Source organism: Bos taurus, chromosome 13, assembly GCF_002263795.3.
Source record: "Bos taurus isolate L1 Dominette 01449 registration number 42190680 breed Hereford chromosome 13, ARS-UCD2.0, whole genome shotgun sequence".
Taxonomy (NCBI): domain Eukaryota; kingdom Metazoa; phylum Chordata; class Mammalia; order Artiodactyla; family Bovidae; genus Bos; species Bos taurus.
In genome coordinates this window covers 78,473,218-78,595,113 of record NC_037340.1, presented here as the reverse complement: position 1 = coordinate 78,595,113, position 121,896 = coordinate 78,473,218, and the positions used below count along the sequence as shown (strand labels likewise).

The following is a 121,896-nucleotide window of genomic DNA, read 5'->3' as shown; positions in this document are numbered from 1 at the left end:
TCCTAGAGATGGCCTTCGCCGCTCTCCTTCTCCCAGTGGGGAAGTCCGCAGCAGGGGCTGCGCCCAAGCCAGACAGGGTCCGACCCTCAACCCTCTTCTCCAAAGGAATTTACATTCGTACACGTGTGGGAGTCTTTCCCTGGGAAATCAAATAAAAACTGTATCTGGTGACACCACCTAAGGGCACAAGACAGTTTCGTTAAGTGCGCCTGGTCTTTTCTCCCCACCACCCCAGAAATAACAAAAAGCTGCTTTTTATAAAGGTTAAAAACAACAATGTGTTGTAATTCTATTATTTTTTTTTTTCAAAAACAAATGAGCAAAAAAAAGGAAAAAAGAGAGAGAGAGACGTATTTGGCATTTCCTCTGCTTACTCCTGAATAGGTTAAGGCCCTGAGATTAGACTCTTCTACTCCTGGGACCACAGCGCCTCCAGACCCCAGTGCATCAATCCCCAGTCCTCTCTCGTTAGCCCTTCACAGTTCCAGACTCTGAACCCTCTGGCCTGCTTCTTCCGGGACAGGCTCAGCGCCTCCCCTGCACTGAGCGCCGCCGCCAGGCGAAGGCCAGGCTCTCTGTAGGCGGCCCGGCCAGCACGTCCGTCAGTGGAAACAGACCCTGTAGCAGAGGTACGCGCCGGCCGTGAGGACCGTGGCCACACACACGTTGACCAGGAAGGGCTTCCAGTGGCTCAGCGGCTGGTCTCGCTCCTCTGCGGGCAGCGACGGCTCCCCCTGCGCAGGGTCTGCGCCCACGACCCGCCTTCTGACTTCAGTGTCTTGACTCGCGCTGAGGAGTGAGGGGGCAGAGAAGGGTTACTCACCCGGGAAAACAATGGCAAGGACGCTATTACCATGGGAAGAGCTGTAGGGAAGGGGAGCCCCCTGGAAACGGCCTGAAGACGCGGATACTGGCCGGAAGGCTGCCTGTCACCACCTCCTTCCCAGGGCCCGACTGTAGGGCCAGGGCAGGGGTCTGGGGCGAGGCCTGGGTGCATGTGGGCTCCCCCCGGTGCAGGCGCTCAGGGTCTTGGCCCGCTCCATGGTCTCCTGGCATCCTCTGGCTTTCAGCGCCCAGATCCACGCTTCCCTGCTCCTCACTTTCACCCACGGAATGTGGAGGGCACCTCTCCCCACGGTCTTCATGAATACAGAAACAGGACACGTGACACTGACGTGACACAAGCCGCGTGCTGGCACCTCTCTCACCCGTGGCCCACGATGAGCCCTCGGGTGGAGCACACCGGTCCACCCTCGAATGTCAGTGGAGGCCCGGGAAGCCGGGCACAGCCTCCCGCACTCAGGATCTGCTCTGGGAGGCTCCACCGGACAAGTGTCTCTAGAGCCCCAGAACCAGAGGTGCACGAAAAGTCCTGGGAGTAGGTTCATGGGTGGGGACTCAGGTCTGGAAGCCAGCATTTGGCAAAGTAACCAGGGAAGATCTGGGTGGCGAGCTTAGCTGGAGGGCCTGGCGGGGCACACACCATGCGTAACCTGCTCTCTCATGCATGATGTTCCCAAGCCCAGCCACAAGAATACACTCTGATCCCGTCTTTCAACAGCTGCAGAACATTCAGCACAGGGAGAAAGCCCTCCCGATACACTCCCTGGATACAGAATCAACCCACCTCTAGTTTTTCACCATTACAGGTGATGCCAGCATGAACACCTCTGCCTACACACCTCTGCACTCCGCACACCCGCTGAGAACTGCTGCAGGCTGAATCTCAAGGTGCAGACAAACGTGAGGTCAGAGTGGGCGCTAATCTTAAGCTGCCCTCTAAAACAGCAGGCACTGAGGGCACTGCTTTCACGGGCTCAGGCTGACCCCTGTCCATCCTTCGAGCTCCTGCACAATGCCACCTCCTGCAGGCAGCCCTCCTTGACCTCCCAGGCAAGGCTGGGTGACTCTTCTCTAAGGCTGACCACCTCAGAGTGCACCTCCATCAGTCCCGTCCATGGGGCCCCCACCACAACCTACTGTTCCCTTCCCAACAAGGTGGTCCAGAACACAGAGCAGGGGCCCTGGTCTAATTATCTCATTTCTCACAGGCATCAGTAGGTGCTCAATAATCTTTCTCAAACTGTAAGGAAGCAAAACGACAATCAAAGCTGCATGAAAAGGTTAAGTTCTGGGGGCTGAAGGTACGTGGTCAAGCCTGGACATCAGTTTCAGGACCTGCCCAAAGCCCGGCTCCTGTTTTCTGTCGCCGTCAACACTGGGCCACCTGTTGCGCCGGAGCCCCGGTTCCGAGAGGCACCACCAGGTGGCGCCAGACCCCGCTGCAGTCAGTCCCTCTCCCTGCCAACCTGTACTCAGTCCAGAGGCTCCGCCAACCAGCGGCGGCGGAGGCGCAGAGCTGGTCCAGGGCCCGTCTCCCCAAGGACACAGAAGTACCAGTTGCCAAGAGGAGGCTGCCCGCCCCCGCCCCCTCCAGTAAGCCAGGACCCTCTTCCTTTACCTCTCCAGGCTGCAGGGGGCATTTAACGGGGCTCTGGTTGCTTCCTGGACGGGGCCGTCTTCTTTATCCTCCTCCTCAGTGTCATCCTTTACCCACTGATGGTTGGGGAAGAATTCCTTGCACTTCCCGTTGTGTGGCTCCAGGACTCGCTTGGGGGGCCGGGGAGGTGGGGGGACGTGCTCAGGTGGGGGCTCCAGATCCTCATGGGAGAGCTCTTTCCATTGCTCCTTGAAAAAGCAGCAAGAGGAAGATTTCACAGTTGGTAATTTGTCAGGAAATCTGCTCCCTTTCAAGTGAGGAGAGGTGAGGGCTACATGAGGGGCCTTTCAGCTTCTTGGGTCTCCAGCCATGGGCTTGGAAGATGAGATCTTTGGAAAATAAAGTCTATTCTCCCTATTAATGCTCTCTGTGTGAGCACTTCAAAGAAACTGGAACATGGTGACAATTTCCACAACTTTCTAGCTAAACAGACTTAAACATGAAGTCTAGCTATTTCCCCTGACATGTGACATTATTTCAACTTTGACAGTGAACAGCCTCCTTTAGAGACAAAAGTTTAAAACCAGCACACCCGGATTAAAGCAAAAGGAATGCTGACCTGCACCGAAGAGTCTCCCATGATGAACTTGGCGCCCTCGATCACAGCCAGGTAGGAGAAGCGGAGCTGGTCTGCTGTCTGGATCAGTCCCATCCGAAATTTCCGCATTTCTAACAAAACTTTCTTGATATCAACAGAAGAAGGGTCTTTCCTTTTGTCCATCTGAAAGCCAGAGAGGAGACACAGCTGAGTGAGGTCTGGGTGTCAGGTACAACACAACTGTACACGTCCTAGGGGAGCGTGAGCGGGAAAAGTGTGAGGGAAGGGGATTCTCTGGCTTCCACATCAAAATTAAAAGCACTGCTCCAAATGAAGCTGTTTAGGGTAAAGCTCCCTTGATGGGAGGGAAGCTGCTAGAAAGTCAAGACCAAAGCTGGCTGATTGCAGACAGTGACAGAGGGCCGCGGCCAGATCAGCCTGGAGGTCACTGCATGCTCCCTCTGCTTCCTGTGGTCTTGAGGGCCGTCTTACCAGCAAGAGGCAGGTGTCAGCCAGGCAGAAGGTGCCTGACCTGCCGATGCCAGCACTGCAGTGAACCACGATGGGGCCGTGCTCACGGCTGAGCGAGCCCGACTCTCGGACTTTGAAGAGAAAGTTCAGAAACGAGGCCGGCGATTCGGGGACTCCGAAGTCAGGCCACGTGGTGTAGTGGAAATGTAAGATCTCTCGGGTTTCTCGAGACTGAAAGAGAAATACACACGTGACGACTCTCAAAGAATCACCTGAGTGAGAAGCACTGACTTCAAGTAAGCGTGAAGCGCCTTTCGACGTGCCTGCCTCCACGAGGAGTCTTTGTTCCCAGATTCTCTCCTCGGGACCACAGACTCAGCGGACAAGATCCGAGACCCAGGCAGGTGCCAGGCTGCTCCTGCCAGCTGCAACACTTTTGCCTCCAGGAGCCCTCATCTCGACGCCCCTCTCCCTTCTGCCGTCTTCCAGGTCACAATGACTTCTCTCTGTAAGTCAAAGTGATGCTGCACTACCGCCCACAGCAGTCTTGTCATCAGCGCCTCGGGGTTTCACACCAAAGAGTGGAAATGTAACCACAGGTGTGGGGCACCAGCTCTGGGGAACTTGGGGCTTTACAAGGCGATCGGGACGTCTCAGAGGACTGTCATTTTACAGAAAAAGGTTACTGACTCGGTCCCCAAAGACTGGAGGCTGCACGTGTGACCTTCTGAACAGACGGTCAGTGAGGAAGGGGTGTCATAAGACCAGCTGGCCCGGCCCCACAGTGAGAGTCTATGTGCTCCCGCGCTGGGTGCCTGGGCTCCCGGAGCTCTCGCATGCAACCCCACTAGTCCAGTTACTCCCATGCTCCAGATTAGAAGCCTGAGGCTTGGCAGGCACCCCCCTACTAGGTAGGGAGCAGGAGTTTCAATCTGAGTTGCCTGACTCCAGACCCCGCGTTCACAGCCTGCTGCAGGGACCCTTGAAGGTGGACCCTGACACTTGTCCCCGAGTGTTTCTCCTCGTGGCCCCATCAGCTCCCAGAGGAAGTGTGAGGACGGCCTCTGGGGCTGATTCCAGCTCTGCTCCTCTGAGACTCCACTCCCAGGGCAGATAGCGGGCTGCCAGGGGGCGATGGTCAAACCGTGGTTCTCAATGAGGAGAGCCCTCACGCTAAGAGCCCACAGTCATGGGAGCCAGTCACGGGGCAAGTAAGGCCTGAGACAGGAATCCCACCAGCAGCATGGAGCCAAGGGCCACGCTGGCACCCAGGTCGCCTGCAGAACAGCTGATGGAGAAACACTGGGCCAGAGACCTGGTGGCCGACAGTGCCCCTCCCCTCATTTGGCAAATGTCTACCATGTGCCTCCTGGGTGCCAGGTGCCACGAGGGAGCGACTCGGCCCTGCCCTCTTCCCCGAGCTCATGCCTCCGGTACAACCACCCTCCCTGACCTGAGGGTGACAGAAACGTGGGAAAGGACCCACAACAAACAGCAAGGACCTGACACCCGCAGAGAACACACACGGGTCACCCCGCACCAGCCATGACACATGCTGGTATCTTCCTGCAGAACTGGAACCAATCTGCTGATCACATCAGGATAACTTCGAGAACCACGCAGACAGCTCCACGCCTTCCTCCCTAGAAAACGACCTCCTTACATACTTTAATGGTTTAAAAAACAAACGTGTCTTCCTTTTTTTTGGGGGGGGGTGGGTAAGAAAAGCACTTAAAAACAGATTTTTAAAAAATGGAATAAGAAAACAGGCCCAAAGCAAGTTCCTTCCTTAAATTCTTGAAAAGGTGTGGGTCATCTGTTTACTCCCTCCCTCATGCCTGCCCACTTCTTTCTCAAGGAATTCATTCCAGACGTACGCGCGAACAGATCCACAAGGCTCAGAACAGATTTTTTTTTGAAAACCACATTCTGTTAGAGCAAACAGATCTCCCCCAAACCTCTCTGCTCTGACGCCCAGACAGCGCGAGCCTCTTCTGCTCTGGTTGAATTCCATTCTCTTCAACGAGCGAAAGAAATTTTCTCAAGAGTTTATCAGAAGTCATTCGTAACGCCAAGCTCGCAAGTGCTTAAAAGCATTAAAAAAAAAAAGTCTACCACACAATCCTCCAGGCACATTCCAACCCTCTGCCAAGATTACTCCTGAAAACTGCCTGTCTCAGCCCCTCCATCGGTCAGCGCGGGAGCCTGTGTGCGCCCCCCAACCCTCCCCCTGCCGCCACTCCCCACCCCCACCCCCCAGCTGCAGTGCCCAGCAGGGCGGGGCCTGGCCCGGCACAGTTCCCCGGAGCCGCAGGGTTTCCACCTCTCCTCCACGCCCAGGCACCTGTGCGGAGCTCTCCATCTCACTCTCACTATGAACCCACCCAGGAGCCACAGCGACCACAGAGCAGAAGTCGAAAGTTAAGCTGCGAATGAAGACAAGGCCGGAGCAGACCCTGCCCATCAGCCCGCCCGCAGCCCTGGGGGTCCGTGCTCCTTCGGCCCCGCTGGAGCCCGCGAGCCCCTCACGGTGTGTTCTGGGCCTGCATTGCTCACACCACACACAGACCGCTGCGAGAAGCCTTCCAAAAGCCCGGGCTGCGGGCAGACTGACACGCGGGGAGACACGGTGCCCTTGGCTCAGGGCCGACAGTTTGAGGAGGTGGGCCGTGGGACTGCACAAGGCTGGGGTGCCCACGTCTGAGGGAGCCCCCTGGAGCTCCCCTCCGTGGTCTCCGTCACCGGTGGGGGCGCAGGCGAGCTCTGCAGCCTCCCAGTGAACGGGTCCTCAGCGGGGCTGCTTCCAGCAGACCCAAGAGGTGGCCCAAGGCCATCATTTAATGAGAGCCGGCCCCTGGTGTTATAAACTCCCCGCCACCCCTGCCAGAAGCCCAGGACTTCATCTAGAAACTTTACACTGACCACAAACTGGGCCTTTCTTCTGTCACTGCCGACTAGTGACTGTGGATGAGAAGCCCGCGTGCTCTGCTCGTGTTAACTCCCAGGCTATCATGTTAGACCTTCTGTAGTTGGTCTGAGGTAAAAACCTACCCTTTCCCCTAAGAACTGGTGTTAGCTGGGACTGAGAGTTCGTTCTGTGGAAAGGGAGGTACTAAGACTTGTCCGCCCCCCAGACACTGCTGGTCACCTGGCAGGTAAGCAGGTAGGCGCTGCTCACCATGGTGTGAAAACCGCATCTTGCTCAGAGCTCAGAAAACCACTGGTGCTAAGTAAGTCGCAACTGAAACAACACCTCAAGGAGATGTCACCAACGGGCCCGCGCCGGGTACTCAGGCGTGGGTCGTACTCACCATGAGGTTCTCCAATTCCAGCTGTCGTACTGTGTAATAGGACTTAATGTCTTCCGAGATCAATGTCAATTTCAAATTTGTGTCTTCAAAGACCATTTCTCTCTCTTCTTTCTGTGGCCAGTACTGTGCACATTTTAACTAGGACAGAAAACAGCGCCCAGTTACTGTGAGCAATGGACTGTCTATCTATGGAGTGTGGAGTACTGTCCATGAGCTTTATGGTAACCACCAAACCGAGGGTTTTCTGACCTTGGAAGCTGACATCAGTGTAAGCTGCCTGCCTCCTGGGGAGATGGGGCCAGGGCGAGGCGGGCAGACAGGACATGCACTCCACACCCAGCCGCCCCGGTTATCCGCACAGAGATGTGCTCCAGGTGTTGCATCCCCTCCCTGTCACCCAGGAGAGGAGCCAGCCTGCATACAAGGTTCAGTCTCTCAGGAATGACTTCATGTAGCCATTTCAAAGATTATCAAGAACCTGACTGGTGCCCTTGGCACAGCGCCGACTCCTTACCTTGGGGACGATAACAAGACTAGACTGTGAAAAGCTTGAGGGGTTGTGCATGCTAATTTGCTTCAGTGGTGTCCGCAAACTTTGGCGACCCCATGACTGCAGCCCACCAAGCTCCTCTGTTCATGCGATTCTCCAGGCAAGGATACTGGAGTGGGTTGCCATGCCCTCCTCCAGGGGATCTTCCCGACCAGGGATGGAACCCACGCCTCCTGAGGCTCCTGCACTGCAGGCGGATTCCTTACTGCTGAGCCACCAGGGAGCCCCTTGAAGGCTGTAATCAAATGCAAACCAGGATCTAGAAGGCTTGAGAGGGGTCCTCCAAGGCTGGGGATCACCTCCTGCCCCATCCCACCCTTTTATTCTGGTCTGGTTCAATTCAGAAAAGTCCTTTTGATGTTCAAGTTTAAAAATCCCAGGAACTACTTGATAGTCTTGATTTAAATGTAGCTCATTAACATTTTCCTTAAAGCAAGCAAGCTCCCAAAGACTTGGGTTTCATTTAGAGGTCAAGAAGGAAAATTTGGGTCAAATTCAGTGCCAATGCTTTGTGTGAGCCAAGCTGTTACACCAGACATTTCTGGTTGCTGATGACTATTCTGGACAAAACCAGCAGGTAGATGGGGAGAAGCTGCTGGGTCCATAAGCCAGAAGAACTGACACATCCCCAGACAGGGGCCCTCAGAGGCAGTATGACTTCCATCAAATGAAGTATCAGTGCATGTCAACAGCTCTTTGGGAAACAGTACAAGTTCAAGACACTTACAATTCAACACGCACTGACTCAGAGGAGCCAGGAGGCTCTTGAAGAGGCTGAAGACAGAACAACAAATGCCCATTGATCCTGCTTTAATGAAAACCAAAGCCACAGAAAAAAGGAGGGAAACAAATTAAGAAACACCACATTGTGAAGCCACCAAAGCATCCAACTTTATGATCCCCAAACAGAAGGCCAGTAAGGTTTTCTAAAGAGCCCAGACATGGAAGTTTTGGACAGTTTCACCCATGTCATCTCCCTGCACCGATGTGCACGTGTGCATGCTAAGTCGCTTCAGTCGTGTCTGACTCTTTGACATCCTATGGACTGTAGCCCTCCAGGCTCCTCTGTCCATGGGGTTCTCCAGGCAAGAACACTGGAGTGGGCTGCCATGCCCTCCTCCAGGGATCTTCCCGACCTAGGGATCAAACTTGCGCCTCTTAAGTCTCCTGCACGGGCAGGCAGTTTCTTCATAACTAGCGCCACCTGGGAAGCCCAACTATCAGCATCGAAGTGATCCTGCCACTCAGGACACAGAAGCATTGGTGGCATCGCACGATCACGAATGCATGCTTAGCCACAGTGGGCAAGGCAGGTGAGAGCAAGACTTTAGAGGATGTTTAAAGGAGGCATTTATTCCTACACTTTGAATAATCAGATCTGTGTAATGCCTTGAGACACCAGAAACAAAGAAACCACCTTGGTAGGCCCAGAGCCACGAGTGCTGAAGTGGGCACCCAAGGCAGTGAGCAGACAAGAGTGAAGCCAAGCAGCAGAAATGCAGAACGGCCAGCTGCTCTCAGAGAAAAGACCAGTGTTTTCATGTCTCATGGGCAGGAGAGGCAAGTCTTTTAAATCTCATCTCCACACAGCAAGCACTCACTTTCAAAAGTGAATATAAAGCCTCACAAATCTCTGTTATCTGGATAAAGACCAAGACTCTGAAACTTTATCGCTGAGGAATTTTGGCACACACCGAGTGTCAATCAACCAATACTTATTTAAAAATAGGAGTTCTTCAAAGAACTCTTAGGCATCTCCAGCAACATGCCACAGTCTGCTCTCTGTCATTTCCTGTAGAAGTTTTTTGCTGTAAACACATAAAACAAAACAGAAGCAGCACAAGATCACCATTTCCTACGACCCTATTAAGCTGATCCACAGGGGCTGGAAAAGGGGATTATTTTGTTGGAAAGCAGTCCTTTACTGAGTTAAACTGGAGGCATGTCTTGAGGGGGCAGCAAACAGCCACAGGCCAGGGCCAGTGCTGGCACCTGTTAGAGATGCTGTCACTACCAGGAGGGCGGCGTGAGAGTTCTCGGGTTCTTCTAAAACAGCTAGGGCATGTTGAGAAAAATCCACAAAGTCATCTGAGGTGACCCTCTGATGGGTGGGTGATCTGGCTGAAAGAATGATGAACACAGAGAACTAAAAGTGGAGTGTGAGAGAGACGGACAAAGCCTAAAGCGCCCGTGATATACAACTCAGGGTCCCGAGGCTGAAAGCCCTTGAAATCAAACAGCATCTCTAGTGGGGACTTCAGGACAGAGATTCAGGCGACGCTTCTGGGTGAACATGGCCTGGCTTATTCCCCCTGCCTAGACAACTTGCATTCCCGGCCCCTGCACACATATGCACGCTAGCTTATCATGTCTAAATGCAATGTCTACATGGAATGAATGAGAACTTTGGCCACTTGGACGAACCTGGTCTAACACACACAATCATTTTTTGCACAACTGTCTTGCAGGAAGTATATCAGGTCCCAAAAGGGTAATGGGTAGTTCTGCCAAAACAGACGAGGGGGACCACTGGACACTATTTGGTGAAAGAAACCAGAAAACAAACATGCATTACACGGAGACACTCTGCAAGCTGGTTTTTAACCACAGGCTGTAGTGGAGAAATTATAATTAGATTAGTTGAGCAAACAAGACACTGCAACTTCTTATAATTCCCCCGGTCAGCTCTGATGGGGGTGGTAACTGAGAACGCGGATGCAGAATTTAAAGTGTTTATCCCAAGGAAGGTTCAAGAACCATAAACCATACACTGCTTTCCATGCCAATCTGCATGTCCAAGTGCCCTAGGGTAAAAAGGAGAGCTACAGAGGGAAACAGGGACTGCGCCACACCACCACAGTAACCACTGTAAGAACCACACAGGTGTCTCTCAACGGCCAGCACAGAAGTCCAAGGGGAAGGACGGCACAGTGGATCTGTGGTCTGCTTATGCTCAGCCTGGGTGGGAGGCCACGGAGGGCAGGGCCTGCTGAGGAGCACGCGGCCTGAGTACCTGGATCCCCTTCCTGGTGTCCTCTGACCACAGCAGCTGGAGCAAACCGTGTGCAAACAGTGACGAGGTTTCACCTCAACTTTTAGTGACAAACAAACAAAAGGCAAATGCTACCTTCTCTGATGAGTTTTGAGTAAGTCCGTCTTGATTTAAAATTCTCAACCCTCCACACCACGATAGAGTGAGTCGCAACCGTGGGCAAGTCTGCCTCCCTGGGGACACCGGACAGTGTCTGGGGACGCTTTTACAGGCTTCGGCCGCGGGCAAGGTGCTCCCAGCAGCTGGTGGGTGGAGACCATGATGCCCCAAGGCACAGGCTGGGTGTCCCTGCCCCTCGGCAGAGCGCGACCCGGAGCGGCAGCAGCATTGGGGCTGGGAGACCCCGACGCTCCTCTGTGCTCAGCACCCGCGCCGGCCACCACGGTTCGCTTTCCCTTGCGGAGCACGTGCGTGGCAGGAACCTGATGTTTTGTTTCTTTATTCAAAGTTGCTGACAAGAAGGTGGTGGAGACGGCTTACTTCATGTTCGCAACTTTGTGTTTTACTAATCAAGCCACTGCAGAGAAAATTAAAAAACCACTTTCACTGAAGACTTTTTTTTTTCCTCAGACAAAACACACTGCTGCAGCACTTGAATATTCAGGTAAGCGCTTTATCTGTTTCTGTAGAACAAATGAATCCTTTCTTCTCAGAGAAAGAGGCAGAGGCAAAAAGACGACTCTAAACAGGAAATGTCCTAAGAGGGCCGTTTGCTGTCGCCAAGCCCCGTCCCTTCTGGGGAGAGACGGACGAGTCCGTGAGGCGGGTGCGTTACCCCTTCAGGTTTTCACTGCTCAAGTTTCCTTTGACACATTACTGCTTCACACTTTCACTTTTCCCGAGGGCCACGATGGTCCTTTCTCTGGAGGCAGGCTTCTCTGGAGCGGTCACGTCCTTCTGGAAGCCGGGACAGCGGCATCCCCGCTGAGTCCGAGCACGGAGCCAGTGCCGGCCCTGCCTGGGCCCCTCTTCCCACTGGCCTCCACGCTCCTCGGCTCTCTTCCCCTGGGGCCTCCACCTTGGAGGCTGCGGAGCCCCCCGGCTGGCAATGGGCATCAGGGAGAGGACAGGAGCCTGGGGGGACATGACACTACACCCTGCGGTGAAGACCACACTGTACTCTCAGGCGTGAGGGAGGTCAGAGGCCACGCGGCGCTGAGGGCAGCCACGCGCGCCTGGAGGGGCTGAGTGCGATTTGGGTCACTAGTCCAGAGAAGGGGCAGAAGACTAAAAAAAAAAAAGTTTTTTTAATAAAATACAAGTCTGTTCTGGCTGGAATTGGCTGATGAAGGGAGAGAGCGGGGCCTAGCTGTACCCGGTCCAGCAGTCACACGGCGTATGTCCTGGGAGGCAGTAGGAGCCCCAGAAAGGTTTCAGCTAGCAAGAGGTGTGGGAGACCTGGTTTAGAAAGAGCGCTGGATGTAGAGGCAGAAGAGACTGAGGAGAGGCAGGAGTGGCCTGAACAAACAGGCTCACGTTGCCGAGTACTCGGAAGGGAGGCTCACACTCCTGAAGGGAAGTGCAAGCGGACACTGTCCCTGTGAAAGGAGTGGCCAGGGGCCCAGCGTCTGTGGGTCTGACAGGGCTGAATCTGCGTCCAGCTGCTCCCACCGTTTGGCTGTGCAAAGGGACACTTTACCAGAGAAAGCAGGCTCGATCAAGGCACAGTAGGAACTTGCTTTTCAAAGTGAAACTCTGCTCGCACCACTCCACGAGGCCAACAGAGCAGCACCAGAGGCACCGGGGAGAGGAAAGTGGGGCTCACTCACCAGTGCTGGGAGGCCGGCTGACAGGGTGGGGTGGACACCAGGGCAAGGGCTGTCTGACCTTTCTCTCCTTTAAATTCACCTGTTTATCTGACTTGTTTACAATAAACATGTTATTATGTACTGCTTCTTTGTATTTTTCTAACAGAAATCTAAAGCAACCTGAGGAGAGGAACAGACAGACGTCGCCCTTACGGACTGGCGCCGCGGGAGGCGGCATGAGGTTCACTCACCGATCCTTTCTCCATCACTCTGTTGAGCATGACAACGCCCCTGCTCTTCTGCTCCCACACCATCTCCCAGAAGTGGCCGCAGGTGTTGGGTAGAGGGCCCTGCAAACAGAATCCACAGTGTGTGCATCTTACGTACAAACCCGCCCGGCGCGAGGCGCCCTCAGGCAGCGTGGAAGCCGTGGCTGCGGCCAGGGCCCGCCTCTCCCTGCCTGGTGGTCAGTAACCACAGTTCTATTTTCTACCACGTAGCGAAAGGTCATTTCCGTATTTCAGAGCTGGTTCAGAGCCGAATGACAGAGGAGAGAAAACACTGATTCTGCTCTCTGGTTTGGGCTGGCCGGAGCAAGGGCGCCAGAGATCTCCACGTCAGGGCGGGGGGCCAGCGAGCAGCACCGCTGGCTGCAGGTGAGCAGCGGCTCGGGGAGGGGCCCCACCCGCACGGCCTGGGACGAGCCACCCACCTCTATTCCTGCAGCTTCTCCACCAGCTCGCTACCCGTTAGAGCGCCTGAAGTTCACAGGGCTGTGAAGGTAGGCAGACTTACTACGCCTTTCCACAGGACCCGGGACACAGTGAATACCCAACACAGTGTGAGCTCTCATCATTACTATTAATGGCTAACCTGACCGTGGACTCCCCTCATCCTCGGAGCATGGAACCTAAAACATGAGGGCACACAGACAGGGTGGGCAAGGGCTGCGGTGCCACTGGCCCACAGCCGGAGTTCTCATCACGGCCCCAAACACCACTCCAGTCCAGAACGGGTCTGAGGGACTAAAGTCATGGAAGATCTGAAAGGGCACACACCAAACAGCCAATACTTGAAGGTGGGCGTGAAGGCCAGTATCCGTGACATTACTCTCCCTACAGGTTTAAAAAGTGAGACGAGAGCCTTGCATTATTTGCTTAATGAACACATTTTAAAAATGGGCACCGTGTTCTTGGCTTTGTGGCATGGAGATGAGCTCAGTCCCACCGTCCAGCAGTGCGACTTTGGGCCAGGCTGCTCGAACCCCTTACATAAACCTCAGGGCAGAGGGAGACCACGTCAGCAAGCAGCTGGGTACATCTGGGGTGTGATCTGACAGACAGACAGAACTTCACATGTGCCAAGCAACCGCGAGGGTGTGAGTGCGGTGAGGACAGCGGGGTAAGTTTTCACGGTGATTTCCTAATGCCTGTTTGACTTTATATACCCTATCTTTGCTTTGGGCTTGCTGACCCCAGACCAAAGTTGAATGGCTGAAATCAGAAAGTAAGAAACTTGACTACTTCTAAAAGAGAAGTTCCCAAGAAGCCACTTTGCCACAACCTCTTCCCACCAGCTTGCCACCAAGGTCTCCCTGCCCCTCACCCCAACCCCAGAAGGGCTGGGAGGATCACGGGCTGAGGGCCTGGGGACTGATGTTCCGTACAATGACTGGGGGGGTGTTGGGCCGACTCTGGTCATGTGCGGAGAGGAACCCGGACAGAACAAAGGGACAGTCAAGAAGGGCCACCAGGAAGACACCCGCCCCAAAGCAGACTTTGGTCATCGTGCTTCCTAGCTTCACTGTCATTTTAGCCTCCAAATATTAGACAGGGTGATGATGTTCAGTCACCCTAGGACCCAAACCTAATGTAAAACTGAAAAACTGACATGCAAAGAGAAAAGAGGAAATCAGGATTTATATATAGAGAGATTTAGACTGTGTATATCAATGTACCAGTAACAGATGAAGACTTGAGAAAATCGGTTAAAAGAGACCCCTTCACTCTTCCCCGGGCTCCTGTGGTCTTTGGGTCATATACCAGTGTTTCACAAAAGGCCAATTATGAAACCACTGTTGTGATTTCTTTTTCCATAAAGATGCCAAAAACCAATGGGAGTTTCAAGTGAGTTTGTATGCTCCTCCACATAACCTAACTCACCCCTCCACCCCCAAGGAATGAGGACCATGCAGAGGAATTCTGAAAGGCCATCTGGATAAAGATTTCTGGTCTATTACTAACCCTCTTACGTGTCCATAAGCAGCCCTGATGCCCTGAGGCAAATGCTTAGGGACTCAACACAGGTACAGTCTTTTCTAGCTACTGCCTCTGTCAACAAACAAGACAACCCTGGCATTTTACTGCTGTTGTCTACAAACCCAGCAACACCATACTTCCCAGAAAAGATTCATGTCATGACCAGACTGAATCTCTGAAGGAAGACTTTTCCCTTCCATGTTGCTTTTTTGGGTTAGAAACCTGATCTTCTAAAAGATGTGGCAGACTTTATCTGAGGCGTGGATAACGGCACTGTCAGACTCTTAGGCTGACATCGAGAGAGGCGAAGCCCACTAGGGAAAAATTCAGACTCTGTTTACCTGGGTGAGAATGTAACTCCTTTGGGCTTCTTCCATTTTTATCAAACTAGCATTGATATAGTCGTTATCTTCTTGATGAAGTTTAATCCGACTGTGATCAACTGAAAGGCAAACCAGAACGCAAGGTTAATCCAGGGGGACTTAAGTGCTTGCACACGCGATGTGCCCTATGGGGAAAGCAGAGAAAGCGAGTGAGGCGCTCAGGGTGTTCACACTGGCTGAGTCCAAACTGTTCTGAGATTAACTTAAGTGTCTCCAATAATGGGAACCGCTAGTACTTTCAGAAGGTTTCTCAAAGTATCTGAAACTTAATACAAAATAGCAACAGAAACAAATTACACTAAAACATAGATTATTAATTCTTGTTTGGGAAATCTGTTTTTAGGCTTTATCGTCTTATTTATTACTGTCCTCATACCTCAGAAGACTGGGGGGGAGGGGATGTCAAGGAATCTGTTCTCTGAGGCCTAAAACATACTTTTATGAGTGAAAAATGCAATGGCTTTGATCTTTAAAAGGGAACAAAATCCACCAATATTCCACCCAGTCCCCAGAGTTCAAGTTGGTACAATGAACCAAGTTGGTAAGATTTACGATCACGTCTCAGCCTCACCTGTGCCTAATGCTTCCAAGATTAAACGGCTGAAGTCTACAACAGGGTGAAAACTCACACCTTGAACTGCCTGATACAAGGTTGTCTTTAGAAAAGCTCAAGTACAACATATATGTCACAATCAGAGACACTTAAAAGAGAGTTTAACAGGAAAACACAGACTCTGAATCCAAAACACAACACCGAAAGTATATTAAAGTAACTTTCAGAATAGCTTTTAGAAATACACTCGCATGTGAAAGGTCCACCCCAGGGGACAGAAGAAGCACAGCCGCTTCTCCTCCTCTCTGCCACGGTCACAAAAGCCCTACTTTCCCGAAGGCAACTCTCCTTATCCTGCCGGGGCCATTAACAAGCGCAGGTGGGTGTTTTATTTCTGGTACAACACAAGGGACGGTAAACTCAGGAGACGGCCCGTAAACAGTTCTCCCCTCGCCCAGAGAGAAAGGAAAACCTAACAGGGTAAGCAGTTAGGGCCTTCTATTCGAAAGCATTCCAAAGAGACGTTTTAGTGAATTAGCCATTGTTTGGAATAACGTTTCTCATCATAGAGGATTATTACACACTGAAATACTCGGGTGATACTGAAATGGGCCATGGAGATAAGCGGTCTCACAGCACTGGGTGGTGACCTTGGACAGACAACTTATCTTCTGAGTGCTGAGTTTTTCACCTGCCAAATGGAAGATAATAGGATCACCTTCTACCTTGAAACATTCTCCCCATTTCCTTCATAATTTTAAAAGCAAATTACCTTCTCTAGTGAAGAGTGGAGGTAGGGGAGAAAAACGCAAGGAGTTAAGACTGGTTAAAAAGTTTGGGAATTGTATCCCTGGAAGAATATTTCAAATGCTGTTTTTTTTCCCTCTGTAAAGCTGGTTTACAACCTTATTTAGATGAATACTGATCGAAATCATAGAAAAGAAATATGAAAGATAATATTGTTGCCTAATTCAGAGCGAGTACAGCAAAGCCTACAGACCAAGGGCTTGGTGGGCACCGTGTGCATGGTGTGAACTGCGACGGTGATTCTAGCGCAGGGCAGCTGGCCAGGGCCTCATGGCAGAATTCCCTGAGAAGAGGCCATTAGTATTATTTTTAAATAAAATCTATGTGCAGCCGTAGCCTGGAAGTGCTAAATCAAGAGAATCAGACACTGGGGCAAAATCCTGTGTCACCCGACCTAGACCCACGTGGTGGACGTGCCTAGCGGGCACTTCAGTTCCTGGCCGTCTCAACCACAGCCGACACTGACAGTGAGACTCGGGGCTAAGCACTGATGTGCCCTGACTTCAGTCTGCGCCCAGTCCTGAGATCCCTGTGACTCCTGTGTGACTGAAGATCAGGGGAGAGGGCAACCCGCCTGAGGCCAGCAGCTCAGAGGGGCAGAGCGCCGCGGCAGCCGTCGGAGGCAGACTGCTTAGCGCCAGCCCAGGTCTGATTCACTCCGCCCCCCCCACAGCCTGGGGCACCGCACCATCCGGCAGGGGGCACAGCCACTCTTCTGTGGAGGGCACCGGGAGCCGCCCCTGCAGCAGGCTTCGGTAGGACGGGCCTGCCCGGGGGCCTGGCGGCATCGTCACGTCCCCGGCAGAGGGCACTGCTATGGAGCTGCTCCAACCACGGCCCTCGCTGCTGGGCGATGCCACGTGGAGGTGAGTCCCAAGGCTCTCTGTGACCCAGAGGAGGTGGTGAAGTTCCTGTCCTTCCCTCCTCTCCAGTTTTTCTCACTTTACACAGATTCTAACACAGTTCATTCACTTTCGAGATATCAGCAGACTGAAAGCCAATTACTTGGAAGGCAGAGGAGGCTGCCAGCGGGCACACTGAGAACTAAGGATAGGAAAGAGCCAGAAAAACAGTGATGGCGGAGGGGGTGGGCTGGGGGAGGTGAGGTCAGCGAGCAGAGCCGACTGCGTCTCTAGCTGAGGCGGCAGGTGAGTGCCTCCCCGACCCTGGCCCATGCCCGCGCAGGGCATCACTACTGGTCAGTACAATGCCTTGGGCCCAACAATACTGTCGCGGAGTCACCCGGAAGGGGTATATTACGCCTGCCATTACACACACTCAGCTGGTAGGAAATGATTCATCATTAAAACAGTCAAAGCTAAGGAAAGCGCTTTGAACTTTGCTGAATTTTCTAGAAACTGAAACCTTATCCCTCCTCCATGGGCGGAAAAGTGAGCCATTACTATAAGCCTCTAATACCTTCATCATAGGAAACAATCAAGTCATAAACCTCAACTGCTATTGATTTATTACCAAACCCCAGGGCTAAAGGAGTCTGAGAGGCCCACAGCCTCGGAGGGGCTGGCTGGATGGGAGCAGGTAACTGTGGTGTGTGAATACTTACAGGGACTGACGTCTCTGTACCTGTTTCGGTTTTTGTTCTTAGGAAGCTTGGCCACTCTGCATGGGAAGTCACTGGCTTCATGTCGGATATCCTACAAAATAAGAGATAAAGAGTTCTCTCTTGAAACTCTGGCACCAGGAACCCAGCTGACTGCGTGCGGGCCATGTGCCAAGCACTGAGGAAGACGCAGCACAGAAACAAACAGCAAAGGGGGCCGGGGAGTGCGGGAAAGGCAAGTGCTAATTCAAGAGGCACGTCCAAGGTCACGGGAGGGAGACAGAAGGATACCCGCATGCCGCAGGCGGGCGGCGGCGGTGTGGGGCCGGGAGCTAGAACGACGAGGAAGAGGGCAAGGAGATGGGAACGGGGCGCAGTACTCAGAACACCCAGCACAGCAGAGGCACAGGGGCTGGGGTTCACACTTTGTGTGGGGACGCTGAGTGGGCTGGTGGAGGAATGACAGGGCTGGAGTACACAGGTGGGTAGAGATCAGATCTTGGAGAGCCTTCTGTGTCAGGCCTGGGAATTCCATCTGCAACCTCCTGTAAAGCTACAGTTTATCAAGAGCAGATAAAAGGCCCCTTTCTGCCAAACAACTATCTAAACACTTTCCCATACATGTGTGTGCGCGTGTGCACACACAAATGCCATCAGTTATGTCCAACTTTTTGTAGCCCCATGAACTATATAGCCTGCCAGGCTCCTCTGTCCACGGAACTTTCCAGGCAAAAATATTGGAGTGGGTTGCCATTTCCTACTTCAGTGGATCTTTCCAACGCAGGGATCAAACCCGCACCTCTGAAGTCTCCTGCACTGACAGGTGGACTCTCCACCACTAGCACCACCTGGGAGCCCCAATGCTTTCCCAGGGGATGGCAAACAAACCCCCTTAAACCAACCGTCAGAAGGAGAGCGAGTGCCTGAGCTCACAGGAGACTGCAGCATGTGTCCTACCAGACAGACCACACACATCTCATTTTGCTCTTCTACATCAACACCACTATAACCCCACTTAGAGATCTTTTCCTTTACGTCTGTATTTTACTAGTACTGTCATGAAAGACAAGCTTGCCCAACAATGTGCATATACTCAATGCCGCTGAACTGTACACCTAAACATGGTTATGACGGTCAATCTTTGTTATGTATGTTTTAACAGAACTTTTTAAAAAAAGGGAAAGGCTGCAGTGAGAGAACAGGAGAGCAGACAACAGCAGCACAGCTTTGGAAGCTGGCAATCAGACTGATGAGCAGCTGGCAGGTGGGAGCAGGCTCAGTCACAAGCCGGTGGCTGGGAGAGCAGAGCACCGGCCTGGTTTCCACCACAGAACCCTCCAGAAGGGCAGGAAGCCTGCTTCTGGAATGAGGGGTGGGATTCACCGCAGGGGGGCAGGGCTGGACCAGAGGAACTGCATCTCCGCCCCTACCTCCCCCTTCCCGCTGCTGGGTGCCTGCTGCCTCACACCTCTGCTGAAATCTGGAGTTTACTTTTTGGAAAATGTGAATCAGGGGGCAGAGTGCCGTCCAGGTGATATGAGCAAACAAGAGGAAAGACCAAAAGGTACCATCATGAGGGTATACAAACAACAGCCCACCTGCACCCAGAGGCCTCGAGGCAGACGTGTGCTGACCAGCCCCGTGCACCTGCTGGGAGCCTGCAGTAGACCCCGGAAGCCCCCCATCTTCATCACGTGCAGACCACTGATTAAGAGACGTCAGAGGAAGGAATGCCTCTAGTACGAAAGAGATCTAAAGGAAAAATAAAATGGGAAAAACAAGCCCCTCGGAACAAAGAGTGCAGAGAAACCAAAGCTTAAAAATATATTTATCATTAATATACTCAGAAAGATAAGAACCATACATTCATGGATTAAGAACAGGATGTTGGATAAAAATGTCTCTTGGAACTTGAAAACAAGAAATGGCAGAAATGATAAGCTTAACAGAAGAGTCAGAAGATAAAGGTAGAAGAAATTCTGCTTTTCCAGAAGGCAAAAATAATTAACAATGGAAAATTAAGCAGAATAAAATGCAAGGAAAGAAAACATTAAAAACTAGTTCAAGGAAATCTACCAGATACATCAGGTGCTCAGCAAAATGATAAAAACAGACCCACACTGGAGCACAGTACCATGCAGGTCGAGGGTCTCGCCAACAAAGAGAAGATTCTGTAAGTTTCCAGGAAGAAAAAATAGTTCACTTTCAAAAGGTAAGGGGATCTGAATGGCTTCAGATTTTGCAAGAACACTGAAAGCTGAATGGCAACAGAGCAATGCCTTCAAAATTCTGAAGAAAAATGATGTCCAACCTAGAATTCTATACACAGCCCCAATAATTGTCAGGCAAGAAGGAACGAGAGAAACCGCTCAGATCTGTAGGGCCTCAGAGACCCCACCACCTCTGCTCCGTTTCTCAGCATCCACTGGCGTTTCCACCTGAGTGAAGGAAAAAACCAAGGAAGAGAAAGATGTAAGGTACCCAGGGGAAAAACAAACAAAAAAGGATCCACCACAAGAGCAAAGGCACAGGAAATTTCCACGCAGGCTGTGGTGGGGGAGGCCCAGGATGACAGCTACGCACCAGCCCCAGGAGGCGAGCACCCAGACCAGACCAGAGTGACTCAAGAGATGGACATGCCAACAGCATGCCTCTGTCCAGCATACCCACCGTGACTGAGCAAGACCACCAGAGGGAAACGAGAATACCTGCAGTCCAGAAAACAGGGATGCCAACTGAGAAGCAAAGCAAAGCGGTCTCAAGATGGATGCCGTGTGGCAGTCTTCAGAGCCAGTGACCCAGACAGAGGGACGGAGGTGTCCAGGAGGGATGCCTCCTCCAAGACCAGGGCTGCTGAGTCACCTGAAGCTGCTCTATCTAACACAGTAGCCATAGGCCACCTGAGATGTGGTGAGTCTGCAAAGAGATGCTGTGCAAATGTGAAAAACACACATCGGGTTTTGATAACTGAGTACTAAGAAAAGAAATTAAAATATCTCAAATACTTGAAACATTGACTATTGGTTGAAATGACACTTTGAACATGCTGGATTAAGCAAACTATGTTGTTACTTTCATCTGCTTCCTTTTACCTTTCTTGCTGCATGCTAAGTCATTTCAGTCGTGTCTGACCCTTTGCGACCCCATGGACTGTAGCTGCCAGGCTCCTCTGCCCATGGGATTCTCCAGGCAAGAATACTGGAGTGGGTTGCCATGCCCTCCTCCAGGGGATCTTCCTGACCCAGGGATCGAACCCAGGTCTCCTATGTCTCTTGCACTGGCAGGCGGGTTCTTTACCACTAGCGCCACCTGGGAAGCCCCTTTCTTACTGCGGCTACTAGAAAAAGCAGAATTACATACATGGCTGGTACTTATTTCTATTGGATGGTGCTAACTGAGCTGGTGGAAAATTGCTGTGAGAGGTTCTCAGAAGGTATGAGAAGAGTTAACAACAGGTAGGGGCTTCCCTGGTGACTCAGGCAGTAAGGAAACTATGCAAATGAAGAAAAGGCAATTATTAACTACAAGAAAATCAATTAAAAAGGAAAGCATGACAGTACAGCACTACCTGTGACTGTGTGCGAGGCAACAATGTAAACAGTGAACACGGCTTTCACCTAGAAGTATCACAGGCTGGGGGAACGGGGCGGGGAAGCACGAGGGACAGCAGAAGGCGGGGGCTTAAGAAAGCCACATCCTGTATCTCCCTGACGAGCTAAACTCATGAATCAAAGGATAGACATTTTCCTTAAAATCTGGGAACAAATGCAAGCTCGAAGCAGGCTCAGAGTTCAAAAGCCATTCATAAAGAGAAAGACTGGGAATGGGGAGATGTGGGCAGCCAATAAAACTTCTTAAACCATGTATACATTCAACTTGGATTTAAAGAGGAAGTCCACATTCTGCTATTTAAAAGAAAAACCTACAAAACGGCAAGGTTTTTGACTCGTACGAGCAAGACAGATAGCACCTGAAAAGTATGATAATATAAACTCACTTGAGATTAAACAAATTAGTCTAGTAGTAATGTATCCATCACATCTTTTATGGATGAGATTAAGCTTTTGGGGAAATGCTACAGAGCACAGAAAAATGACTTCAAGGGGGAAAAAAAAATCTCATTTTTAAATTTCTTACTCTAGTTGTTATTTGGAAGTGTTCACCAACAGGTACAAATCTGCCTTATGACATGAAACAATCTTGATCAGTCCAGCTGGTGTGACTGAAAGAAGATGGAAGAAACAGTTGATATGAATAAACCACTGAAAAAATATTCATTCTGAGGAAATAAGGGCCAAAATAACAACAGTGTGCGACTGATTCTATGTAGCCGAAGGATCTAGTAATCTGTACTTTTTTGGTTGAAGAGAACACACCAAAACAGCTAATAAAAATATTGGGAAAATAGAAGCTATCCACACAATACTTTTAAAAGAAGAGTCTAAAATTAAGGCAGCCTCAAACAGTCAAATGCACAGATCTTAAATACGTAGTTCAGCCAGTTTTTCTAACCAATTTCTTTTTGTTTCCTGATTTATTTTTTCCCCAAATGTCATACTTTTTATTCAGTACTGGGGTATAGCCAATTAACAATGTTGTGACCGTTTCGGGTGAGTGGAGAAGGGACTCAGCCACACACAGACCTGTATCCATTCTCCCCCAAACCCCTCTCCCATCCAGGCTGCCACAGAACATTAAGCAGAGTTCCATGCGCTACACAATAGGTCCCTGTTGTCTAATCAATTTTGAGGTATAATTTACAAATAATAAAACAAACCTGGTTTAAGTGTTTCTCTATTTCAGAACTGCACATGAGAAATACATGCAGGCTCTAAATATGAATTTACATTTCACTCAGTAAAACAAAATGCCAGGATTATAGTATTAATATTGAGGAGTGATAAAAGCACCTATAAAATTAAAAGTTAACTACCAATAGTGGTTTAGAAAAATAGCAGATGAACCACTGTCCCTCGAAATGTGACAGAACTACAGCAAAACAAGATTTCTGCATTGGATTCATTTTGATATTTGGCAAAACTAATACAATTATGTAAAGTTTAAAAATAAAATAAAATTAGAAGAAAAAAAATAATAAAATAAAAAAATAAATAAATAAAAATAAATAAATAAAAGGGCATCAAAGGTGAGCCGACCTTCCAACAGCTGAAGAAAGCAGACACTGACTAATGATCAAGTTTAAGGGGACTGCCATCACAAGCACATGGCATCCTTAGATCTTTTACTACTTTGACCAAAGATTAAAGAATCTACTGAGGCGTGCAAAACATCCACACAGAGAAAATAAAACAGGATAAAGGTCTTAAAGCTGATGATGAGAAGATGACTGTTGGGAAAATTTAGGAGCCAAGCCAAGAAGGAAATAGTAAACTTGCCATGAAACATATTCTCAGAAGCATCCCCTAAAAAAACCCCATTCAACATTTCAAGCACCATTCAAAGTGCACCTCACCCTTTCAGGGATGAGATCACACTGAATGAGAACTGGGAACAGTGAAATGGCCCACACCAACAAACAGATAAGCTGCCCGTCTCCTTCCCTCGGACGGTGCTTCACTGGCTTTTCTGGAGTCTACTTCCTATTCTTGGTACAGGTTTCTTCAGAAATGTGACAGAGAAAGCAGCACGTGTAACAGCCATCAAACGTTCACGCTCTCCTAGAGAACACATCTGACGGTGTGCGGCCAAGGGAGAGCTCACGTTCAGTCACAGCTTACTGGTGAGTGGTTTAAATTACACCGTGTCATTTTATATAGGCACTGGGTACCCAAAATGATCTGCCTCATTTCTACAGTGAATCATTTTCATGGGAGAGAAAAAAAAAACAAGTTCTTTTAAAATTATGACTGATCTGGGCTAGAAAGTTGGGATAAAGATGCCTGATAAAATTTAAACAAAACATCTGAACTGAAAATCGATCTTAAGAGGCAAGGTAGGGCAGAAACCATCATTACTTGAAAAATTTCTGAGGCTAGTTCTGACTCCCCATCCTTCCACACTCACTTAAGAAGATGACTGATGACCTCCAAGCGAGCACCCACTGAGCTCCTCATAAGGCTCTGGGAACAGAAGGAATCAGGGCCCAGAGTCAGTCAGTCTGTCTACTTACAGGAAAGCTCATTATCCATTATTTAAATACCTCCCAAATCCAATTAGGCAAAAGTCAAACATGGGGTAAAGCTGATAATGCTTTACGTGAGAGCTCTAATTTTTGAAAACACATAGGCATAAAAGCCAGGCTTGCAGAAATATTCTAATGTTTATAGCACTTTGTTAAGTTAAACCTAGCAATTTTGGTTTGAACATCCTTCTCTCTTCAGTCCCACAAGAGGGCGAATGTCTCTGGCTCCACTGTAAAATGCATTATTTCTCTTAAAACTATCCAAGAGTGATGAGGTGGAGCCAGTGTCTCATTAAAGCTGGGAGTCTACTGGGAAGGTCCTAGACTCTCAACCTTCCTAGCACCAGCCTGGGCCCAGAGTGGGCATTCAACCTAATTCTAATGACTGAATTAAGGAATGGTTCTAAAGGTGCTCAAGGAGTCCTTAACTGTGTACCAGTCTGATTCATATTATGCAATAGAAATGTTCTTGAAAGAGAATGCGTTTAAACCAATGTCTGGTCCACTCCTACTTTCCAATAATAACAATAATTATTATTACTACTATTTTGCTTTGCAATTGAGTCACACAGCCTCTCAACAAGATAGTACTAAAAGAGCTACTGAAACACGAATTCAAAGCATAAACGGTTGTTTCAGATGGTTCAGACAGCCATCTGTTTCAAATGAAGGAAGAAAGCACTCCAGCGGCACCCTGTATCTGCCAGAACCGCAGCTCCTCAGTATCTTCACATCTTCTCTACTCCCCACACCTCGTTTTACAAATGGCTGCCTAATTTGACTGTTCTAGCTGCTACCTAGTACTTTAAGGAAACTACTGGCTCTCAGAAATAGAGCTAGATCAAAGGGAAATACAGAAGTACAGTAAAGGCAATAATTTAAAATAAGAAGTGAACATATAGGGCATACATTTCCTGGAACTCTTGCAAGTAGTCACCACTGAATAGGAAGATATATATAGAAGTGGGGAGGGGGGCGGGGATGGCTAGACTAGAATTTTAGGAACCAAATCTTCAAAGTGACATTTGTGTTGAACAACTTTGTTACTCATAAATCTCATTATAAATGACAATATAAAATTACGGTATAGTAAAGCATACTGAGAAATACACAACTTTCAAAATCAGAAATTCAACGTCTTTCACGGTGAAAGCAATGCTGTACTCTGTCTATACTGGTTAATGGAACAATGTAATTGACTACAAAGATCTTTGTTGTGGTTTAGTTGCTAAGTCATCACTAAGTCACGTCCAATTCTTTGCCACCCCATGGACTGCAGCACGCCAGGCTTCCCTGTTCTTCACTATCTCCCAGAGTTTGCTCAAATTCATGTCCAGTGAGTCAATGATGCTACCTAACCATCGCATCCTTTGCCACCCCTTTCTCCTTTTGCCTTCAGTCTTTCCCAGTATAAGGGTCTTTCCCAGGGAGTTGGCTCTTCATATCAGGTGGCCAAAGTATTGGAGCTTCATTCAGCTCTTCCAATAAACCTTAGGAAACGATTATATTTATCCATTTATATAATCAATATGCCAGAAGTCATAGTCAATACTGCTAAACTGTAAGATAATCTACAATGCTTAGATAATAAAAAGTTTAAAATTTAGTTAACGAGTAGCAAGCCTGCTTTGGTTTAAAGTTTAAAATGATTATGTACTGAATAGAAAAAGATGCTGAAAAGTAAACCCAGAGCCTCAGAATCTAATGTGGTAAGCTGAGAGAGAGGAAGGAGAAATGAGCACAACCAGCCTGCGTTCAAAAGACAGCAGACCTGCAGTGATCAGCCTCGCCAGAGCCTATGGAGACGCTGGGTCATCCTGTCCACTGTTCGGGGGGAGGTTCAAAAATAATGGAGTTACAAATCACTACCAGAACAATTACGTGCATTTGGAAAATGACATGGAAAAAAGCAGAATCAAATTGTTTTACAAATTCCCCACAAATCAGAGGATGAGGGCAGGCATGGGAAGTGTGGAGTACCCTCCACAAAGTGGGCAAGGGGAACCGGGGAACCAACCGGTAGAGGTGGTGGGGCTGATTTCAGCTCTGAACTACACCCTCTGCTCTGAACACAAAGTGAGGGTCGATTAAACATAGAGAAGAACACAAAGGCACAGTCAGTTCAGTCGCTCAGTCGTGTCCGACTCTGCGACCCCATGAATCACAGCACGCCAGGCCTCCCCATCCATCACCACAAAGGCACAGCTAGGCTCAGACACAAAACAAGAACAAACGAAAACAACAGCCCCTCACTCAAAATCACCTGTAAGCACAATACCAAAAACAGAAAAACACACACCACCACCAAAGACTCGTTCTGAAAAAGATAATCAACTAGAAAAATAACTATTTCACATGAAATTTACTGTTGGCTTGTCAGGTGCTTTAAAGATAAATGTATTTGAGATCAGGGATAAATAAAGAAATTGTGTATAAAAAAGATGTTACATATACATCTAGGAAGGAATAAATGAAGCCCCAATAAGCAGATAGGAAAGAATAAATGAGAAATCTTGAAATGAAATTGACAACCACTGACATTTAAACAACAGACCTTAACAGATGAAGATAAACTCTGCACTGAACACAAAGGACAGGCACTTTGGAAGCGAGTGCAGAGGGACACAGCGTGGACAACAGGAGACAGGACAGAGCGGCCCCAGCGCGCCTCCAAGACAAAAGTCAGTGCCCGCGTGCTAGCGTCAGAGTGAAGCTGCAGGATACTAGGGTAAAAAAAAATCTGCAAAGTAAATTGTATTATCCTTTGGACGCTTAATATAACGTTAACATTATCATTTATTTTTAACAACTCTATGGTTACACAGTCAAATAGTTAACAAAGAAATATGAAAATTGTGTTTTCAAGGGTCACTGACTTTAAACCTTATTTTTACAATCCTTGAAGTATCTGGTTTTTGTTTTTGTTGCTTTTTAACATCACTTACGTTTTCTGTTAAATGTCATAAATTTCACCTTGGGCAGAAATCAATAGGCAGCAAATGAATCAGACTTACAGTAACTGATGTCAGTGAAGCATATTGGAACAAGTTTTTTTTTTGAATGCTGAGAACCACAAAACCGTTCCTGTAAGAGAACAGTCTAAAAACTGAATCCACTTTCACTTCTGTTTTGTTTACCTTCTGCTTTCCATAAGGACAGTTGGCGTGTTCAGGCCCTGGGTTCTGCCACTTTGCCGAGGACAGCGGCACAGCTGACACAAGCAGCTGGCAGGCATCTGAGAGCGGAAGGTTCACAGCTTGCTTTACAAGGAACCAGACTGCCAACCACCAGCTTCCTCCCTCCACATTTAATTTCCCTACAGGGACCTTAGGAACCCACACAATATGCCTACTTTGAAATAACTGAAAACCATATTTATGAAACTGATGGTATTCTGTGGATAATCTGGGAGTGTGAATGGGAGGGAAACAGAATGTCAAATGAAATCAGCTTTGGTTAAGCATTTAACACTCCAAGAGTAGTACAAGATTTCTTACCATAACCAAAGAAAAGGCTTTTGTATTACTGTTACCAAACAAGTGAGTTTTCTAAATACCTTCTCAATATAAATGTACTTTTCTACACACCATTTGGGGATTAGAGATGATGAAGGAAGATATGCCCATTGCTCAAAAGCATTCTAAAGTGATAGTTCTTTAGTGAAGCCACAAAAGTAAAATGACAATTCGGGGAAGAGAGGAAGCGGTGACCAAGCTCTTCTGCCTGGCTCTGCAAAGAACTCAGCGCATGCGGATCAAGGAAGCAAGGTTTACATTCAATGTTTGAATCTCTTCACTTCATCCAAATATTTACTTAGCACTGACCATGTGGAAACCAAGAAGGACAGGAGGGTGAACAAGGGAGGCAAAGTCCTGCCACCATGGACCTTGTGCTCCAGTGGGGAAGACGGCCAGACAGACACGAGGTTCTGAGCTAGGCGCTGCCACACAGAACTCACACAAACATGCCCACGATTATTCATCAGGGACTGATGGTAAAACAGAAGGATTAGAGCTCCGAGCAAGCGGATACTCTACCTACACCCCCTCCCACCACCAGGGATCTGATCCCTCCTGGAGGAGCAGAACGAGCAGTTCAGAAGCCCCGACCTCCATCCGCACATGCATTCCTTTCGCTTCCTCCTGGGCTCGAGCGCTGAAGTGCGCTTGAGAACAATGAGGGACACCAGGCACCACGCGTAGAAGCACACGCACCGCACGTTACGGGTTAATGAAGGACAAGCTGATCTATGAGCAGGCCACTTCTGCAGACAACCCAACGTTAACGGTGTCTTTCGACAAAAAGAGTTCTTCATGTCAACACAGCTCAATTTATGGATCTCTTCCTCTATAGTTAGTTTTGTGGGGAGTCTTGCTTAAGAAATGGTTTTCCATCTCAAGTTTATACACACACTCACCTACATTATTTTTGAAAGTGTAAAGAAAAATGTTTCCCATATAGTTTCACTTATATCTTGATTATGACTCAAAACGCTGGAATAAAACAGATGACAAAACGCCATGTCTGTCCCTCCTAACAGCTGTTTTTGTGCACAGTAAGCACTCCTTTAACTTACCAGCAGGCACTCAACGTCTGCTGAATGATGTACAATGGAACGGATGCCTGTCTTTGCCTTGAGAATGTAAGCATTTTTCCTAAGCTCTTTACATATTTTAAAGCCATCAATTCTTTGTCTGTGCTGGAAACCACTTTTCCAATTTATTTGTTTGCACATTTAATTTCCCTTACATAAAAATTTTTTTAAGTGTGGGAGGATGATCGTAAAATGTCATTATAGCAATAGAGCTGCCAATTGGGAGAATGATTGAGGGAATTTTTATTTTCTATTGTTTTCCGATGGTTTTCTAAGCACATATGCATTATCTAAGCAATAAAAAGTTTTAAAGTAGTTCTAAATTTTTAAGTAGTCAAAGCCTATTGACCTTTTCCTCTGCGATTTCCTTTATTGCTTCTAATGGTAGAACGTTGTCATCTTCTTCAGTATGTAGTAACACTTCAATAAAAAAAAAAAAATCTTAATCCATCTGGTTTATTTTCCTTCTACAATTTTCACCTATACCCACTCTACTGTCTCTAAATCTTAAACTAGGCAAAGAATAGGTGATTCTTCTCCTTCTGTCAGCCTAACAGTTACTCTAATCTCTGTGTCCCTTCAGAGTGCTCAACCTCCCTCTCCCTAAACTCAAATAGCAACAAAAATGCAGCTGCATCTGATCATTCAGATTTCAGAAAGAACAAGTCACTATTTTTCAGAGAAAGAAAAACCATTAAAACTAGGTAGAATTAAAAAAAAAAAGATTAATGAAGGCTCGACTCATTCTTTGCAACTATTTAGCAAAGATCAAGAGGAACACTGGAGATTAAAATAGTAGGAAATTTAAAAAACCCATAATAATATTCCTGCACTTACGACGACACTGCTCCTTTGTTCTTCTGTGAGGAGAGGGCAGGCAGCACGGCTCTGGCCCAGAGTTCTGCCCCCGTGTCTATCTGGTGTGTATTATTATGTGTCTGAACTTATAGTGAAATACATGGAAAAAATGAAAACGTTAAATTATTTCTGTTCGCCATGTCAATAAGCAGATTGTTTTGTAAAAAGCATACTTCTCCATGTTACCTGACGTCTAAGTTTTTAACTTCTGTCAAAGCAAATTTTACTTTATTGAGTCAGTCAGTTCAGTCGCTCAGTCGTGTCCGACTCTTTGCAACCCCATGAATTGCAGCACACCAGGCCTCCATGACCAATTCCCGGAGTTCACTCAAATTCATGTCCATCGAGTCGGTGATGCCATCCAGCCATCTCATCCTCTGTCGTCCCCTTCTCCTCCTGCCCCCAATCCCTCCCAGCATCAGGGTCTTTTCCAATGAGTCAACTCTTTGCATGAGGTGGCCGAAGTACTGGAGTTTCAGCTTTAGCATCATTCCTTCCAAAGAAATCCCAGGGTTGACCTCCTTCAGAATGGACTGGTTGGATCTCCTTGCAGTCCAAGAGACTCTCAAGAGTCTTCTCCAACACCACAGTTCAAAAGCATCAATTCTTCGGTGCTCAGCTTTCTTCACAGTCCAACTCTCACATCCGTACACGACCACTGGAAAAACCATAGCCTTGACTAGACAGACCTTTGTTGGCAAAGTAATCTCTGCTTTTGAATATGCTATCTAGGTTGGTCATAACTTTCCTTCCAAGGAGTAAGCATCTTTTAATTTCATGGCTGCAGTCACCATCTGCAGTGATTTTGGAGCCCAGAAAAATTAAGTCTGACACTGTTTCCCCATCTATTTCCCATGAAGTGATGGGACCGGATGCCATGAGCTTCATTTTCTGAATGTTGAGCTTTAAGCCAACTTTTTCACCCTCCTCTTTCACTTTCATCAGGAGGCTTTTTAGTTCCTCTTCATTTTCTGCCATAAGGGTGGTGTCATCTGCATATCTGAGGTTATTGATATTTCTCCCGGCAATCTTGATTCCAGCTTGTGCTTCTTCCAGCCCAGTGTTTCTCATGATGTACTCTGCATAGAAGTTAAATAAGCATGGTGACAATATACAGCCTTGATGTACTCCTTTTCCTATTTGGAACCAGTCTGTTGTTCCATGTCCAGTTCTAACTGTTGCTTCCTGACCTGCATATAGGTTTCTCAAGAGGCAGATCAGGTGGTCTGGTATTCCCATCTCTTGAAGAACTTCCCACAGTCTATTGCAATCCACACAGTCAAAGGCTTTGGCATAGTCAAGAAAGCAGAAATAGATGTTTTTCTGGTACTCTCTTGCTTTTTCGATGATCCTGCGGATGTTGGCAATTTGATCTCTGGTTCCTCTGCCTTTTCTAAAACCAGCTTGAACATCTGCAAGTTCACGGTTCACGTATTGCTGAAGCCTGGCTTGGAGAATTTTGAGCATTACTTTACCAGCGTGTGAGATGAGTGCAACTGTGTGCTAGTTTGAGCATTCTTTGGCATTGCCTTTCTTTGGGATATTTAATTAAAAAGCAACTTTCTGAGTAACTACTTCAAACAAGATCCAGCATAAAATAGCTGGTTGTTGTTGCTCGGTCGCTCAGTCGTGTCCGACTCTTTGCGACCCTGTGGACTGTAGCCCGCCAGGCTCCTCTGTCCATGGAATTTTCCAGGCAAGAATACTGCAGTGGGTTGCCATTTCCTTCTCCAAAAATAGTTGTACCTCAACAAATTAAATCAGAACATCTTTCCACCTCCTTCAACATATTCAGATGCAATTGTTTTAAAGAAGATGCCTGTCAATGCAGTAGCCACAGGTTCAATCCCTGGGTTGGGAAGATGCCCTGGAGAAGGAAATAGCAACCCACTCCCGTATTGTTGCATGGGAAATCCCATGGACAGACAGGTCTGGTGACCTGCAGTCCATGAGGTCGCAAAGAGTCAAATACGACTTAGTGGCTAAACCACCACCACCACCACAAACTGCTTTAAGAGGGTTCTGTGCCTCGTCTTCTCTAGTCATAAGCCATGGCAACAGCTACATGACCTTTTGGTCATCTGCCTTCTTAGAACTGGATACATAAAAAATACATTTTCTATGGGATGGAAGGGGGCAGTAAACCTCTTCTAATAATATATGATCAATTTTTAGAAGCTTTTGAAAGCTGATGCATGCCAAATCTTTCCTCAAGAGGATTTGCTCAATATCTCAAAGCTATAACTAAAACTATATAGGAACTAAAAATCCATATACATATTGCTAGATACAGACTAGGGTCACTATTATTACATAAATAACTGAAGCTACTGCAGAAGCAATATCCCTTAAGATATTACAATAATAGCCAAACACTCTTCTTCCCAAGGCTCACAAAATGAAGACATTTATGCTGGTTTAGCAGGAAAATAAATCCCTAGGACCAAATAAAACAAATATTTTGCAAAAACCAGGATAAATAAAGAACTTTAGAGACACTAAGTCTAGTGACATTTTCATGGAACAAGCCATGCCTACACTTGAAAAAAAGCTCAGCATTAGAACGTTTGCTTTCTTACTGCACTGAAAAGCAATCTTCACAAGATTACTCAGAGCAAACGGTGCATAACTTCAATAAGGTATGTTCATTAGAGAACAGGATAGTTAAAAAGCCAGAGTTGTAACATTCTTAAAAGTATTGGTCTTAACACCCAAGTGTATTTTTTAAAGCAAAGCCTTACATATGATGCCAAAGTCAAGTTTTGAGAATCACTTTCAGAACCCAGAGCACAATATATCATTGTACTTGCAGCCAATTTTTGGCCTTGCATTTCATGCTGCGCCAGTGTTGTGGGGCAGGTGGTCATGATCCCTGTCCTCATTGAGTTCCCACTCAGTGGGGAAGACCAGCTGTGGCCAAACACAGCACTACTGAGTGGAGTCCTGCTCGGAGGGGACATCTGTTCACAGGAAGAAGGGAGAGGCATCGAGAAGAGCCAGTGACAGTGAGAACAGCAAACTCAGGAGCACCTGGGGAGCAGCCACATGGATGCAGAGCAGAGCTCTTCTGGCGCTGCTGACCTGCTGCGTCTCCTTGCCCATGCTGGCTGGCGCTAAGCGCAGAAAAGAAGTCAGACAGCTGATACCCAAGCTGTTTCGCCTAGTCTGTTCTGACACTGTTGATTCAAAGGAAGCCTAGAGCAACGAGGGCTGGGGAGGAGAAAGGATGGCCATCCTTGACTGGAGCAACCCCAGCAGCCTGCCGCCTGGGCCTCTCCAGGCCCATTTCAAAGAGGAGAGAGTGGGCCCGCAACTCATCCAGGCCTGCAACCCGGGTCTGTAACCCCCAGAGGCACACCGGGCACAGCTACCATGTCCTAAACCTGCCTCGGCTCCACAGGCTTCCCCAGAGACTGCGATCTGAGCCTCCTCAGCTCCAAGGAGCAGACACGCCAGGTCGTGTGTTTCCCCGCAGAGCACGACTCCTGCAGACGCGTGGCCCTCATCAAGGATCCCAAGTTGAGTCGGCTAAACAGGACAAACCAAGCCGGGAGGGAGGAACGTGGAGTGAAGAAATCCGAGAAAACGTGAGGATGGCGCTGGAAAACAAACAGTGGCTGTAAGAAGCGAGCACCAGTGACCCCACTATCTCTGAGCACTCTGCTCTCGGACTTCCTCAACAGAAAGGTTGGGGTGATTTTCCAGTGATGAGTAACTTCCTGCCATGATGCCCAGGGAACGGTTGGGTGTGAGAGCAGCATTTCTTGGAAGGATGCGTCGCTTCCTCTCCACTTTTCCTGCAGGCGGTACGGCTCTCTGATGTGCTACCTTCCTGAAGAAGGCTTCACTCTATCTGAGATGGGATCCAGGCTACCTGAACCCCACCCCTACAGACCAGCGGAGGAGCAGGTCAGCAGTTGGAGTATCAAGAAGGCTTTTCTGGAGCCCGGAGCCGGGCTGAGAACTCAGCCTGGTAGAAAGCACACCCCCCCACCCCCGGGGCCCTCTGCAGCAAACAATATTCAGGCAGGAAGGGCAAGTGCTGTCTTCCCAGCTCCCTGCCTAGCAGAGCATGCCATGATGTCCAGCTCCCTAGAGGCCGCACTCCGAATTTCTGTCCATGTATGACCGGGCTGACGGTGCCTCAGCCTGGACATTAACGTCAGCTTTCCCTGACACTTCCCTTTCCTTCCCAAGTCCAAAGGCGATGTGGCTCTGGCTCCTCTGATCCCTGAGTGTTCAATTTTTCTTTTTTAAGTATTTATTATGATGCTAGGACATACTTCAAAATAAATGAGAGCTGGGAGGGGTTAATGGGTAGGGACTACAGAGGAAAAAAGATGAGCCATGAGCTTATAATGACTGAAACTGGGTGACAAATACACAGGGGTTCGTTACACTAATCTGTTTCTATATGTTTGAAAGTTTGCATGAAGGGCTCTCGCAACTCAATTCTTTTAAGCAGGGAGGAACACTACAATCGGACGCATGTTTCTGAGAGACTACTCTGGCTTTACGGTTCTGGGAAGTCAGTGGCAGCAGCACAGGTTTCCCCCCCGAACTCCCCCATAAAAGTAAACAGGATGGCAAAACCGACAGACAACCCTCAGACAACAACGCCAACAAACCCCTTAGGGTTTTGAAAGTGCAAGGAAGTGGGGGACAGCCAGTGATTAAGACCCATGTGGCACTGCACTGTATGGGAGGAGGGAGGATCCAGACATGGGGGATTCTGATGGCTGTGGTCAGGAGAACCCCGAAGCATCAGGCCTCACGGGGAGGTGTGACAGTCCGACCGTGTGTGCAGCCAAACCCGGAGCAGATCCTGCAGGCTCCGATTCACAGGCATCAGCAGGCTCCCCCTCCCCCAGGTACCTGGAGGCCCTCCAGACTCTCCCGACTAAGACCTTCCTAGACAAAGCCTGTACCGAGAGGCTTCTGGGAGTAGACCACATCGAGCACGGTAAGGACAAAAGGGGCAGAGGAGAGAGAAGGTTGAGATAATAGGTAACATCAGGAGGAACAGGGGAAGCAGATCCTGGAGACACAGAAGTCACTTCACAAAGGCAGCTGAAGAGGGAGCCCGAGAGCCCTGAGCTAGGCCGTCCACGAGATCCACCCCTTCTTCCTCAAAACTGCTAGGAAACTGTGTGCTTAAAGATGGCCAACAGACAAGGAACAGCTAAGTTCCACATAACATTACTATACGAGAGAACAAGGGAAAAAAAATACCCCTACGGAAAAGAAGAGCAAGCCAGAAAGAGGCCCACAAAAGATGAAACTAACCCAAGTTGAGAAGACCCTAAGAACATGGTAGAGGCTCAGGAAGAACAGTATGAATGAGGATGAGAACTCACAAACAAAGTGACCGGAAAACAGAAGGGTTCGAAAGGTTAGTGCAAGAAAGCGGGGACGAAGTAAAAAGAAAAGAAGGAAGTATTTTCAGAAATGAAGATAAAACAAGGAGAACCCAAGAGCAAACATACATGTTTAATGCCTTCAAGGAAACAGATATAGTGGAGTTAAAAAAAATTTTTTTCCAAAAAATATAACCAAAGAGAAATAGGTTCTTTGTACTGTTTTAATTGTGTAAGTTTGAAATTGTATTTTTTAAACATGCAATTATATTTAACAATTTTTTTTTACTTTAAAAGCTAATTAGATTTAAAAATTTTTTGAGGAAGTGAAAGAAACAGATGATAGAATAAGAAAATCAAACAAACACACAACAGGCTGAGTCCCTGAGAAGGAAATCAAAACAATGGAACAAAAGAAAATACTGCAACTTTGAATTTAAGACTCTCCTGAAATTAAAAGAAAGAAGATTTGAAACTATATATTAAAAGAACACAGATTTGGGAGGAGAATGACCCAAGATGACCAAGAGCAAGACACAGTTTAATAAATGATAACACTTTGATACAAAAGGTTAAGAAAAAACTCCTCTGCGCATCTAGCAAAAGGACCAAATCACTTAAAAGGCAAAAAAAAAACCAGACCGTCAAACGCCCACAGCAGCGCTCTACACCGTGAGACATACAGTGGGGCAACATTTAAATTACTGAAGGAAATAACATGTGATCCAAAGATTTTTATATAGATAAAATGGTCTTCAAATAGTAAAGCTGCAAACTGTTAGGAATATGCATTGATAATTCACAGAATATTTCTATAAACCATTCCCAAGGAACCTAGTAGAGAAGGAGCATCAGGCAACCGAAATGACAAGAAAGGTTTAAGGAGCAATGACCGTGAGCATTGAGGAGAGTCGGATACGACTTAGTGACTGAACAACAAGAGAGCAGGCCTAAGACAAAAGGACGGCTGTGCGGCGGGCAGCGTGCATACAGGCGGGCAGCGTGCATACAGCGCGGGGACAACCTCCAGAGGGGCCGGGAGGGCGGAACAGGAAGGGCAATTAGCGGCGGATACTAACTGAGGGTCTCTCAGACGCCAACCAGAAATACTTCCCATCGGATGCTGGGGGAGAGGGAAGGCGAGAACGGCTGACTACTACATAACTTCAACAGTGCTCACAGAAGGGAATCGCAGGAACAGTTCCAAACTGAGGGCATCAAGGGTACAGAACAGTGACATGAGTGTCGAAGGAGTCATCAGAAAATGCAAACATCCCTAAATACTCAAAGACTTACTTACAAAATCCCTCCCAGGAATTATACAAACATGTCCAGTGTATACAATATAAAGGTAATGGAAAACTTCACCAGTGTTAACAGTCTAGCACTATCTACTCCTCCAAACACACAAAACAATGAACTCTTAAATAATGAACTCATTATTTTTGAATTGTTACTACTTGTTTTTACATAGACGGGCCCACAATATATGTATTAGTCTATAATATAATCTCCTTATCCAGCCATCTAACCTACCTTCATTTACTCAGGTAATTTTTCTAAAACTGCATTTTCTGGGTTTATCAATCACATTGCAAATAGAAGAAATCAAACTGTCAGCATCCACTGGCTCACAGAAAAAATAAGAGAATTCTAGAAGAATATCTGCTTCACTGATTAGGCTAAAGCCTTTGACTTGGGAATCACAATAGACTGTGGAAAATTCTTAGAGAGATAGGAATATCAGATCACCTTACAAAAAGATGCTTGCTTCTTGGAAGAAAAGCTGTGACAAACCTAGACAACGTATTGAAGAGCAGAGATACTGCTTTGCCGACAAAGGTCCGTCTAGTCAAAGCAGTGGCTTTTTCAGTAGTCTCACATCCATGCACAGATGTGAGAGCTGGACCATAAAGAAGGCGGCTGCTAAGTCACTTCAGTCGTGTCCGACTCTGTGCGACCCCATAGACGGCAGCCCAGCAGGCTCCCCCGTCCCTGGGATTCTCCAGGCAAGAACACTGGAGTGGGTTGCCATTTCCTTCTCCAATGTAAAGAAGGCGGAGCACCAAAGAATTACCACTTTTGAACTGTGGTGCTGGAGAAGACTCTTGAGAGTCCCTTGGACAGCAAGCAGATCAAACCAGTCAATCCTAAAGGAAATCAACCCTGAATATTATTCACCGGAAGGACTGATGCTGAAGCTGAAACTCCAATACTTTGGCCACCTGATGCAAAGAGCTGACCCACTGGAAATGACCCTGATGCTGGGAAAGATTGAAGGTGGGAGGAGATGGGGATGACAGAGGATGAGATGGTTGGATGGCATCACTGACTCAAGGGACATGACTGTGAGCAAACTCCAGAAGTAGTGAAAGACAGGGAAGCCTGGCGTGTTGCAGTTCAGGGCTCGAAGAGAGTCAGACACAACTTAGTGACTCAACAATTAGTTAAAAAAACTTCACCACTTTACCAGGTTTGAGAGACAGATTCTCTTGTTGAAGTACCTTCCACACATTCTTACGTTATTAAATCTTAATTATTAAGAGTTGCTGAACAAGGTTAGCCAGAACCAAACAGTTCTTTTTCATCAGTGGGAGCCTAACGTCCACTGAGATCCTATTCTGGACAAGAAGGCACTCTCTTCTCTCACTCTCCAAACTCTAAACTGACACTCACGCCTCGTGTTCCTTCTGGGGTCCTTTCCATGTGCATGCCCTTGGCAATTACCTCCTTCTGCGAAATTTCTCCAAGCGGTCTGTCTGGTCACCGAGCTTTCAGCGACCTTGTGCAGCTTCATGACTGGCATCAATCATCTTGGCTTCTCTCCCACTCTATTCATGCTTCCTGAACTCAGATACTTTAAACCAATTTCCTTCTTACTTTTCACATGTCTACTGTTTCTTTTTACTCCAAAATTGAAAACTTGGGGGTATTTTCTGATTATTAAGGTAATATATTCCCATTGAGAAAACTCAAACAATACCAAAAACCAGACCACGTATGAAAATCATATGACTAATGAAAAATCAACTGACCACACATGCAGCAAGCAAGTGGTTATTGGCTTAATGAGAAGACTATTCACTCAAGAAATAAGAGCAAAATTCTCAAAGCCTCCTTTGTTACCTGTACTTTCCCTGTATATGTTTATTCTACTTACTCTGCTCTGCTTAAATTACAGGCAACTTGGCATTTACACATCCCTGTCAGGCTTTTTTTCAGACATACTTTGGTCTGTTTTGAATGGCACTAAATGGTTCTCTCTTCATTACAAACCACCCAGAGGATCTTTGAGTAGCAGGGCCAGACACTGTAAACTGGCTGAACTGTCTACAGACAATCAGTAAGCTGGTAAAGTACATTCAGACTGACAATTCTGCTCTCAATCTACTTATTTCCCTTATGGGCAGTTGCTTTTTAAAACAAGTTGCGACAAAGCACATAAGGATATGAGAGGGATATATGATTAGGAGAGGAGATGCTTTTTGAGGGCAAAAAAGAAAAAAACTGGAAGGAAATCACACCACAAAATAGCATTACTAATACAAGAATCTATGGAAAACAGCACACACACAAATGAGCACAAGTAAAGCCGAGGAAACCTGATAAGATGACGAACTGCTATCAATGTCAGTATCCTGGTTGCGACAGTGCCTTACACTTTTGCATAATAGCATCAAGGTGGAGGAAACTGGGCAAAGAGTACAAGGGATATATTATTTCTCACATGAATCTAATTATCTCAATAAAAATTTCAATTAAAAATGATTGGCAGAAAATAGACAAAATGGTTATAGTACCTACACTGTGCAGTGATAGGGATAAAGAAAACTTTCATTCTTTTTTGTTTTCCATAGTAAACATATCACTGTATAATGAAATATAGTATAAATTAGAAAAATAAAGAATTCTTAATAAGGGTTAAAAGGGTAAGATCAATACTTTAGTATTCTCAAAATATTATATAAAATCTCAATGTGAGTACTCTTCAACAAATCACGGGATTCTAGTATAAGACAAATCCGTAATTTTAAAATGTCTATAAACAAAGAGGAGGTCCTACTTTCTGCAAGTGAACAATTAACTTCCGGGAGTCATTCTCTCAGGAGGTGACATACTCTGGAGACCAGTGCTTAGATCATGCATGTCTTCCCTGCTTTCTTGAAAACTGCTAAGCCCCTGCTGTTCAAAAGGCTGTCCCACCCCACCCTGTAAGCCTCGCCGAGGCACTCACTGACCTCTTCACACCAGCTTAAAGCCCTTTCTTCAACACTCTCCTTGCACCTTTTAGTTTTCTTTCATGGCACTTTCCTCCGCAAGTCATAGTCTGCGTGACTGTTCATGTCATCGCTCTGCTGTGACTGTTACAGAGACCACAGGCCGTGCTTCCGATCACCCGCGCCTGTGCACGTGTCACTGCCTAGCGTCCTGCCTGGTATCCACGGGCACCCAATCAAGCTGGAATGAATTAAGTGTCAACATAATTTATATGAATTTATAGATGACCAGCATAATGGTCTGTAGGGAAAATTACAACTCTTCTGTTAGTGAATAATTGTTAGGTAGCTTACACTTACGTGCTGAGTCCTTAATGTGGTTTCTTTAATTTCATAAACATTTCTGAAGGGTGTACAGAGGTATCCATCTTACATGGCAGCTAAATTCTATAATTTGCGATGAGGCAAAAATTACATGCAACTGAGATTAAAACACTGGGGGAGAAGATATTGAATTGTCAACACTGAAGCCTGAGATATTTTAAAGATCTTAACTTCTTTTGTTTCTCTTTCACCTGCAGTCTCCCCTTCCTTGCAGAGGACATCAAGGCGTGGTCAGACAGGACAATGTGGTACTCAGAGGAATTTCTCTTTTTGCTTGTGGCACTATGTACAGTTTAACTAAGTGTGACTAACGCGTGCACGACACAGGTCCACAAGGTGACAGTAAGCCAGACGCCACGATACACTTGGTCCTGAGGATACAAAGGTCTGAAAGGCACGATCCCATATTCTTGGAGGGTTCATGTTCTAGCTAAGAAGAAAATAATATATAAGCAATAGAAGAAAAACACTAATTCACATAAAATGGAATTGTTAAAAAGGAGCAACATGCTGTTAAAAAAAAAAAGTGCTATTTGGCATGTTAGAGGCAGAATACATGCTTTCTCAGTGGCTTCCTTCCTGGGACCCAATACTAACTTTCCTCCAGGGAGATGGATTCCTCGGGTGGATAAGGGAAAATTACTGCATTCACAGAGGTAACAGAGAAAGCATACTCATAATATTTGCCATAGTTCTTTTAAAAAAGGGAACTGAACAGGACAGTCAGCTCGGCGTTGGGAGCAGGAGGCATGTGCTCCACGGAGGTGGGGCCTGTGAGCTGAAAGGAGGCTCTCAGCAGACAGGAGATCCAGCACCCACGATGACTCGGTCTGAAGTGCAAAGGGAACAGGGTGAGAGGGGTTTGAGAGGGTGGGGTGGTGGGGGAGGCTAGCCAGCAGAGCAGGCCACACCCTCCGCAGACCGGCTTTAAGCACCTGTGTTAGGTGAGGCCAAGGAATCTGGAGACGCCAGACCCAGCAACAGGGAGCCACTGGAAGTCTTCAAGTAGGACAAGGATATCCCTTCTCGTCCCATGAAAGACAGGCTGGAAGTGAAGGGCCCAAACCAGTTGAAGGGGACCGTACCGGCCAGAGAGGAGGGGGCCTGAATGGAGGCAAGGGGAGAAGATGAGGAAAGAAGAGGGTCAGACGCGCACTTCAAGAAGGAAGCCGGAAGACTTGGCAATCAGCTGGAAGAAAGGGAAAACTAAAGAACTGAAGGTTACTTTAGGTTTTTAGTGCAACTAGGAACACGACTGGAGTGACTTAGCAGCAGCAGCAGGAGGAATAGATACATATATTAACGTGTAAACAAATGTCTGCTGATTTTATAATTACTCAGGGGATTTCACAACATACAAAAAAATGTTTAGTAGTTAAAAAATTTATGAAGCTTATTAAGACAAGATAAAGCAGTGCTTTATGTTACAAAATACATCCTTCAAATAAGAGCATAAGAAAGTCTACAGAAATGTATCTAATATAAAAAGAATGCATTAGAAAATATATAAAATCTTACAGGTAACCCATTTCTGTCTGATCTATTTTAAAAGAATGCAACATATTTGCATAGGTTAAAAAAAAGGGCTGTCCTTGAGTGATTTTCTGGCAAAATAATTAGATGTTTTCAGAAAAACTGCCAGTAAATTTGAGAGAGAAAGCCTAAAGTCTCATTTGGATAAAACTTGTTAAAAGCAAAAAGTGCTGTTTAGTATGACAGCTTCCACAGCCAGACAAGCCCACTCCCCCATCCCTTCTGTGCTATGATTATTAAGAGGAATAAGATGCCAGAAGCTTCCATCACACTACGCCACAGCGCACTTGTAGAACAATGCGTAATTCTGGGGAGCAGCCACATTCCACCTCCAGCCCCGCCTGACCCCACCCCCCTCTTGTTTACGATGACGGTAGACCCAATCTTTCAGGAGTGGTACATCACACCTTCCTTTCCGAGTGCGTGGGTAGGCCCAGTGTCCCTTTCTGCTGAGAAGTGAAACAGCAGCCGTCCAGTCAGGGACAATAAGCTGGACGTGAGCTAGCAGGGAACCTGTGCCCTGCAGCTCTCCACAAGCCAGTTCAAAAGCAGCCAGCTGCTAAATGGAAACACCCAGGGCGACTACGCCGTCAGCCTGCAGCCCAAGGCCCCCGCATCTCAGCACTGCTTGGTTGAGCACGAAGATGAAGTGCAAGCTGGCTATTTGTGGGTTCAGGGAGAGGAATGTGACATTTATGGGAGATGACAGCCCCGGAGGCAAACTGTTTCTCCAAGGCAGCAAGGGCCAGGCCTGCGGAGCCGTTCAGACGCTCTCTAGGCCCCGCCTGCTAGGCCTGGCTCGCGCTGCCCGTCCTTGCCCGTGAAGATCTCTGTGCATCAGGTGGGGAGGCCACAGAGGTCACCTGCCTGGAGGTTTACCCAGGTGCCTGCGGGACTCATCTTGGACTCTGTGGACAGTTTCCAAAGGTTTAAGTAGGAAGTGCGTTGTACAGCTTCATGTACTGTCATGAAAAGGTCTTACCTGAAAACAAGTCTTAAAAAAGAAATATAATCAAGGGAAATGTTTCAGTATTAACTATAAAAGCTCTTATTTTCTGCAATGTGATACGCATCAGGGGAGATGAAACTGAAATACAGGTACAGTTTATAAAGTTTAGTCACCTGGGACTCTACAATTTCTCACAGCAAAATTAACAGGTGACAACTCTGCTACAGCATTTAATTGTGAAAACCTCAAAAAGACTATATATTTATTTCAAAAACAGGAGCCTCGGATAGGAAATTCAGGTGCAGATCAGAAGCAAAAATCCTGGTCCAAGCAAAAAAAAAGGTAACCAAGGAAAAAAGGCCAATGTCTGGAGACCCCAGAAGACAATGAAGAGCTGGCTGGCCCGAGAAGTGCTGCGGGAGCTGCCGCTGTTCTCCAGCCCCAGAAGCACCAGCCTCATCAATTCCTCAAGCTCCAGTCTACCCCCCGCATCCCTGAGTCCAGCCTCTCCCCTAAACTCCATGGGAGTCCATCCTTACCTGGAGGGGAGGACAAAACTACTTCCAGTGCCGAGGCCGCATGAGAACAGGACACGTTAACACACCCATTCCACGCTCCCCGAGACACACACACGCTACCTCCCAGATGGAGCCTGGGATGATTTCTATTAAAATCACTATTACGCATAATATTAAATATTATATATAGTAATCATCATATATAATAATTGTCCGGGAAAAGCACATATTAATATGCGCACTTCAGGGATACTGCAGTTAAATAGGTACCAGGGTAAGTCTGGACCTTAACCACCGCATTGATTCCATAGAAACAACGTTCTGTGTCACGAACAACGAACTTTCCACCTTCTGTACTGGACACGTTTACGTATTAGGGACTGTCTGTACTTTCATGCTTGGTTACCGTTCTAGAATCTGCCAGCCGGAAAAGTCCATCTGAACACTGTTCCCGTGAACTGACCCAAGTAAGATTTAAGGGACGCTCCGGACAGTCATAAACTTGGAGCCTCACACCCAGGTACTCCACGACACATGAGACCGCCCACAGCCTTTTATCTGAGGCCTGTCAATTTAAAAAAGACAAAACAGGGAGATTAAAACTCAGACAAAAAACAAAACCTGTGGACACCGAACTTGGCCCCTCGGAGCCTGTTCTGTTACAGGCTGCTGCACCCAGCTTTCCGGCTGTTCATGAACACCTCTCCCAATCTGCTGAAAGTGAAAGTGAAGCCGCTCGGTGGTGCCTGACTCTTTGTGACCCCGTGGACTGTAGCCCGCCAGGCTCCTCCGTCCATGGGATTCTCCAGGCAAGAACACTGGAGTGGGGTGCCATTTCCTTCTCCAGAGTGCTGCAGGCTTGCTTAGGCAAGCCTAACACAGGCTTGCTTCTATCATCCATCCTCTTCAACCGGCCTTAAACACAGAGGCAGAAAACAACTACAGAGTAGACGGTGGAAGTATCATTTGTTGCTAGTTTGCAGCCAGTCAAATGTCCCAAGGCCACAGCGCGAGAACCCGCAGAGCTTGGTTCCGACGCCCACAGCCAACGCCACTGGCCCCGTGTCCTCAGGGAAGCAGCCTTGAGATCCAACATGGGGCTAATTGCTACCGGTGGCTGCAGTGGCCTTGGGGGAAGAGGGTGGTGAGAAGGGGAAGCAAGGAAGGGGGAAACAAGACAAAGAATGTGATGCTGAGTGGGGACTCGGTAACGGAGACCACAACCCGGGACTGTGTTAGTATGCCTGAACCCAACCTACTGGGATAGAAATGCTTCCTGCTTCCCATAACCATCTTCAACACATTTTACAAGACTTCTGCCAACAGCTCTGGCTTTAATGCTATTTCAACTTTGTTCTCAACTGGTCTACCTCTGGCCTTCAAACTTGTTTAAAGGTACTTTCATGTTGAAAAACAACTTCTGTAAGGAGCAATGAGGGTTCAAGGTTAGCAGGTTGAAGGCAGGAAAGTGCAGCAGCCCCAACAGGAGCCCTCTACTCCGCTACTCCGACAGAAGGCATCCCCGGGCTCCGGGAGAGGCGCATCTGGAGGAAAGGCGCTGGACCAGGAAGAAAAGGACTCTCTGGTCACAAGTCTGCTTTACGACCACTTAATCACGCCAGGCCTCGGTTCATTCGAAAAAACAACCCTGCCTCACGCCATTCACCACAATGACTTGTGTTTAATACAGGTAACAGAAATGTGTGACGCCAACTGTGAAACTAAGGGTGTTTATACACGTGTGATTACATTCACATAAAAATTCCAGTTTAAAAGACAAACCTTCAAAAAAAAAAATCAAATCCAACAAGAAGCCAAACCAATCCAAAATACCCCTTCTTCACCAGATTAGACACGTCATTCCGCTCCAAGCCGTAAAGCCAAGCCTGCCTAGGCAAGAATAAGGCTTTTACGTTTATTTTTATTCCTCTCCTCCATTCAAACAATACCACTCCTTTCGAAAGAACCAGAAGATGAGGGAAAAGTTGAAAGTCACAAAAAACAGAATAACCTTCAGGGTTGAACCAAGGATAATATGTTAAGAAAAGAGTTTAAAAAAAAAAAATGATTTCGTTTCACATGCAAATTCTTCACCTGCCCAGAATTTTGTTTTGCTGGAAATTTTCTGGCAAGATCAAAATCTCAGGAAATTCCAAACAAATGAAACTCTAAAGGCAAATTACTTAGGAAAAAGGATCTAACTTTAGAGACCCAAGCACGCTCCTCCCATTTTTGCCCAATTCTTTACTTTTATAGAGGAGCACCAAACCAACCACAAAATCATATGCTAACAGGAGTTCTGCATCCTGCAAGAGGACAACTCTGGCTTTCAACAAATGCCTCTATTTCCTGTCAGCACTGGTCAGTTGCAGCTATCAAACCTAAGGCGTTTCAAAGAGGGAAGACTCCCCCCGGCTGACGACGCTCGTACTTGGCCAGCACGCGGAACACGAGGACTGAGAAGCCACAGGGCAAAGGCCCCTCCCAAGCGGCGAGGGCTGTGCACCGCCAGAGGCAGGACCAGCTGAGGAGGACAAAGGCGGTTTACAGGCGAGACACAGTTCCGGCGGGTGTATTTACGTGTGTCTGTGTCTATCTACCTGAGATGAGGACCACTGGAACGAAGCCCCCCTACATGCAGCGCACTGAAGGACACCAAGAATTCCACGCGGATCCGGCTCAGAAGGGCTTCTCATCTCAGTGGAGCAGGGGGTGGCTCCACACACACTCTCAAAGGTCAGAGAGAAAACAAAGTGTGTGCTAAACTGACGGTGGGTCAGTAACACATGGTCTGCACAACACTTACCAAGTCAGTGCCTCCCTATCAACCAGTCTCCAGTTCACGGACCCAAAGAGCACAGCTCATCGACTCAGGCAGGAGCTACGTATTAGGTTCTTTTATGTGCCCGGCACTATACCGGGTACTAAGGGACAGAAATGACTCAAACAAAAGCAATCCCGCCAGTCCTGCCCTTTTGAAGACTTCTAAGACGGGTTAGCTGGCGATACGTACGCAAACAGGCAATTACAGGACAATGGGTGTCATTGCAGTGTCACCACACAGAGTGCTATGGAAGCGGAAGTACAGGGATGGGGGAGTCGGGGAAGTCTGAGAAAGCCTCCTGAGATGCCCACGCTGGCACTGGAAGGCAGAACAAGACTTGGTGAGGGAGAATGTTCCAGGCAGAGCAAACAGCAGACACAAAGGCCCTGTGGGGGACAGCGAGCTGACATTTCAGGAGTGATGCTCATTCTGGAAGCTGTGCCCGACTCCAAGGCCGTCTGGGAGCCACTCTGAATTCAGGGGCTGTTACAACTTCTGGGTGAACACCTGAAACAGCAAAGAACAGAGAGGCAGATGAAAGCAGCAGTGTGGGGGATGCACAGGGGCTCCCCCAGCAGAGGAGCCCAGGAGCGCAGGAGGGCGGCTGGGACTAACCAGCTGGAAAGGGAGGAGACATCAAGGAAAGGGAGAGGAAAGGAGCGCGGAGACCGCGGTTACAGAATATTCAAGAAGCAAACGGGTCAACCGTGTTAAGTGCTGTTATGATAAGGATGCAAAGAATCCGTTGGATTTAGCAACAAGGAAGCGAACAGTGACCTTGTGAACAATTATTTTCACGGTGTGGTAGGGTGGAGCGTAGCTTCCCTGGGTCGGGGAGTGACCGGGAGGTGAACAATGGACACAGTGACCTATTTATTTCAAACATTTCAACTGGAAAGAGCTGATGGTGGGGGAATTGCTGCCAGAGAAAGTGTGCAAATGTTTAAGTGGTTCAAAAAAGATGGCAAAATAGACAGAGGGCTAAGGACACACACCTAAGTGTCACAAAGCTGTCAGAACAAGATGCCTTGCAGAGGTAGGACGGGAAGGCGTGGAGAGCACAGATATAAGGGCTGTCTTAGGAACAAAGCTCCTTTTTCCCGTCAAGAGAAATAAGGTTTGAAGGATGGCTGGCAAACTTCAGACCTGACAGCCAGGAGCTGGGGGAGACAGATCTGAGGTTACTGACCAGATTCCTAGGGGGTCCATCTGCACAAGTGGAAGATTTTCTCCAGCAGCACTTAGGAGCGGGGGCCCAGGGAAAGACAAGCAGGTGGCTGGCTTGGTCCACGGTGGAGCTGGTCAGGTGTGCTGAGGGCAAGAAGACGGGCAAAAGGGAGAGGTGGGAATACTAGAGAGGCAGCATTCCAGGGGACTGACCACTGCCTAAGGAGGGAAGGGGGCTTGGGCTGGAAACAAGCAGCTGAAAATCTGGCTGAAGGAGTAAACCCAGAGGAGGGAAGTAACTGAGGGAGGGGGTGTGGAGGCACAGGGTGCTATGACCGGAGAGTGGGAGGTCTGAGTCTAACAAGACAGCAAAGACAGAGATGACCCTAAGGGCCACAGCACGCCTATGGGAGTCGGACCGAAAGCAGAGACACGAACCGTACAAGGTGAGGATGGCAGGAGGCCAGCCCTAGCGAATACTGACATGGTCCGCACGGACCGCAGCCGTGGGACAGAGGACACGCTAGGAGCCAGGAAAATTAGGGGAGACGGAGGGATGCAGAGGGGCCTACTTAAAACATAAGCAGCACAATGCAGGCGAGTAATTAAACCAGTCCTCAAAGGTGATTTACTGACTAGGAGATGAATCCCTGCTGGGGTCCTCTCTAAGATATACCCTCCACCTACACCTCCCTTCCAGCCCTAACTGTTCTCACTGTCTTCAGCAAATCTAAAGACACAGCAAAATCAACGAACTGGAGTCTTGTCCAGAGTTTGGACTTCTATTGAAGGTCTATTTTTATGATGCTTTCCTATTCACTTCCATCTTAAAATAGCTGCTCCATCACCCCACGCCTGGCGATATTCTGCCCGTTTAACTGCTGTGCTTAGTGATTCTGCGAAAGGTCTGTGAACTAGTGTTTTTCTACTCCACACATCTACTGCTATGGATGTTCTGTAGTATATCCATTCAGTGACACGTAGGTGACTCCAAAATACAACTGGAAGGAGGACAAACAAAACCAAAAGCACACGTAAACATCCTCCTTCACTATTAAAAGAAAAATGGTCAAAGCCTCCTTTACTCTACTTCATCACCCATTAGTAAGAAAAACTCTTCCCTTTTCAAATCTCTGACAACTAGTAATCAACAATTATTCTTTAAAAAATAAAATCCAGTGTTACTTTGATACATGATCTTCATAGCCAGAATTAGAAAACGGGAAAAATAGATGTTTCACAACCTTAATGGTTTGCAGATATCTAATTCTGACTGTTCCTACACAGCAAGGAATGAGTTTAGTAAGTATGTGAATAGAAAACAGACAACATTCAGCAACTCATTCAGAATTGCTCAAGATGGTAATTTGTATGTTTAAATTTAAGTAATCATAAAGTCTCAGAATCTGTAATCATATCCAAAATGTTAAAATGCCTAAGAATTAAAGCCCATCGCTTAGTCATTTGAATCTAGGATAAATTATCGGCAAACTTATTTTACAAGGTACTAGACATGAAAGAATCACTCAAACAAAGCCATCTATTTATAGAGAACCGCTAACACAGACCACATAGTGGCATGAGCTGGCCAACACCATTAAAAATATTCTTTAAAGTTCACAATGAATAAATGAGACCTTTATTCTTAAAGTATCATCTGCAAATCAGGGGGATAGCCACATATTTTCAATTTGCTCTTAGTGAGTCAAGTTTATATTTAAAGAGTCTTTTAAAAACGATTTTACATGTTAAAATGTAACGCTGTTTTCTGTACAGACTGCAGAGTATCTGCAGGGCTTCTTGCCGCGGTGGCTGCTGTTGCTGCGATGCACAGGCTGTAGCGTGCTCAGGCTTCGGAAGGTGCGGTTCCCGGCTCCACAGCGCAGGCTCAGTGGTTGTGGTGTACGGGCTTAGGTGCTCCGGGGCATGGGGGATCCTCCCAGGGATGGGGGATCCTCCCGGATCAGGGATCGAACCCGTGTCTCCAGCACTGGCAGGTGGATTCTTGGCCACTGAGGCGCCAGGGAAGCCCAGATGTGACGCATATAAACTGTTTCTCCTGAGAGCGCCTCTGCCTGCTGTTCCTTCTCCTGAATGCCCCAGGGCCCAGGCCTTTGCCAAGAGCGCGCTCATTACTGAACTGGGATTGTCTCTCTTCGGCCCATGCTAGCTGCACTGCTAAGCTTCTTAAGAGCAAGGACCGACTGTGTCTTTCTCGCACACCACTTATCCTCACTGCCTCCCAGCTCGTGTACTTGAATGAGTGAATGGGCTCTGCCTGAGAGGAGTGTGCAACTAGAGAACAGAAGAGGAAATGAAGGGTAGCTAAAAGCTTCAGGGAGAAACTGATCTTCAGTTACTGACTTTAACTGCATGTATACAAAAGGGTATGAAATGAGCAGTGCCATCATGTCACAGATTCAGGGCTGCTGAAACACTGAGTCAGTTCTGTCCTTCTGGGATTCAGCTTTAGGAAGGGAAAAGGTATAAACCCTAGAACAAAGATCCGGATTGTTTTATAATGGTAAAGAATCTGCCCTACCTAGTGCTTGTACTTAAAAAAATGCATTTATTTTTGGCTGCGCCATGCAGCCTGCAAGATCTTAGTTCCCTGACCAGGGACTGAACCCACATCAGTGGGGGTGAAAGCACAAGTCCTAACCACTGGGCCACCAGGGATTCCCCTCTATTGCTTGTTCTGACTTATTACATAGAACACAGCTCTATGGAAGAACAGATGTTCGAGAGAGATCAAAGAAACAGCATCTCTTACAATAAATATGAACTTCTGTTGCTAACAGATATAGAGACCTCTCACATCTAGTCTTTGTTATATATATATATATATATTTTCTTATCATGGCTATCATTTTTTTCATCTCTTGCTAGAGTATACAGGTAGAGAAAGAAACTTCATGACTTGAGACCCACAACAAATGGTATCATTCCTAACCAGGTCACAAAGCAAGTCATTAAAAACCTTACTTCTTAGATTTCTCAGTGCAATACACTTGGGCAAGTCATTCTTCTTATCAAGTCCCACATGGACTATCCAATTTAATTTCCAAGTTGATCATCAAAAATAGTTCATGGAAATAATTGAACATGGGACAAAAATATAGTCACACTCAGTTGCTCGAGGTGGAAAAATGGCGGCAGCTCCCAGCTTCCTCAGAATAGCAGAAGGGGACAGAGGATGAGAGGGAGGGGAAGGGCAGGGAGGAAAGCAGCCCTGCTTAAGGGTCTCATCCCGGCTTTCAGTGTCAAGGGCCTGCCCTCGGGCACTGGGACACCAGCCACCACATCTCAGGCTCGTATTCCCTTGCTCTGATTTCATCTAATGACAGTACTACTTACAAGTGGAAACATCATCTTAAAAATCATCTTAATTCTAATGCTGATAGCAAACTCTAAGGAAAAAACCCAGCCTGGAGTAGACGCTCAAATCTAAGGGTCCAAGGGCTGGGTAGTTCATACAAGAGAGGACAGGCTGACCCACTGGAGAGCTGTGGTAAATGAAGGATACACATTTACTAGCGTTAGATTACTAGTGTGGAGTTAGCGGGAGTGGTGCCCCTGGGCCCACCAGACCACTATCACGCTGGGTTCAGACCGTATGACCTGCAGATGATTTTCAAGAGAAGTCAGAAACCCAGATTTGTATGTGATTCCTCCTGATTTACCAACAATGACAAAAGTTCAAGCCCCTCTTGTTTTTAAAACACTGTGTGGACCAAGTCCAATATAACTGGGCGGTCACCTCGTGGCCGAGGAACAGGCCAGAAATGCGGACAGTGGTCACAGTCTTGGCCTTCTCTTTCCAGGTGCTGATCGCCCAGGAGGCACAGCACAATCCCCTGCCTGCAGTGGTGCGTCGGTGTGAGCACGGCCACCAGGCCGTTGTAAAGCTGATCTAGGACACGGGAGACCTCAGGCAGGGAAGAACATAGAAGCTTTGACACCTAATTGTCCTCCTAAAGCATTTCCTGCTATTAAAGACCAATTTATGGTGTGTAATAAATGGCACTGCATGTAAAGTGCTTTGCCCAGTGCCTGGGGCATACAACAGACTTTAGTAAATGTTAGCTATACCGGGTTTCATTATGAATGAGCACAGAACATGGATCAGACCGTGTGTTTCTCCCTTGAATGGGAGATATTAGTCCAATTACAAAAATCTAATAATCCTCTTTAGACATGAGAAGAATTTCAGAAGAAACTGCATTCGTCAGCGTGGCAGTGGGTCATTTTATAAAATAATCAATTTATGCCTACATAGAGTGCGTTCTTTATTTTTAAAGACATAATGAGGTCTTTGAAGTTTTGATTTGAGCTAATATGAAAATTTAAAGTTCTGTCTCACTGTTAGATAAGGGGGGAGCACGGAACACAGAAGGCTCCTGAATCTAGCAGCCGTAGGACATAAAGCCCCGCTTTTCCCAGCAAAGTTGTCCCACTCTCCTGGCTCTTCATCTGACCACGGAGGTGCAGATTGTTAGATTCCAGTCATGCTGTAAGGTTATCTGGTCTAATCACTACATTTTTTCTGATCCTGAATGTTAACTCCTTTGAGGTCCCACAATAGTTGAAGGCAGACCCAGAATCCAAACCCCGTGATCTCCCTTCCATCACCTCACAAGTCCCTGGGGGTATATCAGGGTGGTTCAGGGTGGTTCCTTAAGGGTGGGGAGCAAGGCAGCTTGGAACTAATGCTTTGAAGCAAAACTCCTGTGTGAACCTAACCAGTACTGGAAAGAGACAAAAGCCCAGTCTTTAGGAGTACAGGCTCCATTAATGAAGGGGACAGGGTGGGAAAGCTTTCCTATGCACAGTTACATCCCAGGATCAGACAGACTCTTTTTAAAAAATACCCTCTTAGCTGCTGTCCTGGAGCAGCAGTTCCACGCCTGGAGGAAAGAATCTAATTTACCTGCTGGAAAAGGACAGACATTACTCAGCAAAGGAATCGATGATTTTAAAAGAAAGCTGCTATGCTTCAAAGTGTCCAGCTACCAAAGTACTGAGAAAAATATGCTTTTGAAATGTAGCCAAGTGCAGAATATAGACTGAGTCCTACATTCAAAATTTGTCTTTCTAAGAAAGCATGTTTTAATGTCAGAGGATACAAAGCAAGCTGTGAACAGGAGACTAAAATTAGCTCAAACCACAAATAACCTAACACACTTATCACTTCCTTATGATCAACCTACAAAAATCAAACATTAAAAGCACTTACAAAACTAAAGGAGTGATGCCAATTTAATCCTTTAACTTCAGCTGTATCCTTTCTTCCTTCTAAAGTGGGCCTGACATGGAAACATTACCAAAGAATGACACTGTATTACTTTGAAGGCAAGTACAGGGGAAACCACTAGAGCCAAGTCTCTCCCTGTAAATAAAATAGCATGTACTGTGCAGCTCTTCAGTGGTTAGAAGGGTAACCACCTCCTCAAACTGAAGATAGGAAATTTTAGATGACGGACCACACCCATCTCCAGCTGCACTTCACACAAAGAGCCATGGACATGCCAGACTCCTACTGCAAACCAAATCTTGCCTCCATCTCCTCCAGCCATTTATTTCTTACGTTCAAAAGGAACATCGTCCTCCAATGAACAAAGTCTGTTGGGAAACAATAACAAGTAGTGGAACATGTTGCAAAAGGAAGCTTAGTTGACAAATATGGGTTCCTGGCTGGAGGAGGTACCAGTTTGTTAAACTTCAACTATTTTTTTTTACAGTTATTCTGAGTGATGACTACATTTTGGTAAGTTTTCTGAGGCAAGTTCAAGCTCAAAAAGGATGGAAACAAGTGGTTAAGAAAAGATGAGCATAAAACTTACCAACTGCTACTGTGCATTCTTCAAAACTACTACTAAAATTATGAAAAGCATTCTTACCAGTAAGTAGGAAAACAAGGCACAGGAGCAGACCTGGATACTATGATGAGGACAGATGCGATAAAACTCTGCTAATGGCACTAAATATTCCTAGGGTGCATTAAGAAAAACTGTCAGCAGGACATGAAGGAGTATTTAAATACACCTAGAAACAGCACCATGACAGGCACATGAAGGGCCCCTGAGAGCACAGCACACATCCTGGGGACGTGGATTCTCAACCAACAGTCAAGAGACATGTGGCCTGGCTGGCCCTACACCACGGCCACCTCACCCCGTGCACTGAGGGTTGCTCCAGAGACAGGCTTTGTGCCTGTCAACCCGATGGGGCTTAATGCAACTTCCTGATCTTGCACCACTCTGCTTCACCCCTTCACCCCACCTCTTAGGATGATGATCTGAAAGACCCTGGCAATAAGGAAGTGGCATCCAGGCAGTAGGGGAAGATCCAAGAAGTGGCATCCAGGCTGGGAAGTTCCCCTGGAGAAGGGACAGTCTACCCACTCTAGTATTCTTGGGCTTCCCTGGTAGCTAAGACAGTGAAGGAGCTGTCTGCAATGTGGGAGACCTGGGTTTGATCCCTAGGTTGGAAAGATCCCCTGGAGGAGGGCATGGCAACCCACTCCAGTATTCTTGCCTGGAGAATCCCCATGGACAGAGGACCCTAGTGGGCTACAGTCCATGGGGTGGAGAAGAGTCGGACACAACTGAGCAACTACACATACACAGCACATCCACACGACAGAGAAGAACACTGGCGACACTCAACTCTAAGATGCTGTCAAGAAACAGTTCAAATTAGGGTAAAAATAAAGCAGAACAAGAACAACAAAAACCAGAAAACTCCCTCCAATACACCTCTGAATATCTTCTGAGAGGCCTCTTCTCTCTGTGCGAAGGCCACACAAATATTGACTAGCCACCGAAGCATACTTCACCTTTATCCCTGCAGAAGCAAACTCAGGCCTGATTCTGAACAGTGAAGCAATACAAGGTCTAAGAGAGATAAATATAACAGCGACAAATGTTTAACCACCAAGGGAATTTAAAGCTAATTTACCCTATTATGACAAATGCAGCTTGCCTATTTGTTCTCCTGAGTGAAGTTATATTCAGAAGTGATTTCATGTGCAGACACTTTTAAGTGACCCCCTGTTCTTCAGAGAACTCCAACTATTTGAAGTGATTACTTGATGTTCACCTTCCTGTAAGCAATTCACAGCAGTGCATAATTTTCTGAGTAATCAGTAGTCATCAGAATAAAAATTAGCTACGCTGTTTCCTGGGACTCAGTGTGGCAATTTTTAAATGTGATTCTTCAAAAGGAAGAGTTGTACCAATAACAAAGCCATTAGGTGGGAAGAAACGAGTCAGGGGGGAGAACATTTAATAACAGAGTAATAGAGCGTATAAGGGAGAGTCTTCCCTCTGCAATCACTAATAAACCAGAAAAGCGCAGTCTTGGAGCCCTAGTTTTGTCGTGCTCATCTTATCTTTGCAAGTCGTGCTGCTGGCCCACAAAAGCCGCAAACACAACCGAGGCTCTTCCTTCTTCATCTGTCAAAGCAAGCATGCCCCACTCAGTCTTTGGGAAGCCTGCTCTGCAAGTAAAAGAGCCCAGGACACAAGGTTACTTGGGCCCAAAGGTTTGCTTCAACAAGTGGTTAACCTTCTTCAATAAGGACTCACAATTTCCTGGCACAGTACTAGATTAAGAGTAGTAGGGAATATGTGTATTTTTCTGAGAAAAATACAATCCTTAAGGGTCCCTTTGCTAATAAGCCATGCTGACTGTGTGATTCTGTGCTGCAGAACTCCTTAAGTATCAAATCTAATTACCATGGGGTATCCATAAAACTTTTGGAGAAAGAAATGGCAACCCACTCCAGTACTCTTGCCTGGAGAATCCCATGGACAGAGGAGCCTGGCGGGCTATGGTCCAGAGTCACAAGGAGTCAGACACGACTTAGCCAGTAAACCACAACAACCACCCGTAAAACTTTACATACAGCCTCGGTAGGAGCATGAGCATTTGGAACTGCAAATTAAATCAGGTCACAAATTGAAAAAGAAGAAAACTGAAAATCATGTATCAGTAGTTATTTTTATCTGCAGTGTGACTTGCACCACAGTCTCAAGACTGATTGATGGGGGCGGGGGGAGTGTCTGTGTGTGCGCTTGATTTTCCTTTGGCTATTTATTTCGGTAAAGAAAAGATCTTACGTGGAAAATGGTCTTATTCCTAGCTTTCAGACATTTAGAATTTACAGACTGTCAGTAAGTCACTTGTGATTACATCAAGCTGCCTTGAGAAAGGGGAGGGCGGCTGTTAGGCAACTCTGAAGCCCAAAGTGAAGCATTCTTTCTCAAATGCTGGAGCCTCAGGTACTTTGTTCCCAAACATGGCAGCTGTGTATACTAACATACTCTTCAAATGAATTTAGACCAGATGTAGGTTTCTTTCTAAAAGTACAACATACAGGGCAGCGACTCTTCGTGTGCCTAGCTGGGGCTGAGTCTTTCGTAAATTCTCAAGAATCAGTTCCTCTATCTTTACAGGAAAAACCACCAATTGCTACTTCGAGAAACACTGCAAGCGTAGCTCACATGTCAGTGCCACTCATTTTCCCACATTACTGAACCAAGGAAGCCCACTTATTAAAAAGGTTTCAATACCTCTTGGGGAAAAAAGCTTCGATTCTTTTGACTCTTGAACTATACTCACAAAACTTTCATGCATTTTTGAGCCTAATTGTATCCACTGACACCCACACACCTTACAAAACTGAGTAACCACTGCAGTGTTTACAAGATTACTTCAAGAACACTAAACTCTCTTTGTGAGTACATTAAAGACTTTTATTACTTGATGAGAACTTAGCGGTCAGTTAGGTCGAGGATTATTTTTACAAAGGAAGGGACTGAAGCTCAAAGCAGGGAAGGGACCCAGTCTGCCTAGTTAAGTGTTAGAACTGACTAGAGAAAAACCAAAAGATTCAACTACTCTCTTGGCCAGAAGTGTGGTCTGATCAAAGGCCAAAAATGTTTGCCTTTAATACTTTGGGGAAAAAAAAGAAAAATCACAGATTTTAAAAGGGTTACTTTACGGAGAACCATATTTTTAATCCCACCATAGTCAAAACATATTTTACAAACCAGGTACATGTGAAGCCCTTCTAGAAGGCATGTGAGAATAAGTCAAGAGTGATGAGAAGAGAGTAATTCAAAAATTTTTAGAGAGACAAATATACTACCTCCAAGTTTCCTATTAAGTTCACCCCAGGCCAAGGACAAATCTGTTGTTAAACTGAAAGTTCCTGTGAAACACACTGGTGGTGTGAACTCCTACTGGGTAAGAACCCAAGCTTTTCTTCCAAGCCAGCACAGTAGGCAGGACCAAACTGCCTCATCAAGCCATGGCTCCCACCGTGCTGGTTTTCTCTGCATGGCCTCTGCTATCAGTACCGACACAGGCTAATCTATTAATGTGTGTGTCTACCATTCCTCCTCCCTGAGAATGTGAGTTGGGAACCATGACTCGTCTATTGTCAGGGCCCAGAGCAAACTGCTGACAATCCATTCAACCCCAACATTTCTTAAGGCACTCTATGGCCGGTGCAAAGCACACCAAGATGAATGAGAAAGATGGAAGAGCTGACTTCCATAGCTTGGACTCTACAGGAGATGAGCCCAGATACGAAGAAACCACTCCAGTGAGAGCACGGGGCTTTGAAAGAGATGGGTGTGAAGGTGTACGGATGCAGACAAATGAGAAGGCCAAAATCTAGCGTGAGGGGCATGTGTCTGAGCCAGAAAGAGTGGGACTGGCAGCCTAAACAGAGTGTTGAGCCAAGGGACAGAGAGAAGGGTGTCAACATATTTTCCTCACAGGATTTAGCTGTTCCTAATGAGAGAGAAGGGTGTCTGAGAAGACTGCACCTTCCAGGGTGGCCAGAATAAAAGGTGTGTGGGAGGGAGGGGAAGGCTGGAGCCTGGCTGCCACGCCAAGGAGTCTGGACCTCACAGATAAACGACAGCGTAGAAGTAAACAGAGGAGGGACAGGCTCAGGTCTGTTTTTAACACAACTACTCTAGAGACAATGTGAAGACTACATCCGGTAGGGCGGGGGAAGATGTGGAGAGATGGTTGAGGGGCCTTATTAGTATGTTTCTGGTTTCACTAGAATTTCTGTCATGTGAAACCAGAAATGGTAGCAGCATAGGCAAAATCTGAGAACTGAGACCACTGGATGGTAGGAAGCATGTCATGGTGATCAGTCAATGAGATGTGGCAGAGGAATCAAGAACCACTGCAAAGTTCCCAGCACTCTTGGATATTCAAAACGTGCACCCAATGACTGGTACCAAACTCCACTGTCTTGGACACAAAGACCCAGCTGGACTTCCCATTGTTCCCAGCACAAGGAAACACGCCCAGCCTCTCTGCAGTCAGTATCAGCTGCTTACCACGAACGAATTAACAGAAACACTGTAGGGAGGGGCGCCAGCTTGTGCAAAACTCACACGCCATCAGGTAAGCTGATGAAAAACGCATGCCATTAAGAGCACAGCATGGGACGAAAACTGCCAAAAGGAGTCCGCAATCCAAAGGATCAGAGAACGGACAGCTCAGAAAAAGGAAAAAGGCGGGGCGGGGGAGGCACGGGGCAGACGCAGTTATTTCGCGGTTTAGAGACTGAAAAAACCCTACAGGAAATTTAAAGATTTATCATGAAATTCAATATACATTAATTACGTTACTTAATACCAGAATTAAAAAAAATAGATTTGGGAGAGCTATTTGTGCTAAAATGCAAAATGCACTGGAGAGACCTTGGAGCCCAATGGTAGGTAACTGAAAATCCCTGCATTACTGGCGGGATACAGTCCATGGGGTCGCACAGAGTTGGACACGACTGAGCACACACGTGCGCGTGTGCGCACACACACGTTACCCGCCAGCTGACTTTTTAGAACCATCTGGCATGGTGTATGATGTGCTTCCAAAAGAACCAAAGCATTCCTATAAATACATCAGTGGTGTCAAACAAAGAGTGACGGCGAAACATTCTTCCTTCCACTATTTCTACTTGTGCCCCCTGTTAATCTAAGAGGAGTCCAGACAACTACAAGCGCCTTTGCATGTTTCCAAAGTGGGGATCAGACACCTAAATTTAGTGCACTCAAACCAGGGCTACAAGAGAACATTTAGATCTAATGGGTCACTCAAGATGACGAGGGCTTCCCAAGCTCTCCATGTTATTTCCGTTTGTCTTTTTTTTTTTTTAACTGAAGTGAGTCATAGTACATAGATCTCTTCCTCTGCACAAAGCACAGTTTTTGTCTGAAGAGCATAGATTTACATAAAAAATTATTAGGAAATTTTAATATTCACCTTAGACTATAATGACACAACAAGTATAGAGCAGTAAGGAATTTTAGTGGACTACTGCTATAACATGGTTTTAACACAGTCAGGCATTAAGTCGTATTTCACAATGAAAGCAGCTATAAAAACAAATGTCAATTGGAAGAGTGGCCCATTTTACAAAGCCTGCCTCTAACACAGAATAAATCTTGCCTTCGAGTCACAAGCTATTGTTGCAATCTCTTTTATCTGAGACAATCAAATCATTCATACTGAAAAGTTGTGAACAGTGTCACAGAATCAAAGAATCAGAGATGAGAGAAATAGTGAAAATACCTGACCCCAGCTTTAAATTACAAGTGCATAGTTTTTCCGATTTTCATTCATTCAAGCCCACTCTTCTCATTCTGGCTCCAAAACCAATCCCTTTCCCGTCTCTTCTCTCTTGAGCACTCAGGGCCCGCTGTGTATTACTTCCACTTTTCAACCCAGACATACGACCGTTTAAGTGATAGAAAACAACTTTTAAAGCCACCTGCACATGCTTTCAGAGCTGACTTTTTAGAGACCTAAATGCTTATTAATGTCTATGCTGTTTATTAGCATTAACGACTAAAACCAGTTATACTCACTTTATCAAACTGACAAACAGAATCTTTGCTTGAAACATTTGTTTCCTAAGCCGCCACATTCCTCAGCATGTAAAAGTCTACTTCATCCTTTGTTCTTTTCCCATTGTTTCCGAGTTTCTACATCTTTTTGTTCTAGTTAGAAGTTAGTATAGTGAGAAATAACTGCACTGCTTTGTTTACAAAAATTACGTATTATTTTAAAAATCACAATAGACTAAGCAAGCTCAAAGTGGCTTGGTAGAAAGTTGCCTTCATTGTGACATGCCACAAAATATTTTTAACTTCCATTTTCTACCAACCATAAACACATTTCTTTGAATTTCTGAAAAATAATGGTTTCGGTACATTGACACATACTTTGGAAAATCTGCCACCTTAAACTCAAGGTCATTTGAATTCTACATTGTTTTAAAATGCCACAGTTGGCTGTTAACACTTTTAACGGTAAGAAGGAAAAGAGCTTCTAATTTCGATTTTGTAAAAGAGAAATATCTGTACTGCAAAGGTGAGAAAGCCTGAGTGGATAATTCTCTAAGATAAAAGAAACCACCTCCAGAAATGTGGCAATCCATTATGAGTCTAGAGAAATCTCAACATGTAACTCATGGGACTTCAAGGTGGTAGACAAACTTAAAACAATGAGGGAAATTTAATTGAAGACCATGTCCATGCTAGTGGCTTGCTTAGCACAGTTTTAACAATGTTTGCGTGACAGGTCTCTCACTCTGCCCTAAAACAAATCAAATTCAACCAAAGGCTTTTTACAATATGAATTTGTTGTTGCCAACTGAGTCAGTTTCCATATAAAAGATTTTCCTCCAAAACTCCTGGAGGCCACCCCTACTTGAGACGGGGTACGTCATAATCAACTTCAACACTTCAGACCCAGAGTTTTGTCTTTTAAAATCACTTTAGTGTATTAAATTTGATGCAGAAAACTTGTCTACACATTCTCAGAGTCACTCGTGGAATTCATTCAGCTCAGAGACCAGACATGCAATACAATTTTATATATTGATCGACCGTACTTAGACAAATTAGAGTGGTTATAAACATTAGTCTATCAGAAGCTAATATACATTACAGTGCAAGTAAAAAGAATCCTGTCAAATAAGCTTGATGCAAATCCACATGAAACCAAGCCTGCCAAAAAAAGGCTTCTGTTAGTCGAGCATACCAAAGAACTGCTTAAAGCTTTCTTCCTTTTTAAGTGGAGCTCAAAATAGATTTTAATACTACCAGCTGATGGGTCTCACAATTTGCCTTTTGAGCCTATAAGCCGAAAACAGCCTTCTCCCTTTACACAAGTAACAACATCTCTCTATTCTGTACATCGCTTATTTAAAATACCCAGTGTGGTTTTGGTTAATCCTCACAACCCCCGCAATGACATTTAATCAGGAGCAACATATTTTCCTCACAGGATTTAGCTGTTCCTGAAAGCAGACCTCTTCATCTTTTCTATCTGATGATGCAGACATATGGGAGAAACCCCACCTCCCTAAGTTTTTATTCATGAACCACCATAGCCCACAAGGAGATGAGGACTGGGAAGACATCATCATCTTTACCCTGACCAAAGGGTCGGATGCTCGCCGGAGAAAAAGATGCTGTTTTCGAGAGGGTAAAAACGCTAACCTCCCCCCGCGCTGCCTGCCTGACACGGGGTAACCCTCTGGCCCCAGTGGAGTGGGTGCTACAGACCTCCTGGCTGGAAAGCGCTTGAGTTTGATACTCTCAGGGCTGAGCGCACGGAGCAAATGCCTCTTCCTCTGACAGATCTTCCCTGATCCCCTTCTCTGAGACAGCCCCTCTCCCCTGAAGTCACTCTCGACCCGCTGATATTGTTTTCTTCGTAGCCCCTGTCACCATTTGAAATCATCTGTTCACGTGTTTGACGGCCCCCGTTCGACTCTAAGCTACCGGGGTGGATAGGATCTCGCGGGTCTCGTTCAGCAAACAGTACCTCCAGCGCCTCCGCGGTGCCTAGCACGGTAAGAGGCACGCGGCTGCAAATCCATCAAATGAATGAACAGGAAAGGGGAAAGGACTGTCATCCTTGGGACTCGACGCAGCACGGCGGCGACTAGGGGGAGAGGAAATATAAAAGAGCCCTTCTCCCCCCGGGGAGACAAAGGAAGGCAGTCCGCGGTGGTCCGGTCTAGGAAGGGAAGTGGGGGGCGGGCGGCGTTCTGCCCACCACCCCAAGGGACAAAGAGTGGCCGGGCAGGGGGGCGGGGTCGGGGTGGGAGGCTTCACGCCGAGAGCGGAGGCCGGCGGCTTCCAGGCTCGCGAGGTCGGTCAGCCGGGGCTGGAGGACCTGAGGAAAGTGGGGGGTCAACGGGGGGCTGCGAGGCCCGGGAGAGACGCAGGCCCGCCGGGGGACAAAGACACAGGGCGCCAGCCGCGGCCGCCGTCCGACCGGGTTCTCAAGCAGCGGGAGCCGAGGCGGAGGGCGGGACGCACAAGGAGACCGGGGCCGGGGGCGGTGTGTGTGAGGGGAAGGCTCTCGAGGCCTCAGGAAAGGCCTGCAGCGCTCCGGGGCGCTCCCGCACCTGGTAAATGGCCGCCCAGCTCCCAGCTCTGTCGATCTGCTCGAACTCCTTCTCCATCTCCATGACGGGCAGGGGCGGCTGCCGCGCCTCTCCCTCGGCCCCGCTGCGCCGTCTGCCGCTCTAGGCCGCGTCGCGCTCGCCGCCCCGAGTCCCGCCGCAAACCTCGGCTCCGTCGCTACCGCCGCCTCAGCCGCCGCTGCCGCCGCCGCCGCCGCCGCTTCTTCATGTCAACCCGGCAACCGGAAGTACGCACCGCGCTGCCGCGAGCTCCGCCCTTCAGCCGGGAGAGCCAATCAGCTCTCGTAGGTGTCGGCGAGCACTTCCGCGGGGCGGGGCCGGGGGCGGGGCCGGGACAGACATCTTGCCGCGCGCGTTCCCCCCTCCTTTCCCGGACTCCAGGCTTGGGCGTGGCGCGCGCCCGTTGCCTAGGCGACCCCTGGCGCCCCGCCCACGGCGCATGGGTTTGCAAGCCTCCCCTCCACCCCGCCCACGCGTCTTGAGTGCCCGCCGTGACGCGGTGCGTTGGATTCAAGTGACCTTGAAGCAGTGATGCTTCTTTCCTGCAGCGCCAGGGCCTAAGTCTCAGGGCTCAAAGCTGGAGGAGGCGCGAGGAGCAAGGGAGCGTTACGTGCTCCTACCAGGCTCCCTTTGGCCCGATGTCTGCCCTGGTTTCTTGAAACTTGGCGCTTCATGGTTTACGGGACTGTTGGGAAAGGCCCCGCTATTCTCTGAATGTATTTTCCGTTTTGGAGTCTCCTGGGCGCTGCGGAAATGAATGGATTGGGATCTTGAAATGATTTTCAATATTTCCCAAAATAGCAAGGAAGTCCTGGTCAGACTGGATTCAATGTAGCACACATTCCACGGTGCAACAGTGTTGAATAATGGCAGGTTTCCGGGCCGACCTCCGAAAGATTCGGAAACGGGAATGTGTATTTTTCACCCGCCAACCCAGCTAATTCTGTACCTGTGGTCCTTAAAGCGCACGTGAAAAGAGGTGGTCAAGCTGCCTTCCCGCAGGTTCTGCTTTCAGCCATCCACCTTTGGCTCTAGCACCTTATTTGGATTTTGTGAACTTCGTGGGGTCAGAGACCCTACAGGAGGGAATCATCTCTCTTCACTGTTCCCATCTCAAGCCTCCCCAAGAGTTATGTTGAATTCCAGCTCATTCCTTGAGTGCTTACGGTGGGTACTGTGCCAGGCATTTCAAGTACATTTTCTCATTTAATCTCTACAACCACCCTACAATATAGGCACTTTTATTATTCTCATTTTATAGATGAGGAAACTGAGGTGCTGGGAGGCAAAATCACTTGGCCAACGTACCTTTGCATATGGGTATGGAAGCCAGGATTCTAACCTGTCTCCAGGAGAAAACACCCTTTGGAGCCAGGCTGCCTAAGTCCAAATTGCAGCTCTATTAAATATAATACTGGCTGTGCAACCTTGGGCAAATTACCTAACGCCTCTCTGCCTCTGTTCCCTCCTTTGTAAAATGAAGATAATAAAAGTACCCACCTCCTAGGGTGGTGTGAAGGTTGAAAGAATACGTGTAGTCTTTTGGGGTCTTCCCTGGTGCCTCAGCGATAAAGAATCTGCCTGCAATGCAGGAGACACAGGAGAGTGGAGTTCGATCCCTGGGTGGGGAGGATCCCCTGGAGGAGGGCATGGCAACCCACTCCAGTATTCTTGCCTGGAGAATCCCATGGACACAGGAGCCTGGCAGGCTGTGGTCCATGGGGTCGCGAAAAGTCAGACACAGCTGAAGAAACTGAACACACACAGCACAGTGCTTTTAGTCTGGTGGGTGGATCAATAGATACGAGCCCCTGTTATTGTATTCCATCAAATAATAGCAAATGGGAGATAAATTATTATTGGGTAAATGCAGTTGGTTTGCTAGGCAGTGTCTTCAGAAACTCTTTCATGGAGGGGGAAATTAACAAAAGATGTCCCTTCAAGTGAAAAGTTTGGGAACCCCACACTTGGCAGTTGCCTGATTTAAGTCTTAGCTATTTGACTCTCCAGGTCCATGAACTCTTCCTGCCCTTGTTTCTTTAAGTGCTTGTTTGTCTGGAACTCACAGAAGAGCTCCTTGAAGGGGACAGAGAACAAGGCTGGTTCATTCCTCTCACATGGGCTGAGCTAAGTAAGTAAATAAATCAAATGCCCATATGGAGCCCAAGTGGCCCTCCTGCCTTCAGGGAGTGCCACCCAGTGCCTGGCGCGGCTTTGGAGTGGAGCCAGTGCTATGCACAGGGTGTTGGGGAAGGAGTGTGGTGCGGAGCAGGTCTGTGTGTGCCTAGTGGACGTATTAGTTACCTAGGGTGACCCTAGCAAATGACCAGAAATGTGTTGGCTTAAAGCAACAGAAATAAATTTTTTGAACAGTACTGGAGGCCAGACGTCTGAAGTCAACGTGTTGACAGGGCCACACTCCCTCTGAAATCTCTAGGGGAGAATCTTTCTTGGCTTCTTCCAGCTCCTGGTGGCTTCAGTTGTTCCTCAGCTTGTGGCAGCATAAATCCGGTCTCTGTCTTGTCTTTACTCAGTTTTCTTCTCTGTCTCCTCTTCTGGCTGTCTAATCTCCCTCTGCCTTACTCTTTGAAGGGTATCTGTCATTGGGTCTGCTGCTGCTGCTGCTAAGTTGCTTCAGTTGTGTCCGACTCTGTGCGACCCCATAGACGGCAGCCCACCAGGCTCCCCCGTCCCTGGGATTCTCCAGGCAAGAACACTGGAGTGGGTTGCCATTTCCTTCTCCAGTGCATGAAAGTGAAAGTGAAAGAGTCCTGGAGTGGGGTGCCGTTGCCTTCTCCGGTCATTGGGTCTAGGACCTACTCTAATGCAGGGTGACTTTGCATGGCCAGGTGATCCAAGATGATCTCATGTTGAGATCTGTGAATTAATTACATCTGCAAAGACTCTTTTTCTGAATAAGGTTGCATTCTAGGTTCTAGGGGATAGGACTCAGGTATATCTTTTTGAGGCCCCCCACTCAACCTACCACAATGGCCGAGGGTAAAACTTTGTCACAATATTGATCCTGAATGAAACCCCTCGTTTCAGATTTCAGCTAGTCACTATGATATCCATTCTTCACATAGCAGCCAGAAAGTGCTCTTAACTTTTAGATCATGAAAACTTATATGTAAAATCCTCTGGTAGTTACCCATCCTTATTAGAATGAAACCCAAATAAGTCCTAACCTTGGTGTGCACTTCACCAAGCTCTCTCCTTTTTTTGTACTCTAGTCCAATTCTCTAATTCACTGAATGAGTTTCAACCTCAGGACCTTTGCACCGGCTTTTCCTGCTGCCCGGATCTTCTTGCAGTTCTTCTTACCCTTTAAATCCCAGGTAAAATGTCCTCTGCACACAGGTCTCTAACCACTATCTCTAAAATAGACCCCAGTCACTCTCTAACAGTGAGCTTGTATTTTTTCATTTTTTTTGCATCACAGAGTTCATCGCTGTGTTAAATCCCCCTCTGTATTCATGGGCTTGTTTGCTTTTCCTGCCCCCCACCCCCCACTAAAGCATTCCATGAGGGTAGGGACCTTGACCTCTTGGTCCGTGTCCCAAGCCCCTGATATTGGGTTGGGAGGAGAGACTTGAGTTGCTGGAATCCTCTGCAGCTCTCTGAGGCTTGGCTCTTGTCCATAACACTCTGCCAGTTCCCTGCCAAAGCCTGGCCTAGAACTAGCCAAGGCTTGATATCCCCTAGAGATGTGATGGTGATGTTGGGGAATCTTTTAGTGATGACCGGTTAGAAAATAAACAAATAACCATGTGTCATGATAGCTAAAACCTTTTCCTGGCAGGCCTGCCTAAGGGATGGTCTCACGCGATTTCCTAGGTCTTTCCTTCACAGATTTAACTAATGGAGGAAATCAATGACCCATTAAACTTTTAAAAATGTCCTAAAGACTTGTCAGTAGAGAAGGATGGGTATTTACCAAGCCTCGGGCAGATCATTGACTCCTGACTTAGCAGTGTCAGCAAGTTTCCTGGTAAAAATCCATCCCAGTCTTTTTTTCTCGGAGGTAGACCAGTGTTAGGAGCTTGGGATTCAGGGGGAGAGCAAAGTAGTTTCGATGCGATGTCGCTTTCTCAGAGAGGCCCCTTCTAATGCCCCTGAGTAAACAGTGCCCCGAATCCGCCTTTGAGGACATATTTTCTCCCTACTGTTACCACGTGGTGTTATCTCATACATTTTTCTGTGTTCTCGTCTACCACTGCATGTAAACTGCATGAAGAAAAGAGACAAAGTCGATCTGATTTAGTGTTGTCTTCCTTGAGCTACAGGTCATTCCCAGATGGGCCCACCAGACCTTGGAAGGTTCCAGAAATCAAGACAACAGGGCTTTTTTCTACCTCATAGACTCGGACCCCTAGAATCCTTGCGGGCCCCCAACTCCTTCTGTCTGCCAGTGAGGATACACAGCCAAGAAGAGACACGGCCCTTCCCTCTGAGATTCACAGCTGCTCTCCTGAAGAGGTTTGGGCATCTGGACCAGTTGGCTGATTTGGTGACAGCCAAACACATCCCTGAGATGGGATAACTGAGATGAGTTATCTCCATCCCTGAGATGGGATAACTGACTCGGGACAAAACCCAGGCCCGCAGCACGGAAACTGGATGTGTAGAGAGAGCTTCAGCATGGGTTACAGACATGCTAGCTGTGATGTTGCATTTTATTTTTTAAAAATAGTTTATTTTGGCTTTTTCTTAAAAAAAAAAAAAAAGAATTGTTTTTTTGGCTGTGTGGCACATAGCATCTTAGTTCTCTGACCAGCGTTTGAGCCTGCACCCCCTGCAGAGGAAGTGTGGAGTCTTAACCACTGACTGCCAGGGGGGTCCTGATCTCGCATTTTGTATTTTCCAACAGTCCTAAAAGTCTGGTGTGATGCCATTTTGTGATGAGAAAACGAGTAAAAAGAGGTGAAATCAGTGAATACCCCAATATAGAATGTTGGTCTGACTGCAGTTGGTTAGAAGCTTCTAAACCCTAGGTCTGCTGCTTGCTGCCTTTCAGGCTTTGGGCAAGTTGCTTAACCTTCTAGTGGCAGCCTGGATGCTTTCCAGCGAGAAAAGCTCAACTGAAAGTAAGCTTTCACAAAGTGGGGAATTCACTGGCGCATGAAGCTGGAAAGTCCAAAAGTGGCTTCAGGCGCAGCCGCGTCCAGGGGCTCAAACCTCGCCGCTGTGACGCTCTTCCACTCCTGCTGTCTCAGTGCTTCCCTCCGTGTTAGCTCCGGTCTCCTCGCCAGGTACCCGGGATGGCCCTGGCAGCTCCAGGCTCACTTCTTGCCGACTCAGCAACCCTGGCAGAAATAGTGCTTTTCTTCCCCTGTGGTCCCAGCTCCAGTCTTGGCCTTGAATCTCATGGGTCCACTTGAGTCTCATATGCCATCTCTAAGCCAATCATTTTGTCTAAGGAAAATATTGGCAAATAAGTAAACTGAGGCCCAGAAAGGTCAATTTCTTACAAGGTCACACAGCTATAAGTATGGAAGTAGAATTTAGATAAGAGGCAATCTGGTTTCAGCACCTGTGCTCTCAGCCACAGTCTCTCCAAGAACTCCCATGATCTCTTAACAAATAATAACCACGTGTGCATGCTAAGTCATGTTTGACCCCATGGGCTGTAGCCCGCCAGTCTCCTTTGTCCAGGGGATTCTCCAGTCAAGAATAATGGAGTGGGTAACCATTCCCTTCTCCGGGGGATCTTCCTGACCTAGGGCTTCACCCCAGGTCTCCTGCATTACAGGAAGATTCTTTACCATCTGAGCCATCAGGGAAGCCTTAATAATAAACCATGGATACATGATAATCATGAGAATAATTATCCCAACAGCATGGTGTAGCTACTACTATTATTATCCCACATTTGAACTGAAGCACAGAAAGTTTCACAGCTTGCTTGTAGTTACAGGGCTAAGAAATGGTGGTGTCGGGATTTGAACCCAGTTCAGCTCTAGAGGCTGTTTCTAATTCTGAAATTCTATGACTACATTTGAGTTCTGCACTGTTTCAGAACTCACAGGAAGGTTAGCAGCCCAGAAGCTCCTCCCTCACCTCCTCCCAGGACCTTCCCCATCCTTGTGAAGACTCTCCCACCTCCCTCCCACCCCGCCCCACCACCCCCACAAAATATTTCAGACTTGACTCCAAGCCGTTAAAAATAAAAACAAAAATAAATACATAAATCTAATCTGGAGCTGCCTCTCTTGCAAGGGTGAGTTCCCAGGGACTGGAGGGGCAGGCGCTCAGGGGAACTAGGGGAATCACGTGTCTTCTGAGAAAGGAGGGTGTGGGGCGGTGATTGAAGCAGGGAACCTTGGAGCAGGGAAGTTTGACTCAAGGATGGAAACTAGACCTGGCCCCATGCTTTCAGCAAAGGAAGGTTTCCAGAGGCCACCCCGCTACAGTGGTTCTGGGCGTAGATTCTGCAGTCTGGCTGACTTGGGCTTATGTGCCCTTGGACAGGTTACTTACCCTCTCTGATGGTCAGTTTTCTGTCTTTTATGTTAAGACAGGGATGTGATGGTTGGATGAGTTGGTGTCTGAGCCTTGTCTCTGGTTCAAGGACAGGACTTCATAAATATTGCTGTTATTATTGCGACTGCGTAGGTTGCTGAGTGAAAAAAGCTACCACCTGCTTCCAGATGTTTTCATGGTGTATGTTGCCACCTCCTATTTTACATTTCTAATTTTTGGCACGCTGCTGGAGGTGAGAAGGGCTGGCTTTGTGGGTGTGTCTCTCATCTGGTGGCTCAGGGGTAAAGAACCTGCCTGCTAATGCAGGAAACACAAGAGATGCAGGTTCGACTCCTGGGTCAGAAGATCCCCTGGAGGAGGAAACGGCAACCCACTCCGGTATTCTTGTCTGGGAAATCCCTTGGACAGAGGAGCCTGGTGGGCTACAGCCCACAGGGTTGCAAAGAGTCAGACACGACTGAGTGACTGAGCACACACGCACTGTGATCTGTGCAGCTGCACAGGGCCCCAGGCTTAGGTCTTTTTGATTAAGTATTTGCTTCAGCAGTTTTTGTGTTTGAAGATGGAAATAGCTTCCATTTGAGAACTGTCTGTGCAGACAGGGAGGGACTGGCCTGAACGTTCTCTCCTTGTGCTGGAGGGAGACCTGTGGAGAGGTCCCACACTTGGAGTGACTGAGCAGAGGGACCCAGGCTTGGGGAAATGGGTTCACAACTCTTTTGCTATCCTCACCTGAACCATGGGGAACAGTGGGTGGAGCTTTCCTTCGAAGAACCAGGATCTCCCCACTGCCCACATCTGGCGTAGGCAAGGGAGAGTAAGGGTCCACAGTCTAGAGGGAGAGGCAGGAAGGCCCCCTCCGTGGCAAGTAGACTGCCTCCCACAACACGGTCACAGGCTGGAGAGAAATGAGGAAGGAGACCAGCATGAGCGAAAGTAGGATGCAGGTACATGGCCTCTAGAAACTCTGTGCTTGCAATTTCATTTTATGTTTTCCTTTTCTGCGCATAATTCCCACCTGTTACACTCAAGGCTTCACTAAAATGTTGTTCACTGCTACAAGCTCATCTTATGTTGGGGGTTAGATGCTAATCGTTACCAACATCAATTCTCTTTTTCTTTCATAGGAACAGGATTGTACCTTGGCAATGGCTGCCCAACTAAAGACTACATTTCCCATGTTCCCTTGCAGGTAACTATGCCATGTGACTACATACTGGCCAATAGGATGTGGGTGTTAGTGATGTGGTCCACTTCTAAATCGTGCCCTCAAAGGCCTAAGCAGTTCTGGGCAGGGGGACAGGTAAGTTCTTTCTTTTGCTTTTTTACTTCATCCCTCTGCCTGGAGTGTAGGAGCGAGTTCCAACTTGAACTGTGCAGACAAAGGCAACATACAGGGGTGGAAGAGAAAAAGATAGAGCCCGGCCCATCACCCTAGACTGGTCATACATGGATTGTTCTATGAGAGAGACATAAAGGAGGCTGATATTCAGCTGATACATACAGGTCTAGTCATCATGGTTGCTTACAGACATTCTTACTGTTAAAAATAAACTTCTGCTTTGTTTAAGCCACTGTTTGTGGGAGTCTCATTTACAGTAATTGAGTCTGTTTTCTGGTTAACTCAGCCATGTTTTAGGGGGCTGATAAGGAAGAGGGCTGGGTAGTGCCTCCAGATTCAGATGGTGTTGGGGACAGGAGTGGCACCCTGTGGCAGGCAGTTAAGAGAAGGCAGACAAGGGCTGTAGAAGTCCTGGGAGAGACAGCTCACTGTGGTTGCCAAGCAACCACAGGGATGGTCCATGGGACATGTGAACATCCCCCAGAGATTCTGAGTAATATCCGCAGAAAGAACCTGATAAAGTTTAGTCTTGTTCATGTCATGGGGTCTGATCGTTAGTTAGACATTAAAGGGGAAGCTGGAAATTTCGGGGACAGCTGGGGTTAGAAACCATGCTCAGAGAATGTTAATTCCCTTCTGAGGCAGATACTTTTTGGTTGCCTATCTCCCCACCATTCCTTCCCCCACCCTTCTTCTTGGCTGACTGAGCCCACCCAATATAACAGAGGCAAAAAAAAGTGAGCTGTTCTTTTTCCAAGCCGTCTTGGCAGTTAGAGCATGGACATATAACTCAAATGCAGCTAATTCAATGTCAGGCAAAGTCCGCCCAGGAGCTCCTGGGAAAGGTTTCTCCCTCTTGTAAGAGACACGTGGAAGGAATTATGCTTCTTCCTTGACAGGCTAAGGCTGGAGGAGCACAGAGAGAGAGAGCCCTGAGTCCTTGACAAAGTCAGTGAGTTACTGAGCTGTCCCTGGAACCACCTGGCTCTGAACTTCTTTGTAATGACAAGGTTTTTTGTTTTATTGTTGAAGCTGCTTTTTTGTTCCTTGCAGCCAGAAGCATGCTAACTGATACACTGTCTTTGTCTTCTGTCTCAACCTTCCTCCAGCCCTGTGGGTCTCAAGTGTAACCTTTTTCCTTCTGCAGAGCCCTCATTGCTTTGGAAGTCAAGCTCTTCTGGAAACCACCTGCATCGACTTGTCACCGCTTTTCTTCTAAATAAGAATCTCCCTCATCATGTCTTACTTCTTCTTTTCAAACCAAGATCTGTATCTGGGTGGGGTGGGGTGAAAGCAGAACTTCAACCTTTGTGCAACCCTCTCTTTTGGCACAGATCAGTCCTCTTGTATTGGCTTTATCCGTCCGGATGTGTGTCTCTCTCAGCTGACCAGGAGCTTGTCTCATGCATGGGCTGAGGAGTGTTCATCTTGGTATACCTTTGAGTAGCTCAGGGCTGGGCAAAGGAGGTGCTCCCTGAATGCTTGTTGAATGACTATATGAAAGAATGAATCATCTAAACCCAATTTTATCACCTCCCTAAACAGAGCCAATTTCCCTCCCCACTGCCCTCCTACACTACTCTGGGACAAGACAGTTCTTGCAGAGGTAGGGACAGGAAGAAGTTAATTCAGTTCTCAGTTCCAAAGCAGCTTCTAATCCTTCTCTCCTTAAATTACCTTTAATCCACCCACTGTCAGCCTTAGCTCTGGTTCAGCTCAGAGCTGACTCTGACCCAGAGCATCTCAAAAAAAAAAAAAAAAAAAAAAGGAAGGAATGAGAGAGAGAAGAAAGGAAACTGTATTTGTATTTAAATCATTTCAAGAAACATGGACGAACTAGAGACAGAAATGATGCGCGGTGGGCATGCTCTCCACTAAGAGTTGTCAGTTTGGGACCTTCTCCGCCCCCTCAGCTCTTCTAGTTACAACAGTGATACACGTTTAGTGAAGAAAGCTTGGAAAGCACATATGAAAGAGAGGAAACTTAGTGTTGTAGTCTGACCGCTTATGATGGTGACTGAACGTTTTGGTATGTGCATTTCCACATTTCTTTGGTTTGTCCCTGTTTCTTCCCCTCTGTCTCCATCTCCCTCTTTCCCTCAGCCCCTCTTGACTCACTCACTCTCTCTTCCAAGTAGCTTTCTTTCCTTCTCAAGTTTAAATACTTCTAGGTTCTTCACCCTCCAGACTGGGTCGTCCTCCGCCCTCCTTAATAAACAACTCAGCTTGATCTAATTCCCGTCTCGTAAGGCAGCAGGAAATTCAGTGCCCTGGCCTCCGCAACACTTTCTGAGAAGTCTGAGTACCTTTTCCTCGAACTCAGCTTATCGCTTGTCTCTTCTCGCTCTCAATGGTTACTTCAGCCTGCTCTCCAGCTTCCCTTGCTCTTCCTGCATCGGTGGGGAATGCTTCGGCCCTAAGTCACACCCCAGCTGAGGCAGGTCAGAGCTTCGTTTCCCCACAGGATGAGAAACCCGGGGACAGGTGTCCCCCGGTCAGGCTCCTGGCCTGCGCATCCCCTCGGCCCCCTGTGTTCACACCAGCAAGCTTCCTCCAGTCACTGGAGTGGGCTCAGTGGCCCTCAGGGTCTGGTCGCGAGTGCCAAGGAGCGCGTGCCTTTGGGAGGAGCCCTCAGCCAAGGATGAGGGGAAGCTGGTGCGCAAACACCTTGACTCCCTGCTCCTCAAAGCAGGGCCTCTCAGGGACTGGTTGTTCCTGGACTCTTGGGAGTCCCCACGGGGGCGAAGTCCTCCTTGCCCACACTGGTGACTGGCTCCTGAGTGCCCTTCTTGTTCCCTTAACCCCGGACCAGTCCTCCCTAAGATCTCCTCTCAGGTCACTCAGTTGCATTCAGAGCTTTGCCTCCACATTGGCTTCTGGAGGAACTCTGCCCAGGACGGTAGACTTGGGCCTTTCCTTCTAACTAAAGGGCCATGAATAGAAGCATCGTCTTCAACCAGGTGTGATCCACAGCTTCCTGGCATCTTCAAAAGAGCAGAGCATCCCCACTGCTAGTCCTCGAGACATCAAATATATTGGGTTTCATCTAGGCCCCCCCCATTACATATACTTTGCAGCCACTACTTCATATATATACAATAAAATGATGAGGGGGCCCTCTGGGTTACTCAGTCTAAATTCAGAGCTCATCTAGCAGGTGGGGGCAGTCGCTTCTCTTCTGGGCTCCCTGTGAGGCCATTTCAGCGGGAAAGCACCTGACTTCCTCTCCTACTTCCCCTCCCCTCCGTTTCCAAGCCCCTAAGAGCCAGAAGTCTCACTTGAACTGGGTGATGGAAGTGAGGAAGGTGTAGAAGAACTTTGCATCGAATTCTAATTTTGTTTTCTTCTTTTGACTGCACCATGTGACCTGTGGGATATTTGTTCCCTGACCGGGGATTGAACCTGGGCCCTCAGCACTGGGAGCCCAGAGTCCTAACTACTGCACTGCAAGGGAAGTCCCTTTGCTAATTTTTGTTTTTAAATCAAATTCTAGATTGAAGGTTTTTTTCCGAGCAAATTTTTAGAGAAATATAACATATATACAGAATAAGTACACAGTTTAAAGTACACAGTCTTAAGTACGCAGTTTAAAGAACTTCTCCCAGCTGAACACGCTCATGTAGCCAGCATTCAGATCAAGACACAGAGCCCGACCAGCCCCCCGAGAACCACCTGGTACCCCTTCCAGTCACATCCCTTCCTCAAGGACAACCGCCATCCTGACACCGAACACTCTGAGTTGGTTTTGCCTGTTTTGAACTTTGCGTCAGTGGACTCACTCCGAGTGTGCGCTTTCATGCCTGCCTTGCCTTCTTTCCATCGACATCGTGGCCATGAGATTCATCCGTGCTGGGTCTAGCTGTGGCTCACTGGTTGAGACCAACATTTTAATTTGAGGAGTTTCGAGTTTTAAGAGCTGAAAGGAGATAGTTTCGGTAACTAAAAGAGTCCCCAAAATTATAGAATTGGAGAGAGGTGGGTTGAGGACACCACATGTCTTGGGGCAAGTGATCAAACTTCTTGTTTCTCTATTTCTGTAACATGGGGCTAATATAAGTTCCTACTTCACAAGGTTCTTGTGAGGACTCACTGAATTAATGTCTGCAAGGTGTGCAGCGGCTTCCCTGGTGGCTCAGACGTTAAAAAATAATCTGCCTACAATGCAGGAGACCGGGGTTCCATCCCCGGATCAGGAAGATCCCCTGGAGAAGGGAATGGCTACCAGCTCCAGTATTCTTGCCTGGGGGACTCCATGGACAAGACTCACACACAAGGTGTGTAGAGCAGGGCCTGGCCTGTGAGGGGCACTCCATGGAAGCCTGCTGCTGCCTCCATTCCTGTCTCTGCCATGAATCCTACCTTTACTCTAGATTTTTATTATTACCCAGAGGGAACACGGGGGTTTCAACACAGGATATTTGGTAGTAATTATTATAAAAATGATTTCATAGTAACACTTCAACTAGTTGAGACATATCCCTAGACCGGTTAGGTGTGTGTCTCAGGTAAAGCGCACGTCAAGCCTGAGAAGTTAGTACGGCTCATGCTTGTTTAACAGATGAGGCAACTGAGGCTCAGAGGACGAAGCAACTCCTTCGGGGTCACAGAGAGGGTTGGTGGTGGAGCCGGGGCCTCTCTGACCAGGGAATCCTGTTCTTCTCTTCACCCTTTCACCTCCTTCTCATCTCCTGCTAGATCTAGCAGCCCTCAGGATGCCCTGGGGTGGTCCTGCCTGGCTGCCCCTTGGCCTGACCCCCTCCCGCTCCCCGGCAGCCGGACGGTCCTGCCTTAGGACTTTCGGAAATGTTTTCTGTCTTGGTTTTCTCACTGACCTGTTCGCATGAGGCTCCACGTTTCTCGCGGGGCTCGTAAGCGGCACTTTGTGAGATACCGGATGAGTCGGTCATCCTCAGCAAACAGGTTCTCAGGTAGCCTCACGGTCGTGCTGCGGTGGCTGCGGATGTCGGTTTCTATGGAGCCGAAATTAGTCAACTGCAGTTATAGAATTCTTCTACTGCCAAATCATGAAATTGGTTCAGGCCAGCAGGCATGGTAAAGGAACTTGTGAGAAGGAGGTAGGCACTTTATAGAAATGGAGAAAATGCCAGAAGCAAGTTCGAAAAAGGCTTGAGAACAGGATGGCCTGAGGGAGCCTTGGTTACACAAGAGGGCAAGTCAGCTCTGATCACGTGTCTCTTAGGGTGCTTTGGCCGCAAGCAACAGAGAGCAGGGCTTCACACTGGCTTAAGCAGTACAGGAGCTGGGAGGCAGGGCAGCTCTCAAGTCGCTTGACTTGGGGGCTCAAGAATGTAACAGAGAACCCAGGCTCGCTCTCTCTTCCCTCTGCCATCCACACGCTGGCTTCAGCTCATAGCTGGTTCCCTCTGTGGCTGCAAAGTCGTGGCCAGCAGTAATCAGGCTAAAAAATAGTCAGCATCCAATGGGGAGAAAAGAAAGAGTGGCTTTCTTGGACTCTCTCTTAAGAGTAAGGAAACGTTGCTGCCCGAAGTCCTCAGGACATCTATCCTGGTGTCCTGTGGGCTAAGGTGGGTTGGGGCCGTTCACCCCTGAACCAGTCATCAGCAAGAGGCATATTTGGAGGACATGTTTTGGCAACATTGGTAGACATCTGGAAGTATTAGTGGCATCTCACGGGTAGAAATCAGAAGTTTAGTCACTAAGTTATGTCCCAGTCTTTTGCAACCCGTCAGACTGTAACCTGACAGGCTCCTCTGTCCATGGGATTTCCCAGGCAAGAATACTGGCGTGGATTGCTGTTTCCTTCTCCAGGAGATCTTCCTGACCCAGGAACCAAACCCACATCTCCTACATTGGCAGGCGAATTTTTACCACTGAGCCAACAGGGAAGCCTGTAGAAATCAGAGATGCAGCTAAGTACCCTTCAGTGCCAGGCTGGTGCCTCCCCTGTTCACACACTACAGAGAATTACCTGTCCTGAAACGTCATCACTGCAGAGGTTGAAAATCCCTGGCTTAGACTAGTCAGGCCCTCTCTGCACTGGGTGTAATGGTTGGAGGGGAGTCGCCTACAGTGTCCACTGCAAGCTTTTGTTTCAGGCTTTGTCACTCTGTTAGGGACACTGTGTTAGGGATTCGAGTTTCAGGGAGGCTTTGTTTGGCTTGGCCTGGACCACTTGCCGACTCATAAGCTTATAGAGTGTAAGGCACCGTGGTTGACCAGTAGTTCCCCCACAGGAAGCTCCTGGTACAGGAAGCGGGAAGGGATGTTAAACTAGCAGAACAAAGCAAAAAAAAGCCCACCTCAACTTCTCCAAGAAGCTTAAGCTCTTGATACTGCTGGAGGGGACAAGTTTTAGGTCTTAACTGAGAACTCCCAAAACTGTGATCTCCCCCCAGAGAAGTGACATTCCCCTCAAAGAAGGAGAGGGAGACATCCCAGAATGAAATAGGGAAGTGGGGGAAGCAGGCAACATCCTGGGATGATGTTGGGGAGGAGCGGGGAGGGAAAGAGTACATGTTAACTGGACTTCAGAGATGGCTGCCATTCATTCTTTCCCTTCAGGTATGGGGTCTAACCTTCCACTCCCTTGAATCTGAACTGGCCTAGACTTTGTGTCTCTTTTGACCAGTAGACCATGGTGAAAGTGATCCTGGCCCAGTTCTGGGCTTCCTGCCTCATGGTGCCCTGAGCAACCATGGAAGAAGTCAAGGCTAGTCTAGTGGGAGGGCACTGAGGTGCCATCTTGGAGGTCCAGCCCAAGTCAAGATGCATCAAGCCCTGTAGCCATCTGCTTGCAAAGGCCTGAGAGAGTCCAAGTGAGAACCACTCAGCCGAGCCCAGTCAACCCATCAACCCACAGAACTGTGAGTGAGAAGAATAAACCGTTGTTTTTAAGCCTCTAAATTTGGAGGTGGTTTGTCATGCATCAATTGATCATGAGAACAATATATATAAAAATAATATATATGTAGTTAAGGTTTTCAATTTTAATATTTACTAATATTTTCATTAAAATATTTTATTATAAAAGTGTTACCAAAAATGGAGAAAAGAAACACCACCCCTAGTTATTCTGATTTAACTCCAATCAGAACCACTACTTGCATTTAAGTGTGCATTCTCCCAGTCGTCTTTCCTATGGAAGGTCTTCATAGGGCAATTTGAGAGCGTATTTTTTCCCCTTTACCAACATGTCATCATCAATATTCTACGTTGCCACAGAGTTCTTGCAGCCAGCAAACTATATTAATAATGCCATTAACAGCCACTCATAGTAGATAGAATGACGGTCCCCTTAAAGATGTCTAGGGGCTTTCCAGGTGGCACAGTCGTAAAGAATCCGCCTTCCCAGTGCAGGAGATGCAGGAGTCATGAATTTGATCCCTGGGTCGGGAGGATCCGCTGGAGAAGGAAATGGCAACCCACTCCAGTATTCTTTTTTTTTTTTTTTTCACTCCAGTATTCTTGCCTGGAAAATTCTGTGGACAGAGGAGCCTGGTGGGCTACAGTCCATGTGGTTGTAAAGAGTCAGCTGAGCACACACACACCCCCCCAAAGATGTCTATGCCCTAATCCCCTGAACCTGTAAATGTGCTGCTTTATGTGGCAAAAGGGACTCAGCGGCTGTGCTTTAGGTTGAGGATGTTGAGATGGGAAGATTATCCTGGATTCTTTCAATGGACTCAGTGTAACCACAAGGGTCTTGATAAAAGGGAGGCAGGTGGGTTGAAGTCAGAGAAGATAATGTGGGTCAGGAATCAGGGTCCGAGAGAGTGAGCAGAATATGCAAAGTTGTTTGCTTTGAAGATGGAAGATGTGCTGCAAGCCGAGGGATTCAGCAGCCGTCTAGAAGCTGGAAAAGGCCGGGAAACAGACTCTCCCCTGGAGTTGGTAGAAGGAACACAGCTCTGCCAGCACCTGGTTTTAACTCCATAAGACCCATTGTTTTGAACTTCTGACCTCAGAACTATAAGATAGTAACTAAGCCACTAAGCTTGTGATCATTTGTTACAGCAGCTATCATAAACTAGTACGTCGCCTTATCAATCATTTAACACTCAGTATCTTATTTAATTCCCACAACAGCCTATGAGGCAGGTCCTGTTACCATCTCTGCATTTTAGAAACGAGGAAGCTGGTGCTCAGAGGGACAAAGGGACTTCCTCAGGCCACAGAGTATTAAATGGCAGAGCCCAAGCTGGCCCACCATTTATGGTTATATTTATAAAACCCACTGGTATAGGATTATTTGGACTTGGGTAAACATACAGATGTTGGTTTAAGCCTTTGTCATATTGCCATCTTTTTTTTCATTGTTTGTTCCTGTATTAAGTTAACATTGTGACTTCTGTGGAAGTCCCCACCAGCCATAAGATGAAAACCACAGTTTTGAAATTGCATGAGCCATTGACTCATTGGCTTTTATTGTTATTGGCACTGAAGTGTCTCATTTGAGAAGACAAAATCCCAATTCACTTTGGGGTTTGGTGGACCAGATGTAATTTTGAAGGTTGCTTAAATCTTAACCACTGTGTCAATCTTTTGCTTTTGAGACTGAGTTTTAATGACCTTTAAAGAAGCTCTGCAGGGTCTCTGAAATGGAGCCTGAATGTATCTATAATCTGAACATAGACAAAAGTTTGTGCAAAGAAGATTCTTTTCTACTCAGCGAAGTTTCCTCATCTTGCAGCAAGGTCGGTCAATCCATGAGCTAAGTTCACATAGAATGGCATGAAATCCAGTAGTGTTCCCCCAGACTGCTTTTGCATTGATCTGTTTGGAACAATCTTTTTTAAAATTTATTTTTAATTGAAGGATAATTACTTTACAATGTTGTGTTGGTTTTAGCCATACATCAACATGAAACCAGCCACAAGTATGCACATGTCCTCTCCCTCTTGAAGCCCCCTCCCACCTCCCCCCCATCCCACCCCTCTAGGTTGTCACGGAGCCCCAGGCTGAGCTCCCTGCTCTATACAGCAATTTCCCATTCACACCCTATGTTACACATGGTAATGTATATGTTTCAGTGCTGCTCTCTCACTTTGTCCCACCCTCTCCTGCTGCTGTGTCCATAAGTCTGTTCTCTATCTCTGTGTCTCTATTCCTGCCCTGCAAATAGGTTCATCGGTACCATTTTTCTGGATTCAGTACAATATTTGTTTTTCTCTTTCTGACTAACTTCACTCTGTATAACAGGCTCTCGGTTCATCCACTTCACTAGAACTGACTCACGGCCGTTCCTTTTTTTGGCTGCATAATATTCCATTGTGTTTATATACCACAACCTCTTTATCCATTCCTCTGTCAACAGATATCTAGGTTGCTTCCATGTCCTGGCTATTGTTCATAGTGCTGCAATGAGCTTTTTAAAAATTTTTTAATGTGTGGAAAACAGTCATTCCCCACATCTAACACCAAATGTCTGCATTTCCATAAAGATCTCCCAGTTTCTTACATGTAGATTGGTTCCAATGATCCTGGGTTCTTACTTCCTCTCACACAGTCCCCCACTGGGGTCAAGATTTGCTTCAGAGTTCTCACCAAGCTTGATTTCCCCCCAAACATCCACCTGATAGTCCTGCGCGCTTTTTTTGGCCACACCCACAACATGTGGGATCTTAACTCCCTGACCAGGGAGTGAACTCTCACCCCTGCATTGGAAGCATGGCATCTTAACCACTGGACTGCCAGGGAAGTCCTGATAGTCCTATTGTAGAGTCTTCTAAATAATTTACTTTTTTTTTTTAATTAAGACATTATTTACTGTAAGATTTACCCTATTTAGGGTCAAGTTCTACAAGATGAAACATCCTATAATGCACAGGACAATCCCCAACACTGAAGCAATTCTGCCCAAGGTATCAATAGGCTGAGGTTGACAGCCTGCATCACAGCTGTGATTTCAAGGAATCTCCCTTTACTGTCAGCCTTGCCTTCCTTGCTCACTTCCCCGCTCTGGGATCCATATTTCTGTTGCTTCTCATCTGTGTATTTATTTGTTTAATGTCTCCTTTCCCGCCTGTAATATAAACTCTAAGGGGCAAGGATTTTGTCTCTTGTTCTCACCAGTTGCTTAATAAATGTGTTGAATGTATGAAAAGTACAAACAAAAACTATATTTCATAAAGCATTTTTAAAATTTGAGGATACGGGTGGTCCAGTAGTTAAGACTCTAGGCTCCCAATTCAGGGGGCCTGGGATGGATCCCTGATCAGGGAACTAGATGCCACCTGCCACAGGTAAGAGTTTGCATGCTGCAACTAAGACCCAGTACAGCCAAATAAATAAGTAAATAAATAAATAGTTAAAAAATAGAAGAATAAATTTTGAGGACGCCAGGAGGCTTCTCTGGACTTCAGTCTTGGTGACTCTCTAAACATCATTCGGGAAAAAAAAATGTATGAGTGAGACAGAGAGAGAGAGAGAGAGACATTGTCTTCATAGACTCAATCTGAGCTGAAATTCTAGCACTGCCACTTAACTGCCACATTGCCAGAAACAAGTCACATGCCCTCATCTGTAAAATGGGAATTATAAAAAGGAGATTAGATGTGCTCATGGATGGCAGCACCCTGCACTTTGTACATGTTGGCTTTGACCTTCTTCTCTGTTTCCTCCTTCTCTTGGGTTTCCGGGCCAGCACTGGCTTCCACGGTCACCCTCGCCAGCCCGCGCTGGAGGACTGCCCACAGCGTGGTGGACAGCTCCATCACTGCCCAGGGCCCGTGCGATTGTCATGTTCACAGCAGGTCAACAAGGGAAGTGCCTGGCAGTTGACAGCCCCAGGTGGTACCGTCAACCACTGGGAGATGGGCGTTGTGGATAAATGTCGCAGCTTCCTGACCCCTTCCCGGGACAGTTCTGAAGTGTCCTCTACCTCATCTCCCAGAGGTCCTCCGTGAGGTTGAGCCCCATGTGCCCACAGAGGTAACCAGCTCATTGACACGCCTGCCATTCTCCCTTCCCTGTCTCACCTCCCACTTCCTCATTATCCTTCCCGAGGTTGTTTCCCAGATAAACTACTTGTATCAGGGAGTAGCAGTCGCTATCTGTCGGCCTCAGATTTTATCATTTGCTCAGCTTCGTCTGCCCATCTTCTAGCTGTTAGCATCTTCATCTTTTTGCATGAGTTTGTTTGGTGTCTTTTTTCCTGGCTGTAGGAGTCAAGCAGGCTAGAAGTGCTGAAGAATTAATGCTTTGTCCCTTCTGCCCAGCAGCCGTCAGCCTGTGCGTGGAAGGAAGCGGTGTATAAATGCCCCCAGCTCCCTGGTCCTTCAGGTAGAATAACTCTGAGACACATGTTCTGCCCTAGGGGTGGGACGTGGGGTTAAGCTCCAGTTGCCCAGAGTAGTAAGTGCCTTGATAACTTGCTTAATCCTGGTTGTTCCTCCTTCCCTCCCTCACTTTCCTTTTCCCTATTGGTGTGTCTTTTGCCTTCCAACTAAATTACTTGTCCTTGAATCTTTGTCTCAGGGTCTGCCTCTGGGGAAACCCAAGTGACCATACAAGCTCTACTGTGGGGGGTTTCCAAACTAAGATATCCGTTAGATCAATTGTAGTTTCTCTTTAAATCTCTGAAGAATAGGAGGGAACATGCTATTGTCCCATGAAGCAGCATTCTTCTAATAATCCCACCTGGAGCCGAAGCAGATGACTCCTGTTCACTGAGTGGAAGAACCTCATCTTTCCCGTGGCTTTAACAAGCCTCACAGCCGACCCTTGGGTACATAGCCACCCCCTGTATTTCACACGGATTCCTTTGTCGTCTGAAACACAGAGGATGCTCTGTTGGTAGCCCTGGAAACGTCCCTTGGGTCTCCAGTGGGGGGGGGGGGCGTCTCCTGTTCCTATTTATTTAGTTACTTTCTGGGGATAGGCACACATGTTGAATGTTGGCAGCAAACAGTCTGGCTCAATACTTTCATTTGTTTAAAACAAAAAAATGTCAGAGTGGCTGATTGGAAATCCCACAGCAACTAGTCCCCCCACTCCCATGACACTTTGTTATTTTTTAAAAAATTTTCCCCCCTATTTTCTTTCTTTTCATAGTGGTGAGTACAAAGGGTGTTTGCTAATTCAGGGCCCTGCTGCATTGGGGGCCCATCTCTCAATGGTTGACGGTACCGCCTGGGGCTGTCAACTCCCAGGCACTTCCCCTGTTGACCTGCTGTGAACATGCTGAACACACGGGCCCTGGGCGGTGATGCAGCTGCCATGGGCATGTGCAGAGCTGCCCACCACGCTGCAGGCAGTCCTCCAGCGTGGGCTGACGAGGATGGCCATGGGCACCAGGGCTGGCCCAGAAACTCAAGAGAAGGAGGAAACAGAGAAGGTCAAACCAAGTTGCATCCTCTTCTATGCCAAGCACTCTGTGTTTCGGTTGGCACCACCCCTTATGCAAGTTCTCTGTCCAGGAGGTTCCTGTGACACTCCTCCCAACAAAGAACATGTGACTTAGCACCAGCCAATCAGAGCAGCTGAAGTACAAGGACCATCATGACATGTGGTGCAGATTGGTCCAATCAAAGTTCATCTCAGGATTTGTTTGGTAGCAGCCAGGAAGCAGGTCTGTCTTGCAGTCCCTTGGGAGTTTAGTGTGGTTGGGTTGCTGACAAACAACTCGGCTTACTGAACGTCTCAATTCCAGAGGAATTTCAGATGCTAAAAAATATTTTTTTTTTCACCAAACACTGCTCATTATTGTATTATGTTAAATCTCCCTGGAGAGCAGATTCCTTACCAGTATTTTTGAGCAGCATCTGTCACTTTCTAGTCACTTCTGCTTGTTTTAAAAAGCTCAGTCTAAAATAGATCCAAAAAATCTGAGCAAATACCTGATTTAAATCTTGTATTGGTCAGAATATCAGTCCCACTGCAGTAAATAAAAGGTGAAATAATTGGCTTACAAAATGAAAGTTGAATCTTCTCTCATGGAATAGCCCAGCGGTTAGCGTCCAGTTCGCCATGGTGGCTCCACCTCGTCTGGGGTTCAGACTCTGCCTTGTTGCTGGGCACTCTTAATGTGTGACTTCCACTTCCTGGTCTGGGAGGACTGTTTTAGCTCCTACCATATTTCCTCCTGCCAGTGGGAAGAGGGAAAGGGAGGAAGAGGGCCCTCTGTTCCCTCCAAGGGCACAATCCGGAAGCTTGTCGTCACAGGGCTGGGGACGTGAGCCCTGGTCTCCAGCCTCCTCCTCCTTCCCTCCAGTCCTTCCCACTCTGCTCTGTGACCCCTGTGTGCAGCATCAAAGGGCTCTCTTGCCCTCTGGCTTCTGGTTGGGTTTGATCGATGAGAGACACTGGCAGGAGACGGGAGGAGAGGAGCAGCACGGGTCTGGTTATTCCCCCAGCTCTCCTGTTGGGATCCTGGGCCACCGTGTCCCTTGACTGAAGGTCACAGGTCCTTCAGACACCCTCTTCAGAGGTCTTCTCTCCAGATCTGGCAACCGCTTCCATCTTTGCCCTTTGCGCCTCCGCTGTTACTACCTAGGGGTTGGGATGCACCCCCACCCCGCCCCGTTCCAACTGCTTAGTGGTAACACCCTCTCTGTTATTAGCCTGGGGGCGTTGTAGCGTCCATGGGGGCTGCACCCCGCCCAGTGCCTGGTAGACAGTCCATTCATAGCCCTGCCCTCCTGCTGGGTCTCTGACCGGTAGGAATCCTCCTAACAGTCAAAGGCCACAGACGCCTTTATTATCATCCCTGTGGCACAGATGAGAAACGGAGGGACAGAGTGGTTAAGTCAGCTGCCTAAAGTCACAGGGCTAGTAAATGGGGGCACCAGGGTTTGAACCAGGGCGGTCTGGCTCTGGAAACTGCATTCTTTATCACTACACTGGACTTAGCTTCTTGAAATATGAGGCAAGAAGGACAGGGTTGTGGATTATCCTCCAAGTCATCATTAACTTGTTGGGGGCCTCAGTTCCTCATGTTTTTGGTGAAGGAGTGGGCTAGTCCAAGAGTTACGAGTCCCAGTGCCTGTGGAAGCCGAAATCTGACATAAACAAGGGTCGTGGACTGCGTCACTGCCAAAGAAACACGCTTTCTCTTGCTTTCCTGTAACGATCTGGCCCTCCTGTCTATCTTTCCTTCCCCACTAGCATAGAGAACCAGGCACACAGAGAAGCCATTTAGAAATTACACTTGGCTGACAGTAACCGTTATCAATACTTGACCGTAGCAGTTTAAACCAATTAGAGGTTCCTTCCTTTTACTTAAAGCCAGTCTGGAAGTCAGCATTCCAATGGGGTTGCTCCGTGGTGTGGACAGAGATTCCGTTTCCTTCCATCTTTAGTACAGAACCTCTCTCAGGTCACAACATGGCTACTTAAGCTCCAGCCATCACGGTTGCATTGCAGGGAAAATGCAGGAGAATGGCAAGGCACCAAGAAGCATTCTTGGAAGCCCCACCGTCAGCTTTCACTTGCAACGCACAGGCCACTCGGCACAAATGAGGTTTGGACTGAAGGATTCTTGGTGGTGGGATCTGTCCCAGGCGCTGTGCCCACAGGATGTTCAGCAGCATCGCCTCCTCTGCCCACTAGATGTCAGTAGTGCTCCCCGCCTGTAGCTGTGACAACCAGAAACATCTCCGGGGACGAAACTTCCTAGATTGGGAAACATTAGAGCACTCTCACATTCAAGAAAAGCTGGAAAATGTGATTTTTGAATATATCACCACCCCCAGCAGTGTAGTGGTGTAAGTACGAGGGAAATAGAGCTTAGATATGTGGATGCCAAACAGCAGTCCTTGCTCCAGGAGGTCTCATTCAATTTCCTCTTATTTGTACTGAAAGAGAAACAGAGACCTCAGGGCAGTGATGAACATTGTCAGTGTCAAGAGAGATAGAGAACGGTGGGGACTGTGGCAAACTTCAAGCGAAGGCCCCATAGAAGGGGTGATTTCCAGCTGCTTCCCAGTAGGTAAGCCTTTGTGACCCAAAAGGGTTATGTGGGCCTTCCCTGGTGCTCCAGTGGCTAAGGCTTCCTGCTCCCAACGCAGGGGGCCCAGCCTTGATCTCTGATCAGGGTGCTAGATCCCATATGCCGCAACTAAGAGTTCGTATGGCACAACTAGAATGAAAGAGAGAGAGAGAGAGAAGAAGAAAGAGAGGGAGGAAGGGAGGAAGGAAGAAGAAAAGATCCTGCATGCTGCATCTAAGAAGATCCCACATGCAGCAACTGGGACTCGGCGCAGCCACATAAATTTATGAATTAAAAAAAGGATCATGGGACTGGAGTTATGAGAGATTCTGATTTTTCAAGAAAAACTAGAAACCAAGCCTTTAATTTGCAATCTGCCATTTCTAAATATTGGCAACTATTCGCTTTTTATAAAGATTTTTATGAATAGTGTTTGACCCATAGGTTGCTAGTTTGCAGTGAGTAGCCGACAAGATTGAAAAACTTTTTATTTTTAAACATATAGAAAAAATAGATAATACTTGGGTATTATCTTTTACTTTACCATCTTCCAACAATTATCCACATTTTGCCAAACTCATTTGGTCATCATCCTTCAAATTACCCTTTCTTTGCCAGAGTTCTTCTAAAAGCAACTGGTTGGCCTCGTGTCATTTCACCAGTGGATACTTGATAACCACTTTAAAAATTAAGTCACCACGCTGTTACCATACCTACCAAAGTTAGCAATGAGACCTTAGACGGAACCAGATGCTTCTTAAGGGGGCAGCTGGCTTTGCCATTCTAAACTTTACTAACTGATTCTCCTTCCTGTCTCCTGATCACCCTCGGTCTCACCTCTGTCCCTCCTTCTACACACCTAGACAGACAGACAGATACATAGATAGATACACACGTGGAAGCAGCAACACTGGAGTACACACAGACACACAAACACACAACTCACAGGACACCCACGACACATTCCGCACACACGAACTCCGCAGCCACCTCTTTAAGAATAAGGCACACGTCCTGAACTTAGACCTGCAAGCTTTTCAAACTGGGACAGAGCCTCTGCCTGCCCCGTCCCCGCCCACATCCTGCGTCTCCCTTATGCTGGCTAGTTTTTGACCCTGGATGGTTCCCTCACCCAGGCCTTCATTTTCCTCTGTGCAAAACAGGGACAACAATTCCAACTCTCCCCCAGCAAGGGGGCAGGGAGGAATGTAATTGCAGGATTGCACCCTCCTTGTCCAAGTATTAAAGTGCTTAATCATTACTGCCACCGCAGCAGCAATGATGAGGTGATCAGAAGCCCCAGCGGAAACAGACAGTAAATGAAGAAGTCCAGAAAGGGCTCTGATGGTCTGAACCTTCCGATTCCAGACAGTTTAAGACCCACGGCCCTTCTGTCCCTGAAGTCTTCCATTCGCCTTCTATCAGTTCATGAAGACTTTTTGGCAGCCTGGCAAGAGAAAAGGTTCAAAATCCAGATTCCCAACTCAAGCCGTTAAGGGAGAAAGATATTTTGCAGCTTGGTTCCTAAATTAGAAGATGATTTCTGGGTGTTTAAATATCTCCCTTTATCTCTGTGCCATGTACACGACTGCTGACACAGCTCTGGGGCCTGGGTGGGGCTTGGGGTCAAGGGGAGGGCGGGTGATGCATTCTTTAGGTGTGTCCTCGGAGGAGATGTCCAAACAGGCCCCTGGTTCCTGCCATGCTCTGCCAAGGACACTCCCAAAATATCCAGGGGACAAATGCTATTTTTGAGGTTCAGCAGCCCAGCTGGTAAAGAATCTGCCTGCAATGCAGGAGCCCGGGTTCGATTCCTGGGTTGGGGAGATCCACTGGAGAACGGATAGGCTACCCACTCCAGTGTTCTTGGGCTTCCCTGGTGGCTCAACTGGTAAAGAATCTGCCTGCAGTGTGGGAGACCTGGATTCAATCCCTGGGTTGGGAAGATCCCCTAGAAAAGGGAACGGCTGCCCACTGCAGTATTCTGGCCCGGAGAATTCCGTAGACTGTATAGTCCATGTGGTCGCAAAGAGTCAGATACAACTGAGCAAGTTTCATTTGCATTTTAAAGGCTACCATGTCCCCCCCACCCACCCCCAGAATCTGATTTCACTCAGAGTTTGCTTTTAAACAGAACCTGCCTTGCCTTTTGATCTTCCAGGAAATTTGGTTTCTCTTGGGGTCGCTGGAGTAAAATGTGAATCAGCCTCAGTGCGTCTAGCCTTCTCATAACTAAACTCTCTTAATGTTTAAAATTTTTTCTCTTAATCTTTTGCTGTTTCTTTCCTATTATCACATAGAGAGAATGCCAGTTAAGTGCCTGATGTTAAAATTTAAGATGCCAGCTCTTTAAATCCAGTTCTTCCTGAAAAGGTACAAATTTATCATTCCTAAGGGCAGTTTCTGGCCTAGTCAACAGAAAATGAGGATTTTTTGGTTCCTGTTGTTCTGCTTTTTAAATACGTATCAGAGGTCAACACCCTTTTAAAGATGAATTCAGTTGAAAAATATTATAAAGTTGAGGAGTGGCCATTTTAATTTCTGCAAAATGGTCGAGATGATGATGATGTAACGATCATAGTAGCATAAGAGCTGCTTTAATTTGAGCATCACTGTGTGCCAGGCACTGTGCTAAGCTCGTCACTAGCAGACCTCCTTTATAGTAGATATACAGCATATCTCATGTACAGTAGATATATAGAGAGACACATATATCTCATATATGTGAGATATATAGCATATCTCATGTATAGCGGGTACAGCTATTATTCTTATGATGACTTTTCCACCTCTTCCAGGAAGCCCTCCCTGCCTCTAGCCTCATGCCCTCACCCCAGGCTGAGTGTTCTATCCTTTGGACCATTAGACTTAGTGCTCTTTGAAATTACTTGATTTCATGTCCTTGAGAGCAGAGCTCATGTCTTATTCAGCATTTGTATCCTAAGGGGCCAGAGCATGGTAGGTATGTAGGTATATAGGTAGATAGTTAAGACTTGTTCAATGAACTGAATACAAAATCTTAGGCAAATTGCCCAGTTTCTCTGAGCTTCCTTTTTCCCCTCTCAAAAACTGGGTTAGCAACAATAATAATAACAGCTGATATTTATTGAGTCCCCATGTGGCAGAGATGACTGGCTGCTCTCCCAATATCTATTCCTTATTAACAGACCCTGATCTGGGCAGCAATGTGCCTCCCATGCAGCTAGGGGAGAAGCTAGCAGAAGTTGCTGGGTGGAGCTGATAGTTATCAAGTACACACCTTTCACCCCTCTTCATGCCCTCCTTCTTTGGGCCTAGAATGTGGACACAATGGCTGGCACTCTGGCAACTATTTTGATCCTTGAGGCAACCTCAAGGATGGTGGAGCAAAATGATAGAAATCTAGGACCCCTGTGATTATCTATTCGTCATTCTAACCCTGGATGTCACACCTTTTGATTTCTTAAGTCCATACAGGGAAAGGAGGAGTTGGCGATGGGAGAAAAAGGGAAAGAGCTCTATCTTAAATCACTTACTTGGGTTTTTTGTTTTATAAAGCCAAATGTAATTCTCACTGACAAGACTTGGCCAGGCCCATGTTCAGTGCTTTTACTATGCACCTCAGTTAATCCTCCCAATAGCACTTTTAAGCAGGCATCATCATTATCACTTCTATTTCACAAGGAGACAGACTCTGAGGGATTAAGTGACTGGGATTTGAAGCAGGCAGTCTGTGTCCAGAGCCAGCACTACATTCTGCTGCCTGCTTTACCAAGATCTTATGGGGGGTGTGGAAGTACACAGATACTGCAAATCACTGGATTCATAGTCACTGTTCATTCACTTATTAATTCGTTTATTTAGTCAACAAGCATTTATGGAGAGCCAACTCATAGGCTTTATTAGACTTGGGGCTATGAAAACAACCAAGATGGTTGTCTGCCCTCCAGAAGTCCCCCCACTGGGAGGTTCTTTTGCTGTTACTTCCCAGGGGCAGATAGTGGGTCAGGGTCCCAAATACGGTGATGCACTGTACAGCCCCCGGACACCATCTACATGGACCTCAATATGAAGGGTGCCTCCTAGATTTGGGCAGTCCACAACCCACACAACTGTATGTGGCAGCCCAGCCACAGACAGAATTGCGATGCAAAGCCTAGTCTCCAGTCTCCTACTTGGATGCCTTTCCATCTATTCCCTGTAATGTCTTCATCTGTTCCCAGATGCCTCTTACTGCTTGTCGATTCCAGTCTCTGTCTTTCATGTTAGAAATGTTTCTAAGATGTCGGGGGCTCTTTACCTCCATTCATGTGGGAGAGGGAGGCACAAACAACTCTTTGGAAGCTCCATGTGTTTCTCTGCAGTGTGACTGGGCAGTGAGCCAGCTCTTTCATTCTGGGACCCAAATATCGTTATTATCAGTGTTTTTGCCAAGGAGGTTCACTTCTGCTTCTCTGTGGAGGACTCTCCCAGAGTCCTGCCCAGGAATCCTGCCTGTCAGGCTGCCTGTGTTCTGGAAGCCGAGGCAGGGAAGGGAGCTGGGTCTGACCATTTTGGCTCCTTGTTTCATCCCCAGCCTCTCTGTCTCAGTGTCTCCGGAAAGTAACTCCCAGACCCCTGCCGAGGGGGCGGGGCAGTCACCTGGCTACATCGGCGGGCAGAGGGGATCGAGAACCTTCCACCAGCCTCCAGTCGAGGTTCCTGTGCTCATCCCCTCCTGTTCCTTCACCCTCAGGAGCATCTGGCACCACCATGAAATTTTTTAAAATGGTAGGTGTGACTGATTGAATAGTTAATAAAATTAAGTTTAATTTTACTTAAATTTGGGACTTCTACTCCCCAACCTGATATAAAGTCTGGTGTGACTTTTATCACTATAGGTTAGTTCTGCCGATCAAGGACCCTGTATAAATGGAATTATACAGCATGCATTCTTTGCTGTCTGGCTTCGGTTTTTTGCGGGGTTTTTTTGGCGGTGAGAAAGGCCTGAGTGGTTTATTGCCGCTGATTTCAGGCAGCCACCCCTCATGGCCACCAGCCAGTCATCCTTTCCTGTCCTGGCGACCGAGCTCGTGTCCAGAAACTGCAGAGGCTCCAGTGGGAATCACCGTGCGGAAGGTGGGAGGCTGGCCACACGGGCCCTGCCTCTGGTGGCACGGACTCAGGCCAGATCCCGAAGCAGGAGATGGCAGGCCCCGTGGAGATTCCGGGGAGGCCGGGCTGCATCCCACCTCATGCAGCCGGCATCCCGACAACTCCTGTCTCCGCAGGAACCTCAGCTGGAGCCTCAGGGCGGGGGTAGCCGGCCAGGACTGCGGCCAGCAAGGCCCTCGCTCTGCGGCCCATCCAGGCTTCCGGCGGTGGTGACAGGTAAAGGGGGCCCTGGGTGGACACGCCCCTGGGGGGCCTCGGCCTCCAGCAGTTTCAGGCCAGGGTCCACCCCCAGGTGGACGAGGACCTGAGGTGCCCGGGGCCCTGTCTGGCGTCTTTGATTCAAGGACAATGTCTGTGAGCTTCACTCAGGCTGTTGGGTGTATCCATGCTTCATTCTTTTTCATTACTTTAGCTTGTACCTTCTATCCATCTATCTGTCTGTCATCTAATTTATCACAATTTATTTATCCACCTGCTGTTGAAGAACACTTGAGCCATTTCCAGTAATGAATAAAGCCGCCATGAACGTTCTTGAACGTGACTTTTGGTGGACATGTGAACCCAGCTCTCCAGGGTGGCCTGGGGCTCTAATTTGGAATCCACACGGGACCTGTCCTTGTTATTATGTGTGTGCTGTCTCAGTGCTTACTGGCCTCCTCCACTGCAGGCTCGAGCACCCAGCCGTCTACTTGATGCTGCCACTTGGACGTTTTACCGACCTCTTGACCTTACCATGCCTGACCCTGGAGTGCACCCCATCCCAAGCCAACCCCAGTCTGCTTTCCCCCGTCCCCCCGGCTCAGTCAACACCATCACCGCCCCCACAGTGCCTCCAGAAGCCAGCCCCCAGTCTTCTCTTCATTTGAATCCCTGCTCCTCCTGGTGCCACATCAGCCTGTGGATTCCAAGTTCAAACTCCCCTTTCAAATCCATCTTCTCCTCCCTGTCTCCACTGCCTCCTCCGGGTCTGACCACCTCATCTCTCTCTTAGATAGCTGCCCAGCCTCCTAATGGGCCTCCCTGTTTCCATCTTGCTTTCCTCTAACAGCTTCTCCAAATGGCAGCAAGATGCTCTTAAAATGTGAATCAGATCATATTCTTCTTTTGAATGTCTTCCCACTGCACTTGGACTCAAGACCAGACTCCTAAAGGGCGGTTTACAAGCATCTGGCCACCACCTGTCACATGTCATCTCTCCCAGGCACTCTCCTAGTCCTTGGGATTTACCACCTCCGCCCCCCCTTCTTGTTTTAACCTTGGGGACTTTTGAGTTTGCTGTTCCCTCCACCATTGTGTTATTAGTCCCTTGCATAACCTTTAAAATATCTTTTGCATATAAGCAAATATGAAAATATATTCTTTTCCTTTCCACCCCCTGAAAATGTCACAAATGAGTATATGCTGTACACATGGTTCGTTACATTTTTTGTGTGTGTGTTTTGCTTAAGAAGTCCTGGCGTGAACTTTACTTACCTATTCACACAAACCTGCCTCCTTGCTTTTTAAAAATGATTTTTGTTGATTTGCGTGGGTCTGTGCTGGGTCTTTGTCGCTGTGTGGGCGTTTTTCTGTAGTTGCAGTGGGCAGGGGTGCTCTCCAGTTACAGCGCACAGGCTTCTGATTGCAGTGCCTACCCCTGTGGCGCACTGGGGCACGCGGGCTCCAGCAGTTGTGGCTCCCGGGCTGTGGAGCATAGGCTCAATAATTGTGGTGCACGGGCTTAGCTGCTCTGCAGCATGTGGGATCTTCCCAGATCAGGAACTGAACCTATGTCTCCTACATCGGCAGGCAGATTCTTTACTGCTGAGCCACCGGGGAAGCCCCTGCCTCCTTGTTTCGTGTCACTGAATTTTATTCCGCTGTAGGGATGGACTGCCATTTATTCATCCGGTCCTTTGTCAGCAGATACTGTTTTCATTTTTTTTTTTGCTATTATAAACAATGTGATAATGAATAACTCTGTATATGCCATTTAGCATATGTATGAATAAACCTGTAGAATAATTGTCTATTATTTATTCATTGGCCACACCGTGGGCTTGTGGGATCTTAGTTCTCCAAACAGGGATGAATCCTGTACGGTGAATGCCTGGAGTCTTAACCACTGGACTGCTGGGGAATTCTCTGGTCATCAGTTTCTACTCACCAACTCAGTAGATTGTCAGACTGGGATTTCTGTTGATTTGATGGGGAGGTAAATGATATCTCTTATTATGCATGATGTTGATCATTTCTTTACATACTTAAAAGCCATTTGCTTTTCCTCCTCTTAGAACTACCTCTGTTTGCCTGTTTTCCCACTGAATTGTTGATACTTTTCTTCTGATTTGTTGAAACACTTTGTATGTCAGGTAAGTTAGCCTTTTGTGATTAGCCCAGTTTGCTTCTTGGCATTGAATGTGGTAAATCTTTTTAACCATAAAGAGTGTTTTTAACATCTTTATGTTGTCAAACATATTTATGTTTCATTTTAGCATATTTCAGGCTTCTCTGGTGGCTTAGATGGTTTACCACGCAGGAGACCCGGGTTCGATCCCTAGGTCGGGAAGATCCCCTGGAGAAGGGAATGGCAACCCACTCCAGTATTGTTGCCTGGGGAATCCAATTCCATGGACAGAAGTCTGGCGAGCCCCAGTCCATGGGGTCACAAAGAGTCAGACACAACTGAGAGACTTCACTTCGGACATTTCAGTTTTGCTTCATTATTCAAAAGGTCTTTCAGAGTCTGAAGTTATAATAGATTTATACCCATCATATTTTACTACATTTACAATTTCACTGTATACATTTAAACCCATGATCTTTTTGGAATTTGTCCTGGTTTAGGTGTGAAGGAGGTGTCCAACTAGATTTCCCCTCCCAGTGACTACCTGAATTGTTTCTTCTCATGTTCAGTTCAGTTCAGTCGCTCAGTCGTGTCCGACTCTTTGCGACCCCATGAATCACAGCACACCAGGCCTCCCTGTCCATCACCAACTCCCGGAGTTCACTCAGACTCACGTCCATCGAGTCAGTGATGCCATCCAGCCATCTCATCCTCTGTCGTCCCCTTCTCCTCCTGCCCCCAATCCCTCCCAGCATCAGGGTCTCTTCCAGTGAGTCAACTCTTAGCGTGAGGTGGCCAAAGTACTGGAGTTTCAGCTTTAGCGTCAGTCCTTCCAAAGAACACCCAGGGCTGATCTCCTTCAGGATGGACTGGTTGGATCTCCTTGCAGTCCAAGGGACTCTCAAGAGTCTTCTCCAACACCACAGTTCAAAAGCATCAATTCTTCGGCACTCAGCTTTCTTCACAGTCCAACTCTCACATCGTACATGACCACAGGAAAAAATAGCTGTTGACGCTGTTTAAGTGTTGCCTCCTCTCTGACTATCCTGTTCAAAGTATTTCCTATCTCAGTCCATTGTCTGTATCTTTCATAGAACTTAGTGCAATTTGTAGTTCTAAAAGCGTTTGTTAGCTTGCTCTTTTTGGTCTCTCCCACTATGCCAGTTCCTTGAGGGCTGGGAGAGCTCTTTTTCACCATCATATACCCGACAGCGTGCGCAGCGCCTTGTACATAGAAGGTGTTTGTGGAGGACATGTGATGTTGCTTCTGCCTTCTGGCATCTGTTTTTCCTTCTAGTATTTGCATTCCAATTTTCCTTTGACAAAACCACACCTCCATTGCTGCCGGGCCAAGGAATTTGAATAGTGTGGACTCCACCCACTGGCTTCAGGTGTGGGGCGTGACCAATCTGTGGCCCACCCCTGTCAACGGTGATTGGCTGAGATGGGCGCATGACCTAAACTCAACCAATGAGATACGACTTCCCGCCGGAGAGGTGTTACTGAGAGAGGGTGGGGCATTCCCGGTACAGATTTTCCGAGGCCCTTGGCTCTGGGACAGAGGGACCAGCCTTCTCACGTAAAAATGAAAGGAAAACATAAATAAAAAAGGAGTCCTGACAAGGCAACTATGGTCTCTCTCTTGTTGATCTTGAAAACAAAAAGAATATTGTAATTCTGCATCTGGGGTCTTTTGATGATTAAAGAGACGCTTCCATTTCTTTCAACCCAACAAATCCTTCTTGAGCGCTTATAAGCTGTGTGAGACTTGAGCTGAATTCTGGGATTGGGCTCAGATCCTAATGGTGATGCGTTCAGATACAGTTCAGATACAGTGGGCTTCTAAAATATTTTTGAATTAAAACAACATATGTCAGAGTTTATAAAATATATAAAATATAAAAGCAAAAAGGCCAAAAGACCTTTACTGACATAAAAAAAAAAACAACAACAAGTAATACTTGTACGTGGTTAGAAAAGCGAAGTCCTTCAGAAAGGTTCGAAAGGTAGTACACAGGTGTAATAAACCACCCCCACATTCAGGGGTTTAAAAACCGACATTTTTTAAAAAGCTCACAGGCAAAAAAATGGCGCTGAGTCTACTCCCCATTAACAGTTTCTTGTGGTTGCTTTCAGAAAACCTTTATACATACATAAGACTATTTATATGTATATACCAAAATATTGTTCTGCTTTTAATTTACAAAAGTGAATATAATATGCATCCTGTTCTTCCCCTGCATTTTTCATTTAAAAACGTCAGTAGAAAAATAGATGAGGGATATGAACACACAGTTCTCAGAAAAGGAAATACAAACAGCTCATAAATATATGAGAGGATGTTCACCCTTCTTTGTAATAAAAAAAAAAGCAAATTAAAAGTCCACACAGAGAGCATTTCTCATCTATCAGATTGGCAAAAATCCAAAGTCTGATAGCACTCGAGTCTGCACGAAAAGACACACTCTCGTACCCTGCTGGTGGAAGTGGAAACCGGCACAGTCCTTCGGAGAGCAATTTGACCACATCTATCACAGTGACGAATGCATATACTCTTTGATGCAACAGCCCTAACTGCTGCAAACGAAACCTTCAGATGGTCTTGCTCAGGCGTAAAATGACATACACCTGGGATCATGTTTCAAGTAGAAGTTTATTATCAGGGAAGCTCTGAGGGCCAGACCTTGTTGGTCTTGCTCACCTCTGGGGCTCCAGGTCCTAGAACAGTCACTTGAACATAGCAGATCTCACAGGGACAATGCTTAATCAGTATCCATTTTCTCTTCTGCCTTCGTCACCTTCTTTTGCAATCAGGTTGTAACTATGCTCATTTCTGCCCAATGGGATGTGCGAAAATCATGGAAACCACTTCCAGCCTAGTCCTTAAAAAAAAATCCATGCGACCTTCTAGCTGTCTCTTTGCCTGCCAAGTCCACCTCCAAGACCACCTATTCCAGACGGCATAGCAACAAGATGCAGAAGGGCTCTCCCTCTGGGTCATAATGTGAAAGTAAGGAACCAACCTTTCCTGTCTTAAGTCACTGCCACTTGGGAGGTTGTTATGCAGCATAGCCTGTCTTATTCTGACTAAAATGTAGGTGCTCAGTGTGTGTGTGTGTGTGTGTGTGTTAGTCGCTCAGTCGTGTCTGACTCTTTGTCACCCCATGGACTGTAGCCCACCAGGCTCCTCCATCCATGGGATTCTCCAGGCAAGAGTACTGGAGTGGGTTGCCATTTCCTTCTCCAGGTGCTTAGTAAACACTTTCAAAGAACATTATTGCACACGTAGCTGGATGAATGAGGGCAATCTTAGGCAAAGTTTTTCAGCCACCATGTTTCTGGGTCAAGGTGGACATACTGAACATCTTGGTGCGTGCTCACACTCAGTCACTAAGCTGTGTCCGACTCTTTGCAACCCAGTGAACTGTAGCCCGCCAGGCTCCTCTGTCCATGGGATTTCCCAAGCAAGAATACTGGAGTGGGTTGTCATTTCTTTCTATGGGAGATCTTCCCAACCCAGGGACTGAACCAGTGTCTCCTGCATGGGCAGGTGGATTCTTTACCACTGAGGTACCAGGGAAACCCATCATCTTGGTGGATAGTGCAAGTTGTTCTCCTGAGAGTTTGCATTCATTTATAATGGCAACACACTCTAGTACTCTTGCCTGGAGAACCCCATGGATGGAGGAGCCTGGCAGGCTGCAGTCCACGGGGTCGCTAAGAGTTGAGCACAACTGAGCGACTTCACTTTCACTTTTCACTTTCATGCATTAGAGAAGGAAATGGCAACCCACTCCAGTGTTCTTGCCTGGAGAATCCCAGGGCCGGGGGAGCCTAGTGGGCTCCCATCTATGGGGTCACACAGAGTCGGACACGACTGAAGCAACTTAGCAGCAGCAGCAGCAGACCCTTCCCAGGACTTCCCTGGTGGTCCAGTGGTTAAAACCACGCTTCTACTGTGGGGTGTGTGGGTTTGATCCCTGGTTGGGGAACTAAATCTGCATGATGCTCGATGTGGCCAAAAGGAAAAACAAAATTATACTCCCGCCAACAGGTGTGATGAGAACCAACACAGGTCTCACTCTGCCCCAGGCACCGTGCTAGCGTTACATACATGTGGAACCAGCTCACCCTCGCAGCAGCCCTGTCGTGGCTCCTGCTATTACTGTCCTCATTATTTGGAAGAGGGAACGGCAGCACAGGGAAGTGAAGTAACTTGCCCAAGGTCACGCAGCTGGTAAGGCGAGCTTACCAGCTATAATTTACTGTCTAAATTATAAATTCCTCATCTCCTACTTCTTCGAATGAACTGGCCAAGGCCCAGGAATCTGTATTTTAGAACGACTCTACATATGCTACTGAGTCAGCCAGGTTTGGGAACTCAGAGTCTGGGGGACTTCAGTTAAAGGTGCCAGAGTGATTTTGTTACCAACCAGGGTTTTTGGCCTCCTACATCAATAGAAATTGATCCGAGGCCAGACAAGAAATGCAGGCAAAGCTTTATTGGGGTCCCTGCTGCAGCAGGGCGGGGGGAGGTGAGAACAAACAGGTTTCCTTGCTTCCTTGCTTGCTCCCTCGGCTGAGGGGGCAGCAAGCTTGTTTCTTACAGGGGTGAGGGGTAGGGCATGTCCATGGGTCAGGCTGGAGGGGTGGCTTAGGTGTTTTGCCCACCCCTAGGTGGTGGTGTGTGTAGGGGTTTGCTTTTGCTCCTGACACTCTGTTTTTGCTCCAGGATCCTCAAAAATGGCAGGTGGGCTCTTTGGCCTCTTTGTATCTTTGGGGTCCAGAATTTGCCCCAGCTGTGCAGGCACGCAGTTATTTTTAGGCCCATGCAGTTTCTTTGAATTCTGTTGCTGGAGGAGAGGTGTGTCCAGGTTCAAGGATTGCAGCACTGCAGCAAAGTGTCCCAGGTCCCAGCCTGTCTCAGTTTTGTTAAAGCAGCTAAAACATAAGGGCACCCTGGGCAGGGTGTCTTCCCTGACATAGTCTTCAGTATTTGTAGAACAGGAATAAACTGATAAGAGTGCATCAAAACTGTGTACTTCTTTTCTTTTTCTTTTTTTTTTTTTTTTAAGGATTTACTCCATGCATACGCTGTACGCAATTTTCCAAGTCAGACCCACTTCTTTAGAAATGTGGGACTGATGTTGAAGCTGCAGCTCCAATACTTTGGCCACCTAATGCGAAGAACTGACTCATTGGAAAAGACCCTGATGCTGGGAAAGATTGAAGGCAGGAGGCGAAGGGGACGACAGAGGACAAGATGGTTGGACAGCACCACCGAGTTGATGGACATGCGTTTGAGCAAGCTCTGGGTGTTGGTGATGGACAGAGAAGCCTGGCGTGCTGCAGTCCATGGGGTCGCAAAGAGTTAGACACGACTGAATGACTGAACAACAATATTTTGAATATAACTTCATCTGTGGGGTTCAGAGACATAAGAGATGAAAATATGATAAAATTTCCCTTTTGCACGGAAGCCTGAGTTGGGATGGTGACTCTCCACCATGAAGTTGTCGGAGGCTCGGGTCCCATTAGCAGCATGTTGTCCCCATCCCGAAACCCAAGGGGCTGACCACCACATTTGCTTCCCCTGTTCACACCCCTTTGTCCATCCCTCAGTCACATGGCCACTTCCCACTGCAAAGGACTCTGGGAAATGTAGTCTTTGTTCCAACCAGCCATAAGCTTTTATGGAGCTTCTATCATTATAGGAAGGGGAAGACTGATATTGGGGGACAACTTTCAGACTTTACCACTGAAGAGTATAGACTTTAGATTCTGGAACAAAATAGGTTACTCATTCCCAATAACAGCACCATACCATATGGTTTCAGAATTTCAGCTGACCGTGACTGCCAATTTCAGGAGGCCCCACTTGGCTGGTCGTTGGGATTTGTGGGCTGCCTTATGGTTGTATCATGCAATAAGCACATGTGGCTCCTCAGACTCATCAACAGTAATAGATTAGAGCCAACAATATTTATTTTTAAATTTCTTCTCAAGGGTGTCATCCTCAGCATCAGAAGAGAGGTTAATATTTTGCTGATTATGTAAGAAGTTGCGTGTAGAAACTGAAGATTTCTTTTGCTTCCCAACTTCTGATTTCTTCCAGCATTGTTAATGCCATGGATACATTGGGGTCTAGGCTCTGCCTGAATCACCTGCTCCTTATTCTAGCTCTATCTCTGGTGTTAGCAGAGTTCCCCCTGCTTCACCTCCCACCTCTATTCAGCTTGATCCCAAATAAGGCTCCTGTTTCATCGAGTGCATGCTAAGTTCCTAGGCACTCAGCTAGGTGAATAATCTACTTTTGGGAGTTTGCCTACCTGACATTTATTTCCTCTTTTTCTGATAAGAGCATCACAGTTTTGTTGCAGAACACCCTGTCTGACTCAGTGCATGTAGCTACCAAGAGCTGAGCCTGCTCCTGTCCTTAGCTATGGGCGTATGATCTCGGCCTGGCCGACCAGTGTTCCATTTCCCCGGCCTGATTGGGTCAGAGAGAGACATGTAATCTGAGGAAGCCAGTGAGATCCAGGTGATCCAAACCATTGGGAATGAGAAGTTCTTTATCAGCTGGACTTAAAGATAGTATGATGTTCAATAAAAAAATAAATAAAATGAAATCTAAAATTAAATGAATAGGTTCAAGAGGGAGGGGACATATGTATACCTATGGCTGATTCATGTTGATGAATGGCAGAAACCAAAACATCAAGCAATTATCCTTCAATTAAAAATAAATAAAATTTTAAAAAGTAACATAGAAGACATAAATAAACAGTGGGGGAAAAAGATACGATTATGTCCTGGGCCTAAAGCTTCTGGGGTTTACCTTTGCCATCTTGTACTCATCCCTTCACTCAGCAAACGCTTCCTGGGCACCTACTGTGTGCCAGGTGCTGTGGTCAGCACGGGGGCCACCGTAGTGAGCAAACAAAAACTTTGCCTTCAGGGAGCTAACATTCTAATGGAGGATTCAGATTATAAACAGATATTTAATGTGGTCAGAGCGTCACAGGTGACGGGGAGCGAAAAACCAGGATAAAAGGGCAGGAGAATAGAGGGCTGCTGTTTTATACAGCGTGGTCTGAGGAGAACTCTTCAAGAAAGTAATATTTAAGCAGAGATCTCAGGGAGTGAGGAACGGCCATGTTCCTACCTTTGGGAGCGGCGTTATGACGGGAGGATTTCAAATTTGAAGCAAAGCTCTGAAGCAAGAGCGTGCTTGCCTTGTTCAAAGAACAACAAAGAAGTCAGTGTGGCTGGAACCGAGAACACAGCGGGGAGACGAGACGGGATGAGGGGACAGCCTGGGAAGGCCTGTGGCCGTGATGAAGACCCCGGCCTTCGTCCTGAGGGTGCAGGGGGGCCCCCAGAGAGGTTAGGGCAGGGGAGAACCTGGTCAAATGTATGCGCTAGGAAACCCACTCTGGCTGCGTGAGGGGGGACAGAGATTGGAGAACTGGAAATGTGAACTGAGAAGTATTTGGGGGGCTCTGAGATGAGCTGTGTGCAACCTAGAGCAACAGTCTCCACATTTAAAACTCGGCACCAGTGTTCGCAGCTCCAGTCACCCAGCCACTGCCTTGGTTATGTCTGTCCCCTACTGCCTACAGTCTGTCGACCTGTAACATGTCCCTGCCTCCTTACTCAGTGTGTGTCTTTAAACAAACACATTTATTTTACTAAGGCAGTATGTTATTTCTACTGTATCAGTCAACTCAGGCCAGATTCTGCTGCAATAACGAACAACCCAAGAATCTCAGTGGGCTGTCGACTACAAAGGTTTGTTTCTCATTCATATTTCATGTTGTTTGCAGGTTGACTGCAGCTCTGGTCCAGGTGTCCTCTTTACTCTGGAATGCAGGTCGAAGCAGCAGCCCACCCCCTGCCTCTGACTCACAGCAGAGAAAGAAGAGCAAGTGGCAGGACCACCAGCTGGCTCTTAAAGCTCCTGCTTGGAAGCTTGACTCAGATGCTATTGGTCAAAGGAAGTCACACTGCCAAGACTGACAGCAGTGGGGAGAGTTACCAGCGAACTGCCAGTAGGAAGGACTGATGAACATCGAAAATAACACGATCCGATACATCTACTGTAAATGGAAAACCAGCACCACTTGCCTTCAACAAAAGGCGATCACAAAAGTGTAAACATGAAAACACTTAAATTTATTAAATTGTGGCCAAATAACTTTGCCTTTTGAAGGCTCTAAGCCTAAGGCCCACTTGCTTTTTGTTCTAAAGGAAGATGGGTGAGCGTTAGAAAGGCATTGAAGACATATCAGTATCAACCTGTTGTTGTTGTTCCGTTGCCCAGTTGTGTCTGACTCTTTGGGACCCAATGAATTTAAGCACACCAGGCCTCCCTGTCCATCACCAACTCCTGGAGTTCACTCAGACTCACGTCCATCGAGTCGGTGATGCCATCCAGCCATCTCATCCTCTGACATCCCCTTCTCCTCCTGCCCCCAATCCCTCCCAGCATCAGAGTCTTTGCCAATGAGTCAACTCTTCACATGAGGTGGCCAAAGTACTGGAGTTTCAGCTTGAGCATCATTCCTTCCAAAGAAATCCCAGGGCTGATCTCCTTCAGAATGCACTGGTTGCATCTCCTTGCAGTCCAAGGGACTCTCAAGAGTCTTCTCCAACACCACAGTTCAAAAGCATCAATTCTTCGGCACTCAGCCTTCTTCACAGTCCAACTCTCACATCCATAAGTGACCACAGGAAAAACCTAGAGCCAGACATCCTGGAATGTGAAGTCAAGTGGGCATCACTACAAACAAAGCTAGTGGAGGTGATGGAATTCCAGTGGAGCTATTCCAAATCCTGAAAGATGATGCTGTGAAAGTGCTGCACTCAATATGCCAGCAAATTTGGAAAACTCAGCAGTGGCCACAGGACTGGAAAAGGTCAGTTTTCATTCCAATGCCAAAGAAAGGCAATGCCAAAGAATGCTCCAACTACCACACAATTGCACTCATCTCACACGCTAGTAAAGTAATGCTCAAAATTCTCCAAGCCAGGCTTCAGCAATATGTGAACCGTGAACTTCCTGAGGTTCAAGCTGGTTTTAGAAAAGGCAGAGGAACCAGAGATCAAATTGCCAACATCTGCTGGATCATGGAAAAAGCAAGAGAGTTCCAGAAAAACATCTATTTCTGCTTTCTTGACTATGCCAAAGCCGTTGACTGTGTGGATCACAATAAACTGTGGAAAATTCTTCAAGAGATGGGAATGCCAGAACACCTGATCTGCCTCTTGAGAAATCTGTATGCAGGTCAGGAAGTAACAGTTAGAACTGGACATGGAACAATAGACTGGTTCCAAATAGGAAAAGGAGTACGTGAAGGCTGTATATTGTCACCCTGTTTATTTAACTTCTATGCAGAGTCCATCATGAGAAACGCTGGACTGGAAGAAACACAAGCTGGAATCAAGATTGCCGGGAGAAATATCAATAACCTCAGATATGCAGATGACACCACCCTTATGGCAGAAAGTGAAGAGGAACTAAAAAGCCTCTTGATGAAAGTGAAAGCGGAGAGTGAAAAAGTTGGCTTAAAGCTCAACATTCAGAAAACGAAGATCATGGCATCTGGTCCCACCACTTCATGGCAAATAGATGGGGAAACAATGGAAACAGTGTCAGACTTTATTTTTCTGGGCTCCAAAATCACTATAGATGGTGACTGCAGCCATGATATTAAAAGATGCTTACTCCTTGGAAGGAAAGTTATGACCAACCTAGATAACATGCTGAAAAGCAGAGACATTACTTTGGCAACAAAGGTTCGTCTAGTCAAGGCTATGGTTTTTCCTGTGGTCATGTATGGATGTGAGAGTTGGACTGTGAAGAAGGCTGAGTGCCGAAGAATTGATGCTTTTGAACTGTGGTGTTGGAGAAGACTCTTGAGAGTCCCTTGGACTGCAAGGAGATGCAACCAGTGCATTCTGAAGGAGATCAGCCCTGGGATTTCTTTGGAAGGAATGATACTAAAGCTGAAACTCTAGTACTTTGGCCACCTCATGCCAAGAGTTGACTCATTGGCAAAGACTCTGATGCTGGGAGGGATTGGGGGCAGGAGGAGAAGGGGAGGACAGAGGATGAGATGGCTGGATGGCATCACCGACTCGATGGACGTGAGTCTGAGTGAACTCCAGGAGTTGGTGATGGACAGAGAGGCCTGGCGTACTGTGATTCATGGGGTCGAAAAGAGTCAGACATGACTGAGCGACTGATCTGGATCTGATCTGATCTGACTAGACGAACCTTTGTTGGCAAAGTAATGTCTCTGCTTTTGAATATGCTATCTAGGTTGGTCATAACTTTTCTTCCAAGGAGTAAGCGTCTTTTAATTTCATGGCTGCAGTCACCATCTGCAGTGATTTTGGAGCCCAGAAAAATAAAGTCTGACACTGTTTCCATTGTTTCCCCATCTATTTGCCATGAAGTGATGGGACCAGATGCCATGATCTTCGTTTTCTGAATGTTGAGCTTTAAGCCAACTTTTTCACTCTCCTCTTTCACTTTCATCAAGAGGCTTTTTAGTTCCTCTTCACTTTCTGCCATAAGGGTGGTATCATCTGCGTATCTGAGGTTATTGATATTTCTCCCAGCAATCTTGATTCCAGCTTGTGTTTCTTCCAGTCCAGCGTTTCTCATGATGTACTCTGCATAGAAGTTAAATTAACAGGGTGACAACATACAGCCTTGACGAACTCCTTTTCCTATTTGGAACCAGTCTGTTGTTTCATGGCCATTTCTAACTGTTGCTTCCTGACCTGCATACAAATTTCTCAAGAAGCAGATCAGGTGTTCTGGTATTCCCATCTCTTGAAGAATTTTCCACAGTTTATTGTGATCCACACAGTCAATGGCTTAGGCATAGTCAAGAAAGCAGAAATAGATGTTTTTCTGGAACTCTCTTGCTTTTTCCATGATCCAGCAGATGTTGGCAATTTGATCTCTGGTTCCTCTGCCTTTTCTAAAACCAGCTTGAACCTCAGGAAGTTCATGGTTCACATATTGCTGAAGCCTGGCTTGGAGAATTTTGAGCATTCTCAAAGAAATAGAGGAAAACAACAGAATGGGAAAGACTAGAGATCTCTTCAAGAAAATCAGAGATACCAAAGGAACATTTCATGCAAAGGTGGCATCGATAAAGGATAGAAATGGTGTGGATGTTGGCAATTTGATCTCTGGTTCCTCTGCCTTTTCTAAAATCAGCTTGAACATCTGAAAGTTCACGGTTCGCGTATTGCTGAAGCCTGGCTTGGAGAATTTTGAGCATTACTTTACTAGCGTGTGAGATGAGTGCAATTGTGCGGTAGTTTCAGCATTCTTTGGCATTGCCCTCTTCCAGCAACACAAGAGAAGACTCTACACATGGACATCACCAGATGGTCAACACCGAAATCAGATTGATTATATTCTTTGCAGCCAAAGATGGAGAAGCTCTATACAGTCAGCAAAAACAAGACCGGGAGCTGACTGTGGCTCAGATCATGAACTCCTTATTGCCAAATTCAGACTTAAATTGAAGAAAGTAGGGAAAACCACTAGACCATTCAGGTATGACCTAAAACAAACTGTTACCTAGATGTAATAAGAACATTCAAAAGAAAATGGAGTGTTATTGGATGGAGCAGCCCTGTATGTTCCAAAATCTTTCCATGAAGCATCACTGGTATTTGGTCTATACTTTGGGAGATTCTGGTTTAGAATCACTCTGGAGGAGGACGTAGGAGACTAGAAGCTTGAGGGAGTGATCATAATGAGAACTGCGTTCTCCCGGGTGTTTGCCGTATAATAGAGCGGCCTGGAGATGATGTCCCTGGATTACCCTATTTACACCTCAGTTCTGCACTACCACAAAAGCACATTTATCTCCACTTTACAGCTGAGAAAAATGAGATCCGGAGAGGTTCAGCACCTTGCTCAAGACCACTGGTGGAGGGGACGAGGAAACACTCCCAGGTTAGCAATAAGCCTGAGGCCTGAAGGTGTAGTTTCAGTCTTGGCCACTTGGTGTCACTCTTTCCAAGCTGTAGGAAGACTGCCCAGCAGAGATGGGCCAAGCACTGGGGACTCTGGGCAGAGCTATTTACAAACTAATCCTGAAGAAGGCAAAGGGGCCTTATCCTGTCCTTCCTGTGAGTGTGCATAATTCCTGCCTGTTTTGTGTTTCTGAAATAAAAACTAGGTCTCACTGTTTCCACCCTGAGCCAGGAGAGGAACTCCACCGGCATCACCTCAGCCAAGTCCGCTAGCAGCTGCGGTGTTCCCACGTTGCGGATGAGCAAAGTGAGGCCAGGAGAGGTGCACAGCTAATAAGTGACAGATCTGAAGCTGATTCAAGCCCCAGTATGAGTTGGAAGCTTAAGAGTTTTGATGGTACAGAATCCCCCTGCAATGCAGGAGACCCGGGTTTGATCCCTGGGTCGGGAAGATCCCCTGGAGAAGGAAATGGCAACTGCCTCCAGTATTCTTGCCTGGAGAATCCCATGGACAGAGGAGCCTGGTGGGCTACAGCCCACGGGGTCACAAACAGCTGGACGTGACTGAGCGACACACACACACGAGTAGGATGATTCTATTAATCCTCACTTTTCATGGGATGTAACTCCATGATGTTCTTGGTAGTGGAGATAACTGGACTATTTAGGGGCGGGCACATATTCCGTTGCTGCTTTTCAATGTAGAGGTTAGTTTCCCCCTGGCTACCAAAAGGACACGGAGAGTCTACTTTTAAAGAATCTTTGAAGTTATTAATACCAAATATCCTTTGATAATTATTTTTTAAAAATCAGAAAATCCATCTGAGTAAAAATGAGATAATAAAAGTCACTCCAAATCCCCATCAGTCACCCACGGGTAAGTGCTGCAGACATTTTGGAGCATATCCTTGCAGGTATTTCTCCCTCTAATTTAAAGGATGAAAAACTTTAAAAATATTCATAAGAAAACATATTTGCATGAAAAGTAGTTGAAAAGGTACCACGAGATTTACAGTGGATATTCCCTGTCTAATCTGTAACCCCTGTCTTCCCTGGTGGCCCAGTGGTAAAGAATCCACCTGCCAATGATCCCTGGGTTGGGAAAGTTCCTTGGAGGAGGAAATGGTAACCCTCTCCAGTATTCTTGCCTGGGAAATCCCACGGACAGAGGGGCCTGGCGGGGTGGAGTCCATGGGGTTGCAGAGTCGGAGCACAACTTAGCTACTAAACAGCAACAATCCTTTAGCCCTGCTCTCCAGCTCCAAATCTCCAAGCTTCTCTGTCAGGAAGTCATCCTGGCTATCGTTTCTTGGGGATCATTGCACAGATATCCAGAGTGTAGATAAGCAAATATGTACATGGATTCCTGTAGCTGTTTCTCTAAAGAGAAGCATACTGCACACCCTGCTCTGCACTGGTTTCGTTTTTTACTTAATAATGTACCTTGGAGATCTTTCCCAATCAGCACTAGGAGAGCATTCTTCACACATTCCATTGTCTGAATATCATAATTTTTCTAACCAGTCCCCGATGATACCATGTAGCTGATTCCAGTGTTTGACTGCGGCAAACAATGCTGCAATTAGTATTCCTTTCACAGGAGTCTTTCCATGTATGCGGATCTATTTCCGTAGGGATGAATTCTTAGCCCCTGAACTGCCCAGTCATAGGGCAGGTGCATTTTTAAATTTTAACACTTATTGTCTAAATGCTTTCTGAGGTCATGCCTACCAACTGACATTCAGGGCAATGACTGACGTGAGCCCTGGTTTCCCCACACTCCAGCCAACACCAACTATTATCTGACCGCTCCATCTTGGCCTTGCCGATAGGGGAAAAGTGTGTTCACCGTGGTTGTAATCCCCATAGTCTTCCTTTACGTTGGGAATTAAAACACATATCTAAAGGCCATTTGTGTCTCTTTTCTGGTAGTAAAGCATTCCCATCCTTTGCCTATATTTCTATCGGATAATTGTCTCTTCATCTGCAAGAGCTCTTTATATACTAAGAAAATTAGGTCTTTGTTTCTCACAGATGTTACACATGTATGTATTCTGAAATCCAGGTATGTCACCAGAAATCCCCTTCTGCACCATGTTTTTCAGGCCTGAGATTATTTGACAATATGTTGTGGATCCCGTTCCATATAGTAAATGTGCCTGTGAAGCAAAATTATTTTTTAAATTTATTTTTAATTGGAAGACAATTCCTTTATAACGTTGAGCTGATTTCTGTTAACGACAGTGTGAATCGGCATAAGTATACATGTCTCCCTTCCCTCTTGAAGCTCCCACCCCGCATCACATCCCACCCCTCTAGCAAAACTATTTGAGAATTATTTAAAAATCATTCTGGTACATTGGAAGCTCATCCCCATGGCTCTGGATGTAGGTGAACACCCGTGTCAGAGAGGAGGATTATGAAGCATCCAGTAGGCGCCATCTGTCTATGCATGTTACGTAATATAATCCTACCCACAACACTGGCGTAACATCATACCCATTTTACAGCTGAGGAAACTGAGGTCCAGAGGGGTCAAGGATTTGTTCAAGGTCTCCCTGCTGCTCTGTGGGAGAGCTGGGATCCAAACCCATGTCATTTTGTCTCCTAAGCCTTTGCTACCATCTTTCACGACCTTAAATCTCCACATTCCCACTGAGTCTGGATGAAGACGGCCCTGGGGTCAGTCCCTATTCCCCACTACCACTCCAGGCTGCAGAGCTTCGTGCAGTTTCGGTATGAAGCCACTGGGAGGCGCTAGGGACACACCCTTGTCTAACTAGCCACAGCCTGGAAGGGACGCACTGTGGCAGCCTGAGTCGTTAGGCATTGCCGAATGGCCCGGGTCTAGAACCCCTGTTGTACAGGTCACACAAAGCAACCAAAGTCAGTCCTGGCTCACACACAGAGAGTTTCACACGTGGGAACTCATTAATACCCGGAGGTGGGAACTGACTCCATCTCTGCCTTAGAGACGGGGAGACTGAGGCACAGAGAGGCTCGGTGACTTGCCCAAGGCCGCGCAGCCAGCAGCCCCGGGGCCGGGACCCGGTCCTCAGGCCCCAGCACCTGTGCCCTCAAGCACTGTATTCTGCGGTCCCTCAGGAAAGCACGCACTGTGTACGCCTCAGATCCATAGGGACATTCTCTCCTTCCACAAACAAGTAACGTCTCTCCCAGTTTTCCTTCTATGTGTTTTCATTTCCCCACTTTTGATGGCAACTCGGGTACACGAGATTTTTCATTTTCATTGCAATTATACTATGAGAAGAACACCAGCCTGAAGTGCCGTAATAAATGGCAGCCGACGCCCGCCCTCAACACCAGAGATGCGCTGGGGAGCAGTGGAGACTGCGGTCCCAGGTGGCTCAGCTCTGTCAGTCCTGGCACGTTGCTTCCTGGCACATGAGCTGGCCCAATTTTGCAAGGATGGTATCCTTGCTCAGGTGTGTCCGACTCTTGGCAACTCCATGGACTATAGCCCTCCAGGCTCCTCTATCCACGGGATTCTCCAGGCAAGAATACTGGAGTGTGTTGCCATGCCCTCCTCCAAGGGATCTTCCCAACTCAGGAATTGAACCCAGGTCTCCTGTATTTGCAGGCAGATTCTTTGCCATTATTACGGCACCTCAGGCAAGTGTTCATCTGAGCCACCAGGGAAGCCCGAGCATACTGCAGTAGGTAGCCGGTCCCTTCTCCAGGGGATCTTCCTATTCCAGGAATTGAACAGGGGTCTCCTGCATTGCAGGCAGATTCTTTACCAGCTGAGCTGTCAGGGAAACCAGAGATCCAGATTTCTAATGTGAAATTTCCTAATTTTAAAATAGTGAAAGTGAAAGTCGCCCAGTCGTTGCTGACTCTTTGCAACCCCATGGACTATAGTCCATGGAGTTCTCCAGGCCAGAATACTGGAGTGGGTAGCCTTTCCCTTTACTAGAATTTTAAAATAATGACAATTAATTAAAAAATTAAAAACCCTGAGATGGCCAAAACAAAACATGTCTGAAGCCTGATTTGGCTTGAGAGCGGCCGGTCTTCAAGCTTCCTGAAGGGTGCATTCAAGGACCAGGAACAAACAGGCATCCTCTTAGCGCCCTTGGCCTCTCATGATCATTTAATTAATTCTTTTACCTATTCAGCCATACATTCATTCCTGCATGCATTCCACCCACCCATTCACCCATCGATATCCATGCATCCATCATCCATCCTTTTATTCATTCGTTTCGCCCACCTACTCACCCATCCATTCATCCATCCATCCATCTATTCGTCCTCCATAGGTTAATTCATTTATCCAACCATCATTATTGTCCTAGACCTCATGTGCTAGACTCTGGCCAAGCCCTGGGGACACAGTGAAGCCTGCGAACCCATCCTTTTCTTCTAGAAACTCATCATTTGGTTTCGTAGAAGTGAGAAGAAGGAGGCCGTTCATAGACAAGGATGGAACCAAGTGGTGATAAATTTAGACGCCGCCATTTTCCAGCTCGGCAACCTTGGGCAAATCACCACATCTTTCAAGCCTTGGTTTCCTTCTCTGTGAAGTGAGGCTGACACAGTTGCCCCCAGCTGGCTCACAGGCAGGCTGTCCAGACCAGGTTAAGCTAGGTAACGCATGTGAAGAGGGGCAGGGACACGGTGGGGCGACCCCCGTTAGGCCGTAGGGACACGTGGGGCTGCGGTGTGAGGCGGGGTCGCCAGCCCAGGCTGGGGTCTGCGGAGGCTCTGGGGCAGGCCCCACGCTGGGAGAGGGCGTGCTGGGTCATTGGCCGCACAACTTCCCCCTGGTCGGCTGACACCTTCCGCCGGCCCAGAGTGCGCCGGGGTTCCCACTCTTGCTTCACTTCTAAAGGGCAGTTCTTTCTCTGACCACGCCGCCCCGCCCCACCCTGCCCCAGTTTGTGGGAAAACGCTATGGAACAGAAAGGGCTTGCGGGCTCCCCCTTTGCTAGATTCGTTGTTATTTTTTTCCCTTTTAAATTGAAACCATGCTTATTAAAGAAGATTAGAAAAAAACACATCAAACAAGAAAGAAGAAAAATTATTCTTTGTCCCATTCTTCTAATGCAACCACACCAAACAGTCTAGTTTTCTTTTTTCTTTTTCCTCTTTCTCCTAACCTAAGGTATGTCCGTGTCCGTGTGTGTGTGTGCACGCGCGCATGTGTGTCTGTGTGTTTGCAGGGTTATAAATCATACTGCTCAACTATTTAGTGTTGTGCTTTAGAAAGCTTTCCCATTATATCACAAGCATTTCCCCCACTGCTCATCTTCACGAACACATTTGAAGGGCTGCATGAATTTATCCAGCAAATGTTAAGTGAGCACCTACCAAAGCCTTTGACTGTGTGGATCACAATAAACTGTGGAAAATTCTTCAAGAGATGGGAATACCAGACCACCTGACCTGCCTCTTGAGAAATCTGTATGTAGGTCAGGAAGCAACAGTTAGAACTGGACATGGAACAACAGATTGGTTCCAAATAGGAAAAGGAGTACGTCAAGGCTGTATATTGTCACCCTGCTTATTTAACTTCTATGCAGAGTACATCATGTGAAACGCTGGACTGGAAGAAACACAAGCTGGAATCAGATTGCCGGGAGAAATATCAATAACCTCAGATATGCAGATGACACCAGTCTTATGGCAGAAAGTGAAGAGGAACTAAAAAGCCTCTTGATGAAGGTGAAAGAGGAGAGTGAAAAAGTTGGCTTAAAGCTCAACATTCAGAAAACGAAGATCATGGCATCCGGTCCCGTCACTTCATGGCAAATAGATGGGGAAACAGTGGAAACAGTGTCAGACTTTATTTTTCTGGGCTCCAAAATCACTGCAGATGGTGACTGCAGCCATGAAATTAAAAGACGCTTACTCCTTGAAAGGAAAGTTATGACCAACCTAGATAGCATATTCAAAAGCAGAGACATTACTTTGCCAACAAAGGTCCGTCTAGTCAAGGCTATGGTTTTTCCTGTGGTCATGTATGGATGTGAGAGTTGGACTGTGAAGAAGGCTGAGTGCCGAAGAATTGATGCTTTTGAACTGTGGTGTTGGAGAAGACTCTTGAGAGTCCCTTGGACTGCAAGGAGATCCAACCAGTCCATCCTGAAGGAGATCAGCCCTGGGATTTCTTTGGAAGGACTGATGCTAAAGCTGAAACTCCAGTACTTTGGCCACGTCATGCGAAGAGTTGACTCATTGGAAAAGCCTCTGATGCTGGGAGGAATTGGAGGCAGGAGGAGAAGGGGACGATAGAGGCTGAGATGGCTGGATGGCATCACTGACTCGATGGACATGAGTCTGAGTGAACTCCGGGAGTTGGTGATGGACAGGGAGGCCTGGCGTGCTGCGAATAATGGGGTCGCAAAGAGTCGGACACGACTGAGCGACTGATCTGATCTGATCTGATGGTCTGTAGGAGAGAAATGATGGAATAATGCTGAGCAACATTCTGTGCCAGACACTGCTCTTAGCCCTTCAATTAAACCGCTTCTTCCTTGCAACCATCCTGTGAGGTGGTGCCATCATAATGCCCACTTTCTAGAGGAGAAAACTGAGGCCCAAGGTTGTACAGCTAATAGCGGAGCCAGCACATGAATGCCAGCGGGTCAGAGGCACAGCCTGGACTCTGGCCGTGCTGGGTACTTCATGTTTAGTTGCTCAGTCGTGTTTGGCTCTGCAACCCCATGGACTGCAGCCTGCCAGTCTCCTTTGTCCATGGGGATTCTCCAGGCAAGAATACTGGAGTGGGTTGCCATGCCCTCCTCCAGGGGATCTTCCTAATCCAGGGATTGAACCCAGGTTTCCTGCATTCTTTGCCATCTGAGCTACCAGGGAAGCCCTATGGCCACCCACAAATGGTGACCTGAATCCAGAGGAGTTAGAGCTGAGACAGAGAATATATAGGAACATGTGACAGCCCTGAGGGAGCTCCAGACCCACCCTGGGCCTCATGGAAGGCTTCCTGGAGGAGGAGGTATCTTCTTGGCTGAGGAAGTGGAAGGTGAGAGTGCTGCAGACAGAGGAGCGGCACTTATGAGGCTCTGAGGTAGGAGCAGCGTGGGGTGTTGACAAGCTGACAACGAATCTGGCTGAGGTTGGGGAGGCGGGTGGGGCCAGATCGTGCAGGGGCTGTAGGTCCTGGGAATCTTGGGGAGTCCCGGGGAGCCCCAGAGAGTCGCCCAGCTGGGACGTGTCGTGACTGGGGAGGCTTTCCCTGCCCTGGCCTGGTAGGGCCCCTGCTCGGTCCCCACAGGGCGTCTGAGGCCCGCTGGGAGCTCCCGGACAGTTTGCCACCTCCCTGTTATTCTAGATGGAAGAAGGTTCTGGAAGGTGGGATCTGGACGGATTCGTTCACTTCTGTGGCCTGGCACCTAGATGGGTGCAGGCAGGTAAGACTCCTGGAATGAGGTAACAGCTGCCAGCCTGGGGAGATTCTGTGTCGGGACCGTGCCACGGCCGGGGAGACTGGGCCCCTCCGTGGCCCCTCGGGCCCCTCAGGGTGCACGGCCGCTGGAGGTGGGCCCGAGGCCGGAGCTTCGCCAGGACTCTGCTCTCACTTGCCCGTGGTGTCTTGTTTGGTTTCCGAGAGGCCCCGGTAAACAGGTCGACCCTGGTGGGGGCCCTCTCAGAGCTGATCCGAAGGTCGCAAGGAGTCGTGAGGAGCAGCGCGCGTGCAGCCGCCCCCGAACCCATCCCCCCCCCCCGCTTCCTGGCCTGGCTGGGACCCAGCACGGAGTCCCCCTCCTCTGCTCGGCCGAGGGCCTCCAAGGTAACTATTTGCTCCCGCCCCCTCCACCAAGCCCACTATCTTATCAGCTCAAACACTTCAGGGTTCAGGCCAAGAAGCCAAAGTCAACTTTGAAAAAGTCTTTAAAAGGCCAAAACACAAACACCAGGGAGGGCATTTGGAGGGGGTTGGAGAGGAGGGCGGGGAGGGAAGAGTGCTTGGCTTCCTCCAACAGACTGGAGACGACGCTCGTGACTCTCTGGGCCCGCAGAGGTACGTTGGAGGAGAGTCACTGTTTTCAGTAGCAAACGACTGAATTCACCCACATCCATCGATTGGGGAATGGATAAGTCATGATGTGCTCTACAGTCTCTAAAAAGAGCAAAGCCAATTCCCATGTAGTGATAGGGAAATAGATTATAAAGTGGAAAAAAGGAAAAGCAGAAATACAAAGCTGGTTTGTGAATAATCAATCAGATCCTTTCTGTGTAAATAGAAAAGGTGGGGGTATATCTCCCTACATGCCTGTTGATGTGTAGAAATTTTCTAGAATCATTGCCTGGTGTCTGGAACTGTTAGCTGCTTCTGGGTCAGGAGTCAGGGGCAGACAGGTTTCTCATTATCCTCATGGTACCTTCCAAATGACTTCATGTCATGTTAAAGTATTATTCTAGAAATAAATAAGCTAAATAAGAACATCAATGATTTTGTTCCAGGCAAATGGCTGTAAAAGGTAAAGTGACTTTTAGCACAGGTCAGATTATTGAAGGTCTAGCTTAAGGGGAAAACCTAAGCCTAACTAGAGAGTCCTCCTAGTAACTGACCATATTTGACCAGGGTTTTCAAAGTTCTCTTGTGTTTTATAAACCTGGATGCTTAAAATGCACTTTCAAGACATCATCTCCTTGAACCTCTTGAATATTCTATACAGTAGGATCAGATCACTGGGTAGATTGATTCATTCCTACAACAAATAGTTACTGTTTTAGGTGGTGAGGTTAGCAATCAACAAGACTGGCAAGATCCCTGATTTCAAGATCTTCCCCTGATGGTCCAGTGGCCAAGACTCTGTGCTTCCAATGCAGGGGGACTGGGTTCAATGGTCAGGGAACTAAGATCTTATATATTGCAACTAAAGATCTTGCATGCTGCAGCAAAGATGAAAGTTCCCGCTGCTGCGACTATGACCCAGCAAAGCCAAACAAATAAATATTAAAAAAAATATATCCCTGATTTCATGGAGCCCATGGGACCAGAGGGAGTGCTGAACAAATAACAAGCAAACAACAGCAATGCAAAAAGCAAGTATGGTCATTGCAGGTGGAAGGGCCGGGAGGGGAATGAGACCAGGGAATAGGACTGATGATGGGTGGTGTGGGGTGGTGTGGGTAGTGGTCAGCAAAGGGGCCTCCAGGAGGTGATACTTGAACTGAGAAAAGCACCGATCACAAGAAAATCAGGGAGAGGAAAGTAGCAGGAGTAGCTAGTTCAAAGGCCCTGTGGCTATGCTAAGCTTTGCTTGCGGGAGAAACAGAGCAGTGGCCAGCATGGCTGGCGCTTAGACAGAGAGCCAAAGAGGGCTGGTAGGCCCACCCTGGACAGGGTGGCAGGGGCTGATCCTGGGGGCCTTGTGAACTTGGAATCCGGATGAGGAAACTGAGGCTCAGAAAGGTTATTTGCCCAAGTGAGAGTGAAAGTGTTAGTCACTCGGTTGTGTCTGACTCTTTGCGACCCCATGGACTACAGCCTCCCAGGCTCCTGTTTATGGAATTCTCCAGGCAAGAACACTGGAGCGGGCAGCCATTCCTTTCTCCACAGGATCTTTCCAACCCAGGGATTGAACCTGCCTCTCCTGTATTGCAGGCAGATTCTTTACCGTCTGAGCCACCAGGGAAGCCCAGTCTGCCCAAGGAGACACAGGTATCAGTGGCCAAGCCAGGATTCAGGCCCAGGTTTCCTGCTTCACATCCAATCCTTTAAAGAGTCGTGTACATCTACATGTAGCAAGAACATGAAGCATGTATTTCCATATGGCACAGCCCATGTTCTGAAAACACTGGTGTTTTTTGTTATCTTTTGCACAGAAAAGTGTGCACATCCTACAGAGGCTTCTCGCCAAGGGACAAACTCATCGAGTCAGCAACCAGATGAATGTTCCAGAATGAAACAGAACATCCCCAAAGCCCCCTGTGTGTCTCCTCCCAGTAAATCCCCCCATGGTTAACGAACCCCTGTGCAGAGTTCTAACCCCAGAGCTTAATTTTACTGCTTCTGGACTTTATATAAACGGAATCACACAGCATGGGCTCTTCCTTGTCTGGTTTCTTTCACTCAGCATTACGACTGGAAGATTCATGGTGTTTCAGTAGACTTTTACTGTGTTACTGCCCAGACCAAGATATCACATGAAGCACGCAAAAGTTTCCCTCCTCCAAAAAAAAGGCCATGAGGAAGGAGCTTACATGGGAAACCGTTCAAGGCATGTCATTCCGTGAAAAAGGCAGGGACAAAACAATATGTGTAAAGCAATCCCTGTTTTGCTGGGGGAAAGAGTTTTCCTTTTATGTGGAGCCAAAATGATTCTAGAAAATAAGTTATATTTTCTCTCGGCCACAGTGTACTATGCTGCTGCTAAGTCGCTTCAGTCGTGTCCGACTCTGTGCGACCCCATAGATGGCAGCCCACCAGGCTCCCCCGTCCCTGGGATTCTCCAGGCAAGAACACTGGAGTGGGTTGCCATTTCCTTCTCCAATGCATGAAAGTGAAAGTGAAAGTGAAGTCACTCAGTCGTGTCCGACTCTTCGCGACCCCATGGACTGCAGCCCACCAGGCTCCTCCATCCATGGGATTTTCCAGGCAAGAGTACTGGAGTGGGGTGCCATTGCCTTCTCCGAGTGTACTATGAACTCTCTGTAAATCGAAATAGCCATTGGATGGAGGGACTTGCCTTGTATTTGAGGATGTGCTGAAGAAAAGATAGGATCTGCCCACTGGGCTCACCTGAGCTATTTAGGTCACGTCTCTCTCCCTCCTATCCCCACTTTGGCCCTGTGCTCATGGCGAACTTAAATACCTGTATCATGTGACTCAACCCTGGAGTCAAGGTTTCATGGAGAGTCTCCCTGCATGCTGGGGATGACAGGTGGATTTTATTTTTCCTTATTTGTTTATTCTAATTTGTGTAGAAAGAATAAGAAGTCTTGTGTGTTAGATAATAGCCGTGGCAGTGGCAACAATCTGACAGACAGAAAGGAAGCCTTTTCCATCCATAGTTGATGCTGCTGGTCAGGCTGAGAAAAGGGATGTCAGCTGAGTCAAATGGGACCGGGGACGGAGCCTCGATCCCCCTCGTCACGGCCGGAGGTGTGGTGGAGCAGCACTCATGGGGTCATAACGGAATGACTGTCACCAGACAGACTAGGATTTGAATTCTGACCTTGCCCCTTGCTAGCTGGGGAGTTTGGCTGCTACTGCTGCGTAACGAGCACCCCCAAACTTAGTGGCAGAAGACAGCCATTATATTCTTTTGGATTTATATCCCTTAGATCCTGTGGGTCAGGAATTCAGACAAGACACAGAGAGATGTATTTCTCCATTCTATGATGTTGGCTGTCTCAGCTGGGATGACTTGAAGACGGGGGGGGGGGGGTGACTTGGTGCCTAGAGAGCACTGGTATCACGGGAAGTCTTCACTTGTGCAGTTGGCAGCTGGTTCCTCTTCAGGGCTGGCGGGAGGACACCCTGTGTATGACTTCTCCATGGAGTCTCTTCACTTGGGCTGGTTGGGCTTCCATATAACATGGATGGCGGTGGGGCTCCCAGAGCAAGCGTTCCAGGAGATCACGCTGGAAGCGCAGGGCGTTTCAATGATCTGGGCTCAGACGTCACCAGGGATCATTTGTGTTTTGTCCGTTGATGCAGTCATAAAGGTCATCCGAGATTCAAGGGAAAGGGACAGGAGAGGTGGCGAGACCTCCCTACTCAATGGGAGGGGAGTCAAAGTCAGTTTGTAAGAAGAGCCTGAGGAGGATATCCGGAACCTGGAACCTCACACATGGCTGGGCGGAGTTTAGCATGAGGCAGACATTTTGGAAAACAGTTTGGAAAAGCACTTCCTCAAAAGGTTAAACATGGAGTTTCACCAGTCATTCTTCTCCTGCGTAAAATATATACTCAAGAGAAGTGGAAAGAGAAGTCTGTCAGCAGATGCACGGATAAACGAAGTGTGCCGTACCCATTCAGTGGAGTATTGTTCAGCCCTGAAGAGGGACACAGTACTGACACAGGCTGCATCCTGGGGAAACCACAGAGACATGCCAGGTGGAAGAAGCCAGGCACCAAACCCCACAGACCGTACGATTCCATTCATCCGAAACATCCAGAAGAGGCATGTTCACAGAGACAGAAAGTGGGTTACTGACGCCAGAGTCTGGGGAGGGGTGAACGGGGAGTGTGCTAACGGACAGGGTTTCTTCCGGGGGCAAGAACCATGTTCTAAATTAGTAGTGATTTTTGTACAACTCTCTGAATATGCCAAAATCCACTGGTTTGTACACTTTAAAAGGATTCTGTGGTGTACGAAGTATATCTCAGTAAAGCTGTTTCTCAAAGAAAAAGCAAGAAAAGTCATGAGGGTGGGCGACGCGGCTGTGAACCTCTCTAGACGATACACTGGGTGAACAGGAGCTCATATTCCAGTGCCTCATCTGTAAAATGGGGCTATTTGACAATCAAATGGGCTCCTAAGGTCTTTGGGGGATTAAAGATACAGCCCTGAGGCTGCATTGTGCAAGGACAATGCGGCTGGGTCAGGGTGAGTGAGGAAACTTTCTCATACGTGCCAAAAAGAGCCTGGACACACAGTGATTGTGACCCGAACCCCAGCTCTTCCCGCACCTCCGTGCCAGCGCCCTCGTCTGGCCCCCTTACCTTGTGCCTGGACTACTGCAGTGGGTCTTCACTGCCTCCACGCCTGGTCCCCACCCCGCCCTCTACACACGCACACATGTACACAGTCCCTTCATGCAGCCACCTAGAGAGGGGCGTCCCCGATGACTCTAAGTCCAACCATGTCCCTCTTCTGCCCAGAACCTTCCATGGCTCCCACCTCAGGCAGAGGAAAAGCCACAGATCCTAGAAAGCCCTCAAGATCTGTACCCTGACGCCCCCCTGACCTCACCTCCTCACTGGCCCCCTCACCCTGCAGATGCACCGGCCCCTCACCGTTTCTCAGGCACACAAGGAACGGTCCTGCCTCGGGGCCTTTGCACTCGCTGCTCTTTCTGGCTGGAGCATTCTTTCCACAGATACCTTCAAGGTTTGTTCCTCACCTGCTTCAGGTACTTTCTCAAATACCACCTTTTCAGTGGGGCCTGCCTCAACCACAGCCTCACAGTCCGTACCCACTTTGGCTGCATTGTTTTTCTCTGGCATTTCATATATTTTTAACTTCCTTTTTTGTTCATCATCTGTGTTCCCAGCTGGAACATAAGTTCTACGAAGTGGGGGATGTTCTTCTGTTTTGTTCACAGCTATGGTCCCAGGGCCTGGCGCACGGTAAGCGCTCAGTAAACACTGCTTGCGCGAATAAAGTGTGAAAACAAGCAGCGAATGAGGCAGTGCCGACGGAGGGCAGCAGGGAGTGGTGGAGACTGGCACGCCGGTAACCCCGGTCCCATCTGCAAGGTGCAGCCAGCACTCGGCTCTACACAGCCTGACGTTTCCACGTGGGGACATGGACCCAGTATGGCCAAGTGCCGAGTGTTTCGAGGGAAGCCAGAAACTTCTATATTTATGTGAAATGTTTTGATTTTGAAACCACTGAACGACTGCTGATCAAAAATCCACACCGGCCGCCTATATGGATGTGTGCACGCAAGTGCGCTTACTCGCTCGGTCATGTCTAACTCTTTGCGACCCCTCGGACTATAGCCACCAGGCTCCTCTGTCCCTGGGATTTTCCAGGCAAGAATACTGGAGTCGGTTGCCATTTCTTCCTCCAGGGGATCTTCCTGACTCAGGGACTGAACTCACATCTCCTGTGTCTCCTGCCTTGCAGGTGGATTCTTTACCGCTGAGTCATCGGGGACGCCCCTCTCTAGGTGGGAAGCTGCCATCTGTGACCTCTGACTTAAGTCACAAATGCTTCCAAAGGGGTTTCACAGAACCCCAGATTTCCGGGAAAGCTGACAGGACTTCTGAGAGCGGCAGCTGAAGAAGTAAACGTGGCCTTTGAGTGTTTCTGTGAAACGAATGGCATTTTCTTATTTAGGTTCTTGAGACGATTTTATTTTAGGGTGAGTTCCTTTCTCTTCTCATAACTCTCAATTCCACCCTCACATTTATGCCGTGCCCGGGCATCTTTCCGCCACGCTGGAGCAAAGATCAAAAGTAAATATTGGCAGAACATTGGTTTTACTGTGACCCAGATAAGGAACAGCCTAAAACGGAAATAGCGAGATTTTATTGTTCCTCCCACAACTTCCCTCCTCACCGGGCTCCCTCAATATTTAATTATGAACTTCACTTCATACAAAGTCTTGGTGTTAATTTGGTTGCCAACAGGGCGGGGCCTGAACAACTCCAGGAGCTCCAGGCTATAAATAACCCCATGAACAGCGCCCCCTGGAGTTGTGCCATGGCTGCGTACACGTGTCGATTCATATCATCATCTCATTCTCATTGACGGGGCAGAGGAATCTTTTTTGCTTCAGCAAATGTTTCCTGCTTTGTGAAAGAAACATGAGCACACAGAAAAATTCAGACAGGGTAAGAGGGTTGTGGGGCAAACTGTCTTCCTTCTGGCTTCACCTGATCTTTCCCAGTTCCTGTCTCCAGAAGCTCCAACTGTTGCTCGTTTTTTGTGTGTGCTTTTAACTGTGCGTACGAACCTCTCTCACTGTCTCCCTCTTTCCAGCTATATAGCATATCACACACATACACATCGATCCATATATGTACTGTGGTGTCTCTTTCTCCGTTTCCCACGTTTGCCTAACATCTCTCTTTGTACCAATGGTTTATACAAGGCATCGGCCAAAGACAGTTTTCTCAGGACAGATCTATTCTGCTGCATGTTTTTGTACAGCCTGCAAGCTAAGAATGGTTTCTATATTCTCTTACATTTTTAAATGGTTGAAAACAAATCAAAAGAAAGATAATACTTTATGGCCCATGAAAATGATATGAAACTCAAAGCATCCGCGAGTAAAGCTGTGCTGGGACACTGTCCTGTGTGTTTGCTTTCACGCTCAGACGGCGTCCTTGAGGACTTGCAGCAAGGGCTATGTTGCCCAAGAGCCCCGAGTGTTTACTGCGTGGCCCTCTACAGAAACTCTGTTCACCCGGCTCACGTTGCACACGTTCTGCTTTTTTCACGTAACCAGAGCTCCTGGAAGTCTTCTGCTCTTAGCACATGCAGATGGTTCCTGACTTTGTTTAACTTATGGCTTTTTGATTTTCAGTTGAGTTCAGTTCAGTCGCTAAGTCGTGTCCGACTCTTTGCGACCCCATGATTCGCAGCACACCAGGCCTCCCTGTCCATCACCAACTCCGGAGTTCACTCAGACTCACGTCCATTGAGTCAGTGATGCCATCCAGCCATCTCATCCTCTGTCGTCCCCTTCTCCTCCTGCCCCCAATCCCTCCCAGCATCAGACTCTTTTCCAATGAATCAACTCTTCGCATCAGGTGGCCAAAGTACTGGAGTTTCAGCTTGAGCATCATTCCTTCCAAAGAAATCCCAGGGCTGATCTCCTTCAGAATGGACTAGTTGGATCTCCTTGCAGTCCAAGGGACTCTCAACAGTCTTCTCCAACACCACAGTTCAAAAGCATCAATTCTTCGGCGCTCAGCCTTCTTCACAGTCCAACTCTCGCATCCGTACATGACCACAGGAAAAACCATAGCCTTGACTAGACGGACCTTTGTTGGCAAAGTAATGTCTCTGCTTTTAAATATGCTATCTAGGTTGGTCATAACTTTCCTTTCAAGGAGTAAGCGTCTTTTAATTTCATGGCTGCAGTCACCATCTGCAGTGATTTTGGAGCCCCCAAAATAAAGTCTGACACTGTTTCCACTGTTTCCCCATCTATTTCCCATAAAGTGATGGGACCAGATGCCATGATCTTCGTTTTCTGAATGTTGAGGTTTAAGCCAACTTTTTCACTCTCCACTTTCACTTTCATCAAGAGGCTTTTTAGTTCCTCTTCATTTTCTGCCATAAGGGTAATGTCATCTGCATATCTGAAGTTATTGATATTTCTCCCAGCAATCTTGATTCCAGCTTGTGCTTCATCTAGCCCAGCGTTTCTCATGATGTACTCTGCATATAAGTGAAATAAGCAGGGTGACAATATACAGCCTTGACATACTCCTTTTCCTATTTGGAACCAGTCTGTTGTTCCATGTCCAGTTCTGACTGTTGCTTACTGACCTACATATAGGTTTCTCAAGAGGCAGGTCAGGCCTTCATGATAGTGTGAAAGTGATATGTGTTCAGTCGAAACTGTAATTCTGCTTTTGAATTTTGATCTTTTTCCAGGCTCATGATATGCTGTCCAGTCCTCTCTCTCATGGTGCCCGGCAGGGCAGTGAGCCATAGCTCCCAGTCGGCGCCACGGTCACTAGAGTGAAGAGCTGATACACAGACAGCCGTCCTGGACCCAGACGTCCATCCTGTTCTTCCCCGTCAGCACCGTATCAATAGGTGACACAAGACATTCAGCATTCTATTATTAAATAGGCTTTGTGTTCATTGAGTTTGCCCAACTCTAGGCTAATGTAAGTGTTCTGAGCATGCTTAAGGTAGGCAAGGTTAAGCTGTGATAATAGGTTAGGTGCATCAAATGTATTTTCTTCTTCTTCTTTTTTTCAAGGCTGACTACATGGCTTATGGGATGTGACCAGGGGCTGAATCCTAGCCACTGGAGGGAATTTCCTTCAGTGCACTTTTAACCTAATGTTTTCAACTTACGATGCGTTCACTGGGACGTAACCTTATTGTAAGTCGGGGAGGATCTGCGTTGATCGACCTCATTCCTTTTAACAAAGACTCTAGTGTCTCTCATTGCATCGCTGGGCCGTCATTGATCCAGTTCTTAGGACAGACCCCTGAAATTCTTGTCTAAATGAAAAAAGTTCATGTCTCAGGACAGTTTGAAAATTCCTGACAAGTACAAGAAATCCCAAGTTGTCTCTCTGTTTATAATTTGTATCTTGTTCTTTGAGAAATGGAATTTGCGACAGCTTACAACAGGAGGGGCATGCCCAGTAAAACTGTAAAACTCCTAAGACGGAGGTGAAATGCCAGGAAAGGACTGGAGCCGAGATGCCTGCTCCCCCTAGCTTAGGGAGCCTGGATTATATTTGAGCTCGAGGCTTTATTTGAATCATATTTGCAGATGATGCAGAAAGCTTTGTGGGTGTTTATTTTCTTCAAGAAGGAGGTTGAAGGCAGAGGCCTCTGAGAAGCTGGAAAAAATGCCAGTCAGAGTAACTGAAAACAGTGTTTCCTACCCTTACAATCGCCAAATCTTGAAGTAAATGAATTATTATTAACAATATTTTTCTTTAACTTACATAATTTTGTAAAAACCTTAAACGTGGTTGTTTCATCTGGAGGAAAAATACCCATGAATTCATGGTTCTGATGAGTTAGTAATATGTGTGCTTTTTTAAATGCGTGTAAATATGTAATAAATACTAAAAGTTCTTTGAAAGCACGACTTTATCCACGTACCACCTACAATAATCTTGAAAACCTACGTGGTGGTTGTGCTAAACATTTAAAATGCTGGGGTGTCAGACACTGGGGGTTACCACGCCAGTCGCCATCTCTCCCTTCCTTTCTGCTGATGGAACCCTGCCTTTGTTCTGCTGGTCATGTACCCAGGCCTGGGAAATAAACCACATTTGATTTAAAGCAATTATCGCCATCCGATTCTCCTGGACCTGTGATTGGTCTAGAGGTAGTCATTTGCCCCAGTTCTGGCCAAAGGGAAGCTCTGCTGGGGGCTTCTGGGAAGGGATTTCCTCTCTGATAAGAAAGAAGCATATGAGGAGAGATCTGTTGGCCTCTTTTCTTCCTTTCCTGATTTGGCTGTAATTGTGTGAAGAGGTGATGAGTGAGCTGTGGCAACCATCTCGTGACTTTAGGTGAACAGCCTAAGGACGAGTTGCTGACTTGCAGTTGAAGGCAAGGAGCATTGGTCCTTTATGATCTCCCTGAGATTCCAAATACACCCTAGGGTCTCCAGTCTCCAGAAGTCTTTTAAAAAACAATAAATGCTATTATTATCTAAACTGCTATTGTGAAGCCTCTGAAAACTATCTTAAAGGATCCAGTTGGCTTTGTCCTTTAGAGCTGGCCTCCAAGAGCCAACAGATTCAGGGCCATAATCCAGCTCCACCAAGTACTCTGCTATCCTGGCAAGTGGCTGAACTTTGCTAAGCCCTAGCTTTTCTGATCATAAAATATTTATCTTTTGCAGTGACTTTTGAGGAAAAAAATTAAAATTCATTTAAAGCACTGGGAATATGAAAGTACTGTTAGTATTAGCATCAATATTATGTCTTTAGTATTCATATTCTCCTCTAAGGAGGTGGGGCAGAGACAGGAGGTTCACAGCACCTAACTAAAGACCACCAGCCTAGCACAAGCAGAGAAGAAGTTGATCTGAGTGTCAGAACTGACCACAAGCTGCAGATGAGTCAGTGCTTCATGGGACAAGCTTAGTGGAAGCCTTGGGGTCTAGACTACCAGAGTGATAGGCAGATTCCTGGCTGTGAACTTTCTGGTTCAGGATTCATGACTCACACTTTCCAGGAGCACAGATCCTACGTTTGGTCATCTCATCTTTTTAAAGGATGTGGGAAGCTGTCCTGGGTCCAACGGCTTGGAGGCAGTGGCCTGGGGGCCATTTACGTAAGAGACTGGAAAGATTCAGGGGCAAGGTCGTCACTGCCTTACGTTTGGTTTAGAGCAGCTGTTGGCCGTGTCTATAGCAGCCTGAATGAAAGGAAATAGACCGGGAGGTATAGCATGAGCTGAAGGAGCCTTAGATGGTGAGTCAGTAAACTCGTGACTCCAGCGTGTGGCCCAAGGAAGTTTCTTCTCAGTTCCAGACCTCAGTATCTCCCTATGTTTAGTGGGGCTCCAGAGCAACCTAAGATCTTATGACAGATAGAAATGCATTTGGCAGCAAGGAGGTGGGAATGC

At 47.3% G+C, this 121,896-nt stretch overlaps 1 protein-coding gene and 1 long non-coding RNA gene across 2 annotated transcripts in view; one reads left to right on the top strand and one right to left on the bottom strand.

The window, feature by feature from the left end:
- Positions 1-252: 252 nt before the first annotated feature.
- Positions 253-60,927, bottom strand: PTPN1 (protein tyrosine phosphatase non-receptor type 1). Its single transcript, NM_001100326.1, has 9 exons — positions 60,731-60,927; positions 17,736-17,826; positions 14,770-14,870; positions 12,422-12,520; positions 6,821-6,958; positions 3,531-3,740; positions 3,060-3,221; positions 2,462-2,688; positions 253-789 (listed from the first exon to the last, which is right to left on the bottom strand). The coding sequence occupies exons 1-9, from the start codon at positions 60,791-60,793 to the stop codon at positions 603-605; spliced, it is 1,278 nt and encodes a 425-aa protein (NP_001093796.1). The 5' UTR covers positions 60,794-60,927; the 3' UTR covers positions 253-602.
- A 55,820-nt stretch (positions 60,928-116,747) lies between these two features.
- The window catches only part of LOC101907513 (uncharacterized), an 11,784-nt gene continuing 6,635 nt past the window's right edge, over positions 116,748-121,896 (top strand). The window contains exons 1-2 of the long non-coding RNA XR_810935.4: positions 116,748-117,446; positions 119,221-119,385. This is a non-coding gene — a long non-coding RNA (uncharacterized lncRNA). The remainder of the gene's footprint in view (positions 117,447-119,220; positions 119,386-121,896) is intronic.

Excerpts from the sequence above, each read along its gene's own strand:
- PTPN1 (NM_001100326.1), bottom strand. The coding sequence starts at position 60,793 with ATGGAGATGGAGAAGGAGTTCGAGCAGATCGACAGAGCTGGGAGCTGG. Across the intron at positions 14,871-17,735 it reads GTACAGAGACGTCAGTCCCT|TTGATCACAGTCGGATTAAA; the intron begins GTAAGTATTCAC and ends TTTGCCTTTCAG. Across the intron at positions 790-2,461 it reads GCCCCCTGCAGCCTGGAGAG|CGCGAGTCAAGACACTGAAG; the intron begins GTAAAGGAAGAG and ends CTCACTCCTCAG.